A 126,842-nucleotide genomic window follows, 5' to 3' on the forward strand; every position below is an offset into this window, starting at 1 on the left:
GTTTAGTTTTGAGAGAGTTTCTAAATCTAATAAGAAGAGAAGTTCTTATAATTTTTGTGTTCTTGTAACTTTAATTGGTATCAGAGCTCCAGGTTTCGAAGATCGTTTACAAGAGAAGTTGTAACTCGATCAAAACTTGGGAGACGATAACAATTCTCAAGGACGTGATAAAGGTTTTGAGATGAAGAAGAACATACGAGGTCCGATGCTATCATCGACCAACTACACCGTATGGTCGATGAGAATGAAAGTGATGCTTCGTCTATACGAAGTTTGGGATACGATTGATCCAGGGAGTAACGATGCAAAGAAGAACAATATGGCGATTGCTCTAATCTTTCAATCAGTCCCGGAGGCACTAATACTTCAGATTGGAGAACATGATACATCGAAGAAGATTTGGAAAGCTATCAAATCCCGTAACCTAGTGCTGATCGCGTGAGAGAAGCAAGGTTACAGACTTTGATGTCTTAGTTCGACAAACTGAAGATGGCAGACACATACACGGTGGATGACTACGCATGAAACATTCTGGCTTAGCATCGAGAGCAGCCGCGTTAGGAGAGATAATGGAAGAATCAAAGATGGTAAAGAAGTTTCTGAAGGGACTTCCAAGAACGAAGTTCATTCACATCGCAGCTTTGTTACAACAAGTGCTGGATCTAAAATCAACAAGGTTCGGAGATATTGTTGGGAGATTGAAGGCTTTCGAAGAACGCATAAAAGAAGAAACCCAAGATGAAAATTAATCGAAGCTAATGTTTGTAAAGAATGATACGCAAAGTCGTGGAAGCCATAACAACTCGCGAGGAAGAGGCAGAGGTAGAGGTTATGGTGGAAGAGGAAGAGGACGAGGAAGGTCAAATGGTTCTGATGATCATAACAAAGGAGTAGAAGCTTCGGACAAGACCAAGAAGGACTACTCTAAAGTTAAATGTTGGAGATGCGACAACATGGGACAGTTCGTGTCACATTGTCCTACACGACCAAAAGAAGAAGCTAACCTAACAGAAACACAAGAAGCAGATGCATTATATATGCATGAAGTAGTATTCCTCAACGAAGAGAGATTGTTTCCTAAGAAGTTTGACGAGTGCGATGGAAATACGAGTATATGGTACCTTGACAATGGTGCAAGTAACCATATGACAGGAAAGAGAGATTTCTTCTCAAACCTAGACGAGAGCATCAAAGGCAAAGTCAAATTCGGTGATGGATCAAACGTCGAAATTGTTGGGAAAGGTTCGATCATGTTCATCGGAAAAACAGGGGAGAGAAGAGCACTCAAAGATATTTACTACATCCCAAGTCTTAAACACAATATCATAAGTCTTGGACAAGCAACCAAGATGGGTTGTGAGGTTAATATGAAAGAAGACTTACTGATGCTGAAAGATCTCCGTGGAAGGCCATTAGTACAAGTCGCAAGGCAACCAAACCGATTGTACAAGACGCCAATGGAGGTTGAATATCCGAAGTGTCTTCAAATACAAGAAACTGATGTTACATGGACATGGCATACGCGGCTAGGGCATCTGAACTTTGGAGTCATGAAGAATATGGTAGACAAGGAGATGGTAGTAGGGATGCCTCAGGTGATACACACACGAGAAAGATGTGTGTATCGCCTGTTTAGTTGGGAAGCAAACTCGGAAGTCTTTCCCGCTTAAAGCAAAGTATCGAGCATCACACGCATTAGAGTTGGTACATGGTGACTTGTGCGGTCCGATATCACCATCAACACCAGCGAACAGTAGATATGTATTCGTCTTAATTGATGATTACTCAAGATATATGTGGACGATGATGTTAAGAGAGAAGAGTGAAGCGTTCGATCGGTTCAAAAAGTTCAAGGAGTACGTGGAGAATCAAACGAAGCTAAAATTCAAGACTTTTCGCACCGATAGAGGAGGAGAGTTCACATCTTCTGAGTTCATTCGTATTTGTGAAGAAAATGGTGTAACTAGACATCTCACTGCACCATATACACTGCAACAAAACGGTGTGGTTGAGAGAATAAATAGAACACTAATGCAGATGACTAGAAGTTTGATGAAAGCTATGAAGATACCTAAATAGCTCATAGCTATGGGGAGAAGCAGTACGTCATTCAACGTATCTCATAAACCGCATTGCTACAAAGGCGTTGGAAGAGCAAGTTAACTCATTAAAGTGAAGTTTGATGGGTTAAGGAAAAATGAAAACATATCGAGCTTAGGAATGTTTCCATATAATTATTAGGAAAAGATGTAGCTTCGTCCTATATAAAGAGTTCTCATGGAGAAATGTTTCATCAAGAGAAACATATTGAGAAGTTTAGTTTTGAGAGAGTTTCTAAATCTAATAAGAAGAGAAATTGTTATAATCTTTGTGTTCTTGTAATTTTAAAATACATTTTATTTTTATAATACATGAAAACTGCTCAGATGTAGGTATTTAACAACATTGTTTGTAATATCAGTAATGTTCACTGGTTAAAAATGATTGTTACGATGCTAAGACTATACTACCTTAGCCAAATAGTAGTCTACTGTGATGGTAATGTGTATAACTTCTAGTATTTTCCAATACTATGGGCTACAAATATGGACAATGAAGCTTTGCCAACAAAAATGTATTTTTTTACTGAAATAGTGACCTTAAATAATATTATAATCTCTATCAAAATGTTGGGTTATTGAGGTTTATTCATCAGAAGTACAGTTATTTATTTTCAAAAAAAAAATCTGTAATATAAAGAACCCAACCATATTTGAAATTAGGCCTGGAAATTTTATCCGAGATCCGGATTCGATCCGTGATCCGATCCGGATCCGATCCGAAAATCCGGATATCCGGAGAGGCCGAATCCGGATCCGGATAGTAAAATGTTGGATCCGTCAAAGCCGAATCTGGATCCGGATATCTTGATTTTTTAGTCCGGATATCCGGATTCGTAAATTTTATTAATAACTATTTCAAAAATAGTAATATCTATATATAAAAACTAATTTTATTTAATATATTTTCACTTTTATAATAGTATATATAAATTTTATGTAAATTTTGTAATATTATACATAGAAATAATTAAAAACATTATATATATTTTTATTTTTTAATTATTGTTAATATTTTATATATATTAATATTATTTTTTATTTATTTTAAGGATCCAAATCCGGATCCGGATATCCGCCGGATATTATAATTTTTAGAAGGATATCCGACACCCGGATATCCGCGAACCCCGAATCCGGATAAGGATAGTAAAATTATGGATACGCCGGATAAGGATCCGGATCCGGATATCTTAAAATTTTCCGGATACCCGATCCGTCCCAGGCCTATTTGAAATGCAGTCTTGGATTAGCAAAAAAAAAAAAAAAGGTTTGGCAAACCAAAAACATACCAATAAGTCAGACTCTGGAGTTTTCCAATGTTAATTAGTAGAGAAGTACGATGACGGAGAAGTACGATCTTTTCTTTTTTTTTGGAATGAAATCAGTGGCAATCTTCGGGAATCTTCGATAGTTGGATTCGTTTTCAGCTTCAAAAATGCATTTTATTCAAAATAAAGCAAAAAATGAAGCAAATCTCATCTAATGGTTTGCTTCATTTTTTTTCTTGTAAAAAGAGTATTTTAAATATATTTCATGTCCACTTTATCATTAATTTTAATAACATCTTATACTTTTTCATATTTAGTAATTTTACCCAAGTGTTGTTTTAACAATAATCAAACATAATTATTATTTAATATAAATCAAACATTATCATATTAAAATATTACTATATAACATAAATGAACAAACACAGAACACCATATTTTGTAACAAAGACATCTTATATATATTTTTTAAATGATTAATAAAAGTGTTTAGAAGTAAAATGTGATATTATTTATCTTCCATTATTTTTAAACGAATTAAAGTTCTTAAAATGAATATTCTCATGTTTTCAATATAAATATCTAATTAGATGAATAGAATTGTCAAAATTTTAAAATTGATAGGATAATATTGACATATATAATTTATTTCAGTAAAAGATAGAAACAAACAAAATTTAAAGACCAATTTATAATTTAGAAAGTTCAGCTTCAAAAATGAAGCAATGAACAGTATTACTTCAAATTTGAAGACATATTGTTCATTGCTTCATTTTGAATCAAGAAATGAAACATTATTGGAGCAAAATTTGCTTCAAAATGAAACAAAAAGTGAAAAATGAAGCACCATTAGAGATGGTATTGGTTAAGAAGCAATCGATGTTAGTCTTATTATTATTGTTTACTTATTATCATAACGCCCATGGTCAAGCATATATATATATATATATATATATATATATATCACTACAAGAAAACAGCGACATACAGAGGGAAAAATCGTCGGTATGTCGTCGGAATAACGTTATTCCGACGACATACCGACGAAACAAGTCCTCGAAAATAACTCTTCGGAAATTCATTTTTCCTCGGAAATCCCTCGGAATTTTCCGACGGAATTCCGAGGAAACAAATTTCCGAGGAAATTCCGAGGACCACCAGTTCGTCGGAAAGCTCCTCGGAATATACCGAAGGAGAACTTCGTCGGGATATTTCGATGGACTTTCCGATGGTCCAATCCTCGGATGTTCCGACGAAATATTCCTCGGAATTTTCATCGGAAAATTCCGAGGAACGGGTCCCTTGGAAAATTCCGAGGAACGGGGTCCCTCGGAATATTCCGAGGAACCTGTCCCTCGGTATATTCCGAGGAACCTGTCCCTCGGTATATTCCGAGGAAGATGTCCCTCGGTATATTCTGAGGGTTCATTTCCTCAGAATGTAAAAGATATTAATTTTTTTTTAAAAAAATAAAATTTTTGAAATTTAAATTCGAAAATATAAAATTAAAATTGAAATCATATTAATTAATATTCAAAGTTTCACAAATAAAAATAAAACATTCCGAGTTTTTGGAAAAAAAAAAAACTACGGGTCTGGCACGTCCGGGAACACCTCGTTCGGGTACATCCTCTGCATCATCTCCATCATTTGCTGGTTCAGCCTCCTCTGTGCCTCATAGCCCACCTGTTGAGCCGCCATCTGGGTCTCCAACAAAGATATGCGATCATCCTTGTCCTTCAACTGAGCAGTAAGTACTTCTGGATCAACAAAGGGCGGTGGTGCAGAAGAAGGAGGAACCGACCGGGTGCGACGACCCAAACCGACCAAACGTCCATTCTTCTTTGGAACCGACAGAAATAGAAAATAGCCAAATTTACAAATTTAAATCAAGAAATAAATGAATTGAACTTTAAAAAAAAGAACTTACGGATTCAACGATTTTGTTGATTCGAAACCGGGATAAGTTGGTCGAAGCCGTCGAAGCGTCATCCTCGGTTTGAAGCTGAGACACTTCGTCTTGCAGCTGAGTTTGGACCAGGCTGACCACTTCCCTCACAAGACCGTCATCAATCTGGCCGGTCTTCTTGTTGGTATACGCCCTCTTCATTAGGGCGAGATCATCAACCGGTTCGCCATCATTTTCTTCCGTCTTGAAAAAAAACATAAATTAAAGAAACATTAGAAATTAGAAGAAATTGACAAAAAAATAAAATTTCAAAACTTAAATAATTGAAGAAAAAGCGGCTGAACTTACCATGCGATCTCCCAAAGAGACAATAGATTGAGCACCCAAGTTATGCTTGACGACGCCCTTCCCTTTACGGTCGCTCCTGCGGTTGGTGGAGTTGGTAGAAGAAGTTTCTTTCGTCTCTTCCTTATCCCAATGCGCACAAGACTCCGTCCAGGCCGTGTTGTTTATCGACTTTGGGACCTTTTAATAAAAAAAAAAAGAAAATAGTTTAATAAATTAAAAAATAGTTTAATAAATTAAATCGAACCTTATTGATTTCCCACTTCTTCTTCCACTAGTGGATCTGCTTCCCGTAGTTGTCCATAACTTTATGGACGAAGTGGTGATAGATAAAGAGCGTCTCATCGGAATTCCAGGTGAATTCTTGCTGAAAAAAATAACACAATTAGTAGAAAATTTATATAAAAGATTAAAAATATAAGTAAAAAATTAGAATACTTACCGCAAACTGACGAAACCACAGATGCTGCTTGTCGGTAGGGAAGTCAGTGAAAGTCGGATGTCCCTTGTCGAGGGCCGAGTACATCATACGTTTGATCCATGCGATGATCCCGTTCCCGGATCGGTTGAACCTAATAAAAAGAACAAACGCTTAATAATGAATCAAATTTTAATGAAAAAAAATATATGTTTAATTACCATGTTTGACCCCGTCCATGTGGATACGGAGTGAGATAGAGAAGATGGTCACGACCGGGCTGTCGAACCAACTCCGCAACACTCATCACGCCTGGAGGACCCGGAGGAGCAGGAGCGGGTGCAGCAGCGGGAGCGAGAGGAGCAGGAGCGGGTGCAGCAGCGGGAGCGAGAGGAGCAGGAGCGGGTGCAGCAGAGGGAGATGTATGGTAGGAGCTGTGGGGCAAAAGAGAATCCTGAAAATGGCTGGAATCCCGAGACTGGCTCCCCGTACCACCACGACCACGACGCTGTCGAGGCCGGGTCTGATCATCATGCGACATGCAAATTATAAAAAAAATATTTAATAAATATAGAAATATATAAATTAATTTTTTTTAAAAAAAAAAAATCCCAAATAATAGTTTTTAATCACAAAAAAGTTTTATAGACATTAAAAATGTTTAATAAATATATAAAAATAGTTCTAATAAACAAAAAATAGTTTTAATAAATAAAAAATAGTTTAATAATTACAAAAAAAAGTTTTAATAATATTAAAAATGTTTAATAAATATAGAAATTTATATAATATAAATATAAAAAAATCAATTTTTTTTTAAAATCCCAAATAATAGTTTTTAATCACAAAAAAAGTTTTATAGATATTAAAAATGTTTTGTAAAATCCAAAAAATCAAATTTATATACAAAAAACGTTTTGTAAAATCCAAAAAAAAACGAATTTATATACAAAAATCGTTTTGTAAAATACAAAAATCGAATTTATACACAAAAATCGATTTTATAAATACAAAAAAAATCAAAAATTTATAAAAAAATTCTAAATCAATTCAACAAAACAAATTATTCAACCAAATCACAATTTTAAACCTATTATACAACCAAATCACAATCCTAACCAATCACCCTAACAAAAATCTATCAAATCTACACAAAAACCTAACAAATAGAACCTAAGAGAGTGGGAGAGGGTCCTTACATGATTTGTGTAAGAGAAAGGGGAGATATCGTCGGAGAGAAGGGGTAATTCGCCGGAGAGGAGGGAGAGGAGGTGCAGAGGAAGAAGAGAGAAATGGGGAAGAAGAAGCGGCTCGTGGTTATAAAACCTAGGGTCCGACGGATAGTATCCGTCGGAATTCCGTCGGAATTCCAATCTCAATTTTCGCGAAATATTTGCCCGGTTAAATGAAAATATTCCGAGGAAATTCCGACGGATACTTAAATATCCCTCGGAATTCCGTCGGAATATTCCGAGGGAATTCCGAGGAACTAGTGTTTGGGGTTTCAAAACATCAATTTTTTTTGCCGTATTTATTTCTTATACAATTGTAATGCATACCATTGAGGATTCTTTGTATAGATGATCATAAACCATGAAATAACAAATTTCAAAACGAATTGAAAGTATTCCCTTTACCGTTCATTAAAGTGTATAAGTGTTTCTCGTACGTTGTGGGGATTTCGTTCATACAATCGGAAAAGTGTTTATTATAGGGTAAGGAACAAATGTTTGACTTCATAATCAGTCTAAGACACTTAATAAGGGTTATATAAGTGTTATTCAAACCACAAAACGTTGTTTTTGGTTTAAAAACCCTATTTCCTCGGAATTTCCTTGGAATATTCCGAAGAAATTCCGAGGAAACCCTTATCTTCCTCGGAATTCCGTCGGAATATTCCGAGGGAATTCCGAGGAACTAGTGTTTGGGGTTTCAAAACATCAATTTTTTTAGCCGTATTTCATTTTTTATACAATTGTAAAGCATACCATTGAGGATTCTTTGTATAGATGATCATAAACCATGAAATAACAAATTTCAAAACGAATTGAAAGTATTCCCTTTACCGTTCATTAAAGTGTATAAGTGTTTCTCGTACGTTGTGGGGATTTCGTTCATACAATCGGAAAAGTGTTTATTATAGGGTAAGGAACAAATGTTTGACTTCATAATCAGTCTAAGACACTTAATAAGGGTTATATAATTGTTATTCAAACCACAAAACGTTGTTTTCGGTTTAAAAACCCTATTTCCTCGGAATTTCCTCGGAATATTCCGAAGAAATTCCGAGGAAACCCTTATCTTCCTCGGAATTCCGTCGGAATATTCCGAGTGAATTCCGAGGAACTAGTGTTTGGGGTTTCAAAACATCAATTTTTTTTGCCGTATTTGATTTCTTATAGAATTGTAATGCATACCATTGAGGATTCTTTGTATAGATGATCATAAACCATGAAATAACAAATTTCAAAACGAATTGAAAGTATTCCCTTTACCGTTCATTAAAGTGTATAAGTGTTTCTCTTACGTTTTGGGGATTTCGTTCATACAATCGGAAAAGTGTTTATTATAGGGCAAGGAACAAATGTTTGACTACATAATCAGTCTAAGACACTTAATAAGGGTTAAATAAGTGTTATTCAAACCGTAAAACGTTTTTTTCGGTTTAAAAACCCTATTTCCTCGGAATTTCGTTGGAATATTCCGAGGAAATTCCGAGGAAACCCTTATCTTCCTCGGAATTCCGTCGGAATATTCCGAGGGAATTCCGAGGAACTAGAGTTTGGGGTTTCAAAACATCAATTTTTTTGCCGTATTTCATTTCTTATACAATTGTAATGCATACCATTGAGGATTCTTTGTATAGATGATCATAAACCATGAAATAACAAATTTTAAAACGAATTGAAAGTATTCCCTTTACCGTTCATTAAAGTGTATAAGTGTTTCTCTTACTTTGTGAGGATTTCGTTCATACAATCGGAAAAGTGTTTATTATAGGGTAAGGAACAAATGTTTGACTTCATAATTAGTCTAAGACACTTAATAAGGGTTAAATAAGTGTTATTCAAACCGCAAAACGTTGTTTTCGGTTTAAAAACCCTATTTCCTCGGAATATCCTCGGAATATTCCGAGGAAACCCTTATCTTCCTCGGAATTCCGTCTGAATATTCCGAGGGAATTCCGAGGAACTAGTGTTTAGGGTTTCAAAACATCAATTTTTTTTGCCGTATTTCATTTCTTATACAATTGTAATGCATATCATTGATGATTCTTTGTATAGATGATCATAAACCATGAAATAACAAATTTCAAAATGAATTGAAAGTATTCCCTTTACCGTTCATTAAAGTGTATAAGTGTTTCTCTTACGTTGTGGGGATTTCGTTCATACAATCGGAAAAGTGTTTATTATAGGGTAAGGAACAAATGTTTGACTTCATAATCAGTCTAAGACACTTAATAAGGGTTAAATAAGTGTTATTCAAACCGCAAAACGTTGTTTTCGGTTTAAAAACCCTATTTCCTCGGAATTTCCTCGGAATATTGCGAAGAAATTCCGAGGAAACCCTTATCTTCCTCGGAATTCCGTCGGAATATTCCAAAAAAAAAAAAAAAAGTTGATGCTAGTCTGTTTCCGAGTCATCATCACCAGATGAATCTGAATCTGGATCTTGGTGAAACTCTCCAATCACTAGTTCATCCTCTACGTGAACGACGGCTTCCTCTCCGAAGTCGGTTAAATCGACTACAAGGCCAACTCCAGCTAAATCTTCTGCTGCACTTAAGTTGCCGGATGTGCTTAGTTGTAGTGGGTCTTCCAGCTCAGAACTTCCCTGAACTCGGCCTCTCGGGTTGAGTCTTGTAACAGTAACCCATGGATCATCTCTTTTCCTTACCCGGGGGTACTTGATATAACAAACCTGTAACATTTAAAAAATTATTAGTAAAATTATAAATTAATTCACATGATGATGAATCATTCTAAATAATTAACATTTAATTACCTGATCGGCTTGAGAAGCAAGAATGAAATGATCATAATATTGCAGCTTTCGCCTCGAATTTACTGATATAACACCAAATGCATCTGTTCTCACACCTCGATCTAGAGTGTTGTCGTGCCAATCACAATAGAAAACAGTACAGCGCAATCCAACCATGCTCAAATACTTGATTTCCAAAATCTCATGTATGTGTCCGTAGTATACATCATCTCCTGATGCAGAACAAACGCCAGCATCATAAGTCGTACTCAAAGGTCTCCTCTTCTGAGTTGTGAATGCATATCCTCGAGTACAAAATCTCGGATATGACTTCACAACAAATTTTGGTCCAATGACCATCTCGCGTATCCAATCGTCAAATGTTTCACCTCTGGCCAAACCAGCAGACACCTATATTAATAGCACATATATATGTTATATCAATAAATGTGAATTAGTATAAATATGTGATAAATGATATTTTAATTTGTTTAAAGTACTCACATAAGTAAACATCCATCCAGAAAATTCTCTCTGCTTCATTTCTTCTAGTTCGTCCTCTGTGGCGTATCTATATTCGAACCTCTTTTCTGCCATGAAAATCCTGTACATATGATGACAATAATGTAATTAATTAAGATTTAAATTTCAACTTGTTAAAATAAAAATTTGTAAGCTTATTTATTTACCTCTCATATTGAAGAACATCTTCGCAGTTGGTGAGCAAATATGTTTGCAAATTAATGTGCTCCTGCTCAGTAAGTCGACGGTCCTTTGGTTTTCCGCTAAGTCGTCCAACGTCTGTGAAAATGTCTGGAACCGTAACATGATATGTTGCCCGTTCGCCTCTATCATCATGCCGAGCAGGTCTTCTGTTTTTGGTCTGAACTTCTACTGGAAAGTAGTACTCGGCAAAGTTTGAAGTTTCTTCATTGATCATCTGTGCGACTATAGAACCTTCCACCCTACTTAAATTTTTCACCATCTTCGTCAAATGGAACATATACCGCTCATACAGATACATCCATCTATACTGCACAGGACCACCAAGTTCCAATTCTCTTGCCAGGTGAATAACAAGACGCTCCATAACATCAAAAAATGAGGGAGGAAATATATTCTCAAGGTTGCACTGAATCACGGCTATGTTAGTCTTCAAATTTTCAATACCTTCAAGAGTCACTGATCTCGTGCATAAATCACGGAAGAAACCACTTATCCATGCAATTGCTTCATGAACATTTCGTGGTAATAGGTCCTTGAAGGCAAACGGAAGGAGGCGCTGCATCATTACATGGCAATCGTTGCTTTTCAAGCCAGTAAACTTTCCTTCCTTTCTGTCGATACAGTTACGCAAATTAGATGCGTAACCGTCTGGAAATTCCACATCGTTTGAAATCCAATCAAAGAATGCATCGTTTCCCTCTGCATCAAGTCGGTATATGGGAAAAGGAGCCCTACCATTCTCATCAACATGAAGTTCTGAACGAGCACATATATCGACTAAATCCAGTCTTGACTTCAAATTATCCTTTGTTTTACCTTGAACATTAAGGATCGTGTTCATGAGATTGTCAAAAAAGTTCTTCTCAATATGCATGACATCTAAATTATGCCTTAGCAGATGATCCTCCCAGTATGGCAGATCCCAGAAAATACTTTTTTTGTGCCAGTTATATAGGTCTCCAACAGCATCTACCAGAAAACGCTCATGTCCACCGACGTCTGGCGTCCTTTCTACACCAAAATCTCTTAGTTGTATCTTCAAATCTTTCCCACAAATTTCCGGAGGTGGACTGTCAAACACCCTCTTGTTCTTCGTAAACAAATTCCTAGTCCTACGATATGGATGATCAGGTGGTAGGAATCTCCTGTGACAGTCAAACCAACACGTTTTCCTTCCGTGTTTTAGTTGGAAAGCATCAGTGTTATCTTGACAATATGGACATGATAGCCTTCCATGCGTTGTCCATCCAGATATCATACCATATGCTGGAAAATCACTTATTGTCCACATTAGTACTGCCCGCATTTGAAAGTTTTCTTTACACGAAACATCGTATGTTTCAGCACCTTGAGCCCATAGTTGTTGCAACTCATATATTAGTGGCTGAAGAAACACATCAAGTGATATCTTAGGATGCTCTGGTCCGGGAACGAGAATCGAGAGAAACAAAAACTCTCGTCGCAAGCACAAGTTTGGGGCTAGGTTGTATGGTGTAAGAATGACTGGCCATAGAGAATACTGTCTTCCACTCTTGCCAAACGGGCTGAAACCATCAGTACATAATCCAAGGTAGACATTTCTTCTCTCATACGCAAACTCGGGATACTTTGATTGGAAATGCTTCCACGCTTTTGCATCTGAAGGATGTTTGATCTCACCATCTGTTGAGTGCTCCGCATGCCATCTCATTGGTTGCGTTGTGCGTTCAGACAGATACAACCTCTGCAACCTTTCCGTCAAAGGCAAATACCACATCCTTTTATATGGCACTGGAACTCTTCCACTCGTATCTTTATAATGAGGCTTTCCACAAAATTTGCATGTAACCCGCTGTTCATCCGCCCTCCAATAAATCATGCAATTGTCGCTGCATACATCTATTACCTGATACGATAAACCAAGACCAGCTACGAGTTTCTGAACCTCGTAGTATGAACCAGGAGCTACATTATCCTCGGGTAGAATACCTTTTACAAAATCAGCAATCACATCCATACAGTCTTCAGCCAAATTATAATCTGTTTTAATGCCCATCAATCTTGTAGCAGATGATAAAGCTGAATGACCATCTCTGCAACCTTCGTACAATGGTTGCTTTCCAGCATCCAACATATCATAAAATCTCCTAGCTTGTGCATTGGGTAAATCTTCCCCTCTAAAATGATCATTTACCATCTCCTCAGTACCTACACCATAATCTACATCCGTTCTAATTGGTTCTTCTAATCTAACTGCTGGCTGAGGTTCGCTAGTACTACCATGTTCATAATCAGTTTCCCCATGATGATACCAAATTTTGTAACTTCGTGTAAACCCACTCAAATATAGATGAGTCCAAACATCCCACTCTTTAATAACCTTTCTATTTTTACAATTAGAGCAATGACATCTTAACATACATGTTTTTCCTTCCGGTTGTCGGTGAACTAACCCCATGAATTTGGTTATACCTCGTTGGTATTCTTCCGTAAGCAATCTCGTGTTCGGATCCAAATGAGGTCGATCGATCCAAGAACGAAAATAATTTGAAGAAGACATGTTTTTTATGAATCAAATTCGTGTGTAAAGAGAGTAAGAGGGAGGATGAAGATATGGAGTGAATGAAGAGGAAGAGGGGTGCTTGTATTTATAGTTGAAATCCTGCCGACAGACCGAGAAAATTCCGACGGAATTCCGACGCCAACGGCTAGTTCGTCAGAATTTCCTCGGAATTTTTAAAATCCCCCAACGGCTCTCCAACGGCTATAATATATCCTCGGAATTCATCGGTTTTTTTCCGAAGAATACATTTTTCCTCGGTATTTCATAAGAATATTCCGACGGATTGATATTTCCTCGGAATTCCGTCGGTATATTTCGAGAAAATTTCGAGGAAACCAAATTTTGGGTTTCCTCGGAATATCCTCGGGAAATTCTGAGGATTTCATTTTCCGTCGGAATGTCCGTCAGAATACCGCTGTTTTCTTGTAGTGTATATACAAGCTACATAAATAAAATTTTTTCTGTAAATGAGCTACATAAATAATTTGATTACCTTAATTTATCTTAATGGATATACAATAATTCATTTTTCTTTTCATATGACTTTATGAAAAATATGATATAAAACTACTATTGGATAAAAGTTGTGATAAACGAAATAGATGTTATATGGTATAGAAAAAGAAGATAATAATATATATGTTTTGAGTATTCAGGTATTGAAATATTATAATATTACCAATTAGTATTTCTGTTATGATTTATACTTCTATTTCAAAAAAATTATATGTTTTGAGTATTCAGGTATTGAAATATCATTTACTATTAAATATTTTAGTTTGTATTAATTGTGGCTAAAGTTTATTTTTTATTAAAAGACAATATGGATAAACTAAAAACAAAAATAGCAATTACACACAATAAATAGAGCACATTTATTCTTGAGAAATTCTTAGGTTCACCCCCTTAGTGAACCTATAGGTTCACCTACCCAATAATATCTTGCCAACTCATATTCAGTTTTTAGAAAACAAAAAGTTAAAAAATTAGAAATATATTTATCTACAGAATAAAAAGGAAAAAGATAAACTTAACGCCGTCGACTTTTTCTTCATCGACTACAGAAAAGATACGAGAAAAATTGAGTTTTAGCTTTTAGGATTTCTTAAGCACGACATGTCTAACCTTGAGAAGAAGAAAGACGAGGAAAAGGTGAGATTTCGGTTTGATGTTCTGGCTTGTTTCCTCCCTCGTTGCTCATGCTAAGTTTTGTGTTTCTCCAAATTCATCTATTTTAAGAGTTTTTGTTTTTGTTTTCGCTTCTCTTTTATTTAAGGAAAAATTGTTATCTACACTAGAGAGCCACTACTTTAGAGAAAGGCTCTAGTGAATTCAACAAGATGGGATATAGTCAAATTTATTTTGTAACGTTGACTGCTATGATGAATTAGGTCAAAGCAAAGATTATGCTGTGAACATGCGATGTTAGGATGCTGGACAATGACAGCTATGATGAATTAACTTCTTTCTTTTGTCATGTTGTTTATATGAACACATAATATAATTATATACGTGACTTCAACAAGATGAGGAGTTGAGGACATAATACTAATTGTTTTTTAGTTTAGCTTCGTTGGCATGCAAAGGAATAATTTGTTATTATTGAGAGTCTGACTTTTTTTTTAAACTAAAACAGGCATTTAGAAGCGAAGAAGAAGACGACGTATCACTCGGTGAAAGTGATGTTTCACTAAGTGAATTTGAGGAAGAATACGAAATAGCCACTAAAGAGATTCAGCTTGAAACAGAAGATGCTGATGCTTTAGAAGAAAACAATGAGAATGAAAAGAAAGATGAACTTTGTATTGAAATGGAGTTTAGTTCAGATGAGACTGCCTATATAGCTTATAGTAAGTATGCAAGCAATCATGGTTTCAATGTAAGGAAACAAAGGACGGCGAAAAAAGAAAAGAAGATGGAAAGGTGGCAAGGTTTCTTTATGTATGCTCAAAAGAGGGGGTTAGGAAGGAACCTAAGGTCAAGAGATCTTACACCCGACCAATCACAAGGTGTGGTTGTAAAGCTCATATGGATTGCTACCTTCAGACTAGTGGAAGATATAAGATTGTGTCTTTCGAGCCGAATCATAACCATGATTTAGTGAGGACACCTATGAAGCATTTGCTGAAGGGAAATCGAGCAGTCACTGTCTCTCAAAAACAGCATGCTGATGATGCCGAGTTGTCAGGAATTTCAGCAAAATCAACCGTTGAAATGATGAGCTTGGAAGTTGGGGGGGAGAGAAAATCTGGGTTTTTTGGAGAAAGACTATCGCAATTACATATACCGTAAGCGTATGGCAGAAATGGTAAAAGGAGATGCTGGAGCAGTTTTGGAGTACTTTCAGAAAAAGAAAGAAGATAATTCATCATTTTTTTATTCAATCCAACTTGATAAGGACGATATGATCACTAATATCTTCTGGGCGGATGATCGGTCTATTAGCGATTACAATCTCTTTGGTGATGTTGTTTGCTTTGACACAACTTATAAAAATAATGATTATGATAGACCGTTTGCTCCATTTGTCGGGGTGAATCATCATAAGCAAACTGTTGTGTTCGGAGCTGCTCTCTTATATGATGAAACCACTGAGTCTTTTAAGTGGCTTTTTGAGACTTTTCTTGGAGCAATGTCTGGAAGACAACCAAAAACAATTCTTACAGACCAGTGTGCAGCAATGGCGAATGCAATAGTGAAGGTGTTTCCAGAAACAAAACATAGGTTATGTATCTGGCATATTTACCTAAATGCTGCAAAGAATTTGAGCCGTGTATTTCACGGACCAGGCCAGTTTGCCATGGATTTTGGAAAGTGTGTATATGACCATGAGGAAGAAGAAGACTGGTTATTGGCGTGGACTGATATGCTCAATAAGCACAAATTGACAGAGAATAAATGGTTGAAGAATTTGTTTGAGGTGAAAGAAAAATGGGCAATGGTATATGGCCGACATACTTTTACAGGCGATATGGTGAGTACACAGCGTAGCGAAAGTATGAACAGTATTTTGAAAAGATACTTGAAGTGCAGTTTTAACTTGTTGACCTTCTTTAAACACTATGAGAGAGTGTTGGATGATAGGCGATACAAAGAATTAGTTGCTGACTTCGGTATGATGCATACTTCGCCGGTATTAGTTGCTTGTGTAGAAATGTTGTAGCATGCAGAAGAAGTGTATACACCAGAAGTGTTTACCTTGTTCCAAAAGGAATACACAGTCATCGGTGATTATGTTGCAAAAAAGACCTGTAAGTCTGAGATGGTGTATGAATACAATGTATCTTATCGTGGTGCTGCACGAGAGCATTTGGTTAAGTATGATGCTGCAAACCAAACAGTACATTGTAGTTGTATGAAGTTTTCATTTGCTGGGATCTTATGCCGTCATGCATTGAAAGTGTTGGACAAAAAGAATGTTAGAAGAATTCCACCTACTTACATTCTGAATCGATGGAGCAAAGAGGCAAAAGCACGGACCCTATCTCATTACCATTCAGAGATACCCAATGAAGCAGTGAAGCAATCAATTGGAAAGCGATATAGTCATATTTGTCGTACTTTCCGTGAGATTGCATCTGTTGCCGCTGAACATATAGAACTGACATTGTGTGCTGATGAAGATGCGGTTGAGTTGCTTAAAAAACTGGAGGAAAAAAAAAAGGAACTTGTGAGAGCTAATAAATGGATCCTCCATAGTTCAGAAGATAAACTTGTGGAAGAAGAAGAAGAAGAAGGAGATGAGGACATTCTGAATGTATGTGGAATAAAAAGGAAAAATCCATGTGGGCGACCGAAGAACCAAAAAGTCGGATCCCATGGTCGGTTTAAAGGTGTTCTTGAAAAGAAAAATTGTGGTACATCAAAATCATCAAGTAAGGCTAGAGCAAAGAAAAAGTTATCATTTCAGGTATTGATATATATTATTCGTTTTTGGTCTATGTCAATTTGACATCGAAATGTGACTAATAATTATATGTATAATAAATTTATAAATGCTCCAGGAATCAACTTGTACTCCTGATACCCAGCCATCTTTTGCTACCACCGGTCCTTTTTTATATAATGAGTCATTTTTCTCTCAAGTATCCCAGGTAAAAAAATTATTATGTAAAATATTTATAATTTAGTTATATGTTAATATTTTAAAATTTGATAAATCATTTAGGAACCAATTCTCACTCCTAGTACCCAATTATCTGTTGCGCCACAAATTCGACATTACATAGCGGGTCATTTTTCTCGCAATTACTCGAGGTAGATCTTTTATTGTATCTGTTATTAATAATTACTTTTATATGTCATTTAAAAAAAAAAATTGTTTTATTTTGTAGGACTTTGACAAGAGTTATGGCGATGGTTCATCGAAGGACATCGACAAGAATTATGGTGATGGTTCATCGAAGGACATCGACAAGAATTGTAGCAATGACTCATAGAGTTGCCTGTTTTTTATTGATTTTTTTTTTGTATTTTCGCATATGGTGTTTTGGACAACCATGTTTAGAGTATTTATATTTTTCTTTTTTTTAATGAAGATTGTTTACCCCAATGATCGATGCAACATATTTTTAGTCTTCAGTTTATGGCACACCGTTTGTTTAGACCTTCAGATGAAGAAACATGACAGTCTAAACTGAATCCTGCGTCTGAGATGGAGAAACAGTGAGCCACTTGCACTCACATTTTTTGTTCCAGATTTATGATCAATCACTACGGAGCAGCATTAAGACATAAGGTATAAACCATGGTGGCAATGAACTCTAGAGTTTTTTGGAAGCCAGCAAACGAGAAGTCAAGACCTGAAAGAATAATGAATATAATGCAAATATAAGAGGTTTACACACAGACATGGAGGCATACTGCTTGTTGAGACACCAAGCTCCCTGGAAGATCTCGTAACTTCTTTTGGAACACTGTTAGCAGATTAAATACAGACAAATAAGTTCTCAAGGGCAAGAATCTAGTTTAGCAGTTGCAAGTGTTTAAACTGTTAAGCCTTATTTTTGTTAGACAGCATAGTTTTACCTCCACTTCTTGATTTCGTGAGGCACAAGAGAAGGAAGATAAAGTTGATCCAAGACGTATATCTCTGTCAAACGTATATTTCTGCCTCCTCTTGTGGCTCTTCCTCACTGCCAAACTCAGACGGTCACCAACGTAGCAGTGTACTCATCTTCTCCCGAGGAAGAGGATTGTCTTGTGGCTGTCAAATTTTTTGTTTTTGTTGGATGGTCCAAGGTGAATTAGAAAGCAAAGAATTTGAGACTTGAAAGTATTTCTTTTATGTACCGATGAAGAAGAAGGCGGATTGATTCCGACGGCGTTATTAACTTTTAACGTTTATCTTTTTCCTTTTTTTCTGTAGATAAATATATTTCTAATTTTTTAACTTTTTGTTTTCTAAAAACTAAATATGAGTTGGCAAGATATTATTGGGTAGGTGAACCTATAGGTTCACTAAGGGGGTGAACCTAAGAATTTCTCTTTATTCTTTATAAAATCTCAAGTGATCTAACAATTTGACAGAAATATTTGATTAAACCATGCGTATTCACTATTCAGATCGAAACGATAACCATCTTGGGTGAAAACTATATATTTGATTAAACCATGTGAATTCAGATCGAAACAATAAATATCAGCTTGAGTGGAAACTAAATATAATTTATTTAGATGTCTGTTATCTTAATCATATTTTCAACAAAAAAATATCGAAAATAGTACTTGGAAACTCAAAAAGGGAACTGGGCAGAAATATTTAATATTATAATTATTATATACTCTTTGTTGACGTGACACACTCAGTCCTCCATACTCCATAATAGTCACACGCGCGACATCTTCAAAACTCTCTCCACTAACGGTTTCGATTCTTTCCCGTGTGATCATCTCACATAGCAGAGCCGTGTGATCATAAACATTGGTCTTTCACTCATACCAGGAGTCGAATCTAGAGAAGATAGTGTAGTTTAGTCCCTCATAAATACATGCATAAATAATAATTTTACATATCCGCTGCGTCTCCACGCCGTCTCAATCATCACCGACCGTTCTTCGCATAGTGGACTCTGCGACCCTTTCACCGGAGCTGCTACTTTTTACGGAGGTTTCCGGACTTTTTGCCTTCAAAACCCATAATTGGGTTTTTCAATGTCTATTTTGACTTTTTTGTGTTTCTTCGAACGCGGTCTTTAGGACTACAAACAAACTTTTTTACGGGTTTCTTCTCTCTTTATCCACATCTATCATTCGTCATGTTTTAGTTATTTTTGTTTATCAGCTTACCGTCGAAGATCTCTCCGGTTGTAATCGACTTAGCACATTGAACCTTTAATTTTAATATAAACATTTGGTGTTCAAAAAAAAAAATAATTTGCTATTTCTATTTCAAAATAATTATTTTCTTATCTTTTGGTTATTTAATTACTCTGCATAATTTGTTTTTGTATGAATAAAAAAGCATATACTGTATAAATCATTCAAATCTTTAGTAACTCACTAAGACATTACATGTGATTGAATAACTTCCCGTAAAAGAAAAAGGTGAGCACTGACTAATTTATTTTGTATAACAAAAGAAACTGAACGAAATTAAAAATCATATACTCGGTAGCACATACAAGTTTAAAATTATAAAATCCACAAACTAGTAACATTTTGATTCTGAAAGTTACAAAATATATTAAATAACCAATAACCTTTTTCAAACACGATACTTGTAAGAAACGTAAGTTTCTGTGTGTGTTTATTTTTACTCTATTCAAGTTTTAATCATTTTTTACTATCACGGTTTTAAGTACAAAAAAAATCCCCAAAAAATAGAAGCTGGCATTCTCTTTATGGACATTTTGATTCTCATTTTTGTGAGAAATTGGTAGATCATTACGGAATTTGGTAAATCAGTTTATTGATTTTTATTATCTAATATATTTTTTTTTATAAATTCTCTGATATGAAAACCCTAATAATGTATTTTTTTCTCAAAGAAAAAACCCTAATAATGGATGCATTATTGTCAAACCATCTTCTTTTGTTTGCCTTTAAACATGCATGCCAACACAATAGACTAAGCTAAATAAGACTAATTTCTTCCGGACTTTAACGCGAAATTAAGCTTTAAAAGTTTTGTCTTTTTCACGCTTTATACATTAAACTACATAATGGAAAATACTAATTTGATATTCTTTATTACACCAAAAAAATTTATTTATTCTTTAGAAAATGAAAACCGTAGTTAGAGAAGCCCATGCTATAATATTGTGTTGATGCAATTATCATCAGAAAATCAAATATATGGAATTTATATATGTGACTTCACAAGATACAAAGTATTAAACTATTAATCAAAGTTTAATTTTTATCATTATTTGGTCCACAAAAATCCTATAGCCAAATAAAATATTAATCATAGTTTAATATTTTATTAAGGTTTTCTTAAAATCTCTATTATATAATCCCCTATATATTAAAAGAAAAGCATTTGTAATGAAAATGTTCAGACACACATTAACATGTGTCAGTCGCATAATCATTTCAACTTTAGAATGCTTACGTATCATCATCACAGTCATTTAGCAATTAATGTGTTCACACACTAATTTTTTAACTCTATTGCAGATAATTTAATGTGTTCACACACTAATTTTTTTAATCAGCTCATTTTTAGTTTTTGTATTTTAACCTTTGTATTAGCGAATTGAAATTATCTCCGGGAAATTACTGAATAATATCATTGTTGAAAGAAATAAATTACAAAATCATTAAGATTCACATCAACTAAAATGCCGGAATGAAAATGTTTTTAGAAATTAAAAATTTGGTATCTTGCCGAACTTGACCATGGTTGAGATTTATGCATACGAAGGCAACAAATAATGATGATTGGTTATGAATTACGGAAACTGTGGTGAAAAACGCCACACACATAGTTAGATCTTTAGTTTAGCCAAGTATTGTTTTTTTTTTACAGAGTTTTCATTTCAAACCAAGAATTATAAACATAATCATATTGTTAGAAAAAAATCAGAAATCAGAAAACCTTAAAAGAAAAAAAATTCACGAAATCGATTGAAAAACAGAATTCATGTACCGTGTGAAGAGATCACATTATTTTCGACGCAACTCTATCCTATTTCACTCGATTGTATCATGTTTTTATTATATTTACAAAGAATTTTTTTATACGAAAGTACATGTTATTAGTTATAGACTACGTCAATTTTGGAACGTGCCCAACAATATTGGCACGACGCCCAACCATTTTTATTGGTATTCTTAAAATATGGTCCAATAATTATGTATGTAAAATAAACTCAGCCTATTTGTTTTACATTTATTTATTTTTCTTTATATTGGTAGAAGAAAAAAAGTCTAGGTAAAATATTTGGATCTGGAAAACCGAATGGAATTTGATTTGAAATTAATGCTAAACACAAACTAAAACTGGTTAAGTACTCAAATGGATATAAAAGTTTAATATCTGGATAACCAGACCCGAATCCGAACCAAACTGAAATATTTTGGGTATCAAAAATATTTAAAATACAAGTATATACTTAAAAATATTAATTATTTTAAACTTTACATCTATTAGATATTAAATAATATGAAAATATCTAAAATAACAAAACATGTTCAAAAAACTAAAAATATATTTTTTTCTCCATCTAAATATTTAAACTGAACTATTTTTATGTAAATTTAAGTATTTAGTCTTACATTATTCATTTTTTTCATTATTTAAAATTTTTTGTTTTATATTATTTTTATTTTCAGATTTTGAAGATCAAATATATTTAGATTTTTGTTAAAAAATATTATTATATAATTAAAATGGATACCCGAACTCGAATCCGAACCTGCAATGAATCATATTTAAATTTTTAACTTTAAAAATTCGAAATCCGAATAGATCAACTGAATCCGAACAGATATCTAAATATCTATCCTTTGAAAATCTATAAGGCAAATCTTTTATTACAAAGTAAAAAAAATATTCTAATCAATTATTTTACTCCACGTACGGCGTGGATTAGTACCTAGTTTTTATTATTTCTATAACCATATCTATCATATAACTACAAAAGTTTTAACAAAAAAATTAAAATTAACATTGAAAGCCTTCAAATCTCAAACAATCAGACAATATAAACAAGCTACAGTTTTATATTTCGACATTAATTAACTCATAGCAATAATTAACTTAGTTAACCGTCATTAATGACATTAATTAGTGGAGGCCACCAAGCTTATGATTCTGTGTTTCCACTAGAAACAAAAGGGAGATTAGTGTTAGAAGACTGTCTAAATCTCAGGCTGTATGTTCTTTCTTTCAGACTTAATTATACATTAGTTCAACATAGTTATTTTAATAAACCTGGTTTTCAGGACCATGCTCTTCTGGGCATGACCTCTCTCTCTTAACATAAGAAAATAGTTTATCATCAAGTTATGGAGACTGGACATAGATTTATCATTAGCCCAATCAGTGACACGTGTAGTGGAATTTTTATTTATTATATATGATTTTCAACTTTCAAATAAAAAGTTTTGCATGTTCGGAACAATTTAATAATTAATAATTAAAACAAAATTCGATTGTCATATAGAAAAGTGTTAAAGTGATAAACTAAGGTTATATTCTTTAGACAACGTAGTTATATTTAAAGCGGTTCATCTACAAAGTGGTCGTGTAAGAGACTCAATTTTTTTTCTATGACAAAAAATAAAGAGAATCAAATTTTTTTTTCATTTGTGCCTTTCTCTTTAAAGCTGATTTTCTGTTGGTTAACTTTAACATTTTTTTATTTTCCATATTTTGCTGCACGAAAGAAAATGTATACGGTGTGGGTTGAAAATTAATATAAAATCCGTCATTCCGTATAAAGTTATTCACTATAGGGATATAATAGTATAGTTTTTCTTTTTAATAAGAACCATACAAGATGATATTAACAAGATGTCCTCTTTTGTGTAATTACATTGCGCGCGAACTTCAAAAGACGGAACTTAAGTATTGCAATTTATTATGTAAGACAGCAAAAAAAAAAAAAAATTATTATGTAAGACAGTTTTTTTTCACCTATGTAAGACAAAGTGTCTTTTTTTGGTAATCCATGTAAGACAAAGTTTTTTTTTTGTATTACAAAGTTATTTAATGAATAACTTTGTGTTATTCAAACTGAATTTCAATAAGATTGTTGAAACTACTTGTAACACAAAGGTAATCTAATGTAAGACAAAGTTATTCAATGAAAACTCTAATGAAACCCCAAGGGAAAGAAAGACCTTCTATGCTGCTCTGCTATTTCCATGTGACTAGTGGTCCATCATACGTCAATTATAGATGCAAGAAAATAAAAATTCAGTTTTAAGAAATTACAAGTAGTTTCAACAATCTTTTTTAAATGTTTATGTTTTTAGATAGTGCCCGAGTAGTGGAACAATAAAACCATTCGGAATAGACGTCGACGAAGCCTCGGTAAGCCCAAATCAATATAGTATATGTGATCTTACTGATGTAACGAAGAAACAAAAGTAAAAGTTTTAGTTTTAACAAGCAACTAGATTCTGATCCGGGAGGACGGCCAGTGGTTTTGAGGGAGTTTTGGCTCCAATATGGATCTGGGTTCGAATTCCGCTGGCCACCGTCGATTAAAATGGGGTGAAAAATGCGCTTTTTCAAGATACCTTCTGCGGAGGTGTACTTAGGCGCTAGTCGGGTTCCCTCCGGAGTGTCTGAGTTACCTGGATTATCAAAAAAAAAAACTAGATTCTGATCCGTTCTTAAAAGGACGGATATATTTTTTGCTTTATATTTTTTAAAAATTTGTATTTTTATAATTGTATTTTTAGTTATATTTATATTTTTCTTTGTATAATATTTCTATTAAATGATTAATAAGAGATTTTAATAGTTATATTAAAATAATTGGATCACACTTATAGATATAAGATCATATTTCTGTTTTAATTGAATAGATTAAATTATAAAGCTTACATAAATCTTGTGCAAAAAGCTTGTTTTTTCTAAACGAGATTGTTTTTATTTGTAACGCTTACTGGTGATAGTGATAGTAGAGCATTATAAACATATATTCTTAAATATTATTTTTGGTCTACTATTCAAAGATTTCTATATTAAGTATGGGGTTGGACTATCAAAAAATTGAATTTCCTTTCCGATTGTAAATACAGAGTTTATCAAATGTTTGAACGTGTTACAAAAAGACTGTCTTGTACATATGCTGAGAATGCATTTGCATATTGCTCGTCTATTTTTTTTTTGTCTTGTACAAATCCATTGTAAAACTTGTTAACTAGGAACCTAATTTACGTGCATTTTGTTATGTAAGGGCTCAATTTGTTTTTGAGGGTCTTCCAAAACATCGATCTTGTTTTGAGTCTAAGACTAGAACCAATTTATACCGAAAATATGAATATTTAAGACTATGATTTTGTGTGCTGTATAATTTTTTTTAAAAAAATTATGATTTAATTGTAATAATTTTTTGTTTGCAATGTTTATTATTTTTTAATAAAATTTCCAAATAATATAAAATTTTAAATGTCAAATTTAGATTTTAAAATGTTAAATTTTAATTATCAGTAATTTATTTTGATTATTTTACAAAATTTTAAATAAATATGATGGATTTTGATGAATTTTGAATACTTTGTATTTTTTTCCAGTTTCAAATATTTGAACCTGAACCAGATCTAATATGGACACAAAAGTTACATGTATTTTATATGTATTTTAATTATAGATTGAAACCGACTCAGATCCGAAAGAAACTGATTCCAATCTGATCGTATATAGAGTATGTTATAGATAGTCAAAATAAATTATTGGTCATTACTTTTATACGATATGATCAAGTAATAAATTAATTACTGCTTGCTAGTTTTAGGAAAGGAGAAACCAAGTAGGGAAGTTAATGCAGCCGACATTTTAGACGACGAGTCATTAATTTGTAACTTCTCTTTAACCGTGCACAAGTTATTTAATACTGCAGTACAATTTTGGATTAAAGCATCTCCAACCTCATTTTATATTTTATTCAAAAAAAAAATGAAAATAGAATAACGTACAAAAAATAAAAACATTACTTTATATTCATTTCCATTCAATTTTAGAGTAGAATATGAAATGAGGTTAGAACACTTATACAGTAAAAACTCTTTTAATTAATAATATTAGAACCATGATATTTTATTAATTTATAGAATTATTAATTTATAAAAAGTTTACTTTCTGGATTTTTTTTATTCTAAAATATATTTTTATAAAATAAACAAAATAATTTATTTTATTGTATATAGACCAATTAAATGTGGTTTAGATATAATTTTATTATAACATAAGCAAAATATATTGAACTGTTAAAAAAATATAGAGATAATAATATTGTAAAATAAAACAAATAATACAATTGTTTATTTGTACTTATATAAAATGTATATATATAGAAAAAATATTAATTTTTGATTTCAACGAGACTATATATTTACATAGGATTTTTAAATTATTATTATTTTATTCTTTTATCAATTTGTGTTATATTTTGAACCAGCCCAACTCGGAACATGAAAAATTTATTAATTTATAGTGTTTTATTAATCTATAGAGTATTATTTTATAGAGTTTTTATTGTATATAGGGATGGCAATTGGTACGTTAGCCAGCGGGCCTAACAAGTAAAGTCCCACTGCGGGGCGGGCTTGGGCTTACATATCTTAGGCCCGAGATATTGCGGGTCTTGCGGGTTGGTCAATTTCGGGTATGGGCCAATGCGGGGCGGGTCGACGCGGGTTTGTGGGGCATTCGAGACCCGCGTGTCTTCTTCACCAGAGACGTTTGGCGTTCTGCTCACCGAGGAAAAAGGTGAGAAATGGCGATTGTGGAGGAAATTCTGGACCTTCTCTTCCACCCATTGACTAAGGTCACCACCGGGCCTTATCTTCTTCATCGGTACCTTCTCTTCATCTTTGGTCTACAACCGTACTTCTTTTCGTAGAGAGCACCACCGGAGCTTTCTCTTCTTCCTCGATCTACTACCATAGCTTCTCTTCTTCCTCGTTCTTCTTCCTCCATCTACCACTGTAGCTTCACCTCTTCCTCGATCTACCACCATCTACCATCTACACAGGTATATGATTTCTTCCTCTCGGTAGACACGAGTTAAAGTTAAATCTTTGCATGTTATTTATATCACTCGCTATTCTATACTGTAATTAGATTACAAATTTACAATCTGCTACTAAGTTACAGTATTGAGTTCAAGAGTTCGTTTGCTTTGTTTGACTTAACTAGTTGACTTGAAACATGATGGTTGTAGACTTTAGTGACAAGAAGTTATCAGTTTTGTTTTTTTTTTATGTATGAGCTGTTTTGTTTGAAACTTTGATTGTTTTAAAGTTTTACTATTAATTGTCATTGGTATCAGACTGATTCAATATTACACTTTCAATCTTTAGTAGAGAAACCAAAGAAACCGTGTAGGCTAATATCATGTCTCATCTATCTTGTTTATCATCAACAGTGTCTTCTTCATTGTCAGTGATCTTCCTCGGACTGCCTTGATTCTCTTCCCAATCGAAAGGAATCAAAGAACGTTCGGAGAAGTTTCTTTTTGCCTCCTCCTCGTACTCTCTGTACCACTCTGTGATTCTTCGTGGGCTTGTTGGTGCGCTTAAGAAGCAGCCAGTGAATTTTCTTTGCGAAGATGGAGCAGTTAAACTCATCACTTCCATTTTTCTTTTTCTGTCTTTCTGAAAACTGTTTGATTTGCGATGAGTTCTGAGATGTCTCAAGGTCAATGAGAAGAAGAGAACTAATGAGGACTGCATTTTCACTACCCGCGGGCCGGACCGCAAAGTCTTATGTAGCAAGCGGGGTGGGTTTGGGTAGAGGTTTAGGAACCGCGGGTTACGGCGGGCTGAACCGCAAAGATCCGCCAGAGATAGAGACCGCAGCGGGGCGGGCTACGGCGGGGCGGGTTGTCCCAATTGCCATTCCTAATTGTATAACTCTTTAAGCATGAATAATTTATCCAGACCGAAAATCCAAAACTCAGACCGATTCAAAAATACTCAATCCGAAACTGAACTAAAAATTTGCAAGTGTCTAATTAGGTCTAAAATTTATATACCCAAAAGAGCTCATGAAAAGAACCAACCCAAATATACTCAGGTCCGAAAAGAACTGATTCAAATAGATCCGTTTTGATAAAAACCAATTTTTACCGACCAAAGAACATGAATATCCAAGACTAGGACTCCATGTGCTATACTTTATACATTTTAATTTATGATTTAGTTGATGTCTTTTTGTTAGCAATCTTCATTATTATTTATTAAAATTTCAAGTAATAAAAAATTTAAATGCCAAATTTAGAGTTTAATAATGTTTAACTGTAATTATTAATATTTTTGCAATATTTGAGATAAATATGATGGATTTTTTTGTCAACTTGTGTTTAAATTGAGAAAGTTGGCACAAAGAAAGTTGGCACATATGCAATTATCCATGGCTCCATGGCCCAAATATTTTTTAAAATACAAATAAAAGGGATCCAAATTTTGAAACAAAAATTAAAATAAGGTTAACAAACCCCATAAATTGAATAATTGATGGGCTAAACTAATCAGAAAGCAAAAACATCGAATCACAATGCACCCACTTCATTGGTCTAGTTTTCAGAAATTTTATAAAGGACGCGAGAGATTGTCAAGATGAACTGAATAATTGATGGGCATATGTAATCAGAAAGCAAAAACATCAAATCACAATTCATCCACATGACCAAACACCAGTTTCTAGTTTCACAAAGATAATGTTTTTTTAAACAAGACCCACTTCATGTGGTCTAGTTTTCAGAAAATTTAAAACGGACACGAGAGATTGTCTACTGAATCATACATAGAAATTAAGGAAATATTTTTTTTCTTCATAAAGAGAGAGTTTTGTAGATTGGGGTTTCCATTTCAGCCCATGGCATACTTCTGAGTCCAGCTCCGTGCAGTTGACTCATACTTGTTCTTGTCAGTCTTATACATATGAGCTATCTCAGGCACCAAAGGATCATCAGGGTTTGGATCGGTCAACAATGAACAGATCGATAACAACACCTGTTTAGAAATTTAAACAAAATAATTTTGTCATTCTCAGCGAGACTAAAGCTTGAAGGACCTAAGAGACGGCTAGTAATCATCAAGGTTATCACTTGTATGATATGAGCAGAGCAGATAATAAAAACCAACCATTTTTACACAAAATAAATCAAAGCTTTAATAATAAAGAGACGGCTCAAATGTTATTAAATATCAATCCAAATGAGAAGAGACGAGCAGATAAATGAAAGGAACCTACTTGCATCCAAAATGAGTGAATGATTTGATAATACAGGTCATTATTATCACTTCAAAGCAAGTTCGGAATGCATAGAGAATATGTTTAGCTAAGAAAACAAGAAAAGACGAACCTTGGAGATGGTGAGAGCAGGACTCCATTGCTCCTTCAAGATGTCAAGGCAAATACTTCCGTTGCTGTTGATGTTGGGATGGAACACCTTCGTCCTAAAGGCAACCTATAACACCATATGAAGAAACAATGACACAAGGAAGCAAACCACAAAAGAAGACATGAATGGCTATCATCAAAAGTCTTGGGAAGCACCAAACCTTAGGAGGTTTGAAAGGGTAATCTGGAGGGAAATGAATGGTAACAAGGAAAACACCACCAGCGTAAGGACTGTCTGAAGGACCCATTATCGTTGCCTGCCAATGAAACATGTCTTCAGCAACAGGTCCTGTCAAAACAAAAAACCAAGAAGATATAAAGACAAGGTCACCGAAACAAAAGAGATGAACTTTCTTTGTTCACAAGCACAAAACGAAAGATACCAATTATGTTAACTAGATCCCAGATCAAAAACTAATGTAAATCATCAAGCAATTAGCTCAAGATCGAGGCCAAACATGACATTCAAGCAGTAATCAACATGAAGAACGAGATCGATCAACATTATCTGTGAATTCAAACAAAAGAAGACGATAAAGACCTGCGCTACAAGAGGTGGGTGGATCCTTCTGCAGATCCTTCAGTTCCTTCAAGATCCGCTTCGACGCCATATCCAAAACCTACAATACGATCTCTACACAAACAAGGCTAAGATTCCAAACGGAGCCTAAGAATCCGTGAGGATTGTGTAAATCGATAGATCTAAAGATTAGCATATATAATTACCTTTTGGGTTCGCGTATCTCAGACTTGGCGAGGTTTTCGCCGCCTTCTTCGCGTAATTAGGAGGCGGAGAAGAAGAAGAACCCGAGAATTGGTGAAAGGGTGGTGGACGTAAGAGGAATGGGAATGATTCCCTGTGGTCGCGTCCACCATCAATAGCGTGAGGGTAATTTACTTTCTTTGCCTAGTAGGTGGATTGTTCGGATCAGAGTTGAGACTTGGTTCCGATATATTTTAGAACTCTTGGACGTTCGCTTTATATTGGATCCATTTAAATTTTTCGGTTAAAATTTATTCCTTAGATACCAAATAATATAAAACCTAAACTAAAATTTAACAAACAACATATAATTTTGAACAATATATTATCACAATGATAGAACTAAATATTTTAATTTTTATTTAATAAGTTTTGAACATTTATTTCGGATAGTTATTCATGTTTTGAACTAAATACTCTGCGTATTTAATTATTCATAATAGAACTAAATATCAATTTATTCATGTTTAATTATTATTTTTTGTAATACTCAGAAGTGCGTGTTTAACAATATAATTATTTTCATAAACAAATTCGGGTTAAGATTTAGTATTTGGTTCGAATTTCGGATCTGAATTTTATGTCCAGCTGGCATTGACCCAAATCGATTTAGAAAAAATCAAATAATCTAACGGCTTACATCTCATCTTTGAAATTAAACGTAGTTGCGTCTTCTCTTTTCTCCCACCTGCCAGATTTCTCTCCTAATGTGAGAAAAATCGAACCGATTCTTCGTAGGAATGGACCGGTTCAAGGATCAAAGGCGGCCTAAATACAACGGTAAAGAATCTCCAAACGAAGATGATGATCACTCCCTAGAGGAGGAAGATGGAGGGACTTCAGAGCCTTTCGGGGGAGCTAAAGTCAGAAGGAAAGCTTCTCGCTATAGAGAACACAGTGGCGACTATCTCCACTCGTCCTTGATTGATGAAGATTCTCGAGAAACAAGGTTAGCATTGCTCCATTCGCATCGTTGGTTTCTAATTTGGTTGTCAAGGACTGATCGATCGGTGAATTGTAATGTATGTAGGGGACACGTCGATTCGATTCACTGATAAAGTTTTGAAGTTCACTGGCTCTGGGAAGATGAAGAGACTGATCTTTATACTCACTGACTTTGCTATCTATCTGATTGATCCTGAGACCGAAGCTATGACTCGGAGGATAGCTTTGGCAGCAGTGGAGAAGATGTGTTTGAGCAAATTGAGCGATAACTTCTTCGCTGTCATTAATTATCCCCACGGAGTATGATCTGTTCATGGCCAGCACTCGGAAGACTGAGCTGGTTCAGGTCTTGGTTGATGTCACTAAGAGTGCTTCTGACTATGAACTTGAAGTGCTTATCTGCAACAGGTAACTGGACCATAGTTTCTATATTTTTGGATCAAATTTAACATTTTTAAGAGATAGCTACTGAGATTAATATCTCAAAATACGAATGATTGCAACTAAATACACAAACACAAAGGTATGTGTGCAGACAATGCAGTATTTGTGTTATGGTGATAGTGGTTTCTTCCCCATTGTTCATTCCAGGTTTGAGTACAATGCTTCTGCTTCATTAGTAAAGGAGGTTTCATTTGAGGAAACTGAAGGTTTGAATGAACACACACATTTTGAATCAATCTAAGTTTGTGTTTGTTTTTTTGACTCATCAAGCACTTTTATTTCTTTTCAGTGGGTATCAAGACCAGATTTAAGTGGAAGTGACTACATCTCAGTTTTCCTCCTTGTTCATAAACTTTGAAGGGAGCACTAGAAAGACCGGTTTGGATTGTGAATGGATTCTTTTTCTTTTGGTTACTAAAAACTTAAACTAGGACGGTATGTTGTTCATCATGTTTTCTATTTATCTTTTTTACTGTTCTTCCTTAGATAAGATCCGTGTAATTATTATATGGATAATTGTATTTCCTAGAATTCATGTATGAATTGAGTTCCTTTCTTGTCTTGATAGAAAGTGACAGATCAATAATATCTTTTTAGTTAAGCTAGGTAGATATATGCCGTTACATAGACTGAACTGAAATATTGTAACCCTATTTTGAATTTTCAAATACATAAAAGGAGAAATTATTAGTCTCTCTCTCTCACAGTATATATGGTGATCCTGATAAACTTCCTATTGGAGTTGAGCCTGTGGAAACCTCTGATCTGTTTCCGTTTACTAGCTTTTCCGGTCTTATCCCCTCCACCATTCTCACTACCTCATTCATGTTTGGTCTCTTCTCCAGTAACTTCGCCGTGCAGACCATACAATCTGAAGCATCTCCACCATCTCTTCCTCTACTTGAGTACACCTCATAAGCTCTTCATCAAACACCTCTTCGGTCCATTCCTCTCTAACCACCGAGTTCGCCCACCTTACCAGGTTAGCCACTTCTGATTTTCATGTTAGTACCTCGAATATCAAGGCACCGAAACTATACACATCCGATTGTTGAGCCCCCTTTCTTATGTATGTTATCTCTGGTGCACGATAGCCAAATGTATGCCGGGGTAGTGAATGCATCAGTGTGGCCATTCCTGCTCCAGAGATGCAGCCATATCCTTTTGCATTGAGGAAAACATTTGATGATTTTATGTTCCCATGGACTAGTTTGCCGCCACTTTGTGAGTGAATATTAGCTACTCCTTTTTTTGTTCCATACACCATATTCAATCTAGTTTCCCAATCTAGAGGTTTCCGATTCCTGAGACATCTCTGATCTGAATGATAACATATATAGACTAACTTAGTTTTGTATAAGAGGTAATGAAATGTCCTAGGCATGCATTACTAAGTTCAATGGTGGCAGTATCAACATACCGTGTAGTAAACTTGAAAGACTTCCATGTTCATAGTAATTATAAACCACGAGCTTCTCGTCCTTAGTAAAGTAATATCCTCTCAAAGTGGCAACATTCTCATGCTTGATGTTGCCAAGATGTTCGATTTGCTCCTTGATATACCATGGATTTTATCCACTTTTAGCCATGGTATATGAGTGTTTTAGGATATAATTATTCTGTTTTGGAGCCTTTTTAGCATATTTATATGTTCAGGAGTGTTTTGGAGGTAATGGTGATTTTGGTGCATTTTAGAGATAAAATGAGAGGAAGCCCGTATCTGACTATCGAACCAGTCCGGATGTCGACATTCAGAAACAAACATCGATCGATGCACATCTTGTGCCGTCGATCGACAGCGAAACGCGCAAGACCCGACTAGGTTTTCAGCCGACTTTTATCCCAAGTCACACACATTTATAGAAATACCTCTGGCCGATTTTAACCTAATATTTATATGCTTTGCCATTGTTCTAGGCAACACACAGTTTTCATACTTTCTACTTTTCAAAGCAAACAATACTTAGAATTTTTAGTAGTTTGGAGAGAAGATTCAAGACTCCTTCAGAGATTTGTATTGGAACTCCATTATTTCTAACTCTATTCTATTTATGCAATGTATGTTTATGATTATGATTTACTTTGCTATGTCTGAGTAATTCATCTGTTAGATTTAGTGTTCAAATACATTACGAGGGATTAGCCCAAAATATAGAATTGCTAAGGTGATAAATATTCTTCAAGGAATTGTTATTAATTCATATGTTCTAGAGTAGCTAACTAGAACCTTGAACTTAGAACTGTGGACAATTACGACGATAGGTTCTGCACCAGAATTAATTCCCTTGAGTTAGGATTGCTAGAACAAGTGAAAGCTGATCTAGACAATACTAGTGACCTTTCGATCAACTCATTAAGGCATGCCTAAGGAAACATCTATCGACGCTAATCTCATAGCATCGATCGACGTTCAATCCGTATCAACAAGTGGAAGCTGAGATATTGGACTTAGTCAAAACATAAGACTCACATGCGAAAGCTGGAAATCTTTACACTATACATCGAGTTCTAGGATTGACAGCCTAAGTATTATATACCTCTATAATCCTGATTACTTGAATAGAAACCCTATATCTAGCGCTTTCTAACAATTGTTTGCAAACGTCAAACCAATCAACTGAACAACTGTCTTGTAAAACTGGACCTCTTATTTGAGAGTAAAAATCACTCTTTAGGGTTTGAGTGATATCAAATTTGGTGTCGTTGTCGGGGAGTTTTGATCGCCATTAGATTTTATCTAGTTAGATTTAGTATACGTTTTTCTACTATTAAAGGATTCTGATAATTTTTTTTCTTAAACTATTTCAGGTGCATGCCCAGCAGTACTAGAAGCAACAAGAAAAAATCACTTTATTCTCAGACCCTACACTTATGGAACGCACGATCCGTAAAGAGAGACGAGCCGCATCGATCGACAACAACCCAACTCCGTCGATTGACACTTCTCAGCAAACGTCGACTGATACTACTAATCCGTTGACCGGCAGTTGTGAGCTACCACCGATCGAAACTTATATCCGAACATCGATCGACACCTCTCCGCGAGACATGGTTGCTACCCTAATCTTAGTGCGAGATGAGAATGGAGACCTACATGACCCGGAGGGTCATATGCTTAATGCAGCAGGCCAGAAGTTAGATGATCAGAGGGCTGTAATTCCTGATCATGATGATGATGCCACTGCAGCTGCTCAAGTTGTAGACGAAGCAGCTCGACCCATAACGTTGGCTGACTACAACCGTCCAGATCAATACTACGCTAACATATCTGCTCTTCGTCCTCCAGCTATTCAGAGGAACGATTTCGAGCTGAAGCCCCATTACTTTACACTCGTGGCACAGACGCCATATTGTGGTCTATCACACGAGCATCCTATGGACCATCTGGAGCGGTTCGAGGATCTGGTTTTTGCCATTAAAGCCAATGGAGTCCCTGAGGATTATCTCTTTTGCAAGCTCTTTAAGCACTCACTATCTGGAGAAGCTTCGCGATGGCTTAAGCATTTACCACCAAGATCTCTTACATCCTGGGCAGACATCAAGAACGCGTTTCTGCATAATTTCTTTGATGAGTCATGCGTTGAGGACTTAAGGAGCAAGATTGATACATTCACACATTAGCCTACAGAATCATTCAGAATCTCCTGGATCAGATTCAAGTCCTATCAGAGAGACTGTCCACACCATGGATTCAACGAAATGCAGCTGCTTAGCACTTTCTTCAGAGGCATCGCGCTGGCATATCAGATGGCTCTAGACACTGCTAGTGAAGGAAACTTTGACACTGCTAGTGAAGGAAACTTCAACACTAGGAATCCAGAAGAGGCTGTGAGACTTATTGAGAACTTGACATCTAGCAATAGCACCAAAAACACTTATTTTGAGAGGAGAAAATCGGCCACCCTAGGAAAGGAGGAGATGGACGATGTTAAGGCTATGTTGGATAGTCTTCACAGGCTTCTCGGAGGATGTAGGATAAATATATTGATTTTTACGAATAATACATATTTTTATATAAATTTTTTTTGAAGGTTATAAATATATTTGGAGTCGACAAAAATCAAAATATGGTATGCTAGGAGCATCCACATTAGGGAGTTCTTGAGCATGTTCTCAAGATTAAAATAAATGAAAAATAGGAAAGAGAAGAGAGAGGTTCTCTTGTTTGAGAGCTTTTGAGAGAGTGTTCTCACATATGGAAAAATTACTAATGGTTCTATTGATTAAATATAAATACAAAATAAATACAAAATTAAAATATTAATAGTTTATATTTGTTAAAAGACTTGCATGTGTTCTATTGTTGATGATGGTCAGAGACGTTTAGATTTGATATGAAAAATAATAATATGATAAATGTAGAATTGAATTAATGATCAAAACTCTTGAATTACTTAGTAAATTGTAAAAAAAAAAGTCTAATAGATCATGAGAAATTGCACCCAAATAGCTAAGAAAAAAAAAACAAAATTCACTATCTAACTAAAATCTCACCCTCTTTTCTCTCCTTATCTCTCTCTTCTTTCTCTCTAAAAATCTAATTTCTTTTTTTTTTGGTTATTCCCTAAATAAGCCAGATAGATCATATGTTCAATTTTATTGGAAAGAAATGATAGTTAATTAAACATTTTTTGTTTTGGATGTACAAAGAGTGAATTAGTGTAATAACTAACTATATTGAGAACAAAAATTCACAACATATTTATGCAATAATTTGTTTGTGGGATGTGACATTTTGACTCAAAACACGACCATTAACGTTTCTCGTGTGTGAACTCACATGTGCGACGCGCCATAAATATTTTATCTATTTACATTTTTAATTAACACTAGATTAAAATACGCGCTTTGCTAGAAATTAACATTATATATATAAATTATTTTATGTATTATATGTTTTTACATATTATGAAATAATAAATATATATTGAATAAATAAAAATCAATAACTAGATATATAATTAAATTGGTGTGAATATATAAATCAATTTTATTAATCAAACAATATTTTTTTCTTCGATATAGAATATAATTAAATTTAAATGATATTAACATATATAATATATTTTTTTAATTTTAATGTATTAAACGATGCTTTCTACTCATATGTTTTTTGATCATTTGTATAACTTATAGCAAAAAATTTAAATTACTGATAACAAAATTTTCATTCTTGATTAATAGTTTTAGTAATTTATAATTTTTTAAAAATTTAGTTGTTAATGTTTGTTCAAAGCTTTTATCAAAAAAAAAATTGTTCAAAGTAAATTTCGAAATTAAAATATGTATAGATTTTATATGGTATATAATTTAATTTAAAACGATATATATATATATATGTCTTTTAATCTTAATAATTAATTAAATTAATTTTTTTACTTATATGATTTTGTAATCATTTGTATTTTGTCATAACAAAAATTTTAAACCATAGATTACAAAATTTGAATTTTTAAACTTTTAACAGTTTTAGTATTTTATAGTCGTTTTAAAAAATTCAAAATACATATACAGAAAAATCTAAATTTTATTATATGGTTAATGTAGTTGTTTAATTTATTTTAATAATTTAAAATTAAACAATATGATAGAAGATACATTAATTTTTATCAAATATTTATTATTCAAAATCATTAATTATCATATATACTTTTACCACATTAGACAATTCCGTAACTTTTATTTAAGAAAATAATAAAAAACATTAATACTGAACTTATGGTGAATTTAATAAAAAAACTTATTATATAATTAAATGGACCAACTTTGTTCTCTAATTATTCTAAAAATTATTCTAGTGATGACACGTATAAATATAAGTCGTAATGTTTCTCAATTAATCTAAAGAAGATATTGGTTCAACGTTTCATAAAGAGCAATTGCGTTGAATATACATGGATGTAGACGTAATTAGTTTTCTAACGCTGGCCACTATTTATGCACTGCTCACTTTCAATTATTCCATTTTGACCCTATCTAGCTTTTACTATTTCTAATCGAAGTAGGATATATATATGTACATGCGTATCTTTAGATATTATTCTTGTCAGAGCAACTAATATATTGTTGGACTATAGTGCACACTAATATACTGAATAAAAACCTTTTTTAGTTAGTGTCATCAATATTTATTCTTTGCACAAATCATCTTTTTTCCTAAATATCCAGAGATGCTTTGGTTTCATCGACAATAAGTAATTGTGGATTATTTTCGAAAAGGTACAACATTTCTCTAGTCTTATTTTATCAAATCCAATCTTATTTCAAAACTCGCAGCCCTCGTGTGTTTGTCCAAAAGTGATCACGATTCAAGCAAAACTAATTGAATGTTAAAGATAAACAACAAATATTTTTTTATTTACATATGGTATATTTTAGGATTGTACACTCGTCCGAGTCATCTGAAACTTCTGAGATTAATATGGAAATCGTCAGAGTCAAGAAGTTACTACGTACCAGCTCTTATGCATGTCTAGTTTCTCCTTTTGTGGAAAGTTATGGATTCCACGAGGAAGACTATTAATGTTGGCAATGAACAAAAAAACTGATAATATAGGAAAGTCTGTTGATGTTGGCATTTGAATACTGCCGTTGATGATGATGAAGGTGAGGTGGTTCTGGTATGTTAAGTTAAGTTAATATATTAGTTAACCGATTATGTTGATGTTAATCCAGATATGTAAAAAGATAATGCCATAAAAACTAGTTATGACTTATATTAGATTACTGAAATAGATATAGTGGATTTTTATGGTGTTACTTAGAGCAATATCTTATTTTAATAGATTGGTCAACCACTTATGGCTGTTACTTCAATGTTAATTTTTGGAATGTGATTAGTGTTGACGCAATTATTTGGTATATTAAATTGATATTCGGTTTAACTGATTATTTCTGGTAGTGACACTAGATATGTCATGTTATGATAATAAACTAATTAATTGGTTATATAAACTTTTTTCTGGATATATAAATATTGTGAAACGAAAACTACTTACATGCAATACTAAAAAGGTTATTCTTGGTTCACCCAATAGAGTGAATCTGCAGGTTCACCAACCAATAGTATTTTGTTATTTCATTTTCAATATCTTTTTAAAAAGAAAAAAAATATTGTCAATTTATATTATGTTTTTAAAATAAAAATGTAAAAATCAATAAAAACCATTATTGGTTGAAAAAAAAACTAATATTTTTAATGCCGTCAATAAAACACTAAACCCTAAACATTAAATCCTAAACCCTAAACCCTTGGGTAAACCCTTGGATAAATCATTGGATTAATCCTAAATCAATAACACTAAACACTAAATCTAAGAAACACTAAACCCTTAATCCTAACCCCTAAACCCTTGGATAAAAATAAATTAAAAATAATAATAGTTGCTAAAAAAAGAGATTTAAAAAAAATTAATATTGTTAGCAAAACAATAAACCTTAAATACTAAACATTAAATCTTAAACCATGAACTCTAAACTTTTGGATAAATCCTAAACCCTTTATCCGAGGATTTAGGGGTTAAGATTAAGGTTTTAGTATTTTTAGGATTTAGTGTTTATTTTTTATTTATTTAGGGTTTAGAATTTATCCAAGGGTTTAGGGTTTATCCAAGAGTTTAGGGTTTAGAATTTAGGGTTTATGGTTTAGTTTTTGCGTTAAAAATATTTAAAAATATTTTCTTATTTTTTTGCAACTACTACTATTTTTTTATTTATTTTTACCTTTTTATTTTAAAAACATGCTATATTTTGACAATATTTTGTTTTTTTTTTTGAAAAATATATTTTCTTTCTTTTTTATACCAAGAATAACTCATTTTATATGGTGTAAACTTATAAGTAATAAACATTTTATGTTGCGTAAATAGATTAGTTAACCGGTTACTTCAATATTTATCCAGATATACATAAAGCATGCAATGAAAAAGGTACTTTCGGATAAGGTGGTTAGTATTAATATTGTTAATTTACCATTTAAAAGTAACTATCCAAGGGATGATTGGTTGGGGCTGTAGATGCTCTGGACAGCCAAAATTTAGTCTACATCTATATATGTCAACCAATCGAGCTTTGCTTTCCTTAAAAAACTCACAGCAAAAAAATCTCTGCAAAATCAAAATATGGCTGTAGAGAGCTTTATTTTCAGAGCAAAAAATTAGTGCTTTAGAAATCTACAGCAAGGAAAGCTACAGCAAATAAATATACAGATTAAATTCTACAGCAAAAAATATAAAGCTACAACACTTACCAATAATCCCCCGAACCTTTATCAAAATATATCATTTTCATTATTTTCATTTCCCTAACAAACCAATATCTTCTTTGTAGTAAGTTGGTATACCAAAGTACCATACTCTAAATTGATATGTTCTCTTTGTCTTGATTAACGCTTAACTTAGTGTATATTTTATATGTTTTAATTATTCGTGGGTGGGCTTTCTTAAATTCACTAATTAACATTAGTAATAACATATAGCTTGTATATTGGCTGCTATCGATAAAATTGGTAATAAAAGCTAACTCTTACACCAGCCGCTATCAATAATATTATCCACGCTCGTGTATGCTTATCAAGATTTCACAAGTATCCTTTCAACTTTTGAAACAACTAACGGTATTATAGGGTACTCCGTTGCTTCTCGTAGAACTATATTCCATGACTCTGCAACGTTGCTTGTCATTATATCATAGCGGCAACCAGTGAATTGAGAGCGGGCCCAATGTTCGAACCCGATTTCGGCAAGGTACTCTGCAAAGTTTGCATCTTGACTTTTAATTTCGTTGAATACCGTATAGAAATCTGAGAGTATGCAAGTCCTTGCTGCTTTTGCCATTAGAAAACCAAGATGTTTTTTTTTTAAGTATGTCTTGATGTTTCTTTTTAAATGCAATACACAAGCACAATGTCGATCACATGGATACACCTGAAACAAGTGTAACCCAAATTTATAAGCATAAGTTGTTAACTGAAAATTATGTTAAAGCTGGCTAACAATTAATTGTACAGAAAATTGAAAATGTAACTAGATACGATAGATACCTTTGCCAAATCGTGATAAATAGATGAATGTCTGTCTCAGACAAATACAACATCATCATGGTTTTGTACGAATTAAGAGAAACTCCGGAAAAACCAATCCCACGAACTATCATTCTCTCCATCAATTATTTCAAATGCGAGCGGGAAAATTTGATAATTTCCATCCTGAGCTGATGGTGTTAGAAGATATGACGCTGATGGTGTTAGAAGACATCCATCATACTTCCCTCTAAGATGGGTTCCATCAACAACAATAACCTTACGCATGTAATCATATCCTTTTATTGAAGAATTCGTTGCTACGAGCATGTACATGAAACGATGCCCAAAGTTTTCATTGTGTTCGGGTTTGAAGGTCTGCAATAGTTCCTGTATTTGCATCAACTAACCTCCTTAGGTATTTAGGGATGAGCATGTAAGATGAACCATAAGAGCCTTTTGTGTACTCCAAAGCCACTTCTATTGAACATCAAGCCTTCCAATATGATATGCACACTTCATCGTCACCTTGCATCATATGCATTATCTCAATTAGTCTAGGCCCTTTACCAGATCCAGCAAACTTTCTTCTCATCATCTCTCCAATAACGGTGGTTGTAGCTTTCTTATCATATCTTGAACGTTCGTCAACAGTACAGCCATGATCAATTTTGGCTCTACGCACTTCATACATTTGTGAGGACTTTAAGCGGACAATATATACCCGCCATGTGCAACCGATACCGGTACATTTAAGCACCATACATTCTGATGCCGACCGCACAATACGGAAGTTGAACTTACGGTTGAGTGCGAACATTGACATGTAAAGCTTAAAAACTTCTTTATTTTTGAACACATGCCCACGTAGATGTTTGTTGTGGTTGCCACAACATCACCTATATTTTCAAAGGTTATAAATCAGCAATGAACTAATAAAACACAAAAGATGCATGGAAGCTAATGTTAACGTTACGCATCTTTTTAAAACATGACCAGTAATTATAAACATCAGATTTATGTGCATACATTACCTATATTAGTTCACATTACGAAAATCTACCACCAGTTATATCTGAGATAGATAAAACAAGTTTTGTCCTCAAATTTAATACATACGAAGCTGTAGCCGGATATATTTTTCTAACCAGTAATTTGAGTCATTAACCATCACTTTTATTGTTATCATGCTAATGTTTTATCAAGCAAATGATCAACTTACTCTCACAAGGGGTATGTGGTCTCACATCTTGCCCTCCACCACCCTCGTATGCTGTTCGACCAACGGTGAAATCAGTTCTATATTGATAGCAGTAATGTGCTACACGGGTGCACCAAAAGGGATTAAAAGTGTGAACTCAGGATACGATGATTGTGCTTCCATTATAGTATCAACGTCTTCAGTTGAACATATATTAATCGACGGTGTTGTCCTTCCATATCGCACAAGCATCGACTCTGGATATTGATAGGTGGGAACTGCCGGAGTTCCATCATCCAACATATATCTGCTTCTAACAATTGCTTCCAATGACTCGAAACATTCGCCATCTCGTACAATAGCCCCAAATCCAAAAATTTTTTGGTCAGATATAAATGCCCATTCCCCAATTTCAGATTTCACCCAGTCTCCTTCCATGATTCGAACGAGTCGATCAGTCGACTCATCTGTAAAACAAGAATTTTTTTTTCATTATTAAATCTTTTTACACTGGATGTTCGCAAAAAATAATATATATATATATACATATATATATATATATATATATATATATATATATATATATGTCTATCACTAGCTTAACCCGCTTTCGGATGATCATACAGGGGTTAACTCCAGATGCCCCTTTCACTCACTAAAAATGCTCAAATCTCCCATCAATAAAATATATTTTTTTATTTATTTATTTTAAATTATGAAAATAGGCTAAATTCATCAATAACCCTAACAAAATTACATAACTACACGACCCGACCACTCAAACCCGGCCCACCCAAACACTTACGGGTATAACCCTTTTCCTAAACCTAAACTCCGCGTTTAGACAAAAAAGAGAAAAAAAAATTGTCGTTCTCTCCTCTCTTTCTCCTCGTGCATGTTCTTTCGGACGTTCTTGATTTCCAAAAACTCCCGGCTTCATCGTTTCTTCTTCTTATTCTTCTCTTCTTCTGTTCTAATCAAGACTTCATCTTCTGAATCGACATCCTTCATTCTGGTAAGTTATTTTTTGACCTTGATTTCTTTGTATTTTGTATCTAGGTCAGATAAAATTTAGGGAAAACTTGTAAATTGTAGTCGAAAAGTTTGGAAGGATCTTAGTAAGCGAGATTGTGGTTTGAAATTGGAGAAAACATCTTGAAACTGTAGAATTGGTATAAATTGAAACAAAAAACCAAGAGCTCGTGATTTTTATGAGTTCTTTCTTACTGGATCCAATTGGTTTTCTTGATTTATTGTTTGTGATATGAAACCGAAATCTCTTTGACTGTTAGGATAAATGTAAACTGAAATGTAGTAGGTGATTTATTGAGTGAATGAAAGGTTTGAGATTAGGAAGTAATAATTCTAGATTATGCCTAAATGTGTGTTGTTGTGTTGTTTTTGGATGTTCAGAGGAAGTAGATAATGGCAGGTAACCGTGGAGGAAAAAAAAAAGACTACAAAGAAAAGTGGAAAATCCACAACAGCTCATGTTGCTGAAGAGCATGTGGAAGAGCTATCAGACGGAAACAATAGTGATGATATGTGTGACCCCCCTTCTGAGGTATAATATCTTTTTGGTTTTAGTTGAATAAAGTGTCACTGGTTGTGTGTGTATTGGTTTTATTTTAATTAACTGCTACTGTTGTGTATTAGTTTTGAATTGAAGCTTTATTGATGTTGGTAGGAGTAACTGAGTTGTTGTGATTAACATCTTGTACAGGGAATGAAGGGCCTAAAAAGAAAGCGTCCATCTACTGGATGTGGAGTCTCCAGTAGAACTAGAGCTAGAAAAGCGGTATCAAATGGGAATGAGCCGGTTAGAGAAGAGAGTAATCCAGTGAGAGGAACGACTGTGGTTTCGCTCTCACTTGATACCGAAAGTGAAGGCATGTCTCCAATTTCCTCCAAAGTAATTTTTGCATTCATTTTAATCATTTATTTTATTAGTTTACTAGTAAAAAATGACTAATACATATATAATTGATTGCAGGAAAGACAACCACCACAGCCCCTTGAAATGTACTTCAAGAACACACAGTACCTGAAGACTTGCAAGATTCAGACCAAGTGCCGCGTGAAGAACACAGTTGATGTGATTAAGGAACTTAAGGAGGAGGTCGACTGGTTCACGAGCCATCCTCAGTTTTGTCATTTCTTCCACATGCCTGATGAAGAATTCCTGAAGCTCCAAGGAATGTGGATGTTACTGCTGCACGCCATTCGTATTGAAGGAGAAGAAGCTTCATGGTTTGGGGTGAATGGTGTGCCCATCCGCTACTCTATGAGGGAGCATGCCCTCATCTCTGGCTTGGACTGCCATGAGTATCCGAGTGGACATTTGAAGCTCGGGGGTACTAAGTTTATGGATTATTACTTCGGTAATAAGAAGAAGATCACCATAGTAGATGTGAAGCAGAAGCTGCAATCTATGGGGACAGCATGTAATAATAGATTAAAGATGGCTATCCTGTTCTTCCTTGGTCGGATTATCAGAGGAACGACGAAGGATTCTGCAGCATTAGACCCGTTCATCTTAAGGATAGTGGACGATTTGGATGTTTGCAGAACATTTTCTTGGGGTCGTCTAACATTTGATGATGCAATAAAGGAGATTAAGCATGTAATGGAGCTTCTGAAGGGTGAAGTGCACCATGCAACCGGCTTTAATGGATTCATAATTCCATTAGAGGTAAAGCACACAATTTAGCATTAAGTGAAATTTTTGTTATTTATAACCGAAAATCTGACACTATGACACTTCATTTGTGTAGGTTTTGGCTTTTGAGTGTATTCCTAAGCTAGGAAAAAAATTTCGAATCTCTTCAGATTGCGCCAGTGGAGATTGTCCTAGGATGTGCAAGAGTCGGTTTACAAAGAGTAGCATGAAGGGCTATCCTTTGGAAGATATATATGATGCTTTTGGAAACACAAAGGTATATCTTTATTTCATTTAATAGAAAATAGCAGAATATTTAAACTGATATTTCTGAATGTTTTATTTTCAGGTTATTAACAGTGTGTTGGTTCCAACGGTGGATGAGGAAACTTTGCTGGCTCGTATCATTGATCCGGAGCCAGAGTATCAGTGTGAGGGTAGCACAAGTGATAGGTGGAACTACTGGCTAAATGTGAAGCAGAAGAAGATTTGGTGGAAAGAACTTTATGTGTCAGATGTTGCTGCACGAAAGTTTACAAAGACGAAAGACATAGAAAAGGTGACAATTGTAGAAGGTTCATCTTCTAATTCTGGTTTGGAGTCGATGTTGAAAGGTGTGGAAGAGAGGATTGTGAAGGCCATGGAAGAAGGATTTTCTGGAATTAATTTAACGGTTGAGACAAAACTGGAGGCTATGAACTTGAGGATGGGTAAACTTGAGAAGTACCAGCGAGTTTTGAAGAAAAAGGGTAAGAAAATAGAAGACAAGTTGACTCCTATTGAAAGCAAGGGATATGAGGATGAGGAATATACACAGTGGAATGATTTTGATTATGGTAGAGATCATGGGAAGGATAGAGACATGGCTGAGGCAGAGAAGGCTGAGACAGGGAAGAAAATCAGTGAGGAGGGTGAGGAAGATGAGGAAAACAGTGGGAAAGATGAGGAAGACGAGGAAAACAGTGAGAAGGGTGACGAAGAGAAAGACCAAGAACCTGAAAAAGACAAAGAAAACAGTGACTCTGTTGAGAAAGGCGAAGAATACGTGGAAGAATCAGATGAAGAAAATTCTCTGTTAAGGCTTCAGGAAAGAGTGAGAGTGCAAGCGGAAGAATTTTGGAGGACAATTGATGATGAGTCTGAGGCTGAGAAAGAGGCTGAGAAAGAGGCTGAGGAAGAGGTTGAGAAAGAGGGTGAGGAAGAGGCTGAGAAAGAGGTTCAAGAAGAGAAAGAGGGTGAGAAAGAGGCTGAGGAAGAGGTTGAGAAAGAGGGTGAAGAAGAGACTGAGAAAGAGGTTCAAGAAGAGAAAGAGAGTGAGGAAGAGGGTGAGAAAGAGGTTCAAGAAGAGAAAGAGGCTGAGAAAGAGGTTCAAGAAGAGAAAGAGGGTGAGAAAGAAGGTGAGAAAGAGGCTGAGAAAGAGGTTCAAGAAGAGAAAGAGGCTGAGAAAGAAGAATCCAAGGGAACTCCTACCTCTACCGGAGTAATAGTCATTACACCACGTGGTAGAACTAAGGCAGCAGCTGCGAGGAAAGCAATCTCTATATCACCAGAGATTGTTGTGGTAACAAGGAAAAAAAACGGTGAACAAGAAGCCATGGTAATTGAGCAAGAAGCTATTCAGACTGAGATTGCTGAGCTAGCTGAGAAGTCAGTTGAGGTAGAAGTAAAGACTATGCGCAAGCCTAGGTTGAAGGTCATAGCAGTGCCGTATGGCATTCCCAGAGCTGAGAGACTAGCAAAAATGAGAGCTGAAGCTGAAAAAAAGAAAGCTAAAGCTGAAAAAAAGAAAGCTAAAGCTGATGGTGCACCTAAGAAGAAAGGCAGGCCGAAGAAGACTGAGGCTACATTGAAGCCATGTACGCCGCTGCCGGAGAAGAGAAAAAGTGAACCATCACGGTGGGTGCAGTCTCCTTTCACTGAGGGAAAGACTGATGAGCTAGAAGTGCCAAAGAAGAAGCTTAAAACAAAAACCTAAAATGCTTATGTTATGTATATGTATTATTCAAGTTAGGATGATATGTTTCTGCCTAAAATGCTTCTCTTGAACTTGTTAGGATGTTATGTTTCTGCTTCTGGATGTTATGTCATGTTTCTGGATGTTTTATGTTTTTTAAACAGGTGTGGTAACTCAAAATTACAGGGGAAACTCTGGTCAAAATTTTGGAAAAATACTTCAAAATTTTGAAAAAAATACTTTTTAAAATTTGGAAAAATACTCCAATTTATAAAATAATTAAAAACAGTTTACATGTAAAATGCAAACCACATGTAAAACTTGCATGGATAAAAAATGAACATGTAAAACGTGCAGCCGTCATGTATTTTGATATTATATTTTGATTACACTTAGTAATTCTTGGTAAGCTTCAAGGACTTAGTAATACTACCTTACACATAGTAATCTTTTGGCAATTTTTAGGTTTATCTGGTAAAACCCTGAGAAAATGAGCTTTTTTGTAGTAAAACTGATGCTTTTACACTATAATAATCATTAAAGAAGACATTTTCTGGAAGCATTTTCCAGGAATACGTATTTTTTTAGATTTTTCTTACTATGGTCTAACCATTCATACAATAACAATGAAAGTTAAGAGAGTTTTTTGAAAAAATGAAAAGATTTTTCTTAAACTGCTAAAATAATCAAAAAAAATAGTCTTAATCTATATTTAGTAAGTAACTAGTCTACAAATTGATAATAATCATAAAATATATATCGATTCTACATACTAAACATAAATACTCATACTAATATATATGTAGTCCAAATAACACATAGTAATCTAAAGTAGTCCTAGTAGTTCAAATAATACATAGTAATTCCAGAAATACAGGTAGTCCAAATAACACATAGTAATTCCAGTAATCCTAGTAGGTCAAATAACACTTAATAATTCTAGTAATACGGATCGTCCAAATAACATATAGTAATTACAGTAGTCCTAGTAGTCGGAATAGCACAATGAAACAAATTTCAACAATCAAACACCTGAACCTGAACCACTTCCACATTCAAAATACGCTGCCATACCTCTTCCTCTGGCTCTGCCTGTGTCGGTGCTTGTGGCTCTCCCTCTTCCACTCCCTCTGCCTCTTTTTCCTCTTCCACGAGCTTCTCCTGCTGATGGTTTCCTTGTTTGTTGTGGTTTTCCTTTCTTGACTTCAAATTCTGGAGGAAGTACTTTCTTTGCTCTAATTTCTTCTGGTATGACCCAATCAGACATATGAGGAACAAGATATATTGTCCTGTGATAAGCCAAAGCCCATTGCTCTACCAAATAGTACTTAGAACAATACTCAGATAGATGGAGTTCCCTTCCCGCTTTATCAGTCATGAATGTGGCAGCAGCTACTGCATGAACACATGAATATTTGTCTTTATCAAATTGCCCACAGGTGCACGTGTTCATAGCCATGTCCACGGTATAACGCTTCCCGTCACTACCATGCACACTATACTCGAGATGGAAGCTGTTTAACTCGTCAACCCGAAGAAACCCTGCATCAACACATCTTTTAGACATTTCCTCCTCCACTATAGGCACAAGCTTTAGTGCGGGTGGCATTTCAGCTGCCTCTTTCCTGTGCTTGTTAAACCATTCAGCAATTTTTCCAATGATAAAATCAAACATTGGAAGTAAGGTGAACTTTCTTGCGTCCTTAATAACACCGTTAAAAGATTCTGTTGAATTGGTGGTGTCAATATTGTACCTAACTCCTTCAAAGTAACATCTAGCCCATTTCTTTTGTTCACAACTTTTGTCAAGCGTCATAAAGGACCAAGAACTCCGCCTCTGTATAAGCGTGTGCGCACTCCATAAACTTAAATGCACATGTTTCTCTGTTGTTATGGACGTAGCCTTTAACATTTTGAGACAGATGCCATATACAATAACCATGAGCGGCCTGAGGGAACACTTGATGTACTGCCTTGATCAAGCCTTTGTTTCTGTCCGAAAGAAACACCAATCCAGAGAGATCCGATATCACTGATTTCAACTGTTCCATAAACCATAGCCAACTCTCATATTTCTCACCATCTGCAACACCAAACGCAATTGGGTAGTGGTGATGATTGGGATCCTGAGAAGTCACAACAAATAACACTCCACCATAAACAGTCTTCAGGTGTGTTGCATCCACAACGAGGACTTTTCTCATCGCGCGGAATCCTTCTATGCTAGCTCCCAAAGCCCAAAACAGATACTTAAATTTTTTGCCCTCATCCACAACCACACGAGTTATTGTGTCAGGATTCACCTGCTTCAGCATGTGCATATAACAATATAATAAAGAATAACTCTCTTCAGGAGTTCCGCGCACTTTATTAGCAGCTAGTCTTCTTCCTCTATATGCCGTTGTGTATAACTCTCTGATGAATCAAATCGATCAGAGCATTGGGACGTGGTGTGTCAAAACTTCCAGGATAATCTTGGGCCAGGATAGATGCAACGATTTGTTGTGTGCCTCTCCTTCTATTAGGCAGTGTTCTTGTGGTAACAACAGAACATCTATGCTGCTTGATGTAACTTCTAACTGACCAAAGATCTGAATTCGTTAACTTTGCAACACGTACAAACCACTTGCAGCCTTCTTTGGCTCCTCGGCATTTTATCACATATCTCTTAGTATCCGACTTAATTACCTCATACTCAAAACACTTCAGATGTGACGCCGCCTGAATATGAGTTTGCGCTTCCTCCTTGGTTCTAAATTCTTGATCTAAAACCAAATCCATACCATCATCCCACTCCTTATAGACAACTGGTGTGACTTCAACTGAGGGTCCTGCTTCTCTTTCGGTGGCATTCTCATGCATCTCAATGTCTTCGTAAAGTGTAAGCACACCACCAGTACCTTCATTATCAGTTGCATCCTTCTCAGTACCTTCTTCATCACCACCCTCTGTCTCAATAGCCTCTGTATCAATAGCTTCTGTATCAGTAGCTTCTGTATCAGTAGCCTCTCTATCAGTAGCCCCTCTTTCAGTAGCCTCTCTATCAGTGGCCTTTCTATCAGTAGCCCCTCTTTCAGTAGCCTCTCTATCCGATAGACTGCCATAGAAATCAGTGTCATCATCCCTTTTGTTGAACTCCACATGTAGAACACTTCTACAATTCTCTTGATTTACTTGCATTAGATAACCAAAAACGTCTTCATCTTCCCAGATATATGATGGCCTGTTCGAATACATTACCATTGGAAAGTAACTAATCTTCGCTTCCATCTTATAGTCATCTACCTTTATCTTTCTGTAAATACGCTCAACCAAAATAGAGCGTGTGATCTCATCCACTGATTTCTTCAACACAATAGTGTGAATTTCATCTTCCCCTTCACCATCTCCCGAAATCCATTTCATTTCAACCCCATCTTTAATATAATATCCTCCATAATCAAAACAAATGATTGTACAATGCGGATTTTGCATTTTCCTGAAATAAAATGAATTATAATTAGAATTAGCATTATTAAGAAGTTTAAATTTAATTCTCACGTAATATTTTACTGTTAGCATTCTTACTAATACTAATTTATTTCAATACTATATACATAGTAAAACCAGTAATACTAGTAATATTTGTAAACATAGTAACACCAGTAGTATCAGTAATACCACGTTGCCTTAGTAAAACAGGTTATCTTAGTAATACCCAGAAATTATCCTTGCACTAATTAATCAACTTTTTAGTCCGATTTTGTTCGGACTCAAAACCCATGTTATATAATTCATATTAATGAAATTACACCGAAGAAATCATCAAAACGGGCTCAAAACGTACATAAAATATACCCTAAAACCAATAAATACAGTTTACAAAATCCTTTTAAATCTCTTAAAATTTGCATTCAACCTTTCTTTTGTTACACTAGCCGATATATACACTTATTTTTATAAGTATTCCAACAAAAATTTCATCAAAAACGGACATAAATTAAACCCGAAATTCATATACATAGTTTTCAAATTCATTTTTTCTCTTTCAAATTTTCATCAATTCTTACTTTTTTAGGTTACCCATGGTTTACACAAACATTTAAAAGATATTTCACACAAAATTTCATGAAAAACGGACAAGAATTACCTGATGTTTAAGCTTCAAAATCGCCAATGAAGGATGGGGAAGAAGAGCTCTTCATGCGGACAGAGGAGAGGGAACATGAAGACATGTGGACCAAGATAAATTTGATTGGTTAAAGTTGTTTGTGGACTCCATTTGATTGTTGTGTTTGGTTGAGTGTATTTAATTGAAAAATTAAATGAATTAATGAGGTGGAGAAGAAATATATTAAAGAAATAAATGTTAGTATAAAAAATTCAAAGATAAAGGGATAATGGAAAAAGAGAAGGAACAAAAAAAATGATTTTTTTCTCATAGGGGCATTTAGAGTTAAAGTCCTAATCATACCCAACATAAATTTAGAAATTGATACAAAAATCCTTTAGGATAATAAATCACTCTGTTCTTTCCTTTTTGATTCCCCTAAGCTTATCGTTGCTGGAAAACTGAGAATTTTGGAGGATATGAAAAATTCAATTTGGAAAACTGGCTATAAAAGCTCAACTTGTATGATTTCTCGTTCATCGACTTCTGGAGTCTTATATAGAGAATAATATATATATATATATACACAACTATATGCATATAATACATATCGGAGGCAACAAAATCTAAATATAGATCTTAGCATTTAATGCTAGTCGCTTTCGTCAGATTCTATCAGATATCATATATTTTTTTCTGAGAGTTTGCATATGTTGGAAATATGGTATACGTAAAAAAAGAAACTGATAGCGAAGGGCTTATGCATCATTTTCTCCAGCAACATGTATATATCGACTAATTATGTAAAGTATCACACGTTTTTGCAATTGTCAGATGTTTCATGTATATTTATCTAAATGACTCTTTCATAAAACCCAAATACATATCATGCATTGCCAACATCAACCCAAAACCGAAAATACAAGAATGGAAATGTGCCTTATCCACAACCACAAACTAAACAAATAACATGGCAAAGGCTGAGATTAGTCATGGAGGAGGCATTGAAGGATGAGTTTTTAGGAGCATTATTCTTTCATGCATTTTTGTTTATGTTATCATATAGATTGAGTTGTCAATTGGCATGTAATTCCTTCTAAGTGAATGAAACATAAAATAAACACGGGAAATCCCAATACCGCCAAACTTTTGTAACAAGCCGAAATTCTTTAGTCTAAAACAAAACATCAAATATTAAGTTTTCTTACATCTTCGTTACCATACTAATACATCTATGTACATTTAGAAAAAATAAAAATATTCATTAACTTCATCTCTATTTAGGCGTCGGAATAATTTATAGAGCCGACTGACCGGAGAAAAACAAGCTTATAGGTCACATGCGATTTAGCAAGAAACAAGCAACAAATTTAAGCAACCAGAAGAAGAGGTTATGGGAAAAAAGGCCGGGTATGACATGTATTAAACTTTTAAATTGTATATTCTTCCAACTAAACGTCTATGGTTGTTCCTCATTAACAAAAAAAAGTTTGATTTCACCGTTCTATTTGATATTTAGCATATAACAAACATAAAATTTTAAGGTAAACTTATAAAGCTTATAGATGAACATATAAAGTTTGAATTTTCTCTTTTATTTATCTTTTTTTTTGTCAGCATTTTATTTATCATATTAATATATATAATAGAATAAGTTTATGTTTTAGGGTACTATATTCTATATTAGCCCATTTTTATTTTTTTTTTGTTCCCTAAACAGCATACTAGGATAAAAATCCCAAACTAGCCTTCATTAATGGGTAAAAAAATACAATTTATTATAATTTATAATTTTACTCAATTTTAATTAAATATATATAAATAAATATTAAAAACCCAAAAATATTAAATCGTATATATATATTATTAAAAAAATCAAATAAAAAAGATATTTTCAAAAAAAAAACTTCAGTTTTTCGAATTCATGAATGCCATCATAAATGTGTGAATAGACTTTATGAATGTAATTTGTATGTATATTTATAAATATCTTCTTAAATATGTATGACATCTTTTGAAATATTAGAAAATATTTTCTAAACTATATATTTACAAACTTTGGTATTCATTTATACATCATTTATAAATGATTTTCTAAATTCTATGAAGATATTATTCATATTTAAAATTATCTTTGTATATTTTAGAAATATGTTATATGTTTAGTAATGTTAACCTAAATATGTATATAAATCAAATTCAAAAAGATATCATACACATTCAGAAAGATATTCATAAACTTTAGGGAGATATATATATAATTCAAATTCAGTAAGGTATTCATAAATATATATATATATATTCATGAATGTTCTTTTCAATATACATTTAAAATACATTTTTTAAAACATTTTAATGAAAGTTTTCTTAAATTTTATGAAGATATTATATACATTTATCAATATTTACCAATATTTTAGAAAGATATTATACATATTCAATTATGTTTTCATAAATATGCATATAACTCAAATTTAAGAAGACATCATATATATTCATGAAAGTGCTCATAATTTGTTAAAAATGAAAATTTGTTTCCAAAAATAATTTATAATTTTTTAAATGGAGTATATAGAAAAGAAATATAATTATCATTTATCTTTTTAATAAAGGTTAAATTGGTCAATTTAAAATTTATGTGCTAGTTTTGATGATGAAAACGTGACTATTTTTACAACTTCTCTTATTTTATGTTGAATATAATAAGTTTAAGTTTTATATAGAACAATATTTTCTCCATCTACTAGCACATATCAAGTTTTATAAAAATAAGCACTCCAACCAACCATCTAGACAAGGCCGTCCAGAGTTTGTTGGGCCTAGAAGCAAAAAGAATTTCTTTGTCTCTTTAATATAATTTTTGGTAAAATTGGTATAGAAAAAAAAATTCAAACCTTTTAACAAATTAAACAAACGACTAGTGCAAAGCCAAATGAACCAGATTATCTTTTTTCAAACTGGTCCCTAAAATATATTTAAATATATCGGTCCTGAAGCACATGCTTGATGAGCTTGTACTCGGGCACGACTCTGGGTCTAGATCTATATTTGAAAATTTTAGTTTTTAACCACAAAAAAATTAGGAAAAATTGGAAAAATGAGATACTTTCAACTTGAGTTTATCACTCTAATACTTTTTCTAATTTTTTGTCCTTTTAGAACTTTAATTTCTGTAAATACAATTATACCCTTAAATTAAATGCTAAAATATATAATATTCTAACTTATTTTCTTAATACAATTTATAAAGTAAAAAAAAAGGAGATTCATCGGTTCGCTAAACACAATCCATCGATTCATTCTAAACTCCTAAATTTTAGATAAACACAATCCACTATCCTCAGAAAATTGAGATAAACACAATCCATCTCTTTGCTAAAACAAAATGCAACGGTTCGATTTCAAAGAGATTCAGGAGAAGATCTCCAACAGCTTTCGTCCATGGCCACGATCCTTTCAATTCTGGGTTCGAGCTACCAATATCTACACTGGTTAGAAGGTCCCAACTGTGTATCGACTCGAGCTCCGTCGTTGCAGCCACCGTCGCTTCACCGTGCTTTTGGTCGCCATCAACTTCTCTCACCGGAACCACCACTGCCGTGTCATCTCCGCCGCTGCACGGGCTCGTCTTCTCCGTTCAAGCAGTCACAGCCCGAGAGCATTGAATCGAGCAGGCCACACCTTCACGCATCGCTCGATTGGTTCTCTCGGATGTTCAGTTCGTCGTTTGGACCAAGCCAGATGGATCGAGCATTTGTCTTCCACATCGATTGTTCCAAACCACGAAACAGACATGGCTAAATTTTAATATATTGCACACTTGGCCCCTGAGATTAGTTCCTTTCTTATTTTTTCCGCAAAAATTTTATTTTTGAAAATTAGTCCTCGATTTCTCCCCAAAACTCTTGGTTCAGGGAAATATCTTTAATGTTCGCCCCAATACTTTTAAATTTACGGAAATATCTTTATGATTTCGCCTTAAACTCTAAACGTTCACTTTTGACTCTATTATATGAAAATACAATATATACAAAACTCAGAAATTAATCGTGGAGCAATCCAGGATTAGTTTTAATTTTTTTATTATACTTTCTAGTGTATAAGCTAGTATACGTATCAAAGTAGCGTGAATCATATGTGGTATAGTGGTTGTGTGTATAATTTTCTCTTGAATAACTCGGGTTCGAGTGGAGGAAAGAACAATTTTGATGATTTTTTGACTTAGGAAAGAATATACTCTGCGAGATTTAGATTAGATTTCGTGTAGAATTAGGAAATTACATCTTTAACCGAATATGGAAGTTTCCATATTTTCCGGATTTGCCTAGAATATGTATATTACCTTACGCATAATACAATAGAGTAGGTGGGAAACATATTATTTCTTTAGGCGTCACATAAGGTAAAAGGAAGAACATGTTATGACTCATAATCTAGATAAGGTATATTATTGAGTTGTGGCTATATATCGTTATCAAGCTGTAGGTATACTGAAGACATCTTTCTTGATTATAACGTTTCAAAATATAGCTTGGTTAGAATATATAAGAAATGCTAGTTTACGTTGTCTATCCAAGATATATCTATGTATAATACTTAGTATCTGATTTCTAGACTAAGTAGATGACAAGAATGAGTATTCTAACTGTAGCTAGAAGATAAAATAAAATATGATTCCACTTTTAAAAAAAAACTTTTAAACATATATTGTCGTACTTATGTTTCCAATAGTTTTCATATTTTTTAACATTTTTAAAATTCAGTTTACTATTTTAACCGTAAAAGTTGTCCATAATTGCCCAAAATATCAGAAGTCCTATTGTGACAAATAAAAGTTCAAAGTGTCCCATTTTTTTAATTTTTCCAAAAATTTACAACCACATAAAAAAATGATTTTAAAACAAAGTTGAGATCCAACCATTGCCATCGCTAAGGAAGCCCACCTTTACATCAGAAATACATATTTCCCGCAATGGAAAGTTCAGAGAAAGTACTCAGGAAGTTCCGATGCAAATAACCCATGTACAAATCAATAATAGTTCAGATAGTCATTAAAAAGAAAAATAATAGGGAAATTTTTTTTTAGGCCAAAAAATGATAACTATGTCTCATTAGGCTAATTTCTATCTTGTACCATTTTTGCGTCTAATATTCTTTAGTATTTTCAAAAATAAATCAAATAAATAGTTTTACAAACTAATAAAAATTAGAAAATAGTAACTACTGATAAAATACTCATATGAATTTAGTGGTATTTTTTAGTTCTAAAAATGTTTAAATCATAATTTCAAATTATGTTCTACATAAAGTAGAATTGACATTCTACGAAGTAAAAATGGAAATCCACTTTTTCATTGAATCTACTATATTTAGAATACATGATATACGTAAATAATAGTACCCTAAAAATATTTAGAATACACATTCCACGCTTAACCATTGCTCTAAAATTTGTAGAAATCGGAATCTACAGATTACCATAAATATAAACCCTGTACAAATCGAAATCTATTCATTACTATAAATCTAAAAATTTGTAGAAAACGAGTTCTACGTATTTAATGTAAATCTAAAAAATATAGAAATCGAAGTCTGCACATTACTATAAATCTAAAAACATGTGGAAACCGAGTTCAACGGATTTACTTTATTCTACGGATAAGAATAATTAGTTCCGAAAAATATGGAAAGAAAATATTTGGGAATATTTAGTTTCCCTATATGAAAAAATGTATTTTTCAGAAGAAAAAAAATTGTGGGACAGAAATTGTAGGTTTAGGTTTTTTTTTTTATTTGAGGATTTTTAATATTTTCTTTTATTTTAATTACTTTAATTATTTATTATATTTTAATATTTACAATTGCTTTGTTAATTGTAATTTCAAATTTATAATTGAATTTGAGGACATTATTGTCATTTTGAAAATAATTGAATATAAAGAGGGAATAACCGAGTCATTGCTTGGGGGGGGTTTAGGATAGACGTATCCTTATATCCAAGCAGATCTTTAATTCTGTATCTTCTTCTTCTTCTTCATCGCTGATTTCAATCAAAAGCCGTCTCTTGTCTGCAAATAACTCGACAATGGATTACGACTACAGGAATAAGTCTGGGGCCTCCTACGCTCGGCCTATGTACGGACCTCCCTCTATATCTCCTTCTCCACCATCTACCCACCCTATGTACGGATACCCCAATATCGGCCAACAAAGCGGTCACGGCCACCAATTTTTCCCTCCGCCGGAGAGAAATCAATCGTTTCAACACAACTCTTCTCCGTCCCCTTTTTCTTCTTCATGTAAGATCTCGAATTTAGTTAATTTTGATTTCGAGTTTGGTTTTGTGGCGATTTGATATCTGGTGATTTCTTGTTGAGTAGCTGGATTAGGGATCAAGGTGACTCTGAAGCCTGAGTATCGTATTACTCCTCCGGTGAGAATTTAGATTCTGATATTTAAAGTCTCAATCTTTAACTATGTGGGGGGGGGGGGGGGGGGGGGGGGGATTGAAGTAGTGTTAGTGAGACATTCTCATCTCAGTTTGTAATGTTTTCAGCCTCAGTTGTTGCCTCGAGCTGGAGATATTCCTCGTAGCGGTTTTCAGTTCGATTTCTGTCTGGAGAGGGCAGTCCTTGCGGAGGCTGAGAAAGACAACCCTGACTGGAGCAAGTTTGGCTCCGACATTCCTCCACCGTCTAACTTTCCACAACCACCACCAGTACCTTCAATGGTAAGTGTGTGAATCATCCATCATTTTGAACGTAATTACCACCATTACAGATTTTTCCTTTTTTATTTTTTTTTTCTTCTAGTTAAATGGGAATTGGGTCAAGATTAGATTGTGCATTACAGAGTGATCCTTAGTTTTTGTTTATCATCACTAATAAGGGATTCCAATGCAGGGTGTGGATCCTCTAGTGATGAAGTATACTGCGTCTGGGCTTAACCGAGAAGCTGTCAACATTGCGGTTGCAAACTATGGTGATAATCCCACAAAGGTGCGTTTCTTCTTCAATCTATACCCATTCTATTCATAATTCTAAAGTAATGGTATCAAATATTTTGAATCACCACCAGTTTCAGTTACTTCCTTTTCACCAAAGGGGAGAATTAAAAAATATGCATTTCAGGTTCAGGAATTTGCAAATGGGTTCGCAGCGATGCGGGAGATGGGGTTTCCAACAAACGCTGTTGCAGAAGCTCTCTTCATGTTTGACAACGACACTGACAAAGCTTTGTCACATTTGCTCCATGGTTCTTCTTGAACTTGCTTTCCAGTATTTTCTTCTATTTTTTACATAAAGTAAACATCAGGATTTGACTAACATAAAGATTGAAAAAGTACACATTTTTTTTTACTGTGTAAATGGATGATTTGTTTTGGGCAAGTGAAAATGTATAATTTTCACTGCTCCCATTTTAAAGGAACTGATGATTAGATATGTGTTTTGATATAAGTGAAGTTGCCCCATCAAAAACCTAGACTTTGCATAATGCAATAGTGACATGACACAAACCCCACAAAGGGTATAAGATTGTTATTAAATGGTGAGGTTTAAGGTACATATAGAAGAAATGTTGTAATTAGCCTCTTTTCAGATCAAATTTACGTTGTTTGCGCTTCTATAAGCGGCAAAGCCTCACACTCGTCTCTGTAAAGTTTGGCCATACTACACTCCTGCGCATATAGCTTCTGAAAGGTATGGAAGAAATGAGATATGTGTCACAAACAATATGTATCCAATATTTTCACATTGGAAGCTAATAGCAGACAAAAGTAAATGTTCAGTAGAAGATGGTAAATCATATTACCTGAGGACCAAGCGGAACAGCAAAACTTTCCTTCATCTACATGTTTCACATCAAGTCCCACGAACCATGAGCCCGTGCTGACGTCATCATGAGCATACGAATGAAGTATGTCTCTGTCCCCATCCCATCATCATCGTACAAAACAGAAAACACAAACTCGTTTCACTTTTTGTGAATCTATAAAAAAGGTTATGCGCGGCTGGGTTCAGTTCAGAGTCGGAAACTGACCTATTGATAGATACAAATCTAGCCAATGCATGTGTTATAACGTACATTTCCCCATAAGCATGTCGGAAGTATCTGTCAATTACATAAACATGTCATTCTTTGCCACATAGAAGAAATAAATCTGACTGTTAAACTTACGCTTTCTTGTCACCGAACTTCCACCATTCTGGTTCATACCATTTTTGGTTCCTGCCAGAAAAAAAAAAACAAATTTTAAGTAAAGACACATACAATTCCTAAGATCTTTTTTGCTCCTAGAGGTGTTGGGTTTCTAAGCTCAAACTCACGGTTCTGAGAAAACTTCGCCTGATTTCATGCAACCGATGTAAGCTCGTGGGTTCTCCAGATGTGCTGCAAGTGTGCTTCCGAGAGCATCTGCATTGGATCAGTTACATGCACAGGCATTGTAAAGTCAGCAAATGTTTACAGAAGCAGGGATAAATTACTTTTAAAGAAGCAAGAAAAAAAATGTGTAAGAACATCAAACACTGTATTTGACAGCCTAAATATAGTGCAAGTGTGAGCTTCTCAAGTTATCCCTATTTAATCACCATACCAAGAGATTTAGCGTCTATTTCGACACTGTTAGATATGTATACATACTCATTATCCAATTACATTTATATTTACATTTTATAATCAAACGTTTCAGCTGTTAAAACACTCTTTCTGGTACTAACTTACCAATATTGACGTAGATATTGTCAATGGACTTTGCATAAAACTGTGCATCCCACCTCTCTGCAGCGTAGGCAAAGAACAGCTTTACTTTCTTAGAAGCTTCCTCGGGTGCCTCAACTACATCATCCTGAAAGACATTTAATGGGCAAGCTTCTCAGAATAATACAGGTGAGCTAACAAATGAATGGTCGAGGTAATAATCTTGAAAGAGTAGGAAGCCACATACAAGAATAATGAAGTCATCGGTTTGACTGTTTTCAGCGTCAATGCTCTTGTCCATACTGTCCCCTTTATTCGCGCTACATAGCACAATAGTAATAATGTTTCAGAACAAGAGTCCAGAACCGTGTCATAATCACTACAGGGACAAATAAATCAGAGAGTGTTAAACCGAATTCAAACCTTCTTCCAATAACAAATCGTGCAATCACACCCTTTTCAGTTTCAATCTTTTTTAATGATGCACCTGGAACAAAAGAGGAAGAAGACGAAGATACGAACTGAAGGCAAACATTCCACGGAATCTCACTAGACCATTACAAAAAGAGAAACTAGTACCTGTCCCCATCCAAGCTTGCCGGACAGCGTATCTTTTCTTCTTGTTACCCAAACTTGTCATGATACCGATAACCACTAGCGGCCTCTTCTTAGTCTCGGTACCATCAGTATGTTTTGGATGTTTGGAAACAAAGCCTTCTTGCCTGGCAGCACTTAATTGGATCTCAAGAGCTGCTAATGTCTTCTCCTGTTCCCTAGAAAGAAAACTCTACCTTCTATAAAGTCCATGAAGGAGCACATATCTTTTAGAAAGCAGGATACATTACCTGCAAGCTATGATCTTTAAAGTATCATCCACTGATATAGCAGATTTACCCTGAAAGAGCGCATACGCATAAAAGAACATTAGACCATAGGAAGACGAAACGAAATAATCTCTTGACATGACTTTGTATCACTAACGGAAATGAAGTTTGGATATCAAGAAAAATGTCAAATCAAGTTCAGTCCTTATTCTAGTACACGATGACATTAACAAGCGTGAAACAGAGATCCGAGTAGAGTACTACAAACCTGTCCGGTTACTCTGTCGAGCTCCTTGATAAGATGAACCCTAGTTTGTGATTCTTGCCATAACCTATCTCAAAAACAAACAGAGAGACACAGTTTATAATTCGAATCATAGGAAAGGATGAAACGGGGATAAATTAGAAGAAGAACTAACCGGCCTGCGACATAGAAGGAAGCGAATGTAGCGAACATGGAGATCAAAAGGGATGATACTCTCGAGCTTGTTAATCTCATACTCGACCCTTTCCTCGCCATTTTTCACACTGATTACGAGCGAAACCAGATCAAGATTCAGATCAATGCGACGCAAAATGCCTTCTCCTTCAATCGAATTTCACTAATCAAAAAACTCGATTAGGAATATGTGGGGATTGATCTGGTCTCCCGGTGAGAAGAGAAACGGCGAGATCACTCCTCTCCGCCTCTGACTTTGGATCAAAAGAAAACAGATTTATGATAAACACTCTTTGATCAGATCAGTGCTTCGCCACTGATTTTACTTTTTTTTTTTTTTTTTACTATTATCACCCAAACCTAACCTCTATATTCTTCTCTGATTATAGTGGGGGATCTATACAAATTCAATTATTTTATTTTCCTGCTGCTAATGCATGACTCAGCATTTAATTATCCGGTTTCTTGTGTGCAAGATTTAACTCTTTTTTTTTGGTTCAAAAGAGTTTCATTCTAAGTTTCTAATGCAACTTTACATTTTAAATCTATTTTTACCATTTTAAATAATCAATAGATTTTTAGTTAAATCATTTTCATTTAATAAATCTTACTTAAATAAAATACATATTAGTATATTTTATAAAAAAAATTAATCTGCGTGAAATATATTATTAATCTTTGCAAAATGGAAGAATTATTATTTATTAACCGGATAGTAATAAGCATTGTTCTAAAACGCGGCGCAGAGGGTCGATTATTCGGTGAGTAAACGTGATGCGGCACCCGTCCGTGGCGATTTGCTATCAATCGGATAGTTAAGCGGTATAATACAAAAAATCTTTGTTTTTTTTTGCGATTTTGAGGTTCAAAATCGATTACTATTGGCAAATCTTTAGTCTTGATGTGTAAACAACAACTAAAACGCACAAAAATAAAGAATTGATGAAGAAAATCCAAGGCGGCCGCAAAAAAAATGTTGCAGAATTGTCAAAACCCTAATATGAAGATGAAGAGGTAATTACGAAATAGCCACTCATTAAAGAATATTAAAAAAAAGAAGCAAAACTGACCAATGTGCTGGTTAACAATCAATGACTATACCACCAAACCACTCGTAATCTTTACATATGTTTACATAAATTCGTCTTTTTACATACATTTATTTTAAAAATAAAATAAAGCTTTAAAATTAGTCCCCGATTAAAGTCCGATTTTTTCGTTAGGCGCTACGCCCAACTCGAGCGCACGCGTAACGCGTAACGAGTTTCCAGAACAAAGGCAATAAGTAGTGGTTGTACAAATAAGCAGTAAGAGTAAGACACAGCGGTAAATAACAAGGGTTTGAAACTTTGAGTAGAAGACATTATTTGGTTGTTCCTTTGCATCTTAAGTGTGGGCTGCAACATTTGCTTCTCCACGAATATGAGCAGGGCCGAGGCAAAGAGAGACTAGTGGGGTAACCCCAGAAAAAAATGGGGAAATTTTTTTGGTAATGTATTTTTAAAAAAGATTATTATAATATTTAGTCTAAAATTAGCATTTGATTCCACTAGTTTATGTTTAAATTTTTATATGCTCCCATTAATTTGTTAAAAACAAAAATATTTCTAGTTCCGCCATGAACTGAATATGAATAGAAGTTACTTTATTCTTCTTCAGCGACTACTAAATTATATCATTGCTTTTTACCAAACGAAAAAAAAGTTATATCATTGCAGATGGAAAACTACCATTTCATACCCAACATGTTAAATTCATACCCGACTTATATAGCAGTGCCAAAATATGCCTGAATTTATATGGGTGTGCTAAAACATATCCGACTTTATAATTTTTTTGCGAAATCATACACCAGTCGCCACATCATCCACTTTTGTTCGCGTGGATGCTACGTCAGCTAAATTTGCTGACGAGGATGTCATGTGTACAATTTTTTTTTTGAAAAATCTAAATAGTGTTTTTATAAAAGTAAATTTATAGAAAATATAAAATTTTATAAAATTTTATTATTTAGTAAAATTAACAAAAATTAATTAATTAATTAAATTTTAATCTTATATAAGAGAGAGATCCTATCACAAACCGTCCTTATAAAAATTATATATGTGTTGTAATGATTCAAATTCATTGCTATTGTTGCAGTCTTGTTACTCTTTATTAATCATGGGTATGTTATCATAATTTTTTTAAATGTAAACACAACCATGATTAATCAAGAGTAACACGACTCCAACACTGGTATTTAATTTGAATAATTATAACAAATATAAAACTCTTATAAAGACGGTTTGTGATAGGATCAAAATATTTACTAATATCTCTCTTATACAAGATTAAAATTTAATTAATTAATTATTTTTTGTTAATTTTACTAAATAATAAAAAATTATAAAATTTTACATTTTCTATAAATTTATTTTTATAAAAACACTATTTAGTTTTTTCAAAAAAAAAATGTGCACATGGCATCCTCGTTAACGAAATTAGCTGACAAGGCATCCTTGTCAGCAAAATTAGCTGACATGGCATCCTTGTCAGCCGAAATTAGCTGATGTGGCGACTGGTGTATGATTTCGCCAAAAAATTATAAATCGGGTATGTTTTGGCAAGACCATATAAGTCCATGTACGTTTTGGTACGGCCATATAAGTTGGGTATGAATTGAAAATATAGCGATATCATGGGTATGGGTACGAAATGGCCGTTTTTCCCATTGCAGATATTTATACTTCGAAGTTGTGGTCAATCCGGTTAAGTTGATTGACCAGGACAGCACAATCCGGTTACTAAGCAGAAGACCATGTGTTAGTTGAAAAAATCAGCTATAAACTAACCGAAGACGACGACGTTTCGGATGCGCTCGTCAAACTCTTACCAGAAGAAGATGAAATAGATAACTCTCTCCGATACGTTTTCTTCCCTTTCGAATTTGCGTTTCTTCATCCGTTCCGTGTGCTTCACAACTTCATTTCTCTCAAAGTTTCAGTCTTTCCTTCATTTCTTACAAACCCATCTCAAAATATCATTCATTTGATTTTCGATCGGATTATGTTAATCAATTGCTGATACCAATTCCTGATCATCCCCACCGTTGATTCTCCTCTGAAACCGCCATGGCCGCAGCTTTGAGGTCAAACACCTCGAGAGAAACCGCTTCTCTCACACTCTCCCACTTTCGATACTTCTTCTTCAACCGTCTCCACACCGCGAGTCCTCACTGCAATCACCGTAACAAGATCGCGTATGTCAAGCCTATGGGAACGAGCTTCTTGGATAATCGAGGAGAGAGACGGAGCTCGAGCATGGGTTATGCTACGAACTGTGGTGTAAAGTCTGCTACTTTGAGCTCGCAAGGAGACCCACCGGATCTGTGGCAGCCTCCGAGGGATGGACTTTCCGTTAGGGCTGATGGGTCCAGCGGCGTTCATCTCGGTCGTGGTGGTGGTGGCGGTGGAAGCAGTCCCGGTGCTGGGAACGGAACAGGGTCCAATTCCAAGGAAGATTCTTGGGGTGGATCCAATCTTGGCTCTAGCTTTCCCACACCAAAGGAGATTTGTAAAGGTTTGGACAAGTTCGTTATTGGTCAGGAGAGAGCCAAAAAGGTGAAATTATGAGACTTTTGATGATCTTGTTAGTACTCAATAACATCTGTTTTGCTGATGATTCGCTTCTATATTGGTTTTGTTTGTCATTACACTTGTGTGATGCTCTAGGATTTGAATGGTGCTAACCTCAACTGCGTATTCAGTGATCAGTTTCTACTTGGATTGTAATTATAACGTTACATTATTTTCAGAAACAAAAAAAAACAAGAACACTAAATATTAATAGCTGTTATCTGATGCTGGATTTAGGTGGTCAGTTGAAAACTTGAATTATGTATGGTTCTATTTTGTTTGGGAAAGATTTTCTAGTTTTCAACGTGTTCTTGTGTCATCTCGTTGATGCAGGTGCTTTCAGTGGCAGTTTATAACCACTACAAGAGGATATATTATGAATCATTACAGAAGCGGTTAGTTCACCTCTCTTATGCTGACCAAAATGCAATGGTTTGATACATTTCATTCTTCTCTAGAAAACAATTTTCCTTAATAGTTCAGCTTATTGCCTAAGCATCTGAAAATAAATAAACATATCTTGTGATTTGGTAAATCATGTCAGTATGTATTTCCTTTACCTGGGAATATCGTCGTAGTTTTCGCATGCACCTTAATTTGTATTTGATTGTGATTCCACGTATCTGTAAGAGAATCGTTGGTTATGATGCTTAAACTTGTTGGGAAGCTAGGTCCACGGGAGAAACCGATAGCACTGCAGCGAAACCAGCTGATGATGATTTGGTAGAACTGGAGAAGAGTAACATTCTCCTTATGGGACCAACTGGGTCAGGTAAATATTCTGACCCTAATCTGCAAAAAGAAAACACAAGCCTGATACACTGATGTTCACCTCACCTGTTTTGGAGTTTTTCTTCAAACACAGGGAAGACGCTACTTGCGAAAACTTTGGCACGGTTTGTGAATGTTCCTTTTGTCATTGCGGATGCAACCACACTGACTCAGGCAACTCTCGCCTTTCTTTTAGTCCTTTTCTTGATGACCAATCTGTGAAATGCGTCTTTTGTGATGACATAATTTGTCAGGCTGGTTATGTGGGAGAGGACGTCGAATCTATATTATACAAACTTCTCACAGTAAGCTTCTAAAATCCAAACATTTCTATTTATCATACTGCTACATGTAGTTCTAATGCGTGGTATTGGATATCTCTCTTCAGGTTGCAGATTATAATGTTGCAGCTGCACAGCAGGGGATTGTTTACATCGATGAAGTTGACAAGATAACAAAGAAGGTTAGAGCTAAAACTTTGTCCTTGTGCTAGTTTGGCAAACTTGAATATTATCTTCCGTGCTTCTTCAAAAAAGTTTGTTTACCTTGGACTTTTTTGGTTGCCAGGCGGAGAGCCTTAACATAAGCAGAGATGTATCAGGAGAGGGTGTTCAACAAGCATTGCTAAAAATGCTGGAAGGAACAGTAAGTTTACTATTTGCCTTGAGAGCTTTGCTAACTAAGATCTCAATAATTATTTTTGTGGCTTATACCCAGTTTCTAACTATCTCTCTTTTTGGATATATAGATCGTTAATGTACCTGAGAAGGGCGCTAGGAAGCACCCTAGAGGCGACAATATCCAGGTTTTGTTGTGCTCCACTCTACTCTTTATGTTTTGGCATGCACATTGCTAATAACATAAGTTATTCATATGGATGGAGAATAAGGTCATAAAGAAATTTAAATGATTATGGAAATCTAATAGCTTCCACATTCCAGTTTAATGTTATTAACTAGAGTTGATTAAGGTGGCTCGTCTGTTACATTTATTTCTTACTCACCTCTTGTCAACTGTGTCTGCAGATAGACACAAAAGATATACTCTTCATATGTGGTGGTGCTTTTGTAGACATCGAGAAGACGATTTCAGAGAGGTATGACTAGTGATCAAATCCCCAAAATCCCCTTTTTCTTCTAATCAAATAACATTTGGAAGTCAACTGAATGTTTCCTTTTTTTCTTATTCCAGGCGCCATGATTCTTCAATTGGATTTGGTGCTCCTGTACGTGCTAACATGAGGGCGGGTGGTGTTACAAATGCCGCTGTTGCATCAAACCTGATGGAAACTGTACGTTTTATCATCTCTTCACCCAACAAATGATAGTTTGGTCTTTGGCTCATGTTTAGGGTGGTGTTGGTGTTGGCAGGTGGAAAGCAGTGACCTGATTGCTTATGGTTTAATACCTGAATTTGTTGGAAGATTTCCTGTTCTCGTCAGCTTATCTGCTCTGACTGAGAACCAACTCATGGAGGTAATATTATCTCAACATAAATATGGTTTTGACACTTGATGTGAGTCTCGGCATTACTAAAAATCATTTGATTTGCAGGTCCTTACCGAGCCCAAGAACGCTCTTGGAAAGCAATACAAAAAGATGTACCAAATGAATAGTGTAACTACTCCTCTCTCTCCTCTCTCCTCTCTCTACTCAAAATCTTGTCTCTCTTGAGACAAATCTCTATATCTACTCTTTCTTCAGGTAAAGCTGCATTTTACGGAAACAGCGCTGCGGCTAATAGCTAGAAAAGCAATAACGAAAAACACAGGTGCTCGTGGCTTAAGAGCTCTTTTAGAAAGCATCCTCATGGATTCTATGTACGAGGTAAGTGTTACCTCCTATATTTGCTTACAACCCATGTCATTAGATTCACCTTCAGAGTCTTAAACCATGTTCATATTCTCAGATACCGGACGAGGGTACAGGGAAGGATATGATAGAGGCGGTTGTGGTGGATGAAGAAGCAGTTGAAGGAGAAGGGCGTAGAGGCTCTGGAGCTAAGATTCTCCGTGGTAAAGGAGCTTTGTCTCTGTATCTCTCTGAAACCACCAAATCCAAGGATTCTCCTCGGGTACTTTGCATACCAATCCCGGTTTTACTTTAAATAAATAACAATATACACGGTTGGTTTGACAACCCGAGTCTTTTGTGCTAAATTGTTGCAGACGACCATGGAGGGATCAGAAGGAGAAATTGAGGTGGAGGCAGAGATTCCCTCCGTTGTCGCCAGTATGTAAATGTATCATCAATAACATACTGGTGAATGTATCTCTGTATGCTTAATCTTATCGTTCTAATAATGTACATAAATGAAAGAAATAAACAAAGTTGTATCAGTAAGTTTAAAAAAAGAACAAAAGGATTGCACAGTTTGCACATTGATCAATGATGATGTAACGTTTATGCAATAACCTATCATTACTCTTTATTATCTTGCATTCAAAACTGAGAAACCTCCTTTGATTAAAAATCCGGATTTATCATTCATGCTTGTACTCTAAAAGTAAATGTTTCATTCTGAGCAAAGAGTTAGAAAGAATATTCAAATCATAATCTTATTTATTTCATTCAAGAAGATGCTCTGTCATATAATAATAAAATACACTTAAAAAGAAACATAAATCTTGACTTTGTTGTATATATATTATCTTCCGTATATTAGTTACATACAAGTCCGAGACAGCCTTACTGTGACAACCCAGAGAAGAAGGCCACGCCCGTGGATGGCAACCACGATGAACCCCCAATGAACTGACCCACCGTAAACTTACTTGCCTCGACCGTTGAAGTAATAACGTGATAACCGGGCCACTTGACTCGTTGACCCGTACTCGACCCCGGCCCTCGGTTCATATACTCACCGTAGTACAAAGAGTCCAACGCAAACGGACCGTTCCATTCCAACCATCCTCTCGGGTTAATGTGGTCGCCCATATCCGACATCATGTACACAACTCTAGAGTATAACTTCCACGGACGACCGAGATACGTCGGATAACTACCTTTCGAGGCTTCGAGATCAGCAGTTGCTAGAAGCTTACAAGCGTGGATCGAGATCCCCGTGTTTTGGTTCGGGTCTTTCCGGTTCTGAGCCGTGATGGTGATTTTCTGCTGAGGCATTGGTTTACGTGCGTAGATGTTACAGCTCTGTAAGATCACAGCTGCGTTTCCGAATATGAAATCGACCGTTCCGTAAATCTCGCATTCGCGGAAAAACTGTCGGTTGGAATGTACGTAGAGCGCGTCTTGGTATCCGATAATGCTGCAACGGTAAACCACCGCGTGGTCTCCGCCGACACGAAGTGCCACGGCCTGGTGCTTCGCCGGTCCAGCGTAGTTCTCGAAGGTTATGTCTCTCACTATAAATCCAGCTCCCGTCGCGGCTAACATCAATCAAATTTAAAAAATAATATAAAAATTATAAATCATAACCGAAAAAAAAGACATAAAAGGTAATTTTGTGTATTACCGAAAGTGGCCGTGTGAAAAGTAGTGAGGTCATCGACGATGCTTTTTCCACCGGTTATGACAGTTCTACCCTTGCCGTCTCCGATGAACATTAAGTTCGTTTTTTTCCTCCCAACCTTGAGAATTTCTTCTTCGTACTTTCCTGCTTTGACGTAGATGACGAATCGACGGCTACTATGCTCCGGCGCTTTCTTGATCGCCTCCGCTATTGTCTTAAACGTTCCGTTACCATCTTTAGACACCGTGATATCCGCCTGAATCTTCGTCGCCGGAGTACCGAGAAGCTCTCTGTCTCCTCTCTTCAACCAATTCGGAAACTCCTCTGTTTCTTCCTCCCCAAGCAACTTCCTATGGTTCACCACCGGAACTCCGCTCAAATCGTTGACGTTGCCGGAGAATATCGCTAGGCAGTTACTCACCATCTCCGACAAGTCCTTCACCGCTCCGATCACTTGATCCTTCACACCTCCTCCGCCGTCTCCGGCTTCGTCGAATCCCTCCGTGCACGTGTCGTGGTTAGTCATCGCAGAGCTAAGCCACGTCATTACATCGGAGTGAGATTCATCTGAGGACGAGGCGGCGACGATGGAGGAGAGAGCGCGAGATAGCGCGTCGACTGAGTCGTCGAGCAGCTCGAGACACGAGTCGTAAGCTGATCGTACACGTGGCGGCATCTGAGTGTAGGAGATCGTGGACGATGAGTAAAGCGCTTTGCTGAAACTCTGAAGCGTCGCGTTGAAAGAGATGTGGATGAGCTGTTTCTCGTCGGCGGTTAAAGCTCCCGGAAAGTCGAGAAGCGTGTCGATGCAGAGGTTCGGGTATTGGGCTTTGCTACAGGTTTGGGAGATTTCTCGGGTAGGTTCACGGTTTAGTTTCGGCGCATGTTGATCTGAACCTACCGCTCGGATGCCGGCAAAGATCCCTAAGCAGACCACTGCGACAACTAGTACTGCTAGCGTGAAGAGAATCAGCTTCGTCTTCTTAGTTCTCTTCTGTAGCTCCGGGAGTGACGTGGCAGGGTCTTTCTGGTTCGTGTTTGTTGCCGAACCTGATGGTCCAAGCCTATCGTAACCCATACTGCAATTTGTGTGTGTGTGGGTTTAGATTGAAAGTTAAGAGTTCTGTTAACGGAACAAAGATGATGTGGAAGTGGCTCTATAAATATTATTATAGATATAACTATTGAAGCATTAAAATGATATGCGTTATTATTATAAACTTATAAAATTATATAAACACACACATATAATTTGGGTGTCTTTATTGAAATGTATGCCTGATAGCTGTAATATTTGTCGATGTCTCTAACAGTAAGTATATATAGTGAAAAAGAAGTATATATAGTCATGTGTATTAGTAATAGATGTTTACATTTATTTGTACGAGTGTTACTTGAGGGTAATGCTCTATAAATCATTTCGTGTCAACGACCCATTATAGCGATTACCTTATAAGAGGATAGTAGAAGTCAGATTACGATGACAGTTGGTGTTTCTGAAATGTTATTTTTATGTCACTACAGCGATAAAAGTTAGAATCTTATGTGAGTAACCCAATCCAAACCCACTCAAAGACAGTCTCAGGCCTACCTAGAAAGCCCAATCAAAAGAAACATGCGGAGACAAAGAACATGCTTTCTGTATCTGCAATTACAAACATTAGAGACGACAAGAGGACAATTGAGCTCAATAACAGATTTAATACCCTACAGTCTGTCAAAGATGACTAGACTACTTTACAGCTACAAAAGGGATTAGATCTAGATTGTTCTCTTAGCTCTATATAAACCTATTGTATAGCTCATTGTAAACTTATCCAAAATAGAAGTAAAGTTATGGTATCAGAGCCATTGATACCTTAACAGGTGAAATCAATGGCAGATCCTCCGCGCACATATCCGTTCCCAAGCAATGTCCACATCCTAAGCTGCGTTACGTTGAAGCTCACATATAACAATTACTTGCTTTGGAAGACACAGTTTGAGTCTCTCCTCTCCAGCCAGAAACTCCTTGGTTTCGTCAATGGTGCGACTGTCCCTCCACCAACCACTCACTCTGTCAACACAGACAACACTCCCGGTAAAGAACCAAACCCTAAATACGATGATTGGGTTTGCTCTGACCAGCTCGTTAGGTCATGGTTGTTTGGTACTTTGTCTGAGGAAGTCCTCGGCTCTGTTCATACCCTGTCCACTTCACGCGAAGTGTGGCTCTCCCTTGCTGAAAACTTCAACAAAAGCTCCTTGTCCAGAGAGTTCTCCTTGCGTCGGAGTCTTCAGCTTATCAGCAAGAAGGACAAGAGTCTATCAGTGTACTGTCGTGAGTTCAAGAAAATCTATGACTCTCTCAGTGCTATAGGGAAACCCATCGACGAGTCCATGAAGATCTTTGGGTTCCTCAATGGTCTCACTCGAGAGTACGACCCCATTGCCACAGTCATTCAAAGCTCTCTCACGAAGTTCCCTGCTCCTACATTCAATGACGTTGTGTCAGAGGTTCAAGGCTATGACGTCAAGCTACAGTCGTATGAAGAGACACCTACGGTAACTCCTCATGCCGCATTCCAGCTTCAGCAGAACAATGCTCCAAGCTACAACCAAACTCGAGGTCGTGGTCGTGGCTTCTATCAGAATTGTGGCAGAGGAGGTTACTCGAATCGTGGGAGGGGTTACTCGCAGCATCAGAGCACCTCTAACACATCAGGCACAAGGCCAACGTGTCAGATCTGCGGAGGGGTTGACCACACTGCGCTGAAATGCTACAATCGGTTCGATAACAACTATCAGGCTTCTGATGTTACTCAAGCTTTCAATGCCCTTCAGATGACTGATGAAAACGGCAGAGACTGGTACCCTGACTCAGGTGCCTCAGCACATGTCACTGCTAGCACGAACTCGCTGCAAACAATCACTCCGTATGCAGGCAATGACACCATCATGGTCGCTGACGGCACATACCTCCCAATCACTCACGTTGGCGTTGCTTCCCTTGCATTACCGTTAGGTAGCATTCCCCTCAATGAAGTCCGTGTGTGTCCTGACATAAAACAATCACTCTTATCAGTCTCTAAACTCTGTGATGACTACCCGTGTGGGGTGTTCTTTGATGCTAAACAAGTTTGTGTTATTGATGTCACCACTCAGAAGGTGGTAACAAAGGGAATCAGACGTAAAGGATTATATGTGTTGGAGAATCCGAACCTTGTTGCTCTATACTCAAACCGCCAGCGAGAAGCACCTGAAAGCGTTTGGCATCATCGGTTAGGGCACGCAAATTACAAGATTCTTCGACACCTACAACACAGCAAGGAGATAACAGTCAATAAGAGCAGATCCAACCTCATTTGTGAGCCTTGCCAGATGGGAAAAATTTCAAGACTTCAGTTTTTACCTTCTAGTTCTGTGGTGTTACAACCCTTAGAAAGAGTTCATTGTGATCTTTGGGGAGCTTCACCTGTAGTATCCAACCAGGGATTCAAGTATTATGATGTCTTTGTGGATGCTTATTCCCGCTTTTCTTGGTTCTACCCTTTGAGAAATAAATCAGAATTCTATTCAGTTTTCATTTCATTTTACAAAATGGTAGAGAATCAGCTATCAACAAAGCTCAAGTCGTTTCAAAGTGATGAGGGTGCTGAATTTGTAAACAAAAACCTTAGTGATTACCTTGCTCAGAATGGCATTAGGCACTTGATCAGCTGTCCTCACACGCCGGAGCAGAACGGTACTGCAGAGCGCAAGCATCGTCACTTAGTGGAACTTAGTCTCTCCATGATGTATCATAGTCATGTTCCTCTCAGCTACTTGGTGGAGGCCTTTAACACATCTAATGTGATCTCCAACATGCTGCCCTCTTCATCCCTGCAAAACAAGAGTCCGAATGAAGTGTTGCTGAAACAAAAGCAGACTACACTATGTTGAGAGCATTTGGTGCAGCTTGCTTTCCTTACCTAAGACCGATGGCAGCACACAAGCTTGAACCGAGATCACTTCAATGTGTGTTCATTGGGTACAGTCCACATCACAAGGGATACATAAGTCTCTACCCACTCACAGGAAAAGACTATATCTCCAGACACGTCGTCTTCGATGAAGAATGCTTTCCCTTCAAAGATACGTACAAGTGTCAAGTGCCAGTCTATGACACACCGTTATTGAAAGCATGGCAAACGCCTTTCCCTACATCACCACCATGTTCTCAACCTCAAACACAGGTGACAAGATTACTGCCCACCGCAACCCGTCACTGATAAACCACCTGTAGCTCCAGCTCCAGAGACTACACCAGAACCAGCTCCTCCGTAACTGAAGTAGCTCATGCAGCTGAAGCTGCACCTGTTCAACAACAAAATCAAGATGTTAATCAACATCCAATGACGACACGAGCAAAGGCTGGAATTCACAAACCTAGCACGCGATATGTGCTCATGGCACCTCGTCACAACATCCAAGAACCAAAAAATATTGATGAAGCCATGAAGCACCCAGGTTGGAATCAAGCAGTGATGACTGAGATCACAAATGTGCACGTCCTTCACACGTGGGATCTGGTACCTGCAACAGATGACATGAATGTATTGAGCAGTCGGTGGTTGTATAAGATTAAACTCAATCCAGATGGTACAATAGATAAACTGAAGGTCGGATTGGTAGCTAGAGGAAATGAGCAAGAGGAAGGATGGGACTACCTGGAAACGTTCAGTCCAGTTGTAAGAACAACTACAATACGTCTTGTCTTGAAGATTGCAGTAGCAAAAGGGTGGCAAATCCATCAGATGGATGTCTCCAACGCCTTTCTACACGGCGAGCTCGATGAACCTGTCTACATGACCCAACCTCAAGGCTTTGTTGATCCAGAAAAACCCACGCAAGTATGTAAACTGTCCAAAGCCCTTTATGGCTTGAAACAGGCAACGAGGGCGTGGTTCAACACATTCAGCAACTTTCTGATTGATTTTGGGTTCACATGTACCAAGTCAGATCCTTCGCTCTTCACACTTCACGCAAAAGACAAGACTGTGATACTACTGCTCTATGTTGATGACATCCTATTGACTGGCAATGATGACACTCTGGTTCAAGCTCTGCTGCGAGCCCTCCACAACAGGTTCACAAAGGAAGACCTTGGTAAACCTCGCTACTTCCTTGGTATTAAAATCGAGTCCTTACAAGACTCGCTGTTTCTTCACCAAAAGGCATATGTTGAGGACATTCTGTATCAAGCTGCCATGTCTACATGTAACCCCACGCCCACTCCTCTTCCTCAGAGAATCGACAACCCCAACACTGAACTCTTCTCAGAGCCTACATACTTCAGGAGCCTCGCTGGCAAACTTCATTACCTCACTATTACGAGACCTGAAATACAGTACGCGGTCAACTACGTCTGCCAACAGATGCACGCTCCTACCATGGGTGATTCTGGCCTTCTGAAGAGAATTCTCCGCTACATCAAAGACACTATCATTCTCGGAGTTCAGATACACAAAGACAAGGATCTAGTGCTAATGGGGTATAGCGACAGCGACTGGGCCGGCTGCAAAGAAACGAGACGGTCCACAACTGGATTCTGCATTCTCCTTGGTTCCAACCTCATCTCCTGGTCTGCTAAAAGGCAGCCAACAGTTGCGAAATCCTCAACAGGAGCCGAATACAGAGCTCTTACGGCAGCAGCTCAGGAACTGAAATGGATCTCAACACTTGTCAAAGACCTCAACATCCCTCAATTCAGCCCGACGATTCTTCACTGCGACCATCTATCTGCAGTTTATCTCAGCGCAAACCCCGCGATGCACAACAGATCGAAGCATTTCGATACTGACTTTCATTATATTCGCGAGCAAGTAGGATTGGATCTGATTGAAACTCAACACATCCCTGCCTCGCTTCAGCCGCTGGCAAGAGGACCGTTTGTTGATCTGCGAGTCAAACTCGGTGTCGCTGAGCCACCTACCCCGAGTTTGGGGGGGGGGGGGGGGGGGGGGGGGCTGAATCCAAGCCCACTCAAAGACAATCTCAGGCCCACCTACGAAGCCCAATCAGAAGAAACATGTGGAGACAAAGAACATGCCTTCTGTACCTGCGATTACAAACGTTAGAGACGACAAGAGGAAAATTGAGCTCAATAACAGATTTGATACTCTACAGTCTGTCAAAGATGGCTAGACTACTTTACAGCTATAACGGGAATTAGATCTAGATTGTTCTCTTAGCTCTATCTAAACCTATTGTATAGCTCATTGTAAACTTATCCAAAATAGAAGTAAAATTGTGTTCTCGTCAAGTGTTCTTACCTTTCATATCTTATACCTTACCAATTCACTATAGTGCTTTTCTCAATAGTGGATAACATTTTTTGTTACTCTCAACGAGCTTCGGTGTCGGTGCTTCTCCGGCTCTTTCCTTATCACGTTTTTTTAACTGTATAAACCAATCGAGATTACAAAAATTGACTATACGATTACGGAAACAAACCATTTATTATTTAGAAATAATTCAGCAGCTTATAGTTTATTAGGTTTAGCGTTTTTAGCTATTGACTATTGTATTTCACATCAACGAAACAAAAAATATCATTAATAGAATTTCGCATATACAGATTTATCTCTGTTCCATTGAACATAAACAGTTGATATGATTCATAATAGATAGTATATTATAATTCTAAATAATACTTTTTGTTTTCATGTATATTGTACCTACAAAGAGACATTACGTTATTCTATTGAAACCAAGACTTGCGATTGTAACTCAACAACCAAGAACTCAAACTCTTTATTAATATCTCAAAGCTTTAGAAACAATTCTCAAAAACTAAAGCTCTCAACCCACACTTTCTATCACAAGATTATCATCCCCTTATATATCTCATATATTTCCTAAACTCATTAGAAAACATATTTTGTAGATAACTCTCAATCTTTACTAATCCTAATCTCATTAGGATAACTTCTAACTCAAGTTAACTAACTACAAGCTTAGGTCAACATACTTCCCCTTAAGCTTGTAGTTATCATTTTTCACTTCTTGAACTCCAATGAGATCTCTCATCTCCTTGAATTTGATTCTCCCAAGCGGTTTGGTTAATATGTCGGCTTTCTGTTTGTTCCCAGCAACATGTTCGACGTCTACTAGCCCATCTTCGACGCATTCTCTAATGAAATGAAACCTTCTGTGAATATGCTTGCTGCGTCCATGGAATACTGGATTTTTTGTCAGTGCAATGGCTGATTTATTATCAATAAAAATGACTGCTTTCTCAATCTCATCTTCTGTAATCTCTCTGAGAAGTTCCTGCAACCATATCGCTTGCTTAGCTGTCTCTGTGGCTGCCATGAACTCTGCTTCACAACTGGACAGTGCAACAATCTCTTGTTTTTGTGAACACCAAGTAACTGGACTGTTGTTGAGGTAGAAGATATGGCCTGTCGTACTCTTACCATCATCCTGGTCAACGTTGTAGCTACTGTCTCTGTAGCCCACAAGCTCTTTTCCTCCATCATTCTTGTAGTAGAGGCCGAGTGAGCACGTTCCCTTAAGATAGCGTAGGACTTGCTTCAACGCAGCTCCATGTGATACCCTCGGGTCATGCATATAGCGACTCAAGACACCAACACACTGCGCCAGATACCTCAAGCATCCGATATTCCTTCTGAACTCCCTTTCGTTGATCGTTTCTTCCTGTGGTGCTTTAGACAACTTTAACCCAGCATCCATTGGTATATGAACATGAATACACTCACCCATTCCACCTTCCTCTAGTATCTTAGTTGCATATCTTTCTTGCTTCAAGATCACTCCATCTCTGGTTTGGATTACTTCGATACCAAGATAGCAGTGAAGAAGTCCGAGATCACTCATCTCAAACTTGGCTGACATCTCCTTTTTGAACTCTTGTATATCATCTATATTTGATCCCGTGATGAGTAAATCATCGACATAAACTGCTACAAGAAGACGAGACCCCTTCGTTTTCCTTTTGAACAATGATGGCTCCTTTGAACACTTATTGAAACCGAGCTCCTTGAGAATCTGATTAAGCTTGATATTGCAAGCCCTTGGTGCTTGTTTTATACCATAGAGAGCTTTATGGAGCTTGAATACTTTACTCTCATTGCCTTTGAGCTTAAAACCTTAAGGTTGCATCACGAATACTTCTTCCTTTAGCTCGCCGTGAAGGAAGGCAGTCTTCACATCGAGGTGGTGGATTTCCCAATTATTGGACGCAGCTAGTGCCAATAGAACACACACAATCTCTAACCTTGCTACAGGCGCGAATACTTCCTCATAATCGATTCCCTCACGCTGCACATAACCCTTGGCAACAAGCCTAGCCTTGTGTTTGTTTACACTTCCATCAGCATTGCGTTTCAACTTGAACACCCACTTTAGTCCTATTGCCTTGCAACCAACCGGCATATCAATCAACGTCCATGTTCTGTTTTTCTTTATAGACTCAATTTCTTCCTCACAAGCGTTTCTCCAAACTTTCATATCTTTTGCCTCATTCCAATCCCACGGTTCTTCATTTATCATAAGAAGAATGCGTTATGTCTCAAGTTCTTCTGATAGCATAACGTAATCATCCAAATAACTTGGCTTCTTGCTCTCCCTCATAGAGCGTCTCAAGACCGGATGTGCTTCTGCATCAGTAGTGTCCTCTGTTTCACTATTAGCGTCACCATCCTCGTCACTTTCTCCATCGTCTTTGATCTCGAGAGGGACACCACTTTGATCACTATTATAATAACTAGGAAGAGTGATCATCCCGGTTCACTTATCTCCTTCTCAGTAGAATTCCACTTCCAGCTTTTGTGTTCTTCAAAGATGACGTCTCTACTTACTACAATTCTTCGACTTGTTGGATCATAGAGTCGATAGGCCTTAGATCCTGGTTCAATACCCAGATGAACCAAATTTTGTGATCTGTCATCTAACTTCTTGAGATGTGGTGTCTCCCTTTTAGCGTGACATACGCAGCCAAAAACCCGTAAGTGCTCAACGTGTGGCTTCTTTCCTTTGAAGATCTCGTATGGTGTTTGCTGTTTCAAGGTTCATATCCCCACACGGTTGATGAGATACGTAGAGTGTCCCACTGCTTCTACCCACATGTAGTTCGGCACGTTCATATGTTTCATAATACTTCTAGTCATCTCCATTAATGTTCGGTTCCGTCTTTCCACAACTCCGTTCTGTTACAGCGAGTTTGGAGCAGTTAGATGGCGTTTTACTCCATGATCATCACAGAAAGCTTGAAATTCTCTAGACGTGAACTCACCACCTCTGTCTGTTAAACGTCTTGATAACGTTTCCTGTCTCTTGCTCGACCATCTTTTTGAACTTCTTAAATTTCTCAAAAGCCTCACTCTTCTCTCTCAGTAGAATCGACCACATGTAACGTGTATGATCATCAATTAACACAAATATATACATGTTACTTGCCGCTGTTGAAGGTGATATTGGTCCGCAGAGATCTCCACGAATGAGTTCTAAGGCGTGATCAGCACAGTAAGTCGTTGCCTTTGGAAAGCTCTGTCTCACTTGTTTTCCCAATAGGCACGATGAACAAGGTTCTTTATCAATCGCAATGTTAGGTATGCCAGTAACCATCTCTTTACTCATAATAGACTTTATGGTTTCAAATGCAACATGTCCAAGTCTTACATGCCAAACAGCGGAATCACCAAGTTTTGTAAGTTGTAAGCACTTTGTGTTGTCAACCTCCATTGTTACCTTATACAGACGGTTTTTGGACCTGCTTGCTTTGACCAGTATGTTGCCATCACGATCGTATAGTATGAGATAATCCTCTTTCATTCTAATATCACACCCGAACTCAGTAACTTGGCCAAGACTAATGATATTACTCCGTAACTCTGGTATGTAGTATACATCCGCCAAGATCTTCCGTTTTTCATCTTTGGTTATGAAAAGAATTGAACTTTTTCCTTTAATATCTATACGGGAGTCATCACCAAATCTAACTTTCCCTGTCATTTTCTCATCAAGTCTCGAAAAATAATCACGGTTTCCGATCATAAGATTACTAACTCCATTATCAAGGTACCAGACATTATCTCCATATGCGGTTTCGAACTTACTAGGTATCACCTTTCCTTTGTTGAGATACACCACTTCATTCATCATCAACTCCTCTGCTTCATGCGTGCTATCATTCTCATTCTCTTGCGTTTCTTGTAGTTTAAGTAGACGATCAAGACAATCATAGACATAGTGTACCTGTCTTATCACACCGGTAACAAACTACTCTAGATGCATCTCTCCCTTGTGTCCAATTACGTTGGCCGTTGTTGCGTCCTCTTCCTCTGTATCCAGACCGACCTCTACGTCCTCTTCCTCTGCTATAGTTATCAGAACCGGTGTGAGAATTTCCTCTACCATAGCTTTCTTGTTGTGGTTGAGAATCCATATTAGCATACATGAGTTTCCCATGATCCTCCTGCTGGTCTTCAATTTGGATTCGTTCTTTATAAGCTTTCAACCGTCCAACAATATCCTCAAAGGTCGTTAAATTTAGATTAAGAACTTGTTCAAGTGCAACAATGATGTGAATATATTTTGCACGAGGAAGACTGTTTAGAAACTTCTTCACAAGCTTAAATTCTTCAATATCCTCTCCCAAAGCTGATGACTCAGACGATATCTTTGCAAGTTTGCCTGAGAAATCATCTATGGTACCTGTATCCCTCATCTTCATCCGACTGAATTCATCCATTAAGGTCTGTAAACGAGCTTCCCGAACTCTATCTGCTCCCACATGTCTTGCTTTAACTGCTTCCCACAGTTCTTTAGATGTCTCCAAGTTTCCGACTTGTATAATAAGAGATTCATGTATTGATTGGAACAAAAGAGCTCTGGCCAGATCATTCTTGTCTGCATCACCTTGACCTGGTTCAATAGTTTCCCAAGCTTTATGCACTTTCAGAGCGACCTTCATTCTCATGCTCCAGACCGTGTAATTTGTAGTTGTAAGCATCGGACATTGAATTGTCAAACAGCTACTTTCCTTAGGTTTTGTAGTAGTAACGGTTAAATCACCCATCGCTCTTGTCTTCTCTTCTTTCCCTAGGTGTTGATTTCAATATTAAGCTATTATACCACATATTGAAACCAAGACTTGTGATTGTAACTCAACAACCAATAACTCAAACTGAAACTCTTTTTTAATATCTCAAAGCTTTAAAAACAATTCTCAAAAACTAAAGCTCTCAACACACACTTTCTATCACAAGATTATCATCCCGTTATATATCTCATTTATTTTCCTAAACTCATTAGTAAATATATCTTGTAGATAACTATTAATCTTTACTAATCCTAACCTCATTAGGATAACTTATAACTCAAGTTAACTAACTACAAGCTTAGGTCAACATATTGAACATGACAATATCTATTTATACATCTTGTTCGGGTCAAATCGATTTTGGTTCTGTTGAGCAGTGCGTACTCTGATAGACTAATAACATGTAAAGTTTTATTGAGTTTCTAACTTCGAACTGTTTGGCGATATATAAATTGATATGTTTCCTATATATTACTTATGTATCATCAAAATGTAGGAATTTATATTCTCACACGTTCTTTGAAATAATGATATGTATAATCATTAATTTCGAAAATATCTTAGTCTAGGATTCAGATCTTGTCAGATCGGGTAGACAATTTTGGATCAGATCGGACCGTTTTCCATGGGTTGGATCGATTTCAATTCGATTGGATATCGTGTATCTTTATACACACATATATATATATATATATATATATATATATAACACATATTATATATATACGGATTACCAATTTCATCAAATTTAATCTGGTTTTAGCAATTTCAGTCTAGTGAAAATCCAAATTTACAATATATATGTGTGTATATATATATATATATATATATATCCTGTTCACAGCAATATATTATTATATATACTGTACTGTACAAAAGCAAAGCATTGATAATACACACACGTGTATATATACTGTACAAAATACAATGAGTATTGGTAGAAAAGTGAACCTTTGATGGGGACAAATCGACATCGTCCACCAACAAGAGTCCCCATAGAATTTAAACGGAATAGTCAATGAAATAGACTCCTACGTACCAATAATACCCACACCAAAACCAAAAAAATGTTAAAAAGACCTACATACCTAGTCATGTCCATTAACATTTACGTATAACATATGCAAAAGTGAAGAACTTAATAGTTTTGAATCTTATCCGCTTGTGGCCCTGATTCAATCTTTTCTAACAATCGGTTTAATGCTCCAGTTAAGGGATGCAATTCGTATACTATCGGTTACTACGTGTATTGGAACACAATGCTCCGAAGTGGTTCCTAGCATATTATATATCTTATGCATCCCATTTCTGTAAAAAAAAGTTACTAGAATATCATAGAAAAATTGGTTTATTACTAGAGTATTATACATCTTTTAAAAATTATTAGAATGTTTGAATATCCCTAATAAATGATAATAAGGGCATTTGGTTAGTATTTTTTAATTAAAATTATTTTTAAACATTAAATCCACATCACTAATTAAGTATCCACATCAGCAATAGTGAACAATCAACCATCTCTTTAATTACATAACGTTGAAAAAAAAACACAACAACACAGCACAACTTCGTCGAATAACTAAAGGAACCCTAACCGCTTTTTCCCTGAAATCGTCATCGAAATTTTGTTTACTCCCTCTTCCTCGAACTAACTCTCTGTCTTGTCTTCTCCGATATCGTCTTTCCCGAAATCATCGTTTCCAATCGTTTTTACATAATAGTTTTTGCTGCAATCGCTGCGTTTTTCGAGTTTGTGGCTGAGTTTTAATTTATGTTATGGCTGAGTTACTTTTCTTTTACGGTTGGTTTATATATGCAGTTGTGGTTGAGTTACTTCCCACCAATCTCTGAAAACCTGGCTATAAGAATTGTGCATTCCGAGGAGAAAAGACAAATACATTCCAAAAAAACACCCAGGTCGGCAATTGTGAGATGTATTTAATTAAGTTTGTTTGTGATTTCATAACCATATTTGGATAATCTATTTTTTTTTCAGATCTAAGTGAAAGAGAAAATTGAACAAAAAGAGAATGAAGGAGACGAAAAGAAGTGACGGATTCAGCAGAGACGGCACAGAGGAGTTCATTGAAGCTTAGATACATGGACGAGTACTGGAATGGTGCAGAAAACCTGTATTTTTGGTTTTCTATGTAAAAAACATAACTCACCCATGTATGTTGTGTTTGATTTATGCTATGTTTACACTACTCAGCCGTGTCGTTTATATATCTCAGCCGTGTCGTTTACATAACTCAGTCATACCTCAAACATACCGTAAAATCAGAAAATGTTTAGATAACTCAGTCGTATCGCTTAGATAACTCAGCCGTATCGTTTATATAAATCATCAATACCTCAAACATACCCTAAAATCGGAAAACTGAATTCAAGTACTTTAGCTTTATCAATATCAAGTGATTATAAATCAACTGAATGTGTATAGTTTCTTGAAGTTGATACTTTAACTTGATCTTGAGATATATGTTCTCTGACAATCACTTATACAATTCTTACTTACAAGACTCTAACTTTAATATTTTCTTAAATCTAAACCTCAAATCCTAAACTATAGAATCATAAAGTTATAAAAATTATAAAGTTTATTTTTAAATATTAAATCCGATATATTTTTATTATTTAAAGTTTAAGGTTTAGGTTTATAGTTTAGAGCTAAACTCAAATTTTAATCATTTAAAAAAATCTTTAATTTAAAATTCTATTTTAAATTTTGATTTAAACCCGTAACTATATTCTTCAAATTTAAGCAATTTTTTTAAAAAAATTGAAAAGAACTAAAATCGAAATTTATATTGCCTTTTTCATGACCATTGATTGATTTTAGTCTAAGGGTTCAATATTTTTAATATAAAATTATAATATTTTATAATATCTTAAAATTTAAACTAAAAATATTAAATATAAAATTATAAAGTTATATATTTTCAAAACATTATCTCAAACCATATCTATTTCGAACCTTTAACCTTAAACCACATGCTTTGACCTATATCATATAACATTAAACTTCAAACTTTTAAAAAAATTAATTAATCATATACCATAAATTCTAACTACAAACATTAAAACTTTAATATTTTTGTTATTTAAAAATATAATCTTAAATGTGAAATCGAAACCCAAAACACTGTATACCAAATCCTAAACTCACTCAATTATATACCCTAAACTTAAACTTCATATTTAAACCACACATAAAAAAATCAACATAATAAAATCCAAGTTTTAAAATTTAAAACTTTTTCAAAAATAAAGTTTAATATAAAATATAATTTTAACCATCAAAATTAAAACATTAACCATTAATTGTTCTAATCTAAGGGCTACAAATCTATCTTGGGGTTATCTTCTAACTTCTTTCTCATTGGTTAGTTTTTTTAGTACCAGGATTACAATTCTTGACCATTGATTAGTTTTGATCTAATGGTCTAAAATGTTTTTTTTCTTCACTTTCTCTCTTCTACTTGCCGTCTCCTTCTCCTCTTTTCTTTCCTTCGGGAGTTCTTCACAGTCCCAGATCTTCTTCATCTCTCTCACTTTCTGTCTTGTAAACAAGAGAGATTCATACATCATCATTCATTTCTTATACCTTAGTATATTTGGTTTGTAAATCTTAGAAGTGAGAGAAGAAGAAACGTCAAAGAAGAAGAGAAGATTCCTGGAGAAGAATAAAAAGTGTTGAAGAAGACTGGTCTTCGCCGTCGTCACGGATATTGAGCTCGTCAACGTCGCCATCTATACTCGCCGATGTCATCCTTGTTGCCGTTTCTCAGATCCATCTTCGCCGGTCTCCATCTTCACCGTAGTCGCCACCAACACCGCTTGTCACCACACTGGTCACCTCTCTCTCTTTCAATCTCTCTCGCTCTTTCTCTGTGTCTTGAATTTGTTCTTGTTACTGGAAGGTGGACAAGGCAGAGGAGCTTGGTGGTGTAGGAGGTAACAAAACCGTTGTGTGACTTGAAGACGTCAGAGCTCTCGTGGTAACGGGACTGCGGTGGCGAAGGAAGAAGACAATAATGACCTTGCGGCCTCGTGATGTGGAAGAAACACACGGTGATTTAGTTAGGTTTAGATTTTGTTGACGACGGCTGCAAGCTTTTTTGTTTCTAGGTTTTAGATTAGGGTTGGTTTAGAATTAAACTCAGCCGTAACGTATGCATAACTCAGCTGTAAAGTATGCATAATTCAACTGTAATGTATCTGAATGGTATAAGTCAGCCCTATAAGTCAGCCGTCAAGTGTAATTTTTTTTTACGACGTTTCATATTTTGGGCGGGAACAAAATCTTTCCTTCAACTCTGAAATCGTCTCCGCAAGCGTCTTGTCCCAAATCATCGTATCGTTTATATAACTCAGCCATGTCGTTTAGATAACTCAGCCGTATCGTTTATATAACTCAGTTGTGTCATTTAGATAACTCAGCCATATCCCAAACATACCCTAAAATCAAAAAACTGAATTCAAGTACTTTAAAAAGTTATATTAAAGATCATCTTATCAATATCATGTGAATATACATCAACTGAATGTGTATAGTTTCTTGAATTTTCAATTTGAGACTTTAATTTGATCTTGAGATATATGTTCTCTTACAATCACTTATACAAATATACCCTAAACTCAAATTGAGTTGATATATGTTCACTTATATATGTTCTCTTACAATCATTTATACAAATATACCCTAAAACGCAAATTCAGTTGATATATGTTCACTTATATATGTTCTCTTACAATCACTAAACTATAGCCTTCATTTTCTTACAATTGACGGAACTTAGCCTCCTCATCTCTCTCTCTTTAACTCTTTCTTCTTCTACAAAACGACGGATCCGATGAGAGAGGAAGCAGCATGATGTCGGATCACCATACATGACACTGGAAGAGAGAAAGTTTTTTCTCTAACCGACCATGATCGAAGACGACAACCACTTCTTTAGATCTGTCTCAGGTTTTTGAGTTTTTAGCTATATGTTGTTTATGCGACTGATTTGTCTCTTGAATGGTATAAGCCAGCCGTAACGTTCCTATAACTCAACCGTCAAGTGTAATTTGTTTTGCGGTGCTTCGTATTTTGGGCAGGAACAAAATATTTTGAGCGGGAACAAACTCATTCCTTCAACTCTGAGCACAATACTACAATTTTAATCTTTTTTTAAATTTGAACCTGAATCCCTAACCTATAGAACTATAAGGTTATAAAAATTACAAACTCAGCCGTAACGTATGCATAACTCAGCCGTAAAGTATGCATAACTCAGTCGTAACGTATCTGAATAGTATAAGCCAGTTGTAACGTTCCTATAACTCAGCCGTCGAGTGTAATTTGTTTCGCGACGTTTCATATTTTGGGGGGGAACAAAATGTTTTGGGCGGGAACAAAATCATTCCTTCAACTCTTAACACAATATAAAACTTTAATCTTTTCTGAAATTTGAACCTCAAACCCTAAACTATAGAACTATAAAGTTATAAAATTGTAAAGATTATCATTTGAACACAATATTAAAACTTTAATCTTTTCGTAAATTTGAACTTCAAACCCTAAACTATAGAACTATAAAGTTATAAAAAATTATAAACTCACCCGTAACGTATGCATAACTCAGCCGTAACGTATGCATAATTCAGCCGTAACGTATGTGTTGGAGACTCACTGTATGAACTAAAGTTATCATATTCAGATGACGCACCATCTGAGTCATCAAACGTATAAAATCAGATTTCAAATTCATCATCTTCTTCGTCTTCTCTCCTTTTCTTACTTTTTTGTTCAACTCTCATTTTCTTACAATTTACAGGACTTAGCTTCTTCATCTTTCTCTTTGAGTCTTTGTTCTTTTGCAAGACGACGAATCCAATGAGAGAGGGAGCATTCTTGCAGGATGTCGGACCGCCATACATGACACTAGAGGGAAGGAAGCTTCTCTTTAACCGATCATCACCGAAAACGATGATGACTGCAGTAGATCTGTCTCAGATTTTCAATTTTTTTTAAATCTATGTTTATAGACCTAGTTGCGGAAACAATAATTACCAGATCCATAAGATCTCAGAGAAAGATGAAGAATAAGATGAAGAAGATAGATATAAAAGATGAAGAAGAAAGATAACATAGACCCTTATTTTACTGTTGTAACATTAGACTAGTGATGACATGGTAAATCGGAGTTGATGACATGGCGGATGACATGGAAAATCGGTTAGTCAGCCCCCAAACGAATATATAACTCAGCCTAAATAAATCAGCCCTCATGTACAATGTAAGTCAGCCAAAACGTGGATACTATTTCAGTAATTAATCGTGTGCTAATAAATTAGCCGTAATTAGGATGCAAAATCATCAGTCAGCCGTATCGTCAAATAAATCAGCCGTCAAACGAATGCTATTCTAGTAATTAATCTTTCGTTGATAAATCAGCCGTAAATAAGCTGAGTTTACTGTTAATCCATCCAATTATGGCTGATTAAATATAACTCAGCCGTAACAACATCCCATAAGTCGGTCGTAAATTGAATAACTCAGCCAGTCGATGTTAATTAACTTAGTTGTGGAAACATAACTCAGCCATGTCTTAACTATAACTCAGCCGAATTTTCCAGAAATCAAACTGCCGATGTATAAGTCAGCCGTAACGCGTGTACGTAAGTCAGCCGTTATTCCATAAATCAGCCAGGTTTCTGTAAATCAGCTGTAACTAACAGCTGACTTATGTTCTTAACTCAGCCGTTTTCTCTTAAGCCAGCCGCGTTGTTTAGTTCAGCCGAAACGTAGCAATAACTCAGCCGTAACTACGTGGCGCCGAGTTTTTGCTTATGTGGCACTAAAAAGTAATGACATTCTTATAAATACGTTTTTTCTCATAACATAAAAAAAAGGCACGCTTGGGATAAAAAAATGGCAGTAATAAAAAAATATCGGTATGGTTCTAGTCAATTGTCATAAAATATGTACATCCCTTTCTGTAATACACCTGATGCGTTTTACTCAATTGTGCATGCATGTCATATAGTATGTGTTTAAAGCAATGTTTTGAAACCCGGACCGAACCGGCGGTCGGACCGGGGTGAACCATGAACCGAAAATAATCCGGGTTGGGTTAATGCTAAAACCAAACTAAAATTGAACGAGTTAAAAACCCCTATCGAACCGTCAAAAACCCGGGAACCGGCGATCCAATGAACCGGTCAAACCCCGGTTTGTATATAAGCTAAAATTTTGTTAATTGAACAATTCATTTTCTTCCTTTTTAAGTAGAAATAAGATTTATCAAAGATTAATAAAGTATTATCTCTCGTCGTTTTCTTTTATTTTCTCTACAACTCATAAATTACAAGATTCACAAAGTTTAATATTCACGTCAAGATATTGCTTTTGTCTTCTTCTCACTCTTTTTAAAAAAATTATTTCATGATCACTTGTTTTGAAGACTTTAAATCATTGAAACATTTTAGTTTCTGAAATTTATATGTCAAAATATAACTTTTACCTAATGTGTATATTTTTTTAAAAAAAGGTGATGAAGATGTAGAGTGATAAGATCTGCGAATAAAGTTTAAATGTACATTTCATATTGATTTTAGATTTTAATTATTATTTTTAAGTTTTTCTACACATTATGGCTATTTAAACATTTTATTTGTTATGATTTATTTTTTTACAAAAATATACATATTATTTATAAAATATCATTAAATTTAGTTTAATCTAAATAAATCCGATCGAACCCGGTTCAGATCCGGTCGAACCACAATGACCCATGACCCAAAAAAATTTTGGTTCGTTAGCCGGTCCGGTTTTAAAACACTGGTTTAAAGTAAACGAACCAACATAACTAAATATTGGACGTCATCCACACATAATATACGGACGTTGCTGCCTGATGCATCGCCATCTATAAAAATGAATCAAGGGTCTATGAAAAATGAAATTTGGGAATAACCCATCTTTTTTTCCTTTGTGTTATGGATATAGGTAGAAGATTCTTACTAAATCTTGGTTTTTATTTTACCAAAAAAAAATCTTGGTTTTTATATGAGTAATTTACATCCAAAGGCAGTTTACGGTTTGTTTTTACACCGTGAGACAGTTTCCACTATTGGGGTAGTTTATGGGTGAAAAGACCCAACTTAACCTACTAAAAGCGTAACTGGTGATTTAGATTTTAGTTAGATGGATTTTAATTGGTTTCGTTTTTGAAATTCAAAAATTAGTGGTGGGCCCCGATGTGAAACTTAACCCTTTATTCTTTTCATTAACTAAAAGCGAATTGAATTTTTTTTCTTTTTATTGGTTTCGTAACTGGCACCGAGGCAAAATAATTATGAAACTTAGAAAGAGAGGAAGAAGAAACGAGACGACGGCGAATTCCGGCGAAAGAGAATCTCAGAAAGTTTCTCGGAGAAGGATGTCGAGGATACGCAACCGGCATGGAAAAGAGAAGGACGAGGTAAGTGTCCTAACATTTGTGTGCTTGCTGCAGATCTTAAGGCAATATGTATTTGATGTTTCTGGTTTTTTTGTAGGAGCAAACACGACGGAGGTTGAGGATCTATTGGTGGTGAGAGATGCACAACGGAACGCCGCAGATGTCTACGGTAAGTGTTTTGAATTCTTTTGTTTTATTTGTGTTTTTGTAGAGAAGAAAAAAACATATCTCTGTTTACTTTCAGAGCCGCCAATGGTGGCGGAATTTCAACCGAGCCGGTGAAGGATGCAGTGGCATCACGACATAGACGATTGGGGAACCAACGGGTAAACATTTTGGTGGAGAAGATCTATTACGATCTGGATATAATTTGTCCAAATTCGAAAATTAAAATTGGTTTTGTTTTTTTATTTATTTTGGGTTATAATCAGTTAAGATATATAATATTTTTAATCCGGAGGTAAAAAAGCAAAAATAATGAAGATTGCATGATAAAAATCAATGGTGGCTTTGAGATATATTTGCAGGAAATGCAGAAAACTCTAATACGAAGAAGATGAAATTATTACAAAATTGCCACTAATTAAAAGAAAATTTAAAGAAAAATTTAGATGACGTGGATGTGTACATAATGTTAGTGTACACGATTACATTGGATGACCACATGGATGTGTATATAATTTAGATGACGTGGATGTGTACATAAATTGTGTATGTACATTTGTTCGTGTACACGAGTACATTGGGTGATCACGTGGATGTGTAGATTATCAAAGCTAAAAATCATTAGATATGCATAACACACAAAATCATGTGTACACTATTGTCATATACACCATCTTCAGTTTGACTTCATGTTTTATTATCCACAAGTACAATGATTCACATGTACACATAGTAACTTGTACAATAATACACATGAATGCCATAAGAATTTATTTGCAAATTATAAACAGTTGGGGCATAAACAAAATAAAACAAAACGGCATGGACCAATGTTGAAAATCAGAACATTCACTAGGTCCGGATTGCACAAAAAAATTGGTCTTACATGTGGGTGTCTATGCATCAGTCTACACATGGACACTATTATAGAAGTGAATCATTGTACATGATAGTAAATTTTGTATCTCCACGTGAACATAATATGGTTGTACACATTTTGAAACTTGCAAAATTTATCCAATTTAATTTGGTTGATGCGTAGACGAGAAGATTATAGACTAGTAAAAGTATAAATCTCATTTAAAATTTCCACATATACAATGTTGTAATGAAAACATCCACATGTACAAAAGGGTGTGTGCGAACAAGCTGTACATTGGTTTACATATCCACATGTACAAAAAGGCGTTCAGCCTTTCTTCCTTGCATATTATACACCCTCATGAATTCTTCATATTAAAGTAGCTCAATAATAACCATATCTACATGTTTGTTTACCAATATTGACATGTACATTTTACCATGGTGCAAAATTAAATTAGACGTTTATGAATTTATAAAGAAAGAAACTTGGTTTTGGATGGTTATTTTTTTGTTATGTAGCGTACGTGTTGTACACTTGAGATGTTTTATGTACAACATGTTCGTGTACTCCAAAGATGATGTACACCACCATCGGAGATGCACCTTCACATATCTCAAAAGATAGATCGTGTAATAGAGAAAACTATTTCGTGTGTACATGTACAGTCTAATGGATAGTGTACACTTTGATGATAGTGTATGGACATATTTCAAAAAAATTACAAATGTAGAAAACATTTTGAAATGCATTACATCTTGAAATATTAAAAGTATCTCAATAATTAACATATCTACATGTTTGTTTACCAATATTGACATGTTCATTTTATCATGGTGCAACATTCGATTAGACATTTACGAATTTATAAAGAAAGAAACTTGGTTTTGGATGGTTGTTTTCTTGTTATGTTATGTAGCGTGTTGTACACTTGAGATGTTTTATGTACATCATGTTCGTGTACACCAAAGATGTTGTACACCACCATCGGAGATGCACTTTCACATATCTCTAAAGATAGATCGTGTAATAGAGAAAATGATTTCGTAAATTTTTTTTTGAAAAAATAAATTTAAGAAACAGATTTCAGTTTTCTAAGAAACTAAGTATTAGGAGGAAGAATGCGAAGGGAAACGGAAGATGGACTCACTTTATTTTTCATGTATTTTAATTATTAAATATATAAATGAAATTGACTTTTTCCAATACTATAGATCTGGACTGTCGAGGTTATAAACCATAAAGAAGATCCAATGGTTGTGAAATGAGACAGATATAAGTCTTGTCATAAAAATCAAAAATAAGTTGGGCCATTGGGAAGAGAGTGAAATGTGCGGTTGTGATGTTTTTCCGCTAATATTACATTTAGTTACTAACTAGGATAGTCGGATGTTAGCGAATTAGTTTAAAAAATGAATAAGCTGTTAGGATAAAGTGTGCTAGTAGATGAAACTGTCCTAAAATATTATAAATAACTTAAAACTGTCCTAGAGTGTAATTATTTCTTTTTATATTGATGGTTTATTTACTTGATGTTTCCCTCATTTCAGTCAATGTTTTTGCAAGAAAAGGAAAAGTCTTAAGTCGTTGCGGTGAATTTGATGTTGATATGATAGAATTCTGTATGCGATGTTAAAAGTTGGGTACAAAGTCAGTATCAATAAGGAAGTGAGCTGTCCTCTACTAATAAGTCTTCTGTCCCGTAACATCCTTTTCTTTCTTTTCTTATCTTAGCCTTTTGTGGTTTGTCTGTTTCAGAAAGTTCTATTACAAGAAACCACTCACGTTTTGATTAATGAAAAATTATTGTTGTCTCAAATCTCAAGTACTTTGAACGACAAGGTCTTATGTGGTTCATGGAGTGTATGAATTTATCTATCTTACATTACGGTATCTAGATATTACATGAACTTTTAACATTTGTATGTAAAATATTACCATGTTTTGTAAGTGATTGTTGATGATCCAATCTATGGGTCAAGGCCATCTCTTGAGTTTTTTTTTTCTTAAACGATTTCAATTATGGTCAAACTATATTTTAAATGACAAGTAAATCAGTTCTGTTACAGGATCTAATGGTAAAATAAAGTTACACTTATAAGATTGTTTATTTACTTTTGGAGAATTTATAAGATTGTTTATTTTTATAATCGGCCACTTTTTCTTAAAGAAAAACTCCAAATCCTCATACCAGTTTGATGACATATTTGAACTTTTATAATTTGCCACTTTTTCTTAAAGAAAAAAACTCCAAATCCTCAAATACCAGTTTGATGACATATTTGACATGCTGTTGATGAAATCTTTTTAAAGTTATAATTTAGAGACAAAAAGCATTGCTACAAAATAGATAAACATCTTTTCTTTTAACCGATATTATTTCTTTACGAACTGCGTTTGTTTTGTTGAGCGACCAAAGTGGTGTCACTAATTTTACCAAAAAAAAAAGTGATGTCACTAACTTTTACATGCATTTTAAGTTTTAACCATCGGTTTACATTTTGGAGTAAATGCTGGTCTCAAGCAAACTACACATTTCTTTTGTATAATAATCTTTGTACATACACACATGACACATGTGAACTGCCCATGTGTCACTCAATACATGGACATGCATATATTGGTACCCATCGGCAGCATAGATAAAACTGATAACTAATTGCTTTTAGACGTTATCAATGAATAATGACCAAGCATGTTATCATTTTTAGAGTTTATACTTTTCTCAATTATTATAGCATTGATTACAAAAGAGATCTCGCATTACCCAATGTTCGTAATTTCCATTTCTATAGATTGATAACGAATAAATTGATGTATGAACCACTATCTTAATTGTCATTAACTAAAAGATTACTTCTCTGATATGACATCCACCTACACTTATAATGCTTTACACAGTTTGATAAATTTGGCGCAGTGTTAATAAGATTGGTTGTTGGTAATGCGCTAAGAAAATCTCATTGATCAATAACTTAGATTCAACGACTGGAGAGCAGAGATGAAAGTCAAAAGATGTACTGATTAGATATAAACTAACTCGTACGAAATAACGTTATATATGGAATTATTAGTAGTTTGATTTTTATTTTGACATCATAGTGCTGCTTTATCTATCTTCATCTCTAATTAATCGATACCGACAACCTTTCATGAATTATCCATTTTTGATAATTTGCGCTTATATTTAATGGCTTCGAGTTTTGATCAAGATAAGGTTTGAGGTTTGGGCTTTGGGCTTTGGTCTAGAAGCCATTAAACACTTCATGTGGGCATGTTTTGTTGCTTGGAAGTTATGTTTTCGTCCGTTTCTTCTAAGTTTTTTCTCACGTAGCATGTTTCTTGTGTTAATGGAGAGAGGCGATGCTTTCGACAGAAGTCTTGTGGTTCTAGAAATGAACTTCTAGAAATGATGTCCAAGGTTAGTATACAGAAGAGTTAAAACCTTAATAGTATAAATGGTATCAGCATATCGAAAAAGAAAAAAATATAAGGTATACAGATATGCTAGGGACTAATACTATTAATTACATATACAACCCATTTAACTTTGGCCACCCGACTCTTGTGGTTTTGTGTTGTCCTGTCTGTACCGGATTTTGGGTTCAGTGTTTGCCCAGCCCGGACTTAGAGGACGGTCCTTGAGCGGGCTTGTCTATGTGTCTCAGAGGAAGGTATTGGTTCAGGCAGTCGGATGAAACAACTTCCAGCCAGCATCGTGTCCTTTGATCTCTGGGTTTCGGTCTCCCCATCTGCCTACATTGTTTATGTCATTTCACCCCTCTTAAGTTTGTATCGATCCTTGTTGTCCTGTTCGCTCCAAGGCAGAACGGTTTCAGGCTCGATTGTCTTCTTGATTACATGTTTTTAACTTTTTTGCCGTGTAATCAAGCATAGAGGTCTACAGTTTGTTTTAACATCTTGTAAACTTCAAAGTTCATTTCGTAATGATATTTATCTTTTAGCAAAAAAAAAAACTTTGGCCACACTTTACTGATCTTCAAACAAAAGGTGCAAATGAAAAAAAAAATGCAAATGATTGGCACTCAAAAGAAACTTTATGAAATACTCTTATTGTGGATGATCTAGTGACTCGAATAGCATTGACGTTATTTAAATGTACAAATAGTCATGTTTTTCCCCACAGTTCAGAGAGCCAAAAGTATGTGCCTATTTTATTGATGTTCTATTCCATCAGATGGGTTTGATTCCTGCGGTTATAAATTTGATTTTGAGAAAGAGATGTAAGATTTTACCGGTAAATTGAGTGCTTCATCCTTGTTTCATATCCTAGATGAATCGACACGTAAATAGATCACATCACTGAACGTAAATTTTTACCTAGTATGTTGACGATTCTCTTATATTTATGATTTTCTAGAGTCCATTAATCTCTTTAGAGCTTCATGTGATCTTTACAGTCCATGCTTGAGTTACTTTTAAAGACGTCTCAAATTATATATATTCAATCCCTGGAAATAGTTGGATCGCTTCTGCTTTAGGAACTCCTATAAGTTCTGGTGGAAGTGGAATTTTTTAAACAGTTTCTTCTGAAGATTGCATTTAAAGATTAAATAAGATTTTTTGGGGATGATGAAACTACATTACTTTTAGATTGTTTCTACTTGTGAGAGATGTGAACATCTTGCTCACAAAGACGTCTATATATTTCAAACAACTGGGCCACAAAACTTTCAAATGGCTTTAAAATGGAAGACATGTCCTCCAAAACACTAGCTTTCTCGGTCTCAGCTTCCTCAACCACAGCAAACATGCCTTCATTCAACAACTTCATCTTTAAAAATGAAGTTGTCCCAACTCCAGAAATAACGCCGTCTTCATCATGTGATCATATGACTGTCTTTGCTCATATACCCACAACAGAAACTTTGCCTTTATTTGCATCAGCCACAATAAATCTCTATTTTGGTCATATAACTTCCCATTGCACGTGCTTATAACACTGTCACTGAACCACTCTTAGTACCAGCTTCTTAAGACACATAACTAGTCTTATTGGGTTTTATTATTCATTTAAAACAAAGATTCAACCACTACCACTCAAGTCACTAAAATATCTACTGTTGTGGATGTTATTCTTTACTTTCACAGAAGATACTTCAAAAACTGCATCAATCTCAACGGATGTCACTCTTTACAAAGACAACTTAACTTTTTACACTTCAAAATGATTATGTAATCACTATGTCACCTAGTAATTTGTTTCCCTTTTATTTGTTACCTTTTATAGTTAGTTCACATGAGCCAAGAGAAAGTATGGCAACTGTTAATAGAGCTGAGAGCTCGGAGAAGAAGATTGAAATGGAAATGTATTTTCTGTTATTGATTCTATTACAGGCCGTTATACTTTATAGGTGTTAGTACCGGTTTATAGTTATACCGGGTACAATCACTTAACTGTATTAAACCAACTATACACATTAATATTTCCCTCAAGATGGCGAGTAACTGGAATGTAAAGACATCTTGCTTATGAGTGAATTAAACTGAGAAGGAAAGAGAGGTAAGGCTAAAACATCAGCCAGTTGAGTAGATATCCCAACATGTAGAGTATTGATCAAACCACTCACAATCCTATCTCGAACTTGAAGACAATCCAATTCATGAAAAACTGGATTGTTAGCAACGTGTATAGCTGCTGTAGAGTCACAGAAGAAAGCAACAACTTTAGGTTGTGGGGCCTGTAACTCCCCAAGAAGATTCACTATCCAAATGAATTCTTTAACCGCAATTTATATTGCTTTATACTCTGATTCAGCTGAGGAATGAGAGACAACGTCTTGCTTCTTAGATTTCCATGAGAAGAGAGCTGAACCAAGAAACATACATAACCCGGATGTAGAACGTCTTGTATCTAAGCAAGATCTCCAATCTGCATCATTGTATGTTTTGAGAATCAGATCAGAGTCTTCAGAATAGAATAGGCCAAGACCAATAGTTCCTTTGAGGTAATGAACCACATTGTATGCAACTTGAAGATGAATATTCTGTGGATTCATAGCAAACTGACAAAGCTTGTTCACATCAAAAGTTATATCCGGACGTGTAATGGTGAGGTACATTAGTTGTCCAACCAGCCTTCGATAAACACTTGGATCATCAATAAGTGGTTTTTTCAGATCATAGAAGAGTTCAATACTCTGATCCACTGGTATAGGTGATGGCTTGCCAGCCATTTTTCATGTTTCCTTTAGCAACTCAAGAACATACTTGCGTTGACTGATATACATCCCTTTGCTAGAATGTGCAATCTCCAATCCAAGAAAGAATCTCAGAGGACCAAGGTCTCTTAGCTTGAACACCTCTCAAAGATTGTCTTTAAGTTGATCGACTTCATTATCATCATTACTCGCTATGTACTTTCCATTAAAGTTCTTGATGAAGAGAGTGTGATCAGTATGAGACTTGTTAAATCCCATTGATAGAAGAGTTGAATTGAACTTTAGAAACCATTGTCTTGAAGGCTGTTTTAAGCTATAAAGAGATTTCTTTAGTTTGCAGACTGCATTTTGGAGGCAATGTTTCTCCCTCTTTTGGTGTGTAACCTGGAGGAAGTGTCATAAAAATTTCCTCTTGAAGATATCCATTAAGAAACACATTTGAAATGTCAAGTTGCGTGAGAGTCCAATTCTATGCAGCTGCAACTGATAATAGAGCCTTTATTGTGGTCATCTTAGCAACATGAGAGAAAGTATCAACGCTAATCGAGCTTTATACCGTTCCAAAGGTTCATCTGCATTCAACTTCACTTTGTAAATTCATTTGCATCCAATAGCATGCTTATCAGGCGGTAAAGAACATATTGTCCAAGTCTTAATACCCTCCAGAACTATAAGTTCTTCATTCATTGCTTTCAGCCATTCATCAAATTTCTTGGCTTGAGTGAAAGAAGTTGGTTCAATATGTTGAGACAGAGCACATATATATCTTTCATATACTTCTGAAAGCCTTGCATAAGATACATGAACAGCCAAAGCGTAAGGAATATCCGTGTCAGTGAGATTGCATAGATAATCACTAAGATATTATGGAGGCTTAGATACTCATGTAGAACTCTATGTATCAGTAGTTACATGAGCTGATGTATAATTAACCTTCATATCATATGTTGACGTTTCAGTAGAACCATTCTGTGGAGACTTAGCAGACATTATATCCATCCAACCAGAAGAAATAAACTCATCAGGATAGACTGGTTTATCTTCTCCAAACAGAAAAATGTCTTCATGAAATGTCACATTTCTAGAGATGTGAAGCTTGTTTGTCTCAAGATACAATAGTCTATATATTTTGTATCCAAAAGGATATCCAAGAAAAATACATGCTTCGGACCGTGGTTGGAATTTATGTCTATTCTTAGAAGATGTGGACATGTAAGCCAAGCAACCAAATACACGGATGCATGTGTAATCCACTTGTTTAGAAGTAAGTAGTTCAAATGGTGTATTGTTCTTTAACCGAGGAGTAGATATACGGTTGATCAAAAGTACTGCAGTCAAGACACATTCTCCCCAATACTCCATTGGAAATTAAGATTGGAACATCAGTGATCTTGCCATGTTAAGAATATGCTGATGTTTCCTCTCTACAAATGAATTCTGCTATGGTGTCTCTGGACAAGAGTGATACGGTGTGATTTATTTCTTCTTAAAAAGCTTTGTGAAATGAAGTTCCAGAGCATTGTCTGATCTAACACCTTTCACCATTGTTTTATACTGCATTTCAATCATCTGTAAGAACTCATGAAAAATAGTAAGGACTTCATCTTTGCGTCTGAGTAAATAAAGCCAGGTGACTCGCGTGTGATCATCAAAAATATTAAGGAAGTATATGTATCCTTCGAGAGTCAATACAGAGAAAGGTCCTCATATGTTCAGATGTAACATATCAAAAGCAGAGTCACATATATTATGATGAGAAACATATGTGAGATGCTTTTGTTTGGAAAGATGGCAAATAGAATAATGATGACTTTTTTATTCGGTTTAAAACCAAGTACATCATATAAGGAATCAGTCTTAATCATAGAAGGATGTCCTAGTTTATTGTGCCACAGAGCAGAATCAACAATTACATTTGAACAGAACAGCAGAGGTTCTTCATTGGAAATTTCAGGAAGAGAAGTAGTATCCAAAACATACAGATTCACAATCTCATATGAGCGTGGAAGATTCATGATATGAAACCTTGCGGAAAGATCATTCCAAATTTCAAAAGTGTCATTAAATCTCAGAATACTTTTGTAAATCTGTTTCGAAGCAGAGTTCAGTATCCAAGATTTGACTATAGAATTGCATCGAGACCATATCATGAAGCTATGATGAGAATCATTTGCCCTAGCTAACGATCCATCGATAAATTCTGATTTGTTCTTCGCAATGCTATGGTCATAGCTATACACCAATTATTGTAATTCATATCATCTAGGACTTCAGAGATAATCCAAAGACCTGGATTGCCACAGCTGGTGAGATAGAACGAAGAGTGGATGCTATCGATCGATCCTGTTGGTGAGATCGGCGACTCCGGTGGCGAAACTTCAGTATGTGAAGCTCTCCTCGCCGATGATGGTGCTTTTCCCATACGGTGTGTAACTCTCCTTCCGGTCCCCATTGATGAGGTCGGAAATGAAGCGAGGAACTGAATCGAGAGAGGTTTCAAGCCTCACAGCTCTGATACCATGTTAGTAGAGAGCTCGGAGAAGAAGATCGAAATGGAAATGTATTTTCTGTTATTGATTCTGTTACATGCCGTTACACTATATAGTTTTAGTACCAGTTTATAGTTATACCGGGTACAATCACTTAACCGTATAAAACCAACTATACACACTAATAGCAACAATTACTCAAGATCTTGCAGTGGTTGCCCTAGTAAATTTTTTTTTTGAAACACTTTTTTTTTAAACACGCTTTAGAATCTTCAAAAATATGTTTTTAGGGATTGATTGCTCCATTCTCAGGGAATTTTGAGAGATAACCCAATTAAACCTTCTCAAAAGATCCAAGATTTGTCTTCTTCTTCTTTTGGTAGAGGACGTTAACGAATATGATTTTGGTGTATCGAAAGATAGAGAATTTGATGGTGGATTTTAAGAGAGTATAATCTCATGTTGATGAAATCAGGACTTGGCGATTAGGTTATTGGAGACTCAGTAACCGGTAATAGAAGAAAAGATTGCATACCCTTTTAAAATGAACCAAGTCATTCGTAGTTCTCTACAAGAGAAATAAAATGGTAGATTGACATGTTAATGAGAAAACTGTCTTTTCAGCTGTGTAGAAAACTATGAACGATTATTTCAGCTTTATGTGCCTCCTTATCGGAGGGGTTTATTGGTAAAAGAAATCTTAAGCATATTTAAAATTTTGGGATTATATAGTATTGGTTCATGGACTCTTAAAATCAGGTTTGAGAATTTTAAAATTTTATTATTATTGGTTTGATTTTTTTTTTTAATCCACTCAAATCTCTTGTTATTGAAAAAGCTTAATTATTGTGGATTCTCACATTTTAACTAAATCTAATAAGTCGATCGATCTAAATTTAAGAAAGGATTTGACGAGGTGCCAAACTTATCTCAGATAGCAAGTCCCCTCAATCCATCAAATGAGTGTTTTCTGAAATCGAAGGATTTGTAAGAAAAACCAGGTCGACATGAATCGTGATCGACTAGTTTCAGAAGGTATAAATTGTTGTGAAATATGAACTCGATTTCAAGGTCAATCAATCTCTCAGCAAAACTCATCTTCAACATCAAATCTTTTGATAAAACTCCACTATGTTTTGCTCATGTCTATTTTGATAGTCATGAATTTTGATATACATCTTGGGTTAGTACAAAGGGCATGTTTTTCTTGTGCTAGTAAAATACAGTCTATGATCAACCTTTTTGTGATAAAGGAAGATTGCGTTTTCGAGATTAAACTCAAAATAACTGTGTTGGTCTGAACTCGCCATCGCTCTTGGTCTATCCCTTTTAAATATAAGATAGATGTTTGTTTGGTTCAACCTTGGATCAAATACTTTAGTGGCAAAGAAGTCCTTCACCAATCTGACAATATCTTGATGTTTTACATGCCAAAATATCTGGTGGAACCTGGTTGTCCTACCATCCAGGCCCAAAGCTTTACCCAGATTTATATCGAACAATGCCTTTTCTTATTTCTTGTCCTGGTTTTTTGTGAGTAGTCTCTTGGTAGATGTTGAAACTTTCTCGATCGTATACCGGAGTGAAGCATCCGTATTTGATGGATACGAGGTAGAGAAGAGATCTCAGAAATAGTGAACACCAAAATTCTCTATTTCAGAATTACTCTCACCAAACTTCCCATCCTTATCTACAATGCTGATGATCCGATTACGGGCTCGTCTTTGTTTTGTTATGGCATGGCGTAATTTTGTGTTTTATCCCCTGCTTGAGGCCAAAGAGTCATGCTCTTTTGTTGCCATAATATATAATTTTTATAAACGCTAGCTGAAATAAATTGCCTCCTATTATCTCTGAATTCGTCTAGGGTTGTAAACTCATCATCATGAGCCAAATCAATTTGAGTTTTTCAGATCTTCAATCAGTTTTTTTCTGAGTCTGTTGGGATTTTCATACTCTAACTTATTATGTTACTCCAACAAGAGGCTATTTTTGGTAAAAATCCATAATTGGGATGTAATCAAAAGTGCCTCATCCTAAAATTATCACTTCTTTAAAACCTGGTTCCCCATTCATATCTTATCAAATTTGAATTTTTTCTTTGATCTCCTAAGCTTCGATTGGATACGAGCTAACATATGTCTATGGTCTGAATCTCATAGTTTTAAGTACCAAATTATAATATGAGTAACGAGAGTGTCATTCTTCATTTGCAACTGATTTATCTAATTTTTACTTCATTTCCCCATAACATATTTTCCAACCTACAAAATTTATTATTTCTTATTCACTGGTTTGTATATATATATTATTTTCAAAGGGGACAGTAAAAAAGCACTTGGTTTCAAATCAAAATACAATTTTTTCGAGTTAGTATAATTCTTCATAAAGTTTTGAAAATAAATATATATTCAAAAAAAAATTAGAAGTGATTAAATAATTGTACTAAGTTACTGTAAAAGAAACGACAAATCTTTTTTTTACTACTAAATAAAAATAATGATTCTATGCAGATACATAAAAGTGAATTCTAAGTACAATAATTTATATACATATATTAAGAATAGAACAAAGATTTACACGAAATAGAAATACTTAATATTAATTAAAAAAAGAAAATTTATTTGGATTTGATTATTTAGAATTATTATTTTTGATCAAACCATTTCTTTCATTCAAACTTTAAAAACTAAAGGACATAGTTCACAATCCAAACATGATTGTTTGAGAGCATAAATAGAGCATTCTTAGCAAGCATATCAGCTTGTGCATTACAGTTGCGAGGAATAAAACGAAAAGAGATAGATGACAGGGATTGACTCAACACGCCTAAGTCATGAAGGATTTCCTTGAGTTCAATCACAGTCTTGATTCCTGTGAGAATGTCGATTAGATTTCGAGAGTCTGAAAAACAGACTGCATCTTTGATTCCAGCTGAGACAGGCATGGTGAGACCTTCTTTTAACGCCAGCGCTTCTGCAGTTAAAACAGAGGCGACCACACGTCGCGCAGAGGTCCCTTCGAAGAGAGTTACTCCCGCCGGGTCTGTAGCCACCCAGCCTAATTCGCCTGCCCCCGATGCGCCATTCCAAGCAGCATCCGAGTAGATACTGGTGACGTTAACAGTTTTTTGGGGAGTGGAGTTAGACTTTTTAAAGTCTTTAGGTGAACCAGGGGATGTTTTGGTGATTTGAACAGCAGATTGCCATTATTTTGCAGCTTTGATAGCTCTCAACATCGTGTATGTTTCCGAGAAAGACTTGTCTTCGAACAACAATTGGTTCCTGCTAGTCCACAAAACCCAAAAGATCCATGGGTATAAGGGAGTAACCAAACCTGAGGGAGGTAGATTCACTGTCTTCAAACACACGTCGAGGACCTCTCCCATTGACTGATCCGGGTTACAGTTTGGTCCATACTTAACCGGAGCCAGCTTCCAAACTTTTTGAGCAAAAGGACAAGTAAGCATGGCATGAAGAACATATTCGATTGAACCACATATTTTACACTTTCCATCAACTTGAATTCCCCACTTGATAAGCATTTCTCCCACAGCTAGTGCATTAGTTTTAAATTTCCAGAGGAAGTGATTCAGCTTAGGCGAGCACTTAACATGCCAAACAAAAATTTTCCAGTTAAATGAATCATGAGGGTTGCAGCTGTTAACCTTAGCTAGAGAGTACCCAGACTTAGTGGAATAATTCCTTGATTTCTCAAAGATCCAAACTCGTTCGTCTTCCATTGCTTCAGGATGTGGTCCTCATACTGAGGTATGTGGAGTTTGATCTGGTCGACATTCCACTTAGCTGTATCTGGGTTGATTAGGTCCTTCACCAGCATGTTCTGAGCTAGATCGGTTGGTGGGCCAATAGGACAGAGTTGTTCTGTTGTAGAGAGCTAGTTCTCTTGCCAAATCCGAACAAATTCACCATTTCCAATCACCCAGCCTAGACCTTTCCTTATAATTTCTCCTCCCGCCAAGATCCCTCTCCACCCGTGGGATGAGGAGTTTGGTGCTGTACATGAAACTAGGTCCTTGTCTCAGCAGTATTTGTTTAGCAGTGTCTGTCCCAGCAGAGAGTCAGGGTCTTTGAGCAGCCGCCAGGTATGTTTTGCCAAGAGTGCATCATTAAAAACTTCAATTGCTCGGAAACCCAGTCCTCCCGCACTCTTTGGCAAAGTAAGTCTTTCCCACGATATCCAACACATTTTCCTAAGCTCCGGTTTGACATCCCACCAAAAACGAATCAAAACCGATTGAATTTGCTTACACAAGAACTTAGAGAGTTTGAAACAAGACATTGCATAGGTAGGCATTGACGCCATCACTGCTTTTAAGAGTACCATCTTCCCTGCTCATTTAGAATTATTATTTAACTAGGGATTAGTCCGCCCTACGGACGGGTGAGCAAATGTGGAAGTACAATATAAAAAATTAAATTGATTTACATTAAAATTAACATTAATTTTAACTACATATTTTCTTAATTATTTTAATTATTAGTTTATTTTTTATTTTTTTAAATTATATAATTGAAAATACATTTGTTATTTTTTGCTTAAGTATTTTCCTACTTTGAACATAATAATAAGTATAATGAAGTTTATAAATTTTACTTCAATTATTTCTCTTTTGTTAATTTGTGTTTCTTAAATTCAATATTTTGGTTTTTATATATATTTTCAGGAAAATATAAATTTAGACAAAAAAAAAATCTAATTCACGGTAATAGAGAAAATATTTTAAGTTAGGTACCTATTATAAAAATCTAATATATTAACAAACTCTTTTGGTGAATCATGTATGTGTAAGTTCAACCTGTGTGTATTTATTTCTACTTGCTCACATATGTTGTAGTGCTTTTATGTGAGAGTTTAGAGCAAGGTTGTTGGGTACCTGTTATTTAAAAGGGAATCCTCGCCTTCAAAGGCATGTCTTGTTAGGTTGTTAGACAACTTAGACTGATGGTAAGATCATCTGTGGGGTTTGATTATATTTTATCTGAGTTTCTCCTCATAGTTGTGTATCAGCTAGCATGTGTTGTAGGTGATTGTTTTTGTCGCATTTTGGGTTGAGAAATTGTTTGAAACCATAGAGAGCATGTGGAGAATAGTTACCGATAGTCTGCCACGTAGAGGATAGTAAATTTAAAAGAGTGAGTTACACAATTAGACACTTTTGTCTTTTTCATTACACAATTAGACACATCCTGCTTGCTAGACACAATTCATGTAACCTAGGTGTTCTTTTGTCATATTTGCCCTTCACATGACTTAAAGCAAATCACTTATTTGTGGTTAGAAAAGGACGGGACCTTGTTATTTTTATTAGTTTTCTCTTTCTTTCTTTTTTCTACCATAGCTTCCGATTCACATCCTCCATCCTCATAACTTCCACTTTCTCCTCCTCTCGACTAACCACCACCACCACCACCACCACTGTATCCACCTCAATATGATAACCACCGCAACTTCCACTCTAGTATCCACCGCCATCACGGCCGCCACCTCCGTATCCAAAACTTATGTATCCCTAACCACCACCACCTGAACCTCTGTATCCCTGACTCTCACGTCTTCAACCTCCACTATATCCACCACCATCTCTTCCTCTCGAGTAACCACCTCCACCACCATTGTATTCACTATCTTCGTACCCATAACCACCACAATCTCACTCCAATATCCTCCTCTTCAACCACAACCTCCACAAGGCATCTTGTAACGACCCGCTCCCGGAATATTTTTAAATTTGAAGGAAATAAATCGTGAGAGGTTTGATTCATCAAGGAGTCTATTTTTCTAAGTATGGAAACACTTATATCCATGAAGGTTGGAAGAATAAGTTGTACTTTGACAAGTTTCAGATCATTAGTGAGCTTATGGAACGAAATTGAAATGGGCTGAGTGACTGTAGAACGATCATGAAATGATCGGAGCGTGCGTAAGGAAAGGTCGAGACCGCATGGCTAATTAATGAATGTTTGACTACTGGACAATGTGGGTTCCAACTAAGGAAAGTTTGACTGGTCATCTTTGGGCGAATTTTACGGAAGAAAGATCGGGATATCGAGATTCATGTAAGGAAAGAAGCGCATAGATTCTTTGAGTATTGATGGCAAAGTTTGACCAAGCCAAATAAGGAAAAAAACAATAAATTTCCGGCTTGGTGAGCAAGTCCAAGAGCAATATAAAAAGAGACCTCCAGGTCTCATTCTAGACACAACTCAAAAAGCAAGTCTTAGGGAGTCTAGAGAATGAACGCATTCTTAAAGAGAGAGTTTGGGCGGTGAGGATCGAGCAAGGAGGATCGCAGGATTCTTCGCCGGAAAACACAACTAGGTTCAGAGTCTTCGATCTTTTAAGATCAATCCAGGTGAGGACGTGATTCGTGGCAGTCCAATAAGAATTATTTTTTCTAGTTGATTCAGTAAGAACGTGTGTATGCTTGGATAGAATTCGTTTATGGAAAGTTTGTTCATCGTGTTCATAGGAAAATGTTTGATAGAATTCGTTTAAGGAAAGTTCATTCTTCGTTTTCTTAAGAAATGTATGATAGGAATTGATTAAGGAAAGTTCGTTCATCGTGTTCTTGAGAAATGCATGCTATGGATTATCGAGTTATGTGAGAATGTTTATGTGAGAAATGAACGTTTGATCTTGAGAACCTAGGTCAGGAAATTATAATGCGTTTAAGGAAAGAATAATTGAAATGTAATATAAGGAAAAAAGGTTAAGGAAAAAGGTTAAGGGAATGTAATGGACCGACGGGTCACAGGTTGGCTACGGCCGCAGGTTTGGCTTCGGCCGCAGGTTGGCTTCGGCCGCATGATTATAGACCTTCGGGTCGAAAGGTTAATAAATGTTAAAGTAATGGAACTAGTTAAGTAAAGGAATGGTAGAACCGGATGCTAGGGTGTTAGTATTGATTGAATGTTTGATTATTGGGCTATAGTGGGCGGTATTGAGCGTCCTCACTGAGTACTTTTGTATGCTCATGCCTCCTTTTGCGATGCAGGTAAGGTTGATTATGTAGACCGGAGTGCGAGGCTATAAAGACCATCGGCAAGGGTGTTTTAAATGTGGGTAATGTTGAGAGATTTTGTAAAAGATATTTTATTGTAAACTACATGATTTTTAATACTTAGTATCGGGTTTCATTTATAAAGTTGCAGTATTTCTCATGTTCATCCGATAAAATTTGACTCGATATTTTACTTAGAAATTTTCACGTGTTTTTAAAGATTCACGGGTTGGGGTGTTATAATTTGGTATCAGAGCAGGGTTGGCCAGCCAGTTCTGTCTTGGCTGGCCGTTTTTCGAAAATGGGATTTGTGGGTAAGAGTGGAAAGGAACCGATGGTCTATGTCTCGCGCGAAGGATGTGTGGTATGATTTTTCTAAGGTATTTCTTGGTATGTGTTTATGATTGGACTGCTAAGTAAATGGCTAAGCAAAATTATGTTAAATAGTTTGCAGGAAGTTAGTGAAAACTAACTTAAGTCTTATGAAGGATATAAAGTCTCGACTGTCGGACTTTTCAAAGGGGAGACTAGGAGGGTATGAGGTTGGATCAGTCGACAAAGGTAATATGCTTAAAGTCGTGCGTGATGGAGCAAGATATGTCAACGTTAGGGAATGAGTAGATATTATGATAGAATGTACGAAGCAATAGTCGGCATGGATTGATGGTTATTGATTGGGCTTGTAGCATCCTCATCCCGCAGTCTGAGCTGGATCAGTCAAAGGCTGAGTGTTAGTTTGACTGATCAGTCGAACCTGACACGTATGACATCTCGTCTGGATAGTACTGGTCGGATTAAGACAATACTGTGGGTCCAGGCATAGCAGTTGAGCTTGTCGGACTAAGCTGGTCGAATTTAGACAAAGCAGTCAGACTTGTTTTTCGAGAAAAGTTAGTTTATGTACGGACTGACTGGTATACGTTATGGTGAGAATGGATACCTTGCTGAACGTGTACTGATAAGCTAAGTAAAACGGCGGGAACAGTTACCTGATGGTTACTGAGCGGTTACTAAGCAGTTACAGGACGGTTTCGGGTGGTTACTGAACTACTTAACTGACTGGACGGTTTATTGTCTGGAACTGCCAAGCAGTTATGGAACGGTTACCTAACCGCCCGATCGAGAAAGAAACTGTTCAGGGAGTTAATAAAAACTATCAAGGACGGTTACTGATTTGGGATTGGGCGCGGGAGTGATTACGGGAAAGGAAAAACCGCCAACTTCCCTTTTTAATAGGATTCCGTGGATCAGAAAGGAGGAGGCGACACTAGAAAAAAAAACAGAGAAAAACCAAGAGAGAAGGGAGAAACAGATGGAGAGGGACTGAGATCGGTAAGGAGGACTGATCGGATCCTTTCTCCGACTACCCTAGAGCTCACTTCACATGTTGATGCAGCTTTGGTTGTAGGGAATTCTTGATCTACTGCCTATGACCGATACCCTATGTATCTTTTGTGAGCAGTTTAGGAGAAGAACTGAACGTGGTTTCGATGGTTAAGAGTAATTTCGATGGTTTCAGAAACGTGGTGATAGAGAGGAAATCGAGATGATAGAGACAAAGTGAGAAAACTTTTTGGGTATAGGCTCTTAACCTAATTTGCAGAAAGCCCATAATGTTTTGCATAATTATTTTGAGGACGAAAAATTCAACAATTTCCTACAGAAGCCCAAACCCGTTTAAAAATTTCAACAAATGAGAGTGCGACACGTGTCGCTAAAAAGCACCCCCTTCCATGATGCTGTGGAAGCCTCTGAAAAAAGCAGAATCTAAGTTTATTATTATAGATTATGATTTTACTAGGGTATACCCGCCCTACGGACGGAAAATAAACAATAAAAACTACTAAATATGTTTAACTTATTTTTAACTGAAACTAAAATTAATTTTCATGAGTTTTACTAAAACAATTTATCTATTTATTCTAAAAATCGTACTTATTAATTATTAAAAGTTTTATAAGAGATTATATCTTTTTTCTTTTAATGTTTGTTTTAGTTTAACTACCGTAATAGTTAAAATTAGTTTTTAAAAATTGCTCGAAGAATTTGATGAAGTTATAAGTAATAAGTGCAAGTTTGACAAAGTTACAAGTAATAAGCTGCGCAGTTTGATCCATTCTAACTGGAAATATATTTAAGTTAGGTAGACTACACAAAAATTTAATAGTGATCATTACTATTTAAAGTTATACATATTTGTTTGAGGCTTAAATATATTACTATTATGTTTGAAAATAAAACAAATCATGTAATCTAAGTAACTTCTGATTAGAATTTTTAAAATAAATGGTATTTGGCAATTAGCATAATAGTAATTATAAATTCATCAAACATTTGTTAATCTTCATATAACTTCATAATAAATGGTACTTGGCAATTTTTATATTTGTTAATTTTTTAAACATTTTTTTTGTTTGATAGTATATTATGTGTGAATTGTTATTTCGTAGTTTTGTTATTTATTGCATCATATGATTCTTGAAATAGTTTGAATGTGCATAGGTTCAGGATTTTTGATAGGGTAGATTTTTACTATTCTTATTTTATGTATGATTACTCTATTGTAAATCGAATCGAATTGTTTTATCCATTACTTAGAATTCTCTTAGGAATTTTTTGTTTTAGACGATGCCAAAAAAGAATAATTTTATCATAAAATTATCTTATATTAGGTAGGAATCATGAAATCCTAATATCAATCATTACTATTTAGAAATATAGATATTTATTATGAGTATATGTTATTATATTTGGACACTAAGAAGATTATCTGAATAACTAATTATAATTTTTAATGTAAGTTTTATTGATTAATTTTGGAATATGAATTTACATTAACTTTATAAGTTACTTTATTGTAAAAATTACTATATTTTGTTATTGATTTTTTTTAAACTATTTTAAATTGGTTTCGTTTTTGTGTTATTTAGAAATATTAAAAAAAAACAATTTTTACTATTTAGAGATGTTAAAAATATCAATCATTATTTACAATAAAAATATCAATTTTTACTATTTAGATATATAGATATTTATTTCAATTTTGTGTATTTTATTATATTTGGACACCATGTTAACTATGTTCCTTGATAATTAATTATAATGTTAATGTAAGTGTTACTGATTAATTTTTGGCATATGAATTTACAGTAATTTTATTATATAATTATTTATCATAGTAACAACTGATTTTATTTCATTATTGATTTTTAAAAGTTTTATTTTAAATTTGTTACAATTCTATTTTGTTTACTTAATAGTTACTTTTTGCATATTTTTAAAGTGTTATGTTGTTCTTGCTACTCCACTTTCTTAAGTGTGTTTAATGAGATGAATCCTGAGCCCTGACTCTTAAGACAGACATATGGTGTGAGTAGTTGGTGTAGAATAAGGTTTCGACTTTCTTTCTATATATAACGTTATGGTGTAATTAGGAGAAAATTGCAGTTCTGTTTCTGCTATAAAAGATTATGTGTGTACTGTGTATAAAATTCATTCATGGTCACCCAAAGAGAAATTAACTTGTAGCTAAAGCTTCGACAGTTAAGGTGCAGCTATATACACATGCTTGAATACCGGAATGTCTATAACACAAAGATCTAAATGATGATGAAAATTTGTACAATCTCAATCTTTGAAAAAGTTTTTAGAAAATATTCATATATTATTATAGTCCAAGTATATGGTTTCTTAAAATCTGAATGAATTCTGCATTCAAGTTAACCTATATGCATTTCATGATCCCATCTGGGTCATCATTAAATCCGTAAAATGTACTTCTTTTAGCTGCAAGTGATCTGAAACCGAAAAGAAAATTACTAATCAATAGTATACCTCCAAGATACAACAATACATAAATCATTCTGAAACACACATAAATGTCTTTTAAACACTTACCGAATAGTCCATATTTGACAATGTGATAAGTGCTTGACCTCCGGAGAAAACAACACTGATCTTCAGTTTCTGTGGCGACAAAGCTGCCATAGTAGCTCGTTCCCATACCCTGTTGAATTGTAAGACTTATTAGTATACTGTAAGAGTCTCTCTAAGTGTCTGCAAAACTGAACAGATGCTTCGCATATTTTAGAAACGTGACTGAATCATGAGGATAAATATCCTTGAACACCAAATACTTTGAAGCCATGGATGCAGCAGTCTCTGCAGCAACCTCAGTCTCTGGAGTATCTGCACAATTTTAATTGGTCTCTTCTCTTTCATGGTCTCTGGTCTCTCCCAGCACGGATGATGTGATTTGGATCTGCAGCGTGAGTGCACCTGCCTAACTAAAAGAAACATGCATTTATCTGTTAATAAGGAAAGAGTTACAACGTTTGTAAATATCAAATTTTTTGTCAAAGGTATTGCACCAAGTATCATGGCAAGAATCTGGAAGCAACCAAAAAATAAACACGTCTAGGGAAACAAAAACGACCAGATCTCACCAAATTACATGACAATACGTACACCACTAAAACGAATAAATGTCATCAGCTGGTGCATTAGAGTATGATTTCTGTTTCAAATGTTTATGGGGTGTAAATTCATAGTTAACATAAATCAAAACACATAACAAATGAAAAAGTCAGATTCTTATAAAAAGAGTAGACCAACTATGTGACCGGAGTGACAGGATCATTTTGAATATGTCAAAGAAAAAAGTGTAAAGAGTGTACATAAACAACAAAGAATATTGTCAAAATAAGAGTTAACTTTAATTTGTAGTAGCTATAGGGACTCCATGACTGCCACCGAAGGTGCTGTTCAGAACAAAATATAATGTTGATTTCACATCTTAACTTAACTAAGTACCTAAATATCCGGCTAAAACAATTTTACAAACATAGTGAAAAAGATGAGAGATTCGATGCTCAAACTTCACATATATTAAGGAAAATGGACATGTGAGACAATGTTTACATAATCATGCTAATAACAGGATCTTAACGCAGAATGAGTTACACTAACTCCAAAATGCTAGCTTCTGCAGTAGGTTCATTACCACCACTAATACGCCATCCCACAAACACTTTTCCAATACCACCCTTCCCTTTATAGGTGATCCTCCGACTTGGATCTGAAAAGAGACATAATCATTATTCATCACATTAATGAGCATAAACCAAAAATATCAAACCACATGATCATCTTTAACAACATAACCGTAGAGAAAGCTTTATCCTCTCAGAGAAATCAGCAGTATCTCCATTTATTTCCTGTGCAGACGCCTTTGTTAGAGCCACCACTATCATTACCAAGCGATATAACTTCCTTTTCTTCTTCACCAACTACATTTCAAACTGATTCTTCTAAAGGATTACTTTTTCATCTTTCAACTTACTCGCCGCAAATTGCGTCTTTGGCCTCCGCTTCTCCACGGCTTCTTCTGTTAGTCCGCTGGAATCCATGTTGTCATTACCCTTCCTTTGTTTCTTGTTTGTAGGCTGATTCAGGAGTCAGGACTACAACGTCAGTAACACGACAACGACAGAATCCACGACAAAGCTCAGGCATATCTCAAACTCTAGGCAATCGAGACATGACAGCAAGGGTCCTATCTGATCATTATAGTCTTCCTCCGCAAACAACTGTCTGGCCCATGTCGGATTTGGACAGCGATGTGAGATAGAACCGGAGATTGATCGTCTGATGAGGGTTTCGATTTGGGAGGCTAGGATTGGCAATTTGGTTGCGGTGAGGATGAGATTTATGAGAGGAAGCTTACCTTTTTATAGTTAGAGATCCACCGCCTTGAATAGAGGTCAAATGCATTGAATAAGTAATCGTGGTTGAATTGGGTCTTAGGAGTTAAGTAGGTCGTAATGCCGTTGAAACTATGCATCTCGTAACCATTTGGAGGATAAGAACAAAAGACGAAACGGCGCACTCAAAGCTTGAGAATCGAAGAAGATGAAGAGAACTCTTTTTTTTTGTATTTTCACGAAGAAGACATTGGTCTCTCTGTATCGGGCTGTAATTATGACTTTGACAAAATTAATAACAAAATAAGAACCCATTAAGTATAGGACAAAGCCCATTCAGATTGTAAACCAAAGCAAAATTCGGTATAGGAAACACAGGTGTCAGCTTCTCCTGCACCTATTTACTAACTTCTCTTGATGATCTCTTCTTTATATTAACTAGGGATTTTACCGCGAGTAATTATCTATTAAATTTGTTAAATTATCATTTTTTGTATATGAGTCATTTTACTTAAAATTATTTCTATTTTTATTATATTTTAACCAGTTTTAACTAACAATTCTATAATTTTTATATGTTTCTTCCGATAAATTTAGAAATTGATTTGCTAAATTTTTCAACTCTATATCATATTTTGATATTATAAAAAAAGTTTATAAATTATGAAACCAAAAATTGATTTTGATTACTAATACCCTACAACGAAGTAAAATAATTTGTTGTTAATTTCTTTCTTTTTTCTCGCTACTTCTTTTGATCTCATATATGGTATAATAACAAATTTTAGATATTTTTCCATTTTGATTTGAAATTTTGAATAATCTATATTATATTTGATGAAATGGAATCTTTTTGATGTGTCGTGACAATTACTAAGCAAATATAACATCTACCATATACTCAAGCATACAAAGAGATATGTTATATACCATTGATTATTTGGTCTCAGATTTTTGATTAACTCTTCACTGATCACATTATTATTTATTATTATTTTATGTGTTGAGCGTTTTTGCTTCCAAAATATTATTGATAATTTATATACTGCAAATAGCTAAATATATGAAACTAAGTCGTTAAAAAAAAACTAAATATATGAAATTTAATATTTTAGTAATGTGTATATTTAGAAGGGGGATCAACTGTATTTTAACTAACTTAAAAACTGTATAGGTTCAAATGTTTAGTGATTAGTACTTAAAATACTTACATTTAGTTAGTAATACTAATAAGTTTGTAAGACTTGTAGTATTTTTTTTCTATTTCGTTCACGTAACATTTCTATAAAGTACGAACAAAACTTGTACTATAACAACCAACCATGCATTAGTTTGGATTTTGGCAAAAGATTGTGTTCCACGTGAGATAAGCACATTCATCGAACCTGGTAAGGAATTCTTATATTGATCAAATAGTAATATTACTTTTCTTTACAGTTTCATTTTTGTCTTTCTAGTGATCGGATCAAAAATATTGAAACAATATATAATACTTAGAATAATATTTGGTATGAGTCATTCAAGTGTTTAGGATTTTAAATCATCATCCACTTCGTAACTTAACCTAAATTACCCTTATCCCAAACAAAAGCTTCTTCGCACCAAAACGGAAAGGCCAAAACCATATATGATTGCGCATCCAAACCTCATTATAAAAAAGTGATATATTTCCATTTTCTCTAACTCTGTGTCTTATTTGCTATATAAGGAAAATAATGTGACAAAACTAATGATAAACAAAGTTTCAGTAAGTCTGCGAGAGTTAAAAGAAGAATTTGGAAGTCATTTCTTACTACAACATGGCAATAGCTGCGATATAAACTGCTGGAAAAAAATACTTTCCCCAGCAAATTAAAAAAAGATAGCACAAAAGTTGGATACTCAGCTACTACAAATGATCAACATAATACATCACATATCTCATTTGCTTTCCATGACAGATATAACATCTACTCATATTCCCTTTTCTTTACGCTAAAATTTGTTAGCCAATATATAACTCAACTGTGAAATTAATGCTGGATATGGACCATTCATAGTCCTTTGTAAGTAAAAAGTTTAGCATTCTCATTCTCATTCGTCAGGAAAATCATCAAATAACATATCATGGACTTGTAACATGACAAAGGGAAAAATGTTAGCAAAAGGGATGAAGAATTTTGAAGCATACTTCTCTATTTTCACTCAGGTAAATTCTCAAAATCATACCAGAAGCTTTCTTCACCAGACGTTTCTTCATGATCCGCGCCTTTGAGACATAATACAAAATTGTAAGCTTAACAATATGGCACTTTAAAAATAGAACATAACAAATATCTTGAAGGCTTTACATAAAAAAATCGATATTAACACTTAAAATGTGACTCTCTTGAAGAATCTCATTTTACACGTTAATGGGAGATCGTGTGATGCCACAAACACCCATGATAAAGCTTAAATACTGAGGAATCTGATCACAAAGCACCACAAAAGCGGATAGCAATACAAAATAGAAATACAAATCTCTTGAAAGACCACATCAAAGAGATACTTCTCTCACCAGCTTCCCGTCAAAATCACTTGACAACTCGTTTACATAGAGACTTATGTTCTTTGTCTTTTAATTAACAACATCATCGGCCCATGGATCTAAACTCGACCTCACGCTACAATAAGAGAATTATCAGTAACAGTTTACGAACAATATATCATTAGTGGATCAACATGGTGTCACCACTTTTTAATAGATACAAATCCTAACCTGCTTGGATTGTTTCATGGATATATACTATTCCAACATATGTCTTCCCTCCAACGTACCTCTGTTTTGAAGTGATGTTAATGGGTCCATATACTTGTTGAAACTTATTCTGTAAAACTCATTTTACTCCACTGTTGTCACCTCCTTAGAGTCCCGAATCTGCAACAAATAGAAATATACTCTTTAATTGATTCCATAATTTTGATTCTGAGCGTACATGTACATGAGATACATAGAGCAGTCCTAAATCCTTACCCAACTTGGTTGCGTCTCATTACTAAGCTTCCACTCCCAGTATTGCTCAACGACCTTCTTGGACTTCTTTTTTCTCGGTTATACGTAAAAAAAGTCGTGACCTTCAAGCCAATGATCCTTAAACATCTAGCTATTCCCTGATTCGGATCAATATACTTTTCTGATGCTTATCAATATAACTATCAGAAAATGATAAGAGAAGAAGCTATACCTCATTGCTGCTACATGATTTCAAGTACGTGTAGGAGCAATAAGACTCTCTCAGCAACTCTGGGATCAGCGAAGACAAAAAACACAAAAAAAAAAACCATGAGCACAGCCAATGGCTCGATCCTTCAATGAGCATCACTTCTAAAACCTTACTGAAACTCTGACACTGCAAGAAAACATATTTTTTACTAGGGCAGTATTCGTTGTAAATTCGTCGTAAACGGGGTGTTACGACGAATTAACGTCGAAAGACGTTTCGTTGTTAAACGTCCGTCGTAACGGAGGTTTCGTCGTAAACGACTCGTTACGTTTACGACGAAATATATTCCTCGTAAAGCGCGGGGAAAGGATTCGTCGTAAACGACACGTAAGCTTTCGTCGTAAAGCCCACGTAATTAATTCGATGTAAAGCACACGTAAATACTTTCGTTGTGAATCACTCGTAAACATTTCGATGTAAAACCCTCGTAAATCTTTCGATGTTAATCACTCGTAAACATTCGATGTAAACTCCATGTAATGTTTACGAGGATTTTACATCGTTTCTTATTATATTATTATTAATTAGTATATAATAAATTTTAATTTATATTTAATATTCAGAATTTAAAATAATTTAAATTTTAAAACGAAATATGAAATTGAAAAACATATTTTTAAAAGTCATACAATAATATTTAAATTCATAATACAAACAGAAAAATAAAAAAAACTACATATTCTCGAAGTAGTCGGTGGGGTTGCTCGGCTGTTGACGGGTTGGATCGGACTCTTGGGGATCTCGTGGTGGCATTCCAAGAGCGGCTCGTCTCTCACTCAACATTCTCTGCATAACCGGGTTTCCCACGGCCATCACGTCTAGCAAATCCTCAAGAGAGTCTAAACGAACATGCTGGCTATCCATTCGAGCCTTCATCTGAGCAGTCTCTTCATCCCGTCTCGAAGTGTATGACGAAGTTGCCCTTGCAACTTTGTTAACAAAGCCTATACCGACTATTCGTCCCTTCTTTTTAGGAGCCACCTATAAAATCAAAACATATATTAATATAGTTAATTATGTTAAAATATTTAAAATAATGTAAACAAAAATTTTAAGTTGTACCTCTTCGAAGATTCTGTCGACCTCTTCGGTGGACAATGTGACTGGTAATCCATCGGGAGACTACTGGGTTAGTTGCGTCTCCCGTTCTTCAATCCGACCAGCCACTGTTTGGAAGAGTTTCTTAGATGCAGGATCCACAAAAACTCCGTCGGATGTGGCGTGAGTCATCTTGAATAGGTCAGACAGAGAAGGTAAGACTCCCGTCTTCTCGAACTACAAAAAAAAAAATATTATAAATTATATTAATTGAATATTTTAAAATATATATTTAAAACAAAACTTACAGCTTCTAGACGGACTCCTGCATGAGGTTTTTGTCCGCTTCTGTGAAGCAAGGGCAAATGACCATCTTTATCCTTCGTCCTTCGAGAAGCCGAGCACGAATTGGCCTTTTTGATCGAAGAGGGGTGCTCCCAATAGGCGATGAGGTCATCCCACACATCCGTCGTGAGCTCAGTGGGATTTCCCTCATATCCGTAGATCTCCCACTTGTCATTCCAATCAGAAACTGTGTTGCAGAGGTGGATCTTTGCCTTTGCAACGAATTCCGCCTTCACCCTCTCGGTGATTCCCAAAGACCAATGCCACTTTTGCTGAAACATAAAATTTTTGAAAAAATTACAATTAATAATAAATATTAAAAATATATATATATATATTTAAAAGTGAAAATTTAATTAAATTTAAAAATCTTACCGCAAAACATTTAAACCACGTGATCTTAACGTGATTTGGTGTCTTGCTCCAGTTCGGATATGCCCCGTCGTAGTAACCCTTAATTGTCGCCGAAACGCTCCGGCGAACACGGTAGTTAGCCCCAAACCTGAAAAAAAAACAATTTAACCGTTAGAAAATAAAAATTAATTAAATTTTAATGTAATAAAAATTAATAACTTACCAATAAGTTTCTCGGGGTCTATCGGGGTCTAGAACATCCAAACCCTCCCGTCCAGGCTGGGCAAACAAATCCTCCACCGTATATCTCGCGAAGGGAGCATATGAAGGCACACGCAAATCCGGATGAACTGCACCTTCTGGGATAGGCTGAGGTGCAGCCGCTGGGGGAGGAGGTGGAGGCATCTGCGGTGGAAGAGGAGGACTCGAAAAAACTCTCTGAGAAGTTTGAGAGTCTGGAACTGCATCGGAAGACGATGGACCGGAAGAAGATGTACCGGAACCATCGCCAAACAACTGGGCATAAGTAGGTGCTGCTGGTTTCCTTCTAGGAGCCATCTAAAAAAAATTTAAATAAATTTAATCAATTATGACGACATAATTAAAAAATTATTCTGTTACCTAACTAATCACCTAAACTATAGTATTCCATCATCTAACTAATCACCTAAACTAATTATCTAACTAATCACCTAAACTAATTACCTAACTAATTAATAACCTAAACTAACTTTAAAAAAATAAAAAGAAGGAAAGAGAGTGTACCTTAGAGGGAGAGCAGAGGAGTTTGGGAGGAATGAACGAGGAAGCCTCGTCTCGGCGTCTCAATATATAGAAAAAGATTTGTCGTAAACGCGACGTAATATTACGACGAAGTTACCAGGCCCGCGTTTTTTCATTTACGACGAAGTTACCAGGCCCGCATTTTTCGATTTACGACGAAATTACGTCGAAACGTCGGTTTACGACGAATTTACCAGGCCCGCGTTTACGACGAATTTACCAGGCCCGCGTTTACGACGAAGTTACCAGGCCCGCGTTTTTCCATTTACAACGAAATTACGTGGAATAGATAACCATTTACGACGATTTTACAACGCTTAACCCTAAACACCGAGAATGAAATCCCTAAACCCCAAAGTCACATATCATCTAACATCATATCTCTTCTCTACTACTTCGTGCTCTTTCTCCAACTTAAACTCTAAAACCCTAAAACTCCAAATAATTTTTTAAAAACTAAAGAAATACATATAATATAAAACAACATTTGTTACACATACATTAAGATGGTAAAAAAACAATACTTCTTTAAACATACGTTACAATAGAGAAATACAACATTTGTTACATATATTACATCACGCTAAATCGTTTTCGTTCTCATCAATATTACATCACTCTAAATCGTTTTCGTTCTCATCACTATCATTACAATCATCATCGTCGCTTCTCTTGAACTCGTCTTCACGTGCTTCATCTGTCGCATCTTCGGGAATATCTTCATATTGAAAGTTTTGCGGGTCGATCAAAAGGATTTCATCAGTTGGTTGTTCTGGTACCTCAACTTCATTGATAGCGTCTTCTTCTTGCAAGGGCGGTTCTTCTCCAGCGACAATGCGTCCACGAGGTGTAATTTTGATAGCAGCTAACCAGTTTATCCCGGAAGTTCGAAGCCGAGGATAAGGAAGGAAGCTAACTTGCTCGGCTTGTGAAGCTAAAATGAAAGGCTCAAATTTGTTGTATCTTCTCCCAAAATTGACATCCACAACACCAAATTTGTTATACCGAATCCCTCGGTTCACAACAGGATCGAACCATTCACATTTGAAGAGGACGCATTTTAGCTTCAATAACCCCGGAAATTCCACTTCAATAATCTCCTGCAAGATCCCGTAAAAGTCTGTTTCACCTTTCACACATATTCCGTAGTTACTCGTTGCCCGATGTCTCCCATACTCGTATGTGTGAAAGGTAAATCCTCGTGTGAAATACATAGGTGATGTGGTGACCTTTGCAACTGGACCTTGAACCAATTCGTGAAACCATACGGGATAATAAGGATCGTCATAATCAACCTGCAAAAAGCAGTTATTCTTAATTAATATTGAAGTATCAAAACACTTACTTAATTAATCAATGTATGAGATATATTACGTACCTGTGATTTTAACCACTTGACAAAGTGCTTATCTTTACGTGTGTCCACATCAGTTGCAGATATTCCTGGTATTGCTTCTTCAACTTGAGATACAAACATGCTGCAAATTAAACAAATAATCAAGTCATACATAATTAACTTCAATTCATATAATTAACATTCACAAAAATATTTACCTTTCAAAGTAACGGGTCACTGCATCCTCGCAGTTGAGCAGAATATAAGTGTGGGCACTATGTTTATCCTCTTCACATGACCACCATACTTCTTTCGTTTTACCACCAAACCGTGCAATTTCGCAGAAAATGTCAGGAACACCATCAATTGGATATGATGTCGGTACTCCACCATCATCATATCTTCTAGGAACTCTTTTTCTCGTACGAACAGTTGGAGCAAAGTAGTATGATGTGAAGTTAGATGTTTCGGCTGTCAAACTCCCCGCAACTATTGAACCTTCCACCTTTGCAAGATTTCTTGCTTTCCCCTTCAAATGTTTCATCTGTCGCTCATACGGATACATCCATCCGTTGTGAACAGGTCCACGAAGCAATGCTTCATACGGTAGGTGGACAACTAGATGCTCCATGACGTCAAAAAATGAAGGAGGAAATATCTTCTCCAGGTTGCACAATATGATCGGAATGTTATGATGAAGTTGTTCGATGACTTCTTCCTTGAACGTACGTGTGCTAAGATCTCTGAAAAAAGCGCCGATGGCTGTATATTGCAAAAGTAATCAAATTAATAACATTTCATAACATATGTATATATATTATAAAATTATAATTACCTGCAAGTGCTTCATGGACATTTGCTGGAAGGAGCTCGGCAAAAGTAAATGGAAGTAGTCGTTGCATAAACACATGACAATCATGACTCTTTATTCCGGAGAACTTTTGACCTCGTTCAACACATCTTGACAGATTTGAAACATAACCATCAGGAAACTTAACTTCTGATGCAACCCAGTCAAACAAGGTTGTTTTGGCTTCTGATGACAACCGGAAGATGGAAACAAGAACGTTTCCATTGCTCTTGATATGTAACTCACTTCTTGAGCAAATATCAGGTAAGTCCATCCTTGACTTTTTGTTATCTTTTGTCTTCCCAGGGACGTCAAGTAATGTATTCATGATGTTCTCAAAAAAGTTCTTCTCAATATGCATGACATCCAGATTGTGGCGTAAGAGAAGATCCTTCCAATAGGGTAGCTCCCAAAATATACTCTTCTTATGCCAATTGTGAGACACACCATACCCATCAGGCATATTTCCAGGAACATGCCAATTTCTTCCAACTTTAACTGTTTCCTAAGCTCCGTAATAATCAATGTCTGCTTCGATCTGCTGGCCGGTGAGATATGGAGGAGGACCGTCTCTGACAATTTTTTTGTGCCGAAACAATGTCTTATTTTTTCTGTACGGATGGGCAAGTGGAAGAAAGCGGCGATGACAATCAAACCAACAACTCTTCCTACCATTCTTCAGTTGAAAAGCATTCGTCGATCCAAGACAATATGGACAAGATAATCTTCCATGTGTTGTCCAACCAGACAACATCCCATAAGCAGGGAAATCACTTATCGTCCACAGCAGAACTGCTCGCATCGTAAAATTGTTTTTCAAGGAACAATCGTACGTCCTCACCCCTTCTGACCACAATTGCTTTAGCTCTTCTATCAACGGTTGAAAAAAAACATAAAGAGACCGTTTTGGATGCTTCGGCCCAGGGATTAATATGGTCAAAAATAGAAATTCTTGTTCCATGCACATATCCGGCGGTAAATTGTACGGCGTAAGAATGACTGGCCACAAAGAATATTGTCTACCAGACATTCCAAATGGACTAAATCCATCGGTGCATAACCCAAGATAGACATTCCGAATATTTGTAGCAAAATCTGCGTGTACCTTGATGAAATGTTTCCACGCTCTTGCGTCTGATGGATGTGCAACCTCACCATCTCTCTGGACATGTTCTGCATGTCACCTTATCAACGCAGCAGTCCTCTCAGATTGATATAATCTTTTCAATCTATCTGTAATTGGTAGGTACCACATCCTTTGGTTTGAATCGTGGTTTTTTGCAGAATCGACACTCTTCTAACTTGTCATCTTCTTTCCAGTAGATCATGCAGTTGTCGATGCAAACATCAATCATCTCCGAAGGCAACCCAAGACTATAAACCAATTTCTGAATCTCATAATAAGATTCAGCAGACACGTTGTCTTCTGGCAAATACTCTTTAAACAACTCCGCTCATGCATCCATGCAATTCTCAGGTAAATTATGATCCGTTTTAATATTCATCATCCTAGCTGCTAGAGACAATTTAGAGAGACCTTCTCTACAACCAGTGTAGATTGGTTGATTTGCAGCATCTAGCATTTCATAAAACCTTTTTGCATCCAAATTAGGTTCTTCTACATTTCCAGTTCCATCAGCTATTGTTGTAGTTATTTCTAAAAATGCATCACTAATCATATCTTGAACCCTATCATGATCTACCATCTGCTAATGATCTTGATGATAATTATATTCATTATGCAAATGATTCGGTTCTTCACTATGATGACCATCCTCAAAATTATTATTACTACTACTAGCTTCATTTCCCCCATAACCCTCTCCATGTTGATACCAAATATAGTACTGTGGTGTAAATCCTCTGTTTACTAAATGCTTCCATATAGTTTCACTACGTGCAAATTTTGAATTCTTGCATTTCCGACAGGGGCAGAACATCTTACCGCTTTCCTGTGTGATCGGTGTACAGCCCGCCTGGGGCATGAATGTCTCTAGCCCGCTCAAAAATGCGTTCGTCACCCTCCCGTCGGAATCTTTGTGCAAATACATCCAACTCCGTAACTCGTAAATACTACTGCCACCGGCCATTTTTTTCTTAGATTTCATTTTGAAATCTTTTTTTTTCTGATTTTTTTTTCTGATTTTTTTTTTCCGTTTGTGTGTTGTGAGGAAGAGAGTTGTGGGAAATGACATATATATAGAGAAATTTTCGAGTTGGGTAGTTGAAATATAACAACGATTTTACAAGGAATATTTTACAAGGAATATTTTACATGGATTTTACATGGTTTTAACATAATATTTACAACGACTTTACGACAAAATTAGGTAAGTTACAGCACATTGAATACACGTTTTCACCTAAATATAACAGTAACATGTTTCGTTGTAATGTCGATGTAATGATTACGCCGTATTTCTCATTCCACGTATATTCGTCGTAAACTTACATGGATTTTACGACGAACACTATTCATCATAAATTTACATGGCGTTTACGACGAAAGTTGGATTCCTCGTAACTGCGTTGTAAAGACCATGTAAATTTACGACGAAATATTTTTGTCGCAAATCTTCGTTGTTATGGGCACGTTTTCTTGTAGTGTGAAATTACTCTCGATCTTCAGTGCGTCTTCCAAGAGAGCCGACCGATGAACAACTTACATGATTCCATTTTCATTCTGCAACAGCGTTTGTTACCGAATCTAGTAAACTTCTCGATCTGACTGAAAATATCATCTATACTTACAAAAATAAACTCAGAACCATATGTTCCAAAAATATGATTGAGATAATTGAATCGAACAAACCTTTACGGGAAAAAACAGGATGTATCGAAAAATATGAACAATTTGGATCTTGATGGATCATGTGAACTGATAGATCCATGATCCTAGATTCTTGCAAACAGCACATGGCTTGACCAAATGAAGGTGTGAGTTTGAAAGAAAAAAAATCAAAAACAGATGATATATATACTAGGGGGTGTCCGCGCTGCGCGCGGAATATTGTTTTATTATTGCTAAGAACATGATTTTTTGGATAATGTAATTATTTTGTCGTTTTTATTTGTTAAGTTATTTGGTATTTTTAATGTGTTATGTAGTAGTAGGTGATAGGTTAATATATTTTGTGTTTGGTTTTTTGAATAATGTGTTATTGTGTGTACAATACTTGTTAATAGTGAAGTGAACCTCTAACTTAAAAGAATATTGAATTTCAATAACTTTGCATCTACGTATTTGTTGATTAATTCTAAGATTAACGGTTTCAACGTCAAAATTGTATTATATTTTTTCATATTTTTGAAAATTAAAACTTTTAAGATATTTTTTGTCCTCTTTCCATATTTTGACTTGAGCCGTCACCGTCTATGTTGTTCGTTACCTTTCTGGTGTGCCGTGACCATCACCGGAAAAAGACTCACTTCTTTCTCTTGTTTTTCTTTGGATTCTTCACCTGTGAGATTATATGGTATTTGTTGTAGATCAGATTTCTGAGTTTTCAGTTGTTCGGTTGATTCTCACGGTATTTTAGACTGTTCCAGTCAATATTGATTGCTCATCTTTTTCTTTAGATTTCAGCTGATGTTAGGAATTGCATCTCTTTGGTTGGGTCAGAGTTTAGTCGTCTTTGATGTTTTATTCCTCGTCGTTGGCTTACCATCAATAGTCTTTGCTCGTCTTGGTTTTCAAGATCTAGTTTTTGGTGTTCTGACTTCTATGCTCTCTTTCATAGCTCGAGGGCAGCTCCATAGTTTGCTGATTTGTTTCGTCTCTCTTTCCCTCACTATTCTCGCATCTCTTTCCAGCTTTCATCGCATCTCTGGTGGCTCTCCCTTTCACCATGTTTGCCACTCGAGGTTTAGATAATGTTTTCGTTCGTGTATGCTATGTGGGCTTGGAAGGTAATTTTTGGTCTCAGGTTTAGTTTCTAATTTTTTGGTGATTGTCTTCCATTCTCCATTCCTCAAGTTGTTTCTTTTCTTTCCATGTTTCCTTTGGTATAAGTGTGCGGAGTTAGTCTCTTGGAGCTTTGGTCTTTTCTATCCAGAGCTTTGTGTTTTTTCACTTGCATGGTCGTCTTGTATGTTCGTGTTTAGTTTATGAGATGTTTCTTACCTTTTAGGTACTGGTTGTGATTCCGGTGCTTTAAGCATATATCTTCCTGCTTCTTGGTGGCTTTGGCCTTTCGATTATTATTCTCCATCTGGCTCGTTTTCTTGGTTATTTGTGTTGGTGCTCTAATTTCTTATTTTTAGTTTGATTATTAATAAATATATATTTTGTATCTAAAATAAGAAAAATTAGTAAAAAATAATAAAATGGTAAAATTTTATGTATTTTTAGTTATTAATAAATTTAAAATTTAAAATATATTTATATTATTTTAATTATTTCGGACCAATAAGTGCGAGAATGATTAGATAGTACACAATTAGAAATTTATGGAGTAAATTGTAATAATTTAATAGAAGAAGGATTTAAAATACAAAAAAAAATATGAAGACACATGTCAACAAACCCCCCTTCCACATGTCATAAGAAGGGAAAAAAGCAACTTTATATAGATAGATATATAAATTGTGTATAAGACTTAATAAAGAAGTTGTATGCACCAATTTTTTTAACCTAAATGACATTCTTGTTTCCTTATATAAATAAAATTTACACATTTCCTCTCTATTTTTTCATACGGCTACAACAAAAATATAATATTTATTTCTCTGCATCTCTCTAACCTCTTTGAACTTGAATACACCAAATGTTATATCGATGTTTCATCTCTTTCTCACAACTTAATTTTGTTTTGCATGTTTTTTATTCCATGGTTTTACATCTTTCCCTCATAAAAAATAGATCTATAGATTTTAGCTGTGTATTTTTTGTTTTTGTGTGTTAGATCAAATAAAATATATATTCAACTTATTATTATTATTTTTATTGTTTGTTTTAGAAATTTTATTTTCAAAGGGTTTTCTATTTTGAAACTATTTTTAACATTTTCTATATGCAGGTTTTTCAGATTTGAGAACGATATATTGGACTTAATTTGTAGACTTCCCTCGAAGTTTCATGCGAAGTCTGCCAAAACCGGTAAGATATCATTTTCACCAATTTTTATTATTATTTTGGTGTTTTGTGTGTTGAATTTGAATAAAGTTACAGATTTAATTCAATGTATTTTTTTCTTATTATTTAGGCTTAAATGTCCTATTTTCATGGTTTCGTTTTTCTCTCTAAAAAGTAACATGTAGATCTACATATTTTAGATGTTTTTAATTGTTTTTGTGTGTTTTTATCCACGAACTGAATATGATCCTGTGGAATTGTCAAGAGGATGGAGTCGAATTAAAAAAAAATAAAAAGCTTTTCAGAGAATTTTATCGTTGTTTTCTCGTTGGTTTCTTATTCTTAACGGAGACCAAAAACATACATGATTTCTTCAAAATATTGCAAGTATTTTTTTGTTATGACCACGTTTTTACCATAGAGCCTAGTGGTCGAAGCGGTGGTTTATCTCTATTATTATATGGACGATTCATCAATTATTATTTTATATGTGGATGAACACATTACTGATATTGAGACTACAAGTGAAGGCTACAAGATTTTTATGACTTTGTTTATGAAGATTAATTCAGTAGTTAAAAACCGAGAAAACGTTTCACTAGGATGAGAATAAACTGAAGGCATGCATGATTTATGATTGGTAATTTAATTAGATTAATGGCAATCATGAATAAAGAAAATGTCAAAGGAGCCCAGAAAACTATTTCTTTCATTTTCAGATTATGCTAGAGAGTCGTGGGATGCTGGAGTACTCTTATAAATCTATCTTACAATACTAAAAAGGCATAATACTCAATGGAGAGAGCTACCACCTCAGCCAATTAAATCAACCAATCAAATATCATTTTTCTGCCACGTCACCAATCAGTCTTCCGAAAAAGATTGTGTCTATTTTGATTGTCTTCTCATCTTTTCTCCTCATACAAAAACCTTCTTCAGAGGATCTCAACTCCCATACCATCTTCTGTCACTCATAATTATATATTGATCCAGCCATAGAGTCACTAACAATAGATTGATTCGTCTGTTTGATTCAATATCATTACCTCCACTTCAGTTCTAAATACAATTTCCCAGTTTCAAAATTCAGACCGACATGGGAGTACTCAACCGACGAATAATAACCACCGATGACCAAATAAGCAGTTTTGATATAACCGAAGCAACGATTTCCAGCTCCACTTCTCCGGCAAATTCGAGCACCGCAACACCGGCGAAAATCCCACATCGTCTTGGAAAGATTCAAGTCTCGGCCTTTCTTCATCCTTAGTTTCTTAACTTCGGTAACGTATAGATTCCCTCTACAACCTTATATATGTTTGAGCGACTTCTTCGGGAAGTCTCATACATCTAAAGTTACAATACATTCTCAGAGACTTATGAAGAAATCTACTAGTGCATCATAGTTTAGTAGACTTTATTTGGAAAGTCTACTAACCCTAAAATTTACTATAAGTTCCAGAAGACTTCTTAAGAAGTCTGCTAGTGCATAACTTCATGTATACTTCTTTACAAAGTCTCATACTTAGTGCTAGGTTTGCAGGTCAACCCGCTCCGACCCGCCCCGCCCCACTGCGGGTTGAATCATTTTTTTGATTCAAAAAATCGACCCGCATAATCCGCAAACAAAAAATTTTCTACCCGCGCCCGCCCCGCTAAAACCCGCGGGTAACCCGCCAAACCCGCGGGTAATATTAATTATATTAAAAAGAATTATTTTAATTAAAAATAATTATTATATAGTTAAAAATAATTATTTTTAAAAAATTTATATTAAAATAATTTATTTATAATTAAAATTATATAACTATTTACCATATTTAATATATTTTTATAAAAAAATGTTTTTTTTTTTAAATTTGCAGGTTAGCGAGTGCCCACGACCAAAGTTCGGCTGACCTGCACCCGCTCCGCTTAAAATAATCTCGACCCGCACCCGCGATTGAATATTTTCAAATTGTTCGACCCGCACCCGCCCCGCAGCGGGTCAAACGGGGCGGGCCCTCGGGCATTGATTAAAATTCCTAGCTCTACTCATACTCTTAAACTCTAAAATCAAATAAATAAAAATATAGCAATAAATCCTTCATTAAACATATAATCCAGTTATAGAGTGCTTAATATATACTAATCTTAATACTTATATGTCAAACTTTAATTTCAAAAAAGTATATTCAGGATTCTAAAATCTAGCCCTAAAAATACAAACGATACTTGAACATATATTACTAGACTCTAACTAATGGACAATCATGACTTACAATATATATTCACTCATCTATACGGAAACAATTTAATTTTAGTAATTTTAAATTTACATGATTTAGAATTATTTATATTTACATGATTTCAATTTATTTTTCATAAAAATAATCTTTCAAAAATTTATAAATTAACTTTAAGGTTAAATGCATGAGTACACTTTTACGTCTAAAGCAGACTTCTCAATGTTATAATGGTAAAAATGTTTACATGTTTTTTTTACCCTAAGGATAGTTATAATTTCATTACCGAGGTTAATACTATAGTGATTTAATTTAATGTATAAATTTAGCTTTAAATTCAAATTTTGAATTATTTTTAGTAAATTTCCCAATAAATTATTTAATGTTTGGCAAAAAAAAAATTAGATCAATGCAAAAATGTATTAAACATCAACACTATTTTATTAAAATAAATATCACAAATTATTAATGTGGTGTAGAGCAGGTCCAACCTTGTTCGCATGTTAAAGCAGAAGCATGCAAGCACCCTAAAAGCTCAGTTAACCACACAAGCATATGGTTGAATAGTATTGCAGGTTTGAAAAAGTGCTAAGCATTCTGGTTTCAAAACTTACCATCTCATTTATATCTGCTTATGTGTCAAGGCGACATGGAGATTTAATTCCATTACGAGAAATCGTTTCTGCTTAGAGCATGAGCATCAACAATTTCTCAATACGTTTCTGAACAATAAAAAAACTAAAAAGAATACAAAACAGGAAGGAAAGAGAAAGGGACGTCTTTTCTTCAAGGGACTATATATATGTGGGAATGTACTTATTTTATTGCTGTCAATTTATTAATGGCCATCATTTTTGTTACTGTCCAAAAATTATATGAGAGACTTTTTATGGTACTTCACCACTAATGATGCTCTTAGTGCTAATAAACATGCCCCTAAGACACTAGTTAGTAATTGGGCCTCGGCCTGCCGAATGCCCCAATTATCAAAAATAAAAAAGCAAAAGCATGCATATTAATAAATCATTCAAGCTGTCTCCGGTATTAATTAAGGAATATTTATTGTTGCAACCTTGTACTTTCTCTTTCGTATTAGTTAATGCACGCATAGCCTTCCTAAGGATGTCACTTATATAACACACCTCTTGGGACTTGAATGGAATCCATGTATATAAAATAAGACAAGAGATCAACTATAGATTACTCTATCTACTATATCAACGTGCATGGCGTTAAATGCAGATAACCCACGGATTTCATGGTTTGAGAAGGTATATTATATATCTATAGATTAACCAAAAAAAATATATTAGAAAAGCTTATTAAATACAGAAGATAAAAATATATAAAAAAATTAACAAAAAAGTGAAGTTCAATATACCGGATCTGTTTTACATGTTCACCCTTCAATATACCGGATTACAATTCGTTTTCTGCATGTTAAAGCAAAAGTATGCTTTTAAACCCTCTCAAACCCCGAGTGGGTACTTCAACGTCGGTAGACTTCATTATGTTCTTTCGCAACACGGTTTTAGGATCTAAAGTGAATCTTCTCTACAGGTTTTTTCTCTCTTTTACTACATTTATTTTTCGTTATGTTTTAGTTATCTAGTTATGTTCGTATACCGCTTAACCGTCAAGTGTACCTCCTGTTGTAATCATCTAAGCTCTTATATAAGTATTTGGTGTTATAAAAAAAAAATAATAATAATAAAGCAAAAGTATGCATGGTTTCAGAACCTTTTTAATACAATCATTCAAGTTGTCTTGTATATTAATTAAGGAACTTTATTGTTGCATCCTTGTACGTTTTCTCTTTCGTTTTAGTTAATATAACGCATAGGGTCACTGAAGATGTCTGGAATCCATGGATACATAATATCGTGAAAAAAACAAGAGATAAACTACATATTAT

At 35.3% G+C, this 126,842-nt stretch overlaps 9 protein-coding genes across 15 annotated transcripts; 4 read left to right on the plus strand and 5 right to left on the minus strand.

Annotated features, from left to right (window-relative positions):
- Positions 1–15,602: 15,602 nt before the first annotated feature.
- On the plus strand, positions 15,603–17,558 carry LOC111209500 (protein FAR1-RELATED SEQUENCE 7-like). Its single transcript, XM_048768009.1, has 3 exons — positions 15,603–16,271; positions 16,461–17,054; positions 17,466–17,558. Exons 1-3 carry the CDS (start codon positions 15,603–15,605, stop codon positions 17,556–17,558), a joined length of 1,356 nt encoding a protein of 451 aa, XP_048623966.1.
- Positions 17,559–28,066: 10,508 nt separating this feature from the next.
- Positions 28,067–29,709, minus strand: LOC106418567 (ubiquitin-conjugating enzyme E2 10). 2 transcript variants are annotated; one of them, XM_013859290.3, is made up of 5 exons: positions 29,550–29,709; positions 29,365–29,443; positions 28,985–29,112; positions 28,786–28,890; positions 28,067–28,432 (listed from the first exon to the last, which is right to left on the minus strand). In XM_013859290.3, the coding sequence occupies exons 2-5, from the start codon at positions 29,432–29,434 to the stop codon at positions 28,289–28,291; spliced, it is 447 nt and encodes a 148-aa protein (XP_013714744.1). In that variant the 5' UTR covers positions 29,435–29,443; positions 29,550–29,709; the 3' UTR covers positions 28,067–28,288. The 2 variants fall into 2 exon arrangements, with proteins under 2 accessions (XP_013714744.1, XP_048624877.1); XM_048768920.1 differs by having other exon boundaries at positions 29,365–29,455; positions 29,550–29,653.
- Positions 29,710–30,326: 617 nt separating this feature from the next.
- On the plus strand, positions 30,327–30,837 carry LOC106418566. The gene is made up of 2 exons (XM_048768010.1): positions 30,327–30,558; positions 30,617–30,837. The coding sequence occupies exons 1-2, from the start codon at positions 30,327–30,329 to the stop codon at positions 30,835–30,837; spliced, it is 453 nt and encodes a 150-aa protein (XP_048623967.1).
- A 25,015-nt stretch (positions 30,838–55,852) lies between these two features.
- LOC106418661 (protein transport protein Sec31A-like) lies at positions 55,853–57,340 on the plus strand. Its single transcript, XM_013859406.3, has 5 exons — positions 55,853–56,197; positions 56,279–56,331; positions 56,455–56,628; positions 56,801–56,896; positions 57,029–57,340. Exons 1-5 carry the CDS (start codon positions 55,984–55,986, stop codon positions 57,161–57,163), a joined length of 672 nt encoding a protein of 223 aa, XP_013714860.2. The 5' UTR covers positions 55,853–55,983; the 3' UTR covers positions 57,164–57,340.
- Positions 57,341–57,361: 21 nt separating this feature from the next.
- LOC106418660 (hydroxyproline O-galactosyltransferase HPGT1) lies at positions 57,362–60,241 on the minus strand. 2 transcript variants are annotated; one of them, XM_013859403.2, is made up of 12 exons: positions 59,842–60,241; positions 59,691–59,754; positions 59,444–59,493; positions 59,178–59,371; positions 59,022–59,085; positions 58,846–58,918; positions 58,623–58,746; positions 58,226–58,313; positions 58,077–58,127; positions 57,939–58,010; positions 57,711–57,823; positions 57,362–57,591 (listed from the first exon to the last, which is right to left on the minus strand). In XM_013859403.2, the coding sequence occupies exons 1-12, from the start codon at positions 59,940–59,942 to the stop codon at positions 57,569–57,571; spliced, it is 1,017 nt and encodes a 338-aa protein (XP_013714857.1). In that variant the 5' UTR covers positions 59,943–60,241; the 3' UTR covers positions 57,362–57,568. The 2 variants fall into 2 exon arrangements, with proteins under 2 accessions (XP_013714857.1, XP_013714859.1); XM_013859405.2 differs by having other exon boundaries at positions 57,362–57,588; positions 59,842–60,237.
- A 2,463-nt stretch (positions 60,242–62,704) lies between these two features.
- On the plus strand, positions 62,705–66,679 carry LOC106418194 (CLP protease regulatory subunit CLPX1, mitochondrial). The gene is made up of 15 exons (XM_013858854.3): positions 62,705–63,463; positions 63,812–63,873; positions 64,150–64,250; positions 64,344–64,423; positions 64,504–64,554; positions 64,638–64,712; positions 64,817–64,894; positions 64,998–65,054; positions 65,275–65,345; positions 65,441–65,540; positions 65,620–65,724; positions 65,803–65,865; positions 65,953–66,075; positions 66,158–66,322; positions 66,417–66,679. The coding sequence occupies exons 1-15, from the start codon at positions 62,975–62,977 to the stop codon at positions 66,486–66,488; spliced, it is 1,692 nt and encodes a 563-aa protein (XP_013714308.2). The 5' UTR covers positions 62,705–62,974; the 3' UTR covers positions 66,489–66,679.
- Positions 66,680–66,787: 108 nt separating this feature from the next.
- Positions 66,788–68,943, minus strand: LOC106418193 (probable pectinesterase/pectinesterase inhibitor 61). Its single transcript, XM_013858852.3, has 2 exons — positions 67,721–68,943; positions 66,788–67,634 (listed from the first exon to the last, which is right to left on the minus strand). Exons 1-2 carry the CDS (start codon positions 68,793–68,795, stop codon positions 66,937–66,939), a joined length of 1,773 nt encoding a protein of 590 aa, XP_013714306.2. The 5' UTR covers positions 68,796–68,943; the 3' UTR covers positions 66,788–66,936.
- Positions 68,944–94,033: 25,090 nt separating this feature from the next.
- On the minus strand, positions 94,034–94,477 carry LOC106417280 (uncharacterized mitochondrial protein AtMg00240-like). The gene has a single exon (XM_013858113.1). The coding sequence runs from the start codon at positions 94,475–94,477 to the stop codon at positions 94,034–94,036; it is 444 nt and encodes a 147-aa protein (XP_013713567.1).
- A 13,020-nt stretch (positions 94,478–107,497) lies between these two features.
- On the minus strand, positions 107,498–109,962 carry LOC106416765. 5 transcript variants are annotated; one of them, XR_001283308.3, is made up of 3 exons: positions 109,701–109,962; positions 107,873–109,052; positions 107,498–107,772 (listed from the first exon to the last, which is right to left on the minus strand). XR_001283308.3 is itself a non-coding variant. In XM_013857674.3 (3 exons), exons 1-3 carry the CDS (start codon positions 109,815–109,817, stop codon positions 108,934–108,936), a joined length of 339 nt encoding a protein of 112 aa, XP_013713128.1. In that variant the 5' UTR covers positions 109,818–109,957; the 3' UTR covers positions 108,734–108,933. The 5 variants fall into 5 exon arrangements, 1 of the variants encoding a protein (XP_013713128.1); XR_002661085.2 differs by having other exon boundaries at positions 107,873–109,419; positions 109,701–109,960; XR_002661084.2 differs by having other exon boundaries at positions 109,317–109,958.
- Between the last annotated feature and the right edge of the window lie 16,880 nt (positions 109,963–126,842).

The sequence above is a fragment of the Brassica napus genome, chromosome C9 (assembly GCF_020379485.1).
Source record: "Brassica napus cultivar Da-Ae chromosome C9, Da-Ae, whole genome shotgun sequence".
NCBI lineage: Eukaryota > Viridiplantae > Streptophyta > Magnoliopsida > Brassicales > Brassicaceae > Brassica > Brassica napus.

What these genes read in the sequence shown, in the direction of transcription:
- LOC106418193 (XM_013858852.3), bottom strand. Translation starts at nt 68,795, where the DNA reads ATGGGTTACGATAGGCTTGGACCATCAGGTTCGGCAACAAACACGAAC. An exon ending in TTTTCACACGGCCACTTTCG is followed by an intron (nt 67,635 to 67,720) that starts GTAATACACAAA and finishes GATTGATGTTAG; the next exon opens with CCGCGACGGGAGCTGGATTT.
- LOC106418567 (XM_013859290.3), bottom strand. Translation starts at nt 29,434, where the DNA reads ATGGCGTCGAAGCGGATCTTGAAGGAACTGAAGGATCTGCAGAAGGAT. An exon ending in ACCCACCTCTTGTAGCGCAG is followed by an intron (nt 29,113 to 29,364) that starts GTCTTTATCGTC and finishes TTGTTTTGACAG; the next exon opens with GACCTGTTGCTGAAGACATG. An exon ending in ACCCTTTCAAACCTCCTAAG is followed by an intron (nt 28,891 to 28,984) that starts GTTTGGTGCTTC and finishes ATGGTGTTATAG; the next exon opens with GTTGCCTTTAGGACGAAGGT.
- LOC111209500 (XM_048768009.1), top strand. Translation starts at nt 15,603, where the DNA reads ATGGTAAAAGGAGATGCTGGAGCAGTTTTGGAGTACTTTCAGAAAAAG. An exon ending in ATACTTTTACAGGCGATATG is followed by an intron (nt 16,272 to 16,460) that starts GTGAGTACACAG and finishes GAAATGTTGTAG; the next exon opens with CATGCAGAAGAAGTGTATAC. An exon ending in GAGATGAGGACATTCTGAAT is followed by an intron (nt 17,055 to 17,465) that starts GTATGTGGAATA and finishes TAAATCATTTAG; the next exon opens with GAACCAATTCTCACTCCTAG.
- LOC106418566 (XM_048768010.1), top strand. Translation starts at nt 30,327, where the DNA reads ATGGACCGGTTCAAGGATCAAAGGCGGCCTAAATACAACGGTAAAGAA. An exon ending in AGCATTGCTCCATTCGCATC is followed by an intron (nt 30,559 to 30,616) that starts GTTGGTTTCTAA and finishes TAATGTATGTAG; the next exon opens with GGGACACGTCGATTCGATTC.
- LOC106418661 (XM_013859406.3), top strand. Translation starts at nt 55,984, where the DNA reads ATGGATTACGACTACAGGAATAAGTCTGGGGCCTCCTACGCTCGGCCT. An exon ending in AGTATCGTATTACTCCTCCG is followed by an intron (nt 56,332 to 56,454) that starts GTGAGAATTTAG and finishes TAATGTTTTCAG; the next exon opens with CCTCAGTTGTTGCCTCGAGC. An exon ending in ATGGTGATAATCCCACAAAG is followed by an intron (nt 56,897 to 57,028) that starts GTGCGTTTCTTC and finishes TATGCATTTCAG; the next exon opens with GTTCAGGAATTTGCAAATGG.
- LOC106416765 (XM_013857674.3), bottom strand. Translation starts at nt 109,817, where the DNA reads ATGCATAGTTTCAACGGCATTACGACCTACTTAACTCCTAAGACCCAA. An exon ending in GGATCTCTAACTATAAAAAG is followed by an intron (nt 109,420 to 109,700) that starts GTAAGCTTCCTC and finishes CTCCTGAATCAG; the next exon opens with CCTACAAACAAGAAACAAAG. An exon ending in AAAGACGCAATTTGCGGCGA is followed by an intron (nt 109,053 to 109,316) that starts GTAAGTTGAAAG and finishes GTCTCTTTTCAG; the next exon opens with ATCCAAGTCGGAGGATCACC.
- LOC106418660 (XM_013859403.2), bottom strand. Translation starts at nt 59,942, where the DNA reads ATGGCGAGGAAAGGGTCGAGTATGAGATTAACAAGCTCGAGAGTATCA. An exon ending in CGATTTGTTATTGGAAGAAG is followed by an intron (nt 58,919 to 59,021) that starts GTTTGAATTCGG and finishes TGTGCTATGTAG; the next exon opens with CGCGAATAAAGGGGACAGTA. An exon ending in GGCGAAGTTTTCTCAGAACC is followed by an intron (nt 58,128 to 58,225) that starts GTGAGTTTGAGC and finishes TTTTTCTGGCAG; the next exon opens with GAACCAAAAATGGTATGAAC.
- LOC106418194 (XM_013858854.3), top strand. Translation starts at nt 62,975, where the DNA reads ATGGCCGCAGCTTTGAGGTCAAACACCTCGAGAGAAACCGCTTCTCTC. An exon ending in TTGACAAGATAACAAAGAAG is followed by an intron (nt 64,713 to 64,816) that starts GTTAGAGCTAAA and finishes TTTGGTTGCCAG; the next exon opens with GCGGAGAGCCTTAACATAAG. An exon ending in CATCAAACCTGATGGAAACT is followed by an intron (nt 65,541 to 65,619) that starts GTACGTTTTATC and finishes TGGTGTTGGCAG; the next exon opens with GTGGAAAGCAGTGACCTGAT.
- LOC106417280 (XM_013858113.1), bottom strand. Translation starts at nt 94,477, where the DNA reads ATGGCTGGCAAGCCATCACCTATACCAGTGGATCAGAGTATTGAACTC.